General features: G+C 43.9%; 1 protein-coding gene across 3 annotated transcripts; it reads left to right on the top strand.

Moving 5' to 3' along the window:
* The first annotated feature begins 27,921 nt into the window (after nucleotides 1–27,921).
* On the top strand, nucleotides 27,922–106,328 carry LOC142759068 (cytochrome P450 2K1-like). Of its 3 annotated transcripts, XM_075860909.1 has the most exons (10): nucleotides 27,925–27,960; nucleotides 75,655–75,878; nucleotides 76,469–76,631; nucleotides 82,199–82,348; nucleotides 87,881–88,041; nucleotides 94,699–94,872; nucleotides 97,199–97,340; nucleotides 99,245–99,429; nucleotides 100,293–100,434; nucleotides 102,039–106,328. In XM_075860909.1, exons 2-10 carry the CDS (start codon nucleotides 75,705–75,707, stop codon nucleotides 102,221–102,223), a joined length of 1,476 nt encoding a protein of 491 aa, XP_075717024.1. In that variant the 5' UTR covers nucleotides 27,925–27,960; nucleotides 75,655–75,704; the 3' UTR covers nucleotides 102,224–106,328. The 3 variants fall into 3 exon arrangements, with proteins under 3 accessions (XP_075717026.1, XP_075717024.1, XP_075717025.1); XM_075860911.1 differs by lacking the exon at nucleotides 94,699–94,872 and having other exon boundaries at nucleotides 27,922–27,960; XM_075860910.1 differs by lacking the exon at nucleotides 87,881–88,041 and having other exon boundaries at nucleotides 82,199–82,365.
* Nucleotides 106,329–144,179: the final 37,851 nt, after the last annotated feature.

A 144,179-nucleotide genomic window follows, 5' to 3' on the forward strand; every position in this document is an offset into this window, starting at 1 on the left:
TGTTGTTAGCACCATATGCTGCCAAGCAACACTTCCCCCTGTCTGTATTATGATATAACACCTGGTCAATCCGTGCCACTAACACGTGTCCCTACGCGTTTCCGCACCGCTAGTATTCACGGTGCTTCATCAGGGGTCACACTGATGCGATTACAACACATCTATATTTGATTATGTTATGTGGCCGGGAGACACCTATTGCGTGTCTCAAATCATTCACCCGGCTCGTGTACGACACTAGTCAGCTGGTCGAACACGAGCCGAGTGAGATGCCGGACATATGTAGTACTGGCCCCTCCCTCCCTGGAGTGACGCGGCGGCCGGGCAGCCAATCCATGCGAGGCCGCGCGGCCTGGACAGGGCCGGCCCCCGGGCGCTCGCTGTCACTGCAGGGGGGAGGAACAAGAGCGTCCCTAGTAACCAGGGATCACCAGGCGGCCGTAACCCACTGGCCTGGGATATGCAGCTAGGAAGAGTATCCAAACAGGAACATAGCGATCCTAAGCCCACACAGTGGCATATTCGGTCGCTGTGTGTATCGTCCTGCAATGGGAGACACAGCAATCCCGGAATGCAGTTGATAATGTGCACTCGATCGCCGTATTTATTTACAGAAGGAAAGGGGTTGTATTGCCATTCACTACACATTAGAGGGACCGCTCAAAACCTCCTTAGCAACACAAGTCACCACATAGGGATTCGTGCGTTGAACTGACGATAGAGCAATTGAATATTGGCAAGGTGTGACAATATGATTCACCCAGGCCCCAGGTGACATACGACCAATTCAGAGGAAACAATTGAACGATATCTGTTCGTTGAGACCCGCCGGTTTCATGGTATGCATGCGGAAAATCCATTGGGCCTCTTTTTGCAGAATCCTTTTGTCCCAATTGCCCCCCCTGGCAGATGGCCTAATATGCTCAATCCCCTGGAATTTGATAACGTGGGTATCACCGCCATGTTTTTCCCAAACGTGTCAAGCCACCGAAGTGTCCATATTGCGGCGCATGTCGCCTATATGATCCCTTATTCGTCTCCTAAATTCTCTGATTGTCTTGCCGACATATTGCAGTCCGCATACACAGGAGATCAGGTACACGATGCCCTTAGTTTTACAATTAATGAAGGATCTGTTTTCATATGTCCGACCAGTCGTGTGGCTATTGAAATTCTTGCTACAAGATATAGATTCGCAAGCTCTGCAGGACCCACATCTAAATGTACCCTTGATGTTGTGTGTAAGCCATGTTGTAGGACGAATGGACAACATATGACTATGGACTACACGATCCCTAATATTCCTACCCCTCCTATAGGTGACTGATGGTCTGTTGCCTACAAGGTCACCTACATCCGGATCTGTCCTGAGGATCCCCCAGTAAGTCTGTAGGATCCTGATAACTTCCTGATTCGATGAATCGTACGTGCCTATAATACGCATTTGGTCATCGGGCGTACGTATTTTGGGATTTAGGAGTTCACTCCTATTGCAATGAAATGCATTGCGATAGGCCGATCCAAGGACATCACGGGGATAACCCCTCCGGCGAAATCTATTCTGTAGGTCAGAGGCAGCTAGTTTGAAGTCAGTCAAGGTGGAGCAATTCCTACGTACCCTCAGGTATTGGCCTTTGGGTATGCCCTTTCTCAAAGGTGCGGGATGCCAACTCTCCCATCGAAGGAGACTATTCGTTGCTGTCTCCTTCCTGAAGATGTTGGTTTGTATATATCCCTGTTCGGTTTTATATATATTAATATCCAAAAAGGTCATTTTACTCTCATGGATAACAGATGTAAAAAAGAGCCCCATTTCATTGACATTAAGGATGTCCACAAATTCGCTGAACTCCTCTTTAGTTCCAGACCACAAAATCATGATGTCATCAATAAATCTTAGCCAGAGGATGATCATAGATGTCCATCGATCCATCTCCTCCCCAAACACAATCATTTTCTCCCACCAGCCCAGATATAGGTTGGCATAGGAGGGTGCACAGGGGGTCCCCATCGCTACCCCCCTTAGTTGGTGGAAGAATTTGCCATCGAACAGAAAGAAGTTTTGCTCAAGAACAAAACGAAGGAGGCTGACCACAAACTCGTTGTGGGCCTGGAAATGTGTTCCCCTTTCCTTCAAAAAATCTTCTACAGCTCTACATCCCATGGCATGGGGAATAGAGCTGTATAAGGCCTCCACATCCAGTGAAGCCAGATGTACACCAGGGTCACATTTGATGCCCTCTAAACGTCTGAGTACATCCATAGTATCACGGACGTACGATGGGAGGGCCAATACAAATGGACTCAGGATCCGATCAATATAGAGACTAGCATTCTGAGTCAGGTTATCAACCCCAGAGACAATGGGGCGACCCTTGAGAGGAGATGTGCCCTTGTGTACCTTGGGCAGGCTGTAAAAGGTGGCATATTGTGGATGATCGGTCAAGATAAAGCGTTGTTCATTAGTGCTCACCAAATTAAGCGATCGGCCTTGATTTACCAATCTCTTTAATTGGTTTGCAAAAGTTGGCATAGGATCACTTAATAAAATTCTATAGCATGCTGTGTCACTCAGAATGCGGTGGCACATATCACTATACTGATTGCGATCCATCACCACAATATTGCCACCTTTATCTGATGGTTTAATGACAATACTGTCATCCTGCTCAAGGGCCTGTAAGCCTGCCATCTCATCTCTGGAGGTATTAAATTTGATAGTCTTAGAAGAATCTAGTTTCCTGAGCTGGTCCACCACTACCTCCAGAAATACATCCATTGGGGTATTATCATTGATAGGAGCATTTCTGGTGGAGGGCTGCCTCAAATCTGTGAAGGGACCATCACCCACATTTCTCTGACCTTCTTCCAATAATTGATTGAGTATTCTGAAATGTGGCATATCCTCCTCAGAAATCCCCAGTTCAAGGCATTCACGCCTATCGTGGGTTTTGAAAAATTTCTTCCATTTCAATTTGCGCACGAATAGATTCAGATCCTTGACCCACGTAAAGAGGTCGAATCTATTCGTGGGCACAAATGATAAACCTTTCTTCAGAATGCTAGTCTCCTCGGTCGTTAGGGTACGTGATGAGAGGTTGATGATCTGCAAATCATCCTCATAATTCCCCGACACTACATCTCTCTCCTGTCTCTTAGTAGATATTCCGAGATGGGGTGGTTTCGTGATAAAAAACCATCCCTATTGGGGCCCTTGCCTCTACCTCTGCCCCTTTGGTAATTACGAGATGGGTTCTTCCCAGTGTGTTGACTTCCCCTAGCTCTCCTACTGGGATTTCGTGCAGTATCGGAATCGGATTGATCTTGCTCTGAGGAGGACTGTTCGGTCTCAATCTCAACCCCCCCCATATTTTTTACACTGTAATCAAAGATTTTCCCTTCTTTAAAATCAGCGGTATCTCGGACATATTGGAAATGCTTTCTCTCCTTTATATGTCCGGTGAATTTTTCAATACCCTGTTGGAGTGCTACCTCTTTTCTCTCATAATCTGAATTATTTGAAAATCTCCTAACTGATTCAATGCCATCTTTTAATTCCGCTGTACTGCGTGCCAACAATATTTTTTCCTCCTCTAGTAAGATCCCCATGAACCTGAGGGACGAGTCAATGGACTCCTTCTCCCATTTGCGGAGGAGATCAGGAGACCTGACTCGTGCAGCAGGAATAAGGGCAATACGTAGGCCCCTAGGTACTATCTTGTTTCTGAGATATGTCTCAAGTGTCTGAATCTCCCACCACGACCTAATGTGGTCCTTATAAATCCTGGTGAGATGACTAAAGGAGGCACTGATACTTAATTGTTGAGTCTGTGACACCAGTTCATTTTCAGAAAACACCTCCTGTGCGTCACTCATCCATTTTGCTACATTTGGAGGGGTTATCCCCGTGATGTCCTTGGATCGGCCTATCGCAATGCATTTCATTGCAATAGGAGTGAACTCCTAAATCCCAAAATACGTACGACCGATGACCAAATGCGTATTATAGGCACGTACGATTCATCGAATCAGGAAGTTATCAGGATCCTACAGACTTACTGGGGGATCCTCAGGACAGATCCGGATGTAGGTGACCTTGTAGGCAACAGACCATCAGTCACCTATAGGAGGGGTAGGAATATTAGGGATCGTGTAGTCCATAGTCATATGTTGTCCATTCGTCCTACAACATGGCTTACACACAACATCAAGGGTACATTTAGATGTGGGTCCTGCAGAGCTTGCGAATCTATATCTTGTAGCAAGAATTTCAATAGCCACACGACTGGTCGGACATATGAAAACAGATCCTTCATTAATTGTAAAACTAAGGGCATCGTGTACCTGATCTCCTGTGTATGCGGACTGCAATATGTCGGCAAGACAATCAGAGAATTTAGGAGACGAATAAGGGATCATATAGGCGACATTCGCCGCAATATGGACACTTCGGTGGCCCGACACGTTTGGGAAAAACATGGCGGTGATACCCACGTTATCAAATTCCAGGGGATTGAGCATATTAGGCCATCTGCCAGGGGGGGCAATTGGGACAAAAGGATTCTGCAAAAAGAGGCCCAATGGATTTTCCGCATGCATACCATGAAATCGGCGGGTCTCAACGAACAGATATCGTTCAATTGTTTCCTCTGAATTGGTCGTATGTCACCTGGGGCCTGGGTGAATCATATTGTCACACCTTGCCAATATTCAATTGCTCTATCGTCAGTTCAACGCACGAATCCCTATGTGGTGACTTGTGTTGCTAAGGAGGTTTTGAGCGGTCCCTCTAATGTGTAGTGAATGGCAATACAACCCCTTTCCTTCTGTAAATAAATACGGCGATCGAGTGCACATTATCAACTGCATTCCGGGATTGCTGTGTCTCCCATTGCAGGACGATACACACAGCGACCGAATATGCCACTGTGTGGGCTTAGGATCGCTATGTTCCTGTTTGGATACTCTTCCTAGCTGCATATCCCAGGCCAGTGGGTTACGGCCGCCTGGTGATCCCTGGTTACTAGGGACGCTCTTGTTCCTCCCCCCTGCAGTGACAGCGAGCGCCCGGGGGCCGGCCCTGTCCAGGCCGCGCGGCCTCGCATGGATTGGCTGCCCGGCCGCCGCGTCGCTCCAGGGAGGGAGGGGCCAGTACTACATATGTCCGGCATCTCACTCGGCTCGTGTTCGACCAGCTGACTAGTGTCGTACACGAGCCGGGTGAATGATTTGAGACACGCAATAGGTGTCTCCCGGCCACATAACATAATCAAATATAGATGTGTTGTAATCGCATCAGTGTGACCCCTGATGAAGCACCGTGAATACTAGCGGTGCGGAAACGCGTAGGGACACGTGTTAGTGGCACGGATTGACCAGGTGTTATATCATAATACAGACAGGGGGAAGTGTTGCTTGGCAGCATATGGTGCTAACAACAGTATCTTCAATCGCTCCTCCATCTGACTGGTGTACCGTGCTTATGCCTTCTTAGTACTTTTGGCTATTCAGCCCAATTTTAGTAAGGTTTTCTATAATAAAAATCGAATTTTAATCGTTCATATAGGCAGTGATACTATCAATCAATCAAGTGAACGGACATTTGTCATATATCAATGCAATAATTGTTGCTTAGTGTCAAACTACCAAAAAATTTACTGGGAAACTGATAAAAAATCTTTTGTGTGGTGGAATTGGAGAAAACTGTGATTCATACATTGTTTTTTTGGGTTTTGTTTTTACAGCTTTCACCGTGCGGTAAAGATGACAACTTAACTTTATTTTGTGGCTCAATACGATTACGATGATACCAAATTTATATTTGTTTTTTTTTTATATTTTACTACTTGCACAAAGAAAAAAATGTTTTGTTTCATCACATTCTGAGAGCCATAACTTTTCTATTTTTTGGTCGTTTGAGCGGTGTGAGGGCTTATTTTTTGTACACACAACTTTTGTGATCACTTTTTATTAAAAAAATTTTAGGGCTAAGGTGACAGCGATTTTGGAGTTTAATTTTTTTTTTTCTTCTTAGGATTTTTACCATGCGAGTTAAATGTTATATTAGAATAGTTCAGACTTCAATAAACGCGGTGATACCAATTTTTCATTTTTTTATTACTTTACTTTAGAGGTAAAATGGGAAAAGTTTTTTTTTTGTTTTTTTTTCGAACCTTTCATATTTTTTTTTTATTCACTACTAAAAACTTTATTAAACTTTTTTTTTTTACGCATTTTATAAGTTCCCCTCGGTGATCATTAGATTGCTGGTACAACACACTGCAATACTACTGTATTGCAGCATATTGTCGTTTTTACAGGCATCTGTTCAGCCCTGATGCAGGGCTTAACAGAGCAGAGACGGAACCGCGGGAAGAAAGAGCATGTCGCTTTGTTTTCCCGTGAGCATTTTTTTTTTCAGCTCGTAGGAAAAAATGCTTCCGCCTCCCATTGAAATGAATGGGAGGCGATTTTGGACACTTTTTGCTGTGGTTTCCGAAGTGGTTTCCGCGTAAAAAAACCCACTCTGTGTGAACTAGACCGTACTCAAATTTATGTGTGGAATAGCTAGAAAACTTATTGTACAAAATAGTAGTCACCACTAAAATAGGTAATTGGGGAGATACATATGTCTCCATATGACAACTTCAACGACTAAGAAAATGATGACACAAAATCAGTAACTCATTTTACGTGTAATATTCCTCTTGGTCGTTAAATAGCTGGAGAATGGCGCACAATGCAAATCAGGGGAGCAGTTGCTGTTTATTATTACATTGCACACAGATAAGGATTCTGTGGGGTTCCAGTCACATGGTTGAGTTGATTCTCCTCAATATTTGGCACCTATGCTACAGTACCTCTCCCATATAGCATTATGGCTTGTTTTCATGTGGCTGGGGAATGGTTTGACCTTGTATCAGTAAGTATGGACTTTTTCTTTGCTTTTGAGTAGATTTGATTGCATTTTCTCTGATTTATTAGTAATGTTAGTGTAGGGACTCGCAGGATGACGGGTGTTGCAAGCTTACATATTTTGGCCAAACTATCAACTAATACATCATGTTTATCATGGTTATGATTTTTGCAAGTGCAGACTAGTGATGTCGGGGGAAAATGGGGTGTCAGTCTGGTGCACTTAGAAGGTGCTGGGCAGACCATCTGATCTAATAGTATGGACATAACCAACAGGCTGTATGCCTGCATGGTGCACTAGACGTAACCGTGCGACTGGGACCCTTATAGTAGCCTTATCTGTGTGCAATAATAATACTATGCAGCCCCCCCCCCCCCATGAATAGTAGGTGGAGAGTAAGTGTGGCCTTTTTCTGTGCTTTCAAGTAGCCAAAACAAAAAAAGGCAAAACAAGCATTACACAAAGGTACTGACTTTTTATATATCATATTATGCCTCCTCATACTGGAGGCCTAACATTACATCACAATCTGCATATGAGGCCCTAAGAGAAGACGTCAGCAGATCAGAGGTGTGACTTGAAGCTCCTGGGCCCAATGCAAAATCTGTAACTTGGCATCCAAATACCATGTGCCATTTATAATACTGATGTCTTCTTAAGTGGCAGAGAGGCTTTTGGCTCCCCTCAGGCACCAGGGTCCGGGTGTGACTACAAACTCTGTGTCGCCTATAGCTACAACCCTGCAATAGATCTTGATGTTAGGACATCTTTGAAGGCTCTTCTCCTTTCCTTTTTCTGCACAGATAGGGAAAACTGCCTCGACATCGGGTTGTGTTTTGAAGTTCCTGTCCCCAGTCCATACTAGTGAAATTGGTGAATCATAGTGGGAAGTGAAAAAGATTGTACCTCAAGTTTTGCTCACCTCATAACCAAGTTGCGTTTTTTCAATGCGTTTTGTGTAAAGCTTGATTGATACCTAAATAGGCATAAAAATCCAAGAAGCTGTGGGTGCTCGTAGATCCTCCTGAGCTTAATCCTGTGTCGACAGCAGGTTGTAGTAACAAAAATAGTGTGTAGGAAAGGCAGATCCAGCACTCAAATGATAAAAAATTCAATTTTATTAGGTCATGTTAAAAGGGATAAAACAACAATCCCGGGACCACGCTTACGCGTTTCAGACCGCTAGGGTCCTTAATCATAGCTTGCTCTAAGCAGATAAAATTCACAAATATATAGTCAAGAAAATCTATCATGTGATTAGTTTGGGCTGGGTTTGAACATTTTAACCCTGTCTAGTCAGTACCAAAACTTGTGTCGTAGTTTTCTCTTGGTGTTTGAAATCACAGAATTATACTATAGGAGTAGTGTAAATTCTCACAGATAGCGCATGAATAAATGACTGTCACAAAAGAAGGAAAAAAATACATACATCAAGCGAGTGTATATGCATCTCTTAGTTACATTTCCTTGACAAAAGCCTGGTATATAGGTGGACTAATTAATTAGATATCAGGTGTGTATTGACGTCAAACATGATTGTAGGGTGTTTTACTTATAAGCGGTTACAAAAATGTAGATATATGTTCGTAGATAACAAGATCCTCAAATCTTCATCACATTAATCATGATATCATTATGCATGGAGAAAATATGAATATTACTACATCCACAAATCACAACAATGATTTTACAGTTGTGAATTTATCAGCATTCATATTCAATCCTAACCAATTAAAGGTATTAAAAAGAGGACTCAACTTCGTACCCACCAAAAGTTTTGACCTATACCAGACTTTAATTGATGTCAATAGATTTGTACGACTACTAACTGTCAAAAAATATTTTTTGAAAGAAGACACTATTCTACCATCGAAAATGAAAAGCAATATATCATCAACAAATGACTTTGACGACTTTACATTCCAAGAACAGATGGCGATAATGAATTTGCAAACCTTGGAAAAAGAAAGCTCTACTTCCATGGAACTGTTAATTTCTCCCACTAACCAAATTTCTTTATCTAACCCTGATTTTTATCCTTTAACATGCAGATCCAATGCTATGGATGACTTCCAAATGGCTATAGAGGAAGCTCTAAAATCTCTATACCAAGAGAAAAAGATTCCCATTTATAATCTCTCGAAAGGGGAAAATTTAGCCTTAAAGGAATTACATGAAAACAAAAATATAACAATAAAAAATGCAGATAAGGGAGGGTCAGTAGTCATCATGGATTCTGAACTCTACAAAAAATTGGTTATGGAATTATTAAAAGATACAAACACATATAAGAAACTAGATACAGATCCCACTAACATTTTTAAAAGCAAATTAACTAAAGTTATTCAGGAGGGCTTTTCTTTGGGTATTATCTCAGAAAAAGAGAGCAAATATCTGAATATTAATTTTCCAGTAATACCTATCTTTCACGCTCTCCCCAAAATTCATAAAGAAATTTTTCCACCACCTTTAAGACCAATAGTTTCTAGTATAGACTCATTAAATGAACGTTTGGGGGAGTGGTTAGACAATCTACTGCAACCTCTTGTCAAAAGATCGCCGAGTTATATTAAAGACAGTACGAATGTCCTTCAAATAATGGATAAACTTAAGTGGTCAGATACTTTTAGTTGGGTCACATGTGACATCAGTGCTTTATACTCATCCATTCCACACGATAAAGCCATTATAGCCCTTAGTGATCAACTACAAAAATACACCAACTATTCAGATGATCTTAAAGAGTATATTCTTAGTGTCACTTTCCATCTATTAAAACATAATTACTTTTTGTTTGATAGTTCCTTTTATTTACAAAGTTTGGGATGCTCTATGGGGGCTAAGTTTTCCCCTTCATTAGCTAATATATATGTAACTTGGTGGGAAGAACGTTACATCTATAATAATTCTAATCTATTTGCAAATAATATACACTACTACGGTCGTTTTATTGATGATATATTAATCATTTGGTCAGGTCCATATAGAGAAATTGAGGACTTTGTAATATATATAAACAATAATGAAGATAATCTTAAGTTCACATATAATAAAAATTTAACATCTTTATCCTTTCTTGATATCACACTAACGGGTGACTCTTCAGAACCTAACATTGTTAGTAGTTTATACCGTAAACCTACTTCTGGCAATTCAATCTTACATGCGTCGAGTGCACACCCAAAACATGTCATTAACAATCTTCCAATAGGAGAATATACACGTGCAAAACGAATTTGCACCCATAGTTCTGATTTTCTTGCTGAATGCAATGTCATTGACAATAGACTCATGACACGTGGCTATTCCAAACAATTATTGCAAAAAGCAAAAAATAAAGTAACAGCCAAATCTAGATCCGAACTATTGTGTCCCACAATGAAAAACCCTAAAAAAAGTAATCACCAAACTAAATCTTTAACTTTCTCCACTCCTTACAGTAATGAGTATAATAAAATAATATCTATTATGAAACGATATTTACCTATTTTGGACAAAGATCAGGATCTCAGGAAAATTTTAAAAACAGGTTGTAACTTTGTGGCCAGAAATTCAACCACAATAGGTAATAAAATTTCACCTAGCATTTTTCCAAAAACCTCTGATAAAACAAACACATGGCTAAAATACACAGGTTCCTGTAAATGTGGAGGCAGCAGATGTACCATTTGTCAATACATGATGATTTCTAACAATTTAACATCCTTTTCAACTAAAATCTCTTTTCCTATAAAATCTTTCATTAATTGTAACACTACATATGTGGTATATGTCATATCTTGTAACACTTGCAATACGCAATATGTAGGATGCACTATAAGACCTTTAAAAAGGAGAATAGCTGAACATATAGCAGACATCAAGAACTTGAATAAAATCAATATTTCAGGAGCGGCAAAACATTTCCGAGAGACACATCAAGGAAATATTAGTGCATTTAAAGTTTGTGGCTTGGAAAGAGTATACTGTCCAAAAAGAGGGGGAAATTGGAGAAAACTTTTGCTCAATAGAGAAGCGCTATGGATTTTGAAACTAGACACTCGTTTTCCCGAGGGCATGAATTATAGGAATGATTTAATGTATATCTACTAAAACAACTCGGAACATATCTTTCTCAAAATATATCTTTAAATTCACCAAAGTTCTAAATCAATGATTAAATTATAAACAGTGTCACTATCAACTTATTATCTAGATCAATATTATATCCAAGTCGAACTAAAATATACTAGGAAACACCAACGTACAAAAAATGCATTTATAACAAAAACTGTTTCAGTTTTTATTTTTATAAAAGATAGTTTCAAAAGAATTATTAAGTGATACTCTCCCTTTAACATCATGGACTCAATACTTCACTCTAGTTAAACTATATTATGTTGAAAAATATCTACAAACTTTTTTAGATTACACGCTGTTTTTTCGTCTATTGTCAGCACCTCTGTTAATAAGCTTACAGGGGAGCTGTCCTTTCAGCACCACGGAGACAGCAGTGACAGGCAATTCAAAGACATGTATAATACTCGAACTAATTGCTCTAAAAATAATAAATTAATATGTTTAAATCAATTTAATTTCAGATCATAAATATGTCTCAGCATTTAGAATACACCTGATTAGTGTTCTGTTCAATAATGCTAAATAATTGTTATATATACATTTCCATTGATCGAAATATGAGAAAAATCTCTGTTCCTTGGTACACTAGTAAAATTTATATTATATTGATCACTAATGGCTGTAAATTGTATTACATTGATCACTAATAGTTGTAAATTGTTACTGTTGCATGACATACTTCTGTTGTAACCGTAATAATGCACCTTCGACACAGTTAAAATGATTGTTTATTATTTAGAAAAGCCATTTCTACATTTCCTAATTACATCACATTTTAAGCAAATCATATAAGAGGATGTCTATACATATCTATTAAAATATAAATCCATCTCTTATTTTCCATTTCAAAAACAGTACTTTTATAAATACATTTAAATAGAATAATTGGAGCTGTTCATTCAGCACCACGGAGTTCACACAAATAGGACATATACACACATATACGACACCTTGGTTAATTCCACTGTTTGCGGTAGTTATTTCATTTTTATACTAACATCTCTTCTATTTGTACTATACTCATTTATTCAGCAGATATCATGCATCTTTTACTGTAAACAATGATCGAGACAAAACGGAGGTGCGTTAATTTTGCTTCTTTGCTTCTGCAAAACTAGGAGGTTTATTCATTTCAGAACAACATTTTTTATAAAGTTAACTCCATACCAATAATGATTGTTAATTATTCTTGATGTTTGATGTTTTTTCATTCTTAACAGCAAAATAGTATGGTAACAGTTTGTTATCTACGAACATATATCTACATTTTTGTAACCGCTTATAAGTAAAACACCCTACAATCATGTTTGACGTCAATACACACCTGATATCTAATTAATTAGTCCACCTATATACCAGGCTTTTGTCAAGGAAATGTAACTAAGAGATGCATATACACTCGCTTGATGTATGTATTTTTTTTCCTTCTTTTGTGACAGTCATTTATTCATGCGCTATCTGTGAGAATTTACACTACTCCTATAGTATAATTCTGTGATTTCAAACACCAAGAGAAAACTACGACACAAGTTTTGGTACTGACTAGACAGGGTTAAAATGTTCAAACCCAGCCCAAACTAATCACATGATAGATTTTCTTGACTATATATTTGTGAATTTTATCTGCTTAGAGCAAGCTATGATTAAGGACCCTAGCGGTCTGAAACGCGTAAGCGTGGTCCCGGGATTGTTGTTTTATCCCTTTTAACATGACCTAATAAAATTGAATTTTTTATCATTTGAGTGCTGGATCTGCCTTTCCTACACACTATTTTTGTTAATCATAGTGGGACTATTAGCAGGGCAGATGATAGAAGCAGCAAGGTCCCACATGAGAAGTCCAGTCTGAGGAGCAAGTGTACAGTCGACCATACACTTAAGATAGCGGTTGGCTAAACCGCTATTTCTTCGGACCCCACCATAAACAGGTCCTCTCAGCTCTGTCAAGCAAGGGGAGAGGGGAATAAGCCCCTGCATACATCTCTGGCAGCCAAAACAAGGGACCATGCCCAATTCTTCGTTACCCCAACATCTGCTGGCAGGGGGAAATCAGGAGGCACCTGAGCACATTAGTTACCGATCCTACTGAGATCTGTGGTTTCTAGACACTTTTGTTTAATATGTATGGCCGCCTTAAGAAATAACGGACTGTGGCTGCTGTTACTGTTGTGGGGGGACTATGGCTGTTATCACTATTATGGGAACACAGGGGTATTCAAACTCGTAAGGACCAAACCAGATTTTCAAAATCTGTGTGAACATATTGGAAAATAACTCTGTAAGGCTGGATTCACACGAGCATGTTCGGTCCGTAAAGGACGGAACGTATTTCGGCCGCAAGTCCCGGACTGAACACACTGCAGGGAGCCGGGCTCCTAGCATCATAGTTATGTACGACTCTAGGAGTCCCTGCCTCTCCGTGGAACTACTGTCCCGTACTGAAAACATGATTACAGTACAGGACAGTAGTTCCACGGAGAGGCAGGGACTCTTAGCGTCGTACATAAGTATGATGCTAGGAGCCCGGCTCCCTGCACTGTGTCGGTCCGGGACTTGCAGCCGAAATACGTCCGTCCATTACGGACCGAACATGCTCGTGTGAATCCAGCCTAATGGTTTTGTGTATCCAAGTGACTCTGACATTGTTTTTTTTCATATATTGTACTTTATGTTGAGGGTAAAAAGCAGGCCGATCCGATTTGCATTTTTTTTTTTTACTTAAAACTCCAAAAATAAAGAAAATATAAAAAAATTATTTTTCTCTTTTTTTTAACTGCCATATTTGATATGTATATATTGAATTTATGCTTCATATTTCTTATTTATTTTGACAGCATTTTTTAAGAACATTTTTCTCATTTCTAAAAAATATATTACAAGGTTCGCAATTTTAAAGTACATTTTGTTTTCATGTACCAAGACAGAGTTTCAGAGGAGCTGGAACTCGAGAAACCCCCACAAATAACCCCTATATTGAAAACTACACCCATCATGGTGTTTAACTAGGGGTATAGTAAGTATTTTCACCCCACATTTATTTATTTTTTGCAGGGATTAATGCAAAGCACATTTCAAAATTATATTTTTCACAAATGCATAATTTATGCAACATATTTTTTTGTACACCGTACATGGAACTGAATAAATGCACCCCAACATTTATTGTCCTATTTCTCCTGTGTTCAGAAATACCCTCACTTTGGCTGTGATCTGCTGCCATGGTGTGGCCCAAAAAGGAAGGGACCACCCTTTGGCTTTCAGTGCACAATTTTTACTTGAAGGGATTTCAGGCCCCATTTCATGCATGTAGAAGATTTGAAGTGGCAGAGCAATACAACACCCCAAGAAAACATCATCCACCTAAGGTATTCATCTAGGGGTGCAGTGTGTATTTTAAGCCCATATTTTGATCCAGGAATGAATGCAAAGCAATTAAAGGCAATTTTTTTCACATATGTTTCATCTATAGGACATATTTTGTACACAATACATAAAAAAAATAGTGCACCCCAACATTTATTGTGCACTTTCTGCTGTGTACAGAAATACCCAGACTTTAGCCGTAATCTGCTGCCTGGAAACATGGTGGGTGCCAAAAGCAAAGCAGCACCCTATGGTTTTCAAGGCACAATATTTGCTTGAATGAATTTCAGGCCTCATGCATGCAATGTATTTGAGGCGGCAGAACAATACAAAATACCCAAAAAGTGACACCATTTTTAAAATATGTTACCCCCTTACATATTTATCTAGGGTGTATTTAGCTAATTTTTTTATAGCTGTAAACAGACGAACATGGGGAAACTCTGACATGAAAAACGACCGTTTTTCACGTTCGAGTTGCCCACGTGCCGGTCCCGTTTTCACGGATCCCCATAGACTTGAGTCTATTGTGGGATCCATGAAAACGGAACAAAATAGGACATTTTCTTTTTTTCAACGGACCCTTCACACGGTCTATTGAAACAACGGAAGTGTGAACGGCCCCATTGAAATACATGCGTCCGTCACACAGACGTATACCACGGTCGTCTGAATTCGGCCTAACAATGAATTTTCTTGTACATATGACAGTCTTGCTAATAAAATAAAGCTGCTGACCAAGTTATATAGCTATTACAATTATCAACCTGATCTGATACATAGAAAATTACAGCTGGAAAAAAAAAAAAAAAATATATATATATATATATACATATACATACAGTATATCTTTTTGCATTGAAGGGCAATATATTTGGAAAAAAATAGGAAAAAAGTATACAACTAATTTGAAAACTTGAGCATGTTCACAGAATGAATGAACTAATTAAGGGCAATTGATTTCAACAATTTTTTAAAGCAACTGCTTGTACAATGTCTTTTCAGCCCTATCAATCCCTATATAAGAAACGGAGGTGCCAAGTGAATTTGGCACAACATAACGGATCCCTAACTAGCTGTCACGATGGGTGTGTGGCCCCACTAGGCCGTATCTCCGTAGCGAGATAGCAGCTGGCCAAACAGGATACCAAGGCAAAGTCAATAGTTCGAATAAGGGTACCTGTGACAATACAGACAGTAGCGATGGCAGGCTCGGATGGCACCTTGGCAGCAGGCAGACTCCAGGCGCAGTGAAATACAGCAGGCGCAGTATACGACACAACACGACTCCAACTCTCTACGGTAAATGAACAAGTTAGCACAGGATACAGGTAGCAGGAACGAGAACACTAGGGGACCATTTGCAAAGACTAACACGGGTAAACACAACAACGCTCAGGCAATAAGTGAAGGGGCAGGGCCCTTCTTATAGACCAGGGTGATCTGGAGCAATCAATCAAATCTAAAACATGTGTGTGCTATGCCCCTTTAAGGCCGGGAATGAGCTCGAGCGCGGATCCTAGTGGTCACTGCAGGATAGGATGGCCGCATGTGCTGGCATCTCTGGGGAGGAAGTCGTCCGTAGGATGATAGGAGTCTGCGGTCTGCGACCTTTCTTATGCCCCCGCTTCTTGGGGCCAGAACGAGAGAGGAACTTCTTAATGAGGGAAGGAGCCTTGACGTTCTCCTCTGGCTCCTAGGACCTCACTTCTGGACCAAACCCCTTCCAATCCACCAAGTAAAAGGCTTTTCCTCTTGAAGTTCAAGATCTCCTTGACTTCGAATACATCGGCAGAACCGCTGGGGGCAATTTCAGGGCTAAGAGTCTTAGAGTAGTGGTTCAGGACCACAGGCTTCAGAAGAGAAACGTGAAAGGAGTTGGGGATTCTGAGGGTAGCGGGCAGCCGAAGCTTATAAGAGACCGTGTTGATCCGCTGGAGGATCTCAAAGGGTTCGAGGAACCTGGGAGAGCGAATTTGCAGGAGGGCACCGGATATTTCTTGAGGACAGCCAGACCTTGGTACCCGGAAGAAACTGGGGAGGCTCACTTCTCCTTGTGTCTGCCTTTCACTTCATGCGGTAGACCGCCAGCAGAATAGAGGATCGGGGTTGCTGCCAGATCTGTAGGAAGTCCCTGAATGCAGTTTCAGTTGCATGCACCTGCGACATAACTGACACCGGGAGAAAGATTCGTAGGTGTTTGGTCGTAAACTATGGTTTATGACCAACCGCTACACCAACGCCTCTAATCTGTGCCAGTCACTGCACTGGTTGCCCATCCCCTTCCGGATAAAATTCAAACTTATTACTCTCACCCACAAAGCTCTCCACAGTGCTGCACCTCCTTACATCTCCTTCCTCATCTCTGTCTACCACCCTACCCGGGCTCTACGTTCTGCCAACGACCTTAGATTAAAATCCTCCATAATCCGAACCTCCCACTACCGTCTCCAGGATTTCTCTCGTGCTGCACCCGTCCTCTGGAATGTGCTACCCCAGACAATCAGATTAATTCCCAATATCCACAGTTTTAAACGTGCCCTGAAAACATATCTATTTAGACAGGCCTATAAAATTCCCTAATCTGACTTCTTTTCATGGCCCTCCATTTAGATTAGTCATCAGAATAAGATTCCCTCACACTCCTTCTCTTCATGTCCGTCATACACGGATACTGGCTGGTGACCGGCTCATGCAGCTTTATGTTACCACCGCATGTGTATAAAAATGGCCGGACCATCGTACAGAACAAACACTATTACACTTTGTGTCTCCCTTATGTCCTCATAGATTGTAAGCTCTTGCGTTTGAATTGTAAATGAACTTTGTCACTATGTAATGTCTGATATTGTTTTCATGTTCCCTCTACATTGTAAAGTGCTGCGTAATATGTTGACGCTATATAAATAAAGATTATTATTATTATTATTATTATAATGGTGTGGTTCTTATGGACTCGCTTGTATGGTTGTTATAAGAGAACTCGTCCCAAGGAAGAAGCTGCACCCAGTCATCATGCTGCCTGGAGATGAAGTGTCGTAGGGAGTTCTCCATGATCTGATTGATCCTCTCGACTTGACCATTGGACTTGGGATGGTAGGCTGAGGAAAAGTCCAACTTTATATCGAGGAGGTTTTTTTTTTTCAATTCAGTACATTTTTTTATTGAGATTTTGTATTAAAGTACAAACAGTACAAAACATTCCCCAATCCCATAAACATAGTCCTGTTACAGAAAGAAAAAAGAAAGACAATGCAATATGCAATGAGTTAGATATTATACCATATATACTCTATGCAATATAATTTGCCCAGTGCACCATAGGAGCATAAGAAACATATAACAAATAGAGACATTAGCTTTGTACCACCTCCCCTCCCGCAGTGTAAACGTTAACTCAATACATATGTGTCCCAAAACTATCTACCCTACATTTTGGACCAACACCTTTCCCTATCCCCATGAGCCCAACTACCTCCAAGCTCCAGGCAATCAGACTATTGAAACATGACCCCAACCACTATTTAGATAAGACCCAGTCGGAATCTCAACAATTCTCTGGACAATGACTGAGACATATCGAGCTATGGTCCACACACTTTTTCCAATTTGGACGGTGTGCCTCTTTTTTTGTACACACCCTTCTCTAAATTTATCAGCCAGTTGGTTTTGGTAATAGATTCTTGTCTGGAAGGTCTATGCTCATCCAGCCAATGTTGGCTATCAATTTGCGAGCCATATATAACAATTTGGCTACTGCCAGCTTACCAGGCTCCGAGGTCGTCAGGTCCTCAACATATTCCAGCACACAGACAAGCGGACTTAATTCGATAGGGACATGAAAAACCTCTCTTATAAAGGGTTACAACCTCACCCCAGAAACTCTCCAGCTCCCTAAAAGACCAAAACATGTGAGGCATGCCTGCAGGAGCCTCCTTGCACCGGGGACATAGGGAATTCGGTCTAACTCCAATATCGTACAGAAATTTTGGCGTCATGTATACCTTATACACCAAGTATAGATCAGACAGCCTGTGAGCTTCTCAGGGATAATTGTGGTATCCTCTCCAGTATATCCTTCCAATGTATATCTTCCAATGGTCCTGTAACATCCGTGGTCGCTGACAACGAACTCCTTCCATCCAGTCGACGCCCTTCTCTCCAGAGATGTCTGCACATGCGGCCGTCCTGTTCCGCAGTGATCACCAGGGTGCGCTCGCGAGCTCAGTCCATACTTGAGAAGTCAAAGCCCACACATGATGGAAATTGAGCTGATTGCTCCCGGAGCACCCTGGGCTATAAGAAGGTCCCAGCCCCATACTCCCATGCCTGAGCGTTGTTTGTCGTATCCTAGTTTGTCTTGCAAATGGTCTCCTAGTGTTTTCCAGTTCCAGTGTTCCCTGTTCCTGTATCCCGTACCCCGTGCTATCCTGTTCCAGTGCCGTGTTGTGCTGTAGCCGTGCTGTGCTGTACCTACGCCTGTCCTGCTGCTTCACGCCTGACGTCTACCTGCTGCCTAGTTCCAGCCGAGCCTGCCTTGCTACTGTCCGAGCTGCCACAGGTACCTTATACAAACTGTGACCTGCACCCTGTTGGCCAGCTGCCATACCGCCAAGGCGGTACGGGCCAGTGGGTCCACAAACCCTACGTGAATGTACCCTAAGGCCATGGACCCCGCTAGTCGATCCAAGACCATGACAATGTCTCAAGAGATGCGGGCGGATATGCTAGACCTCCGATCTCGAAAGGACAAACTCCTCCAGGCCTTGAAAATTCTCGCACGTCGGCAGGAGGCACGAGCTGCTGTTCCTCCTACTACATCTCCTGGCAGTAATGTTCCTCAGACTACACCTCCTGGCAGTGTTGATCTTCGTTTTTCTTTGCCACTTCCTGACCGCTATGATGGAGTTGCAACTACCGGTCGTGGTTCTTTGAACCAGTGCCAGATCCACTTCAGCCTGTATTCTAGGGCATTTTCATCTGATGGCGCAAGGGTCGTTTTCATCATCTCCCTTCTTACTGGCAAGGCCCTTGCATGGGCGAACCCTATCTGGGAGAGACAAGGACCACAGACCCGTGACTTCCAGGGGTTCCTCCCGACATTTTGCACGGTGTTTGAGGAGCCTGGACGAGTCTCCTCTGCTGCGGCTTCCTTGCTGAACCTACGCCAAGGTGACATCTCTCTGGCCGAGTACGCCATCCACTTCTGCACCCTGGTGGGAGAACTGTTGTGGAACAATGAGGCTCTGGTGGCTGCTTTCTGGCAGGGACTGTCTCCTAAAATTAAAGACGAACTTACCGCTCGGGACCTGCTGTCTACCCTGGATGACCTCATCCTCCTGGCTGCCCGGATTAATAGAAGGCTCCGAGAACAGCTCCAAGAGGTTCGTCGGGAGGGAGGCCATCCTAGTCTGGTCCCTACCTTGTAGCAACCCTTGCCGCCCTCAGATGCTGATCTTCCTCAGGAGTCTCTGATGATGGATCAATGTAAGCTATCTACCCAGGAGAGACAACGCAGACGCACTTCGGGACTCTGTCTTTATTGTGGCCTCAGAGGCCATCTTGTGCGTCTGTGTCCCCAAAAGCCCCAAAGCCTAGGGTTAGTAGGAGAGACAACCTTGGGTAAAAAGGGACTCCCGTCTAAATTGTCCATACCCGTGACCATAGTGTCCGGTGAGAAAACGCATCAGGTCTCTGCGTATCTGGACTCTGGATTCGCTGCTAATTTCATTTGTAGAGACCTGGTGGACCTGCTCCAATTGCCCACTACTCCTCTGGAGAGACCGTTGATGGTTGCATCAGTAAATGGACTACCTCTGCCAGACCCAGTTATAGCTGTGACCAAGCCGCTGAGGCTCAAAGTCAAAGTAGGGGCTCTCCACTCCAAACTTCTAACGTTCTATGTCCTGTCCAAGTTTGTTAACCCCATGCTGCTGGGCCTGCCTTGGCTCCGACTACATGCCCCAGTCCTGGACTGGAACTCTGGAGATTCGTTCGGTTCAGCCTCCTCTGCCTCGGTCATTGGCAGGATTGCCTGGTCATTATGCTGCACTTTCAGACGTCTTCAGCAAAAGGGAGGCGGAGACACTGCCCCCCACATTGGGCATATGACTGTCCTATCGAACTGATCCCTGGTGCATCCCTTCCCCATGGTAGGATATATCCTCTCTCCTTGCCAGAGACTTTGTCCATGTCCGCCTATGATGAGGAGAACTTGGAGAGGGGCTTCATACACAAGTCTTCCTCCCCGGCAGGAACCGAGTTCTTCTTCGTCAAAAAAAGGATGGCTCCCTGCGTCCTTGTATTGACTACCGGGGTCTCAACCAAATCACGGTGAAGAATAGATATCCGTTGCCGCTTATCTCTGAATTATTTGATCGTATATGTGGTGCTAAAAAGGTTTCCAAACTAGACCTGCGTGGGGCTTACCACCTAATCCGGATTCGCCAGGGTGACGAATGGAAGACTGTGTATTTAACACCCGTGATGGACACTATGAGTATCTAGTAATGCCCTTCGGCCTGTGTAATGCTCCCGCAGTCTTCCAGGAGTTTGTTAATGACATTTTCCGTGACCTCCACTATGTTTGTGTTGTGGTCTACCTTGATGACATCTTGATTTTTTCTTCTGATCCTGTGACTCAGAGACATGTCCGTCAAGTTTTGCTGCGGTTAAGAGAGAATTGTCTGTATGCTAAGTTGGAGAAGTGCGTGTTTGAAAAGGATGCTCTACCCTTCCTCAGCTACATTGTTTCGAATAGAGGTGTCATGATGGATCCTGAAAAGGTAAAGTCCGATCTGGATTGGCCACGCCCTCAATGCTTGAGGGCCATACAGCGCTTTCTGGGATTCGCCAATTTCTACAGACAGTTTATTCCAAACTTCTCACTGACTTGCCCTATCTCTGACCTCAGTAAGAAGGACATGAACGCCAAGGTGTGGACTCCTGAGGCAGAGTCTGCATTCAAAAGCCTGAAGAGTGCCTTTACGTCAGCCTCTATCCTCCATCATCCAGATGTTTCTCTACAGTTCACGCTGGAGGTGGACGCATCCTCCGTTGGTGCTGGTGCACTCCTGTTCCAGAGAGGTTCCAAGGGCAAGTCTATGGTATGTGGATATTTCTCTAAGCTCTTCTCTTCCGCAGAACGCAACTACTCGATTGGGGATCGGGAGTTACTGGCCATCAAGTTGGCCCTGGAGGAGTGGAGACATCTACTAGAGGGCGCAGCTCATCCCATCCTGATTTTTACGGACCCCAAGAACCTCATCTATGTTCAAACGGCCCAACGGCTGAATCCTCGTCAGACCAGGTGGTCGCTGTTCTTTACCAGGTTCCAGTTTGAGCTCCACTATCGCCCGGCCGACAAGAATGTGAGGGCCGATACCTTGTCCAGTTCTTTCGAGACAGGACACCAGGGAGATGCCACAGAACATTATTGATCCGTCTTGCATTCTCTCTGTCAATCCCCTGCAAGTTGGGGACATTCCTCCAGGGAGGACTTTTGTGCGCCTGGCTGACCGAGGGAGAATCCTCAGCTGGGGACACTCCTCCAGACTGGCAGGCCATGCGCTGACCCGTAAGACCTGGGACCTGATTGCTCGTCATTTCCGGTGGCCCACGCTGCCCAAGGAAATTTTGGACTTTGTTTCGTCCTCCTCAGTGTGTGCAGCTAACAAGGTCGCTCACTCCAGACCTGCTGGCCTGCTTCAGCCATTGCCTGTGCACGATGCTCCCTGGCAGCATATAGCTATGGAGTTTATTACTGACTTGCCTCTCTCTGCTGGATGCAGTGCTGTCTGGGTGGTGGTGGACCGGTTTTTAGAAGATGGCCCACTTCGTTCCTCTGACCGGCCTTCCTTCTGCCCCTCTACTGGCCAAGCTGTTCATCCAACACATCGCACGGCTTACCGCAGCATATTGTGTCTGATCGGGGGTTCTGTTCACCTCGAAGTTCTGGAGAGCCCTCTGCAGACTCCTAGGTATAAAGTTGGACTTTTCCTCAGCCTACCATCCCCAGTCCAATGGTCAGATCAAGGGGATCAATCAGATCTTGGAGAACTACTTACACCACTTCATCTCCAAACAGCATAATGACTGGGTGCAGCTGCTTCCGTGGGCTGAATTCTCGTACAACAATCACACCAGCGAGTTCACACAGAAGACACCGTTCTTCATTGTCTACGACCAACACCCACGAATTCCTCTCCCGATGCCTGATACGTCCGAGGTATCAGCTGCTGACACGGCTTTTAGGGACTTTCTGCAGATCTGGCAGCAGATTCGATCCTCCATCCTGCTGGCGGTCGACCCCATGAAACCTTCTAGGTTAAAGAGATTCTGGACATTAAAAAAGTAATAGGAAGAACCTTTTATTTAGTAGATTGGAAGAGGTTTGGTCCAGAAGAGAGGTCCTGGGAGCCAGAAGAGAATCTCAACGCTCCTACCCTCATTAAGAGTTTTCTCTCTCGTTCTGGTCCCAAGAGGAGGGGGCATCAGAGGGGGGATACTGTAACATCCGTGGTCGCTGACCACAAACTCCTTCCATCCAGTCGACGCCCTTCTCTCCAGAGATGTCTGCACATGCGGCCGTCCTGTTCCGCAGTGACCATACTTGAGAAGCCAAAGAGCACGCCTGTGGGAAAATTAGCTTATTGCTCCCAGAGCACCCTGGGCTATAAGAAGGTTGTTTGTCGTATCCTAGTTTGTCTTGCAAATGGTCTCCTAGTGTGTTCCAGTGTTCCCTGTTCCTGTATCCTGTGCTATCCTGTATCCTGTTCCAGTGCCATATTGTGCTGTACCTACGCCTGTCCTGCTGCTCCATCCCTGATGTCTTCCTGCTGCCTAGTCCTAGCCGAGCCTGCCTTGCTACTGTCTGAGCTGCCACATACACCTTATACAAACTGTGAACTGTGACCTGCACCCTGTTGGCCAGCTGCCATACCGCCAAGGCGGTACGGCCCAGTGGGTCCACTAACCCAATGTGACAGGTCCTATTTCTGCCTCCCACCGTTCCTTGCACCTTAATGGGTATCTGGCCAAAACCAGCTTTAAGAGAACTTTATAGATTCTGGACTGAACTCCTGCCGAAGGTCCCGTATTTTCTATAGTACTAACAATTGCATTATCAGTGATAACACACTCGTTTTCCCCATTCTAGTCTGCCTGCAAGGTGTGTCTCAATTGGAGATATCTAAAAAATACAGAGAAAGGAAGCACATATGAGCCCCGGAGTTGTTCGAAGGAGCGTAATACGCTATCACTGACCAGCTGTGTCATCCTAGTAAGGCCGGCACGTTTCCAGTTATTCAAACTCTCAAGCTGGTATAAATTAGAAAGCCACGGGGTGTCCCAAATGGCCGTATATTGTGTGGTCCCTTGTATATGTTGAATGTCCCTCACTTTCCACCATATCCTATGAATCAGATTTATAGTAGGCAAACTATTTGCTGGCAGGTTAAATTTCCGGGCATCCAACATTTCATACAGGTTATGATGTTCAAAAAACCCTAGTAATATATTCCTCTGTGGGTTTCTGTCTTCCCCTTCCCACCCCCTCACATGCTGAAGCTGGCCTGCCAGAATGTACACCCATGGGTTAGGGACTGCAAAGCCTCCCTCTGTTTTTGGTCGCTGGAGAGTTTCCAATCTAAAACGTGCAGACTTACCACACCATATCAGTTCTCGAAAGCACCTATCTCCACACTGGGACATTAGGCAGTAAATATAACAATTGTGGCATCCAGATCATTTTAATCAAATTTGCCCGGCCCACCATTGACAAAGGCAACTTAGACCAGGCTATAATAGTGCACTTAAATCTGCCTATTAGGGGGCAGAGATTAAGTTTTTCATAATCCGACAGACAACGAGTCACCACCACTCATAAATATTTAAATTCAGACACCACTTGCAACCCAGACTGATTATAAGAGACTTGGTCCTCAAGAATATCTAAGGGCAATAGGGTAGACTTAGACCAGTTAAAGTTAATAACTAGCCCAAATTATCCTCCAAAATTAGCAATCACTTCCATGGCCACCCCTAAGGATTCTTTTGCGTTAGTCAAAAATAGTAGAGCGTCATCCACATACAGCGCAATCTTCTCTTCTTCCCCGCTCCTGTGAAAGCCACTGACCCCTGTGTGGGTTCTCAGGGCAATCGCCAAAGGCTCAATAGCCAATGCAAACAGCAGGGGAGACAAGGGACAACCCTGCCGAGTGCCCCTACTCAACGCAACAGCCTCCGTCAAGCAGCCATTGACCCTGATTCTGGCCATTGGGCCATTATAAAGCATTTTAATCCATGAAATATACTGATCCCCTAAACCAAATACTCTCAGGACCTCCCAAAGATATATCCACTCAACACTATCGAAAGCCTTAGTGGCATCCAGGGAACAGATGAGTATCGCCAGAGTTATCTATGGGAACCTGCATATTTAGATATAATCTTCTTATATGTATGGCTGTAGAACGGCCTGGCATAAAACCTCACTGGTCAGAATGGATAATTGTGGAAACCACAGTAGCCAATCTGAGAGCCAGCACCTTAGCCAAAATGTTAATGTCTGTTGTGAGCAATGATATAGGTCTATACGAGTCAGGTATGAGAGGGTCTTTGCCAGGTTTAGGCAGCAGCACCACAATAATTGCTTCCATCATGGAGCCCGGTAAATGCCCAGATTCACATGCTTCTTGGAATATCGTAAGCAACTGTGGGAGCAGAACATTTCCAAATTTTTTATACATTTACAATGAGAGGCCATCAGCCCCGGGAGATTTATTATCAGCCATAGATGCCACCGCTTTCTTCAACTCTTCCAAGGTCAACGACCGATTTAAATATTGCCTATTCTCTGCTCACAATTGAGGTATATCAAGTGGCCCCAAATACGAAGCAAACTATTCCTTAGTGTATATCAATTTAGTGTCGTATAATGGAGAGTAGAGTGAATAAAACAGCGGGAGAATTTGTGCGGTTGTATATACAGGCTCCCCGTCCCCATCCCTCATAGCAGAAATATACGAAGAGCCTGTCTGTGCTCGTGCTATCAGTGCTAACACGTGGCCGGCCCTCTCTCCCTCATCGTAATATTTCTGCTGTTGAAAGGCTCGCCTAGTCTTAACCAACTCAGATTTGTGTTTATTATAAGCATCCTGGGCCTCTTTCCACTCAAATAGAAGGGGTTGTCCGCCCTGCTCTACATATTTATGTTCTAGACTTTGAACTCTTAGGCTTAGAAGTTCCCCAAATTGACAGGTTTTTAATTTAACTCTGCTCACTGCCTGGAGAAGTATACCCCTTCAATAGGCTTTCATCGCATCCCACAATATTCCTGGCGACGTCGATCCCGTATTAATTTCTAAATATTCCACTAAAGAGGCCTCAACCTTAGATATATCAATTGCCTGTAGCCAAAATGAGTTGAAGGACCAAACCCTTTGCGATGGTATCTGGGTCGATGATGCACGTAGGGTCAACAACAGTGCCGAGTGATCAGACAGGACTCTAGTCATATATTCAATAGAGACTAGTCTCTGCAATACACCACCCATGCCCATAGCCAAGTCTATATGTGAAAGCATCGTTAGACCTAGAATGACATGAATATTCCCGGATGACGGTCTCGCCATAAATGAATAAATGACAATTCTCTCATCAACTCACCAAAATTCGTTAAGGAGGTAGGGTCCATATTCTGATCTGATCCAAGTCTGTCCCAATAAGGTTGGCTCACATTATTAAAATCACCCACCATTATAATAGGCACTATCGGCATGGCATTGACCCATCGCATAATCTCCCTGACAACCGTATGATTGTATGGTGGTGGTACATATACAGAAACCAGCAGATATTCGGAGGTAAAAATCCGACAATGAACACAAACGTATCTACCATCTTGGTCTACCTGTGACTTAAAGGGAAGGTGTCATGAATTTTTTTTTTCTATATAATATTGCTTTTAGTATGATATTAAAATACATTTAATTTATTTGTGTTCTTGTGTTCTACTTTTTACTTTTATCTTACTTTTACTTCTCTATGGGGGCTGCCATTTTTTTTTCATCTCTGTATGTGTCGATTAACGACACATACAGAGAGGGAATACGGCACATACATCCCCATAGAGAATGCGAACGGGAGCCGTTCCATTCTCTGCAGCGTATGCCGTCTGTGTGGGAACGGCGCATGCGCTGCTCCCACACAGACCAAAACTAAGCTAGTTAGCAGAGCAAAATCCGGCGCCATTTTCTTGTGGACCGAAAGCTGCTGCCGGACAGTAAGATGACTACTTCCGGCCGCGGCTTCCGGCCATTTGTTCAAGGAAGCGAAGGCGCAAGGCATAGGAGCGGAGGCGGCAGCGGCGGCAGGAGCAGGTAATTTATGTTCGTGTATGTGATGTGTGTATTCTGTTCGTGTATGTTCATGTTACAGTGCTAAGCAGACAGTATATCTAATCCTCCTACACTGTGCAGTCGCTCAGAAAATGGCGGCACACAATGTAGGTGGTTTGAAGATTCAACCCCCTCCTTCTCCTGGCACTAGCCAGAATAAGGGAGGGGGGATTGTGTGAGGACACTAGAGCGAGCGTGTCTACCCCAAATTTGCAGCATAAAGCAATGAGGTTGCTTTACCACATTGACCATGCTGCAATTTTGAGAACTGCTCCCTCTAGTGACCAGCACATGGAAATGTTATAAATTAGAATCTAATTTATAATATTTCCTGACTTGTGAAAAAATTAAAAACATTCAAACATAGCAAAGTGCTTAGTCAGATCTCCTAAACCTTGCACGTTCCAGCGTAGAAATTTTTAATTCTTCAGCCATTATCATATAAGAAACTCCCAACCTTCCCCATCATTAGATTACATTCTGTCAATTTCACACCTGGCCACAGGAGACAGCATGATACCTTGCATAAATTTACAACATTGGAAAGGAACACATTGCACCATATACACATTTCAGGACAGTAAAGAGAAGAAAAAAACGAACATCACAACAGCAAAAAAATATTTTGTCGTCGTGCCCACTTCAACATGCGAAGTGGGGTAGGACACCAGTTCCTCTCAAAACCAAGCTCAACAAGCAGAGAGTCAAAAAGTGCTATCTAGTACACCGCCATGTAAAGGATATTCGTGCTCCTCGGGCTCAGTATTAAGGCACCTCATGATCCCCATTCGTTACTTCCAAAAGGACGTAATTTCAAAAATTCCTCCAACAACGATCTGCCGTATCAGCACCTCTCCTTACGTCTCAGCCAGTGGCGTAGCTATAAGGGTCACAGCGGTCGAAATTGCGACCGGGCCCCGAAGCCTGGGGGGCCCACGGCCCCCCCACCACATTTTTGTGAAGTTACTCATGTAAAAACACTGCATAAGCAGCATTAAAGCTGGACAGATGCTGTTTGCTAAAGGACCTTTAATGACGTCATGCCCATGTAACCTGATTCGCCTTTGAGGAACAGAAGCCCCGCCCACCGATCAGGTCCTTCTATCAGAGTATAGCAGCAGCACAGTCGGCAGAAGAGAAAGCACGTCCACCTCTCAGGTCCTGGTGAGCGCTTCCTTAACCCCCTCTCTCCCTGCATCCCCCATTGTCTCTTCTTTACTCGTCTCTCCTGACCCAAACTCCTGTAGGGTTTGTTACGTTTTTTAATTCACCATGCGTTTTGCCGCGATTTTCGTAATCGCGGCAAAAATGGCACGGTTTTGCCGCGATTATGAAACTTGCAGCAAACCACACCAATTTATATCACAATTTCGAAGATTGCTTAAGGCTATGTACACACAGAGTTTTTTGCAGGAGGAATATCTGCCTCAAAATTCCGTTTGGAAGTTTGAGGCAGATTTTCCTCTCCCTGCACGCCGTTTTTTGTGCCCTTTTTCGCGGCGTCTTTCGCCCGTGGCCATTGAGCGCCACGGGCATAAAACACAGAAGATAGGGCATGTCGCTTCTTTTTCCCGCGAGGCCGTTTTTGACGAGTTTTGCGACGCGGTTTCCGTGTCAAAATGCTCCGTGTGAACATAGCCTAAAAGTAGTACAAGACGCATAAAAACATAAGGCTTAATTGACACAGTGCTGTCAAATCACATCATGTGCTGGAATTTGTGAAAACCGTAGCAAAAAACGCAAATTTGACCGCACTGTGAACACGGTACATCCTAATATCACAAGTGGCAAGAAAACATAGGTATGATGAGCGCTGCAGGATGGAGCCAGTAGTTCTTTAAATTATTACTTGATTAATAACTACCAAGTGGTGCCTCTATCAATTACATGATTACGGTTCGGTGCCGTAATGCTTAGGGGGAGTTCACAGTCTTTTGGCGCTGTTTTTGACATGGAAACCGCCTTGGAAATTGGGCCATTACTATGGCGGTAGTAATAAATTAAAAAAAACACAAAGACAGAAAAATTCTTTATTGAAACCCTTTTTTAACCATTTTATTCAGAGTAAAAAACTGCCGTCATCGAAGTAGTCCTCGAATCCGATGTAGTCCAACAACCGATATCTAATCCTATCATGCATGATACTGTCTGCTGAGCCAATGTATCTAATCTTATCGATAGCTACAGGGTCATAGTTCTACAGATATGCTGTCTCCGATATATAATTATATATTTGTGTGTGTATATATATATATATATATATATATATATATATATATACACACACACACACACACACACACACACACACACACACACACACACATATATATATATATATATATACACACACACACACACACACACACACACACACACACACACACACACACATATATATATATATGCTGGGTAGGCTGGAAAAAAGAGAGTCTGCAAGGGCGCTGCTGCACACGGATGGGACCGAAGTGAAAACTTCGGAAAGATGATGATAATCCAATGAAACAATGATGATAATTGAATAAAATGTAATGATAATATGACTACGCGTTTCAATGCCGAACCGGCATCTTCATCAGGTCCTGATGAAGATGCCGGTTCGGCATTGAAACGCGTAGTCATATTATCATTAAATTTTATTCAATTATCATCATTGTTTCATTGGATTATCATCATCTTTCCGAAGTTTTCACTTCGGTCCCATCCGTGTGCAGCAGCGCCCTTGCAGACTCTCTTTTTTCCAGCCTACCCAGCATAGCATCTGCGGTCGTTCTTCTGGAATCACCGGCCTCGAGTCCCGGCAGCAGCAGCACCTTTCTCTCCATCGCTCAAATTTCATTGCTTCAAGGTAAGCACCATTCTTCTCAAATTATCCATTCCCACTTGGGTAACCTGCACCATGTGGCGCCGTGTTTCGCTTTCTCTCAACATATATATATATACACACACACACACACACATATATATATACACACACGCACACACACACACACACACACACACACACATATATATACACATACATTTTTTATTGGGGGGAATATATATTGAGGCTATTGCCCCTGATGTTTTAAGACCTTAACTACGCCCCTGAGACCCAGCGATTGAGCTGAAAGCTGTGGGCCATCAGCCATGACGAGAATTGGGGGGGGGGACATGAAGGACTTTTGCATCGGGGCCCATGAGCCTTTAGCTACGCCCCTGGTCTCAGCAACTGCTCGTTCTGGTCTAGCCAACGAGCCGCATCTCTTCGATTTTTATAGAAGTGTGTGGTATCCAACGCTGCAATCCTCAGTCGAGCAGGGTACAGCATAGAATAGGGTACCTTCAGAGCCCTCAGATGCTTTTTTATTTCCAGAAAGGGCGCTCTCTGCTTCTGAACTTCAGATGAAAAGTCTGGGTAGAATGCCACACGATGCCCATCCACAGCTACTTCTGGACGGGTTCTCGCCGCCTTGACAATAGCGTCTCTATCCTTATAATGAAGAATTTTAATCAACACAGGTCTGGGTGGGGCTCCCTATATCAAGGGTCGGGTAGGGACTCTATGTGCTCTCTCCACAGCATATAATCGAGTAAGAACATCTGTGCCAAATAAATTCTTGAGCCAGTCCTCAAAGTAGGTATTAGGTTTGGGTCCCTCTGTTTTTTCAGGTATTCCCAGCACCCTCACATTATTGTGCCGCTGACGGTTTTCCTTGTCATCCGTTTTGGCAAATAAAGCAGCAATTTGCTGATCGTGTCTGCGTGTATCCGCAATGAGCAAAGGCAGTTTATCTTACCTCACTCACCCGGCCCTCCACTTCCAGAACCCGTTCATTAACTTTTTTTTAAGTCATGGATCATGAAAGTCAGTTCCTCTCTGAGAGATTCTATTTTGAAATCCAGAGATGTATTACACTGTGTCACAGCCTGTAATACATCTTTAAGAGTCGGTTCTAAAATCGAGGAGTTTACAGAGGGCTCTCCAGATCTTTGAGGTGAACTGAGCCCCACGATCAGCCACGATATGCAGAGGTAAGCCGAGCAGGCGTAAGATGTGTTGGATGAAGAGGTTGGCCAATCGAAAAGCAGAAGGTAGGCCGGTCAGCGGAACGAAATGAGCCATCTTCGAGAATCGGTCCACCACCATCCAAACCACACTGCATCCAGCAGAGGGAGACAGGTCCGTGACAAAGACCATTGCTATATGTTGCCAGGGAGAATTGGGCACAGGCAGCAGCTGGAGCAGGCCAGCAGGTTTGGAGTGAGCAACCTTGTTAGCCACGTACACCGTGCAGGATGAGACAAAGTACATGATGTCTTTGGGCAGCGTGGGCCATCAGAAATGATTCCGTTTGGAAGTTTGAGGCAGATATTCCTCTCCCTGCACGCCGATTTTCGCGGAGTTTTTCGCGCCGTTTTTCGCCCGCGGCCATTGAGCGCCGCGAGCATAAAACAGCGCGAAATACGCTTTCTCTGCCTCCCATTGAAGTCAATGGGAGGTCAGAGGCGGAAGCGCCCGAAGATAGGGCATGTCGCTTCTTTTTCCCGCGAGGCAGTTTTTCTGCTCGCGGGAAAAAGACGCCGACGCCTCCCATTGAAATCAATGGGAGGCACTTTCGGGCCGTTTTTGCGACGCAGTTTCCGCGTCAAAAAACTCGGCAAAATACCCCGTGTGAACATAGCCTTAGGCTGGGTTCACACAGAGTTTTTTGCAGGCAGAAAATCTGCCTGAAAATTCAGTTTGGAATTTTGAGGCAGATTTTGCTCTGCCTGCATGCCGATTTTTGCAGCGTTTTTCATGGCGTTTTTTTTACCACAGCCATTGAGCACCGACAAAAAACGCAGCGAAATACGCTTTCTCTACCTCCCATTGATGTCAATGGGAGGTTACAGACGTAAACGCCCGGAGATAGGGCATGTCACTTGAATTTCCCGCAAGCCGTTTTTTCCGCTCGCGGGGAAAAAACGCCTCTGCCTCCCATTGAAATCAATGGGAGCCATTTTCGGCCATTTTGTGGTGTGTTTTCCGACGCGGTTTTCGCGTCAAAAAAATTGTAAAAAAACTCTGTGTGAACTGACCCTTATTTGGCTGGACATGGTAACAATGAGGGTATGTTCACATGCAGTGTTTTCAGACATATTTCGGGGCGTTTACGCCTCGAAAAACGCCTGAAAACACGGAAGCTTAACACCTACAAACATCTGCCCATTGAAATCAATGGGAAAAACAGCATTTAGTTCATACGGGGCGTCTTTTTACGCCGCTGTTTTAAAAAAGGGAGAGTAAAAAGATGTTCCATAAGGCCCTGTTCACACGGGGTATTTTGCAGGAGGAATATCTGCCTCAAAATTCAGTTTGGAACTTTGAGGCAGATATTCCTCTCCCTGCACGCCGATTTTCACGCCGTTTTTCGCCATTGAGCGCCGCGGGCATAAAACAGTGCAAAATACGCTTTCTATGCCTCCCATTGAAGTCAATGGGAGGTCAGAGGCGGAAGCGCCCGAAGATAGGGCATGTCGCTTCTTTTTCCCGCGAGGCAGTTTTACTGCTCGCGGGAAAAAGACGCCGACGCCTCCCATTGATATCAATGGGAGGCGTTCTCGGGCCGTTTTTGCCGAGTTTTGCGACGCGGTTTCCGCGTCCAAAAACTCGGCAAAATACCCTGTGTGAACATAGCCTAAAAAGTAGCATGTCACTTCTTGAGGCGTTTTTTGGAGCTGATTTTCCATTGAACACTATGAAAAACGCCTCAAAAAACGCCTGAAAAGAAGCTCCAAATTAAAAGAAGCTTCAAAATCGCCTGAAAATCAGAGGCTGTTTTCTCTGAAAACAGTTCCGTATTTTCAGACGTTTTTTGCTAAGGGTATGTTCACACGTCTTAACAAATTACGTCTGAAATTACGGAGCTGTTTTCAGGCAAAAACACTCCTGAATTTCAGACGTTTTTGCAAGTGCACGCGTTTTTCACGGCGTCCATTACGGACGGAATTGGAGCCGTTTTCCAATGGAGTCAATGAAAAACGGCTCCAATTATGTCCCAAGAAGTGACATGCACTTCTTTGAGGCGGGCGTCTTTTTACGCACCATCTTTTGGCAGCGGCGCGTAAAAATACACCTCGTCTGCACAGAACATCGTAAGACCCAGTGAAATCAATGGGCAGATGTTTGCAGACGTAATGCAGCCGTCTTTTCAGGCGTAATTCGAGGCGTAAAACGCCTGAATTACGTCCGTAAATAGGCCATGTGAACATACCCTAAGCGTCTGAACATATCCTGACAGGAAACACACGCAAAAAAAATATCCTAATTTGAATATATCAAAATAACATGATTTATATCTATCATATGCCAGTATTAATTATGGGGGGGGGGGAGAGAAGGTGTGCATAAGATGATGCAAAATGTAAAAAAAAAATTTTTTATCACATGTATGTAATTTCTGTGGTTTCCAAAAATCACTTTTTGAAGTTATTTATCTAGGAGTACAGTGAGCATATTAATAGCACAAGTTGTTGACAGCGATTGATGCACAATGGGGTGGTGCAGAATACAAACTCCAAATTTATGTGTATGTGTCAATAAGGCCTTATTCACACGAGCGTAGTTCACGTCCGTGAGAGGCGCGTGAAAATCACGCACGTCGCATGGACCTATGTAAGTCAATGGGGCCGTTCAGACATTCCGTGGTTTTCACGCAGCGCGTGTCTGCTGCGTGAAACTCACTGCATGTCCTATACTTAAGCGTTTTTAGTGAATCACGCACCCATTGAAGTCAATGGGTGCGTGAAAATCACGGACATCACACGGACGCACATCCGTGTGCTGTGCGTGATTCGCGCAACAGTAGCTCAAAGTATGATGAGAAAAAGAAAAACACCTCCTTCATTTCATTTTGCACACGTCAAAACCACTTGACATAAGGATGCCATACGCGCGAAAATAACGCACCAAACACTGATGTGCAAAACGCACACGTTCGTGTAAATAAGGCCTTAGTGTGAAAAATTTGGTAGACAGCAAATGCCAGTGGAGAAACGCATCTCTCTGTTTTTTACACAGTTTTTGTGGAGTATGGGGAAACACAAAAACTGACCCTAATGTTAAATCGGCAGCTCATTCATCTAGAGGTATAATTTGAATTTTTAGTTAGGGCAAAAACGTTAGGATATAATAAATTAACAAAATTAATACTCTAAAGAGGAGTGGTAAATTTTAAAACAGTCTATTATACAAGGACCGGGTTTAGAAGGGCATCAGATAATGTATATGCTTATGGACAGTGGCGTAACTACCGCTATAGCAGCCGTAGCGGCTGCTACGGGGCCCGCAGCATGAGGGGGCCCGTGCCACCCACCGGTGCGCGCCCCCCCCCCATGGCCGGCGGCTCCGCTAGCAGCTGCTATGGCTGCTACAGCGCGACGCCACTGAAGGGGTTGTTCCTACAAAAGACATGCATCCCCTACATGTGTGATCGCTGGGACGCCCAGCGATAAGGAGAACAGGGGACCGAAAGTCCCCCGAAGTTCTCCATGACAAATCTCGGACTTCCGGGGTCTGTCTGCAGCTCCATAGAAATGGCTTGTGCGCATGCGTGACCAGCGCTCCTTCTATTTTTAGTGAACTGTGCAGACTCCGGAAGTCCGAGGTTTGTCATGGAGAACTTCTGGGGACTTTCGGTCCCCCGTTCTCCTTATCGCTGCCAGCGATCACACATGTATCCCCTATCCTGTGGATGTCCTGTGGAGAGGGGATACATCTCTTTTGTAGGACAAACTATAGGCCGTATTTTTTTTTGGGGGGGGTTATATGGGATTCGCTACAGGGGGTCTGTATGGCATTATCTACAGGGTGGGTCTGTATGGCGTTATCTACAGGGGGGTCTGTATGGCGTTATCTACAGGGGGGTCTGTATGGCGTTATCTGCAGGGGGTCTGTATGGCGTTATCTGCAGGGGGGTTCTGTATGGTGTTATCTACAGCGGAGTGTCTGCATGGCATTATCTACAGGGGGGACTCTGTATGACGTTATCTACAGGGGGGTCTGTATGGCGTTATCTACAGGGGGGTCTGTATGGCTTTATCTACAGGGGGGTCTGTATGGCGTTATCTAAAGGGGGCTGTATGGCGTTATCTACAGGGGGGCTGTATGGCGTTATCTACAGGGGGCTGTATGGCATTATCTACAGGGGGGATTTGGGGCTGTAAGACGTTATCTACAGGGGGGCTGTATGGCGTTATCTACAAGGGGGCTGTATGGCGTTATCTACAGGGGGCTGTAAGCGGTTATCTACAGGGGGCTGTGTATGGCGCTATCTATAGGGGGCTGTGTATGGTGCTATCTATAGGGGGCGCTGTGTGGTGGAATCTATAGGGAGGCACTATCTACAAGGGGGGGTAGTGTGATACCCAGCGGAGGGGGGGCCCCAGTCAAACGTTTACTATGGGGCCCAGTATTTCCTAGTTACGCCCCTGCTTACGGATTCCTCTTTTGAAACAGTAAGGCTTCGTTCATATCTGCGTCACGGTCCCGTTCCGACGTTCCGTCTGAGCTTCCCGTCAGAACGGGACCCTGACTCAAAAAAACGGAAACCCTTTGCATCACCATTGATTTCAATAGTGACGGATCCGGTGCAAATGGTTTCCTTTTCTCTCAGTTGTGCAAGGGTTCCATCGTTGTGATGGAATTAATAGCGCAGTCGACTTTCAATGTTGATGCAAACGGAAACCTATGGCTTCCGTTTGTTCAGTCAGGGTCCTGTTCTGACGGGTAGCTCAGACGGAATGTCCAAACGGGACCCTGACGCAGATGTGAACAAAGCCTTACAACATCTTATTTTATGCCCATCATTTATTTTCTGTCGGAGGCACCTCAAAATGGAAATGTTGCCCTCAAACAATTCTTGAGGCTTTACTGACAAAAGCTGAATTTTCCCCTTCTTCTGTGCCTCCAAAAAAGATTTTTTTCAGTTTTTCCATTGTTTTCTGTGTAGTCCGTAAATGTGGCCCAACAACCAGCAGAATGGTTTCAATTTAGGAATTGTGCATCGCCACTTGGACGATGTGTAAGTCTAAGTCCTCGACTTTCTCATGGTGTCATAGGAAATAAGTGTTGGAAAGATCGGCCCACCATGTACTTATTTTACACCTGTTCACAAACAGGTTTTCGGGTCTCGACAGATATGCCATGAACAGGGACTCGTCATGTAGGGTGGTGAGCATATGGACATGTTTTTTGTCCCTATACTTGGGGAAAAGCGCCTCATCATTACACATTGCCCGACTCTTGCCATTCCGAAGCTTTGGGCCTAGGAGTCTTTGTGGACTGTTCTGTTGACTAGACATTTAAAAAAATGTAACACTTGTAGAAAAAATTGTCTAGATACAAGTGGTAGCCTTTGTTTAGCAGTGGGTGAGATCCCAGACAATTTTAAAACTTGTAAAATACAAATCTTTATTGTCCCATTTAGGGAAATACCCCTCCTCTCAAATACATGCAATAGTTAAAAACATGCAATTAAAAAAAGCCTCAGATAGGAAAGTCCACCATGACCTTATAAAGTTATTGGTCAAGTAACTGAAAAATAATAATAATGTGAAATGTTACACCAGAGACCAGGAATCTAGAATCTGGCATCTCTGGGTACACCATAGGATTATTGCACAACAAGGGTAACACAATGACAATAAATATCAGTTTCTCAATGATTTACCTATGGGAGACATGCTGGCAGATGACAATCTCCGATCCGAGGAAACACCTCGATGGGCGTTTCGCTACCTTCGTCAGGAGTAGACTGTGCTAGTCCCTATGTGTAATGTCCATGGCTGCAGGCCGTCAGCTCCAATCTCCCCCTGACAGCCGCAGCCACGAGTCGGTGAGCGCTGGCCCCAGCCTCCTCCTCAGGAGACGCCAGCGCTCGCGTTCACTCACCTCAACCGGATCCCGTAGGGTGCGCACACATGCTCGTGCCCGCTCTTAAAGGGGCACCGGACTTCTGATGAACTTGAACCCATGAGTACCCTGGACTATAAGAAGGGTCCAGTCCCCTGCTTCTATGCCTGAGCATTGTTGATGTTTCCTAAGTTTGTCTATGTGATGGCCTCCTAGTCTTTTCCTGTTCCTGTTCCCTGCATTCCATACTATCCTGGTCGAGCACTGTGCTGTGCCAAAGTCGTGTCGTGCTGTATCCCACGTCTGACCTGCTTCACCTCGCCTGACCTCTACCTGCTGCCTAGTCCCAGCCGAGCCTGCCCTGCTGCTGCCTGAGCTGCCACAGGTACCTATACGAACTATAGACATTGACCTATGCCCTGTTGGCCAGCTGCCTTACTGCTAAGGCGGTACGGCCCAGTGGGTCCACAGACCCTTCGTGACATTATGCACCTTTAAATACTATACCTGAAGCGGTGATGTTCAATGGCGCATAGCCTGTCACGCCCATCTCCACACGTCAGATCTTCCGTGTCAAGATCGCATTATGTGTGTCAAGACTCGATATGAATGTAAGTTTGACAACTTCCGGTCTGACGTTGGAGGGTCACATGTCCATAATATATCCGTTTAAAATGTGCTTGCATATACAGATCTCCTCCAAAAAATACAGCTCCAGATCTTGCCTTTAGAGGGGGGCCTTTTTTTTTTCCATTAAACAATTAGCATTTAAGTCAGGAAATATTATAAAATTAGATTCTAATTTATAACATTTCCATGTGCTGGCCACTAGAGGGAGCAGTTCCCAAAATTGCAGCATGGTCACTGTGGTAAAGCAACCTCATTGATTTATGCTGCAAATTTGGGGTGGACACACTCTCTCTAGTGTCCTAACACAATCCCCCCTCCCTTCTTCTGGCTGGTGCTAGGAGAAGGAAGGGTTTCAATGTCTTCAAACCTCCTACACTGTGTGCCGCCATTTTCTGAGCGACTGCACAGTGTAGGAGGATTAGACACAGGCCTCAGCAGACAGTATAACACTAACATACACCAACATAATACACACATCACATACACGAACATAAATTACCTGGTCCTGCCACCGCCTCCGCTGGTCTACGCTCCTATTCCTTGCGCCTTCGCTTCGTTGGAAGCCGCGGCCGGAAGTCGTCATCTTACTGTCCGGCAGCGGCTTGCGGTCCACATGAAAATGGTGCCGGATTTCGCTCTACGAACAAGCTTCATTTTTGGTTTGTGTGGGAGCGGTGCATGTGCCGTTCCCACACAGACGGTGTACACTTCTGATAATGGAACGGCTCGCATTCTCTATGGGGTTGTATGTGCCGTATTCCATCTCTGTATGTGTCGTTAATCGACACATACAGAGATGAAAAAAAAAAATGGCAGCCCCCATAGAGAAGAAAAAGTAAAAAATGAGAACACAATTAAATAAAATTTTTGTTAATATTATATTAAGAGCAATATAAAAGAATTTTTTTTTAAAAATCTTGACACCTTCCCTTTAAGGAAAAACCTATATACACATGCAAATACAGTGAAATGAAATTCACATGTATATATACATATGAAAATCAGAGCCATAGACAAAATCCAAGAATTATTACTGAATGAATGGATCAAAGGCCCAGTAATGGCGCATGGTTCGGTACCCAAATACCACAAAGCATAAAAATACCTTGCAGAAATCGGGCAGAACCATCACCAAAATACCAGGATAAGTCCCGCATCCATGCAAGCAGAATCAATTAATGAAACCAAAGTGTAAAATATATGTATAAACATATAGACTATTCACACATATATATATATATATATATATATATATATAATGTGTGTGCTCACGTGCATACATATCCATACAAACCTGATTAAAAAAAGTGACAATTGAAAACAAAGGGAAAGTAAATACAATTATACATTTTAGAAGAGGACATATACACTAAAGTATATAAATTTCTCCATATGTCACTCCGTGTTGATTGTGATTAATGTGTAAATCCATACCCGTAAGTGTAATTAGATCTCATTTTTATATTTAAAATATATCTTTAGTTTTTTATAATTTGTCAACAAAAGACACATTTAATATGCTAAAGTCTCAATCTGGGAGCAGGTTTAGACATGATAATAGTAATGGAATATCTAAAACACGGGATATTAATGTAAGCAGGATACCAATATATAAACTGATGGAATAGAGACATATTTCATATATTTAACATCATTTTCCATCATCATGTTATCTTATTCATTTGTCTTCACCCCATAAGGATTCCTAGATTGGTTTATTCAGGATGACATCATTCCTTTTTTCCTCTTTAAGTACGATTCAGTGTTTATTTGTTTCGTTTTAAAAAATTAAATAAATAGTTAATTAGATAGTATTTACCTGGGCTGTGATGAGTGCACATATCGGTCATGTGACCCTCTGACGTCAGACCGGGCTAGTTGTCAAACTTACATTCATATAGAGTCTTGACACACATAATGCGATCTAGACGCGGAAGGTCTGACATGTGGAGATGGGCGTGAAGGGCTATGCGCCATTGGACATCACCGCTTCAGCTATAGTATTTAAAGGTGCATAGGGACTAGCACAGTCACCTCCCGACGAAGGTAGCGAAACGCGCGTCGAGGTGTTTCCTCGGATCGGAGATTGTCATCTGCCAGCATGTCTCCCATAGGAAAATGATCGAGATACTGATATGTATTATCATTGTGTTACCATTTTTGTGCAATAATCCTATGTGTACCCAAAGAGACCAGATTCTAGATTCCTGGTCTCTGGTGTAACAGTTCACATTATTATTATTTTTCATTTACTTGACCAATAACTTATTAGGGTCATGGTGGACTTTCCTATCCAAGGCTTTTTTTAACTGCATGTTTTTAACTATTGTACACCGCGTTCCAAATTATTGTAAGACACAGTGCCAGACACAGCTTCTGTGTCGACGCCCGTGGGTAATCAGTCTCCACCTGCTCCTAGGTCTGAGAGAGTGACACGATCTTCTACCAGTCAGGCTGGGAGGCTGAGGAGTGGGAGAGCCTATCACAGCCTGGCCAGACGGAGCTAGCTCCCGCCCTCTGTCTATTTATACCTGCATTTCCTGCTCCCCCTTTTTCTGTAATTTTGGGTTTAATCCACGGTTCTCCTCCATTTCACCTGGTAGTTCCAACAATCCCGAGGTAGATGTCGTTCATCAGGAACTGTGCACAGTCTGAGCCCAGGTTCAGAAGAACCTAGAGGCGTCCCAGAGCATACAAAAGACACAGGCAGATAGAAGACGTTCTGCTAACCCCTTGTTTGTGGTCGGGGATCTGGTGTGGCTATCTTCTAAAAATTTGCACCTTAAAGTCCTGTCCAAAAAATTTGCTCCCCGATATATAGAGCCGTACAAGGTCATTGAAGTCCTTAACCCTGTCTCCTTCCGACTGGAGTTACCCCCGTCTTTTCGTATACACGACGTGTTTCATGCCTCCCTCCTTAAACGCTGCTCCCCGTCCTTGGCTCCCTCGAGGAAACCTCCGGTCCCTGTTCTCACCCCTGAAGGGGTAGAATTCGAGGTGGCCAAGATTGTGGACAGCAGGATGGTCCAAGGCTCCCTCCAGTACCTGGTCCATTGGAGAGGATACGGGCCTGAGGAAAGGACTTGGGTACCCGCCCGGGATGTTCACGCTGGGGTATTGCTCAGGAGGTTCCATCTTCGCTTCCCCAATAAGCCAGGTCCAAGGAGAGGGGACTGCACTTTGATCGTGTCACAGAAAATAACTGTGACGCGATCAAAGCCCATAACTTGTATGGCCAGACATCCTAGGGTCCATTTAAGGACCCCAGAGCTGTCTGAACATATTTCTTGTGGTTAGGGCAATCAGTACACAGGCTAATGTACTGGCATATAGACATATGCCGGTACATTACAGTTACAAAATCAAAATGATAAATCCCATTATGGGATTTAAAAAAAAAGTTAAATAAATGTAAAAAAAATTTATGATAAATAAATATAAAGTTAAAAAAATACACAGAAACACAATTTTTTTTATAATAAATAAACTTTTTAAAATATAAGTCCCAAAACATGAAATAATAGACATTTGTTATCGCCACAACCATAACAACCTGTACAACAAATGAATAACAATTTTTATGATGATCGGTGTATAGTGTAAAAAAATTATATATATATCAAAACTGCTGCGGAACTGCTTTTTTTCAGCATTTTCGCCAAAATAAAAATTTATAGAAATTAAACGATAATGTATTTGTACCAAAAAATGGTACCTACATAAAGTACAACTCGTCCCTCAAAAAAAAAGTCTCATACAACTACATCGTACAAAAAATAAAAGAGTTATGAGCGTCAGGATGCAAGGAGGGAAATGTAAAAAAAATTGTTCCGTCTTCAAGGCCAAAATTGGCCGTGTCGTTAAGGGGTTAAAAAAAGGCTCTGGAATAAGATAGAAGGCAGTAACCAAGGTATGGCAGAAATGTAACTTTTTAGTTTACATGATAGGTCCTCTTTTAAAGGGAATGTGTTGCCAGAAAAACATGTTTTTTTTTTTTTTAATTAAACATTTAGTGTGTAGGTGATTAAACATTGTTCAAATTTTTTTCTTTTTTCTGTTGCGAACATACAATGCATAACTTTCATAACTTTATATGAAAAAAAAGCAATTCCGCCGCATTTTTGGGGGTTTTGATTTTGCTGCGTTTACCATGCAGTGTAACTGAGACTGTTTATTTTGTTTTATTAGTTATTTTAAAAGTAAAAAAAACTGCACTTTTTTCACAAAAGAAAAATGTTTTCGTGTCTCCGCAAAAATGTTTTTGTATGAGGGCTCGTATTTTGCGGAACTTCAGCTGCTGCTCTGTCTGGGGACTACAGCACTTCTGCCAACGTCACTGCCAACGTTATATGGACAATATTTTATTCCACGTGTGACGTTTCAGCTCAGTGTGAGCCTTTCTCAAGCATAACAGTGTGACACACAAAGCACATATATATGCAGTTCAAAATCACAAAACCAAATTACACACATTTCATAAAATAGTGAAAAAAACGTAAGGTAAACATACACAATATTGTAACATCAAAAAAAAAAGAACCCACGGAGTCTATAAGTCAAAATGTAAAAACAGTCTTTTTATTCCAAAAAAAAATATTATTACAATAGTTACATATACACGATTTTAAAAATGAATCACAGATAACAACAAGATCGCCAAGAAAGAGTAAGGCCTCATGCACACGACCGTGTTTTTGCGACCGCAATTCCCCCGAAAATCCACGGGAGAATTGCGGCCCCATTCTTTTCTATGGGGCCGTGCACACGACCGTAGTTTTTGCGGTCCGTGCACGGCCCGGGAGCCCGGACCGCAGAAAGAACGAGCATGTCTTATTACGGCCCGGTTCTGCGGTCCGGGCTCATTGAAAAAATGGCCATGTGCATGTGCGGGCGGCCTGCGGCTGACAGTCCGCTGACAGTCCGCAGCCGGCCGACCCGAAAATCACGACCGTGCACACGGCTACGGTCGTGTGCATGAGGCCTTAGTGTTCAAAACATGTTTGATTATATCAATACAGATATTAATATGGGCCACAGAAAAGTGCATGGTGCAAAAGAGGGGTCGAGCATAATATGATTACTCTAAGCTATATATGTAAGCCTGTGTTGTTTGGAAGTTATTTCAGGGAATCGAATATAGAACTCATCCTATTAAATACCATTAGATTTCCAAAAGCCGATAATAAAGTGCGAAGTGCAAAGGTTTTACCGGAAAAAATCCAAAATGGAGGATAAAGTACTGACCCATGTGGCTGAAACTCAGATAATGGCGACCTGCCCCAACGCGTTTCGGCTTCCACCTTCGTCTGGGGGTAAAAATACACAATATTGTGTCAGTAAGATCCCTTATGGATATAGTCATATATACATAGGGATATACATATAAAATATTGCATGTGAATGGTGTAAACAACATATTACATTAATAAGGCCAATCAATATGATAGGCTACATATGTGTAGTGACATGTGAACAATATCACAGCAAGTGATTATTATTAAACATTAAAAACATCCTAACCTCGCTGGATCGGCTGATGGCGTCTCACACTCTCCACTGCGCATGTCCGTAGACTACGTCACATCCTATTAGATGTTAGTATATGTCATAGCGCATAGCGTCAGCTCGCGCATGCGTATTACTCACTTACAATGTACATCGCCATCTTGAAAGAGGGCAACTCTGTTTTCTCATACTACGTATCCATCTTAAACTGACATTACTCGACTGGTAAGTGAAAATAATCAACTACATAGATATTTCATGTGATTCTAGCAATATATGGTGCATAAAGCATTTATATGGCTGAAAATACAGTATATTGTGTATATATGTAACACATCCCCATAACGATATACATCGGATCCCCTCATACAGTGAAGGAAATAAGTATTTGATCCCTTGCTGATTTTGTAAGTTTGCCCACTGTCAAAGACATGAACAGTCTAGAATTTTTAGGCTAGGTTCATTTTGCCAGTGAGAGATAGATTATATAAAAAAAAAAAAGAAAATCACATTGTCAAAATTATATATATTTATTTGCATTGCGCACAGAGAAATAAGTATTTGATCCCCTACCAACCATTAAGAGTTCAGCCTCCTCCAGACCAGTTACACGCTCCAAATCAACTTGGTGCCTGCATTAAAGACAGCTGTCTTACATGGTCAACTGTATAAAAGACTCCTGTCCACAGACTCAATGAATCAGTCTGACTCTAACCTCTACAACATGTGCAAGACCAAAGAGCTTTCTAAGGATGTCAGGGACAAGATCATAGACCTGCACAAGGCTGGAATGGGCTACAAAACCATAAGTAAGACGCTGGGTGAGAAGGAGACAACTGTTGGTGCAATAGTAAGAAAATGAAGACATACAAAATGACTGTCAATCGACATCGATCTGGGGCTCCATGCAAAATCTCACCTCGTGGGGTATCCTTGATCCTGAGGAAGGTGAGAGCTCAGCTGAAAACTACACGGGGCGAACTTGTTAATGATCTCAAGGCAGCTGGGACCACAGTCACCAAGAAAACCATTGGTAACACATTACGCCGTAATGGATTAAAATCCTGCAGTGCCCGCAAGGTCCCCCTGCTCAAGAAGGCACATGTACAGGCCCGTCTGAAGTTTGCAAATGAACATCTGGATGATTCTGAGAGTGATTGGGAGAAGGTGCTGTGGTCAGATGAGACTAAAATTGAGCTCTTTGGCATTAACTCAACTCACCGTTTTTGGAGGAAGAGAAATGCTGCCTATGACCCAAAGAACACCGTCCCCACTGTCAAGCATGGAGGTGGAAACATTATGTTTTGGGGGTGTTTCTCTGCTAAGGGCACATGACTACTTCACCGCATCAATGGGAGAATGGATGGAGCCATGTACCGTCAAATCCTGAGTGACAACCTCCTTCCCTCCACCAGGACATTAAAAATGGCTCGTGGCTGGGTCTTCCAGCACGACAATTACCCGAAACATACATCCAAGGCAACAAAGGAGTGGCTCAAAAAAAAGCACATTAAGGTCATGGAGTGGCCTAGCCAGTCTCCAGACCTTAATCCCATCAAAAACTTATGGAGGGAGCTGAAGATCCGAGTTGCCAAGTGACAGCCTCGAAATCCTAATGATTTACAGATGATCTGCAAGGAGGAGTGGCCAAAATTCCATCTAACATGTGTGCAAACCTTATCATCAACTACTAAAAACATCTGACTGCTGTGCTTGCCAACAAGGGTTTTGCCACCAAGTATTAAGTCTTGTTTGCCAAAGGGATCAAATACTTATTTCTCTGTGCACAATGCAAATAACTATATATAATTTTGACAATGTGATTTTTTTTATATAATCTATCTCTCACTGGTAAAATTAACCTAGCCTAAAAATTCTAGACTGTTCATGACCTTGACTGTGGGCAAAATTACAAAATCAGCAAGGGATCAAATACTTATTTCCTCCACTGTATACTCCTATTGCAGAAGCGAAAGAGGATTATTTAAATATTGTATCAATGCGTATACCCTATAGCATATATATATATATATATATATATATATATATACACACTACCGTTCAAAAGTTTAGGGTCACTTAGAAATGTCCTTATTTTTGAACGAAAAGCACAGTTTTTTTCAATGAAGATAACATTAAATTAATCAGAAATACACTCTATACATTGTTAATGTGCTAAATGACTATTCTAGCTGCAAACGTCTGGTTTTTAATGCAATATCTACATAGATGTATAGTGGCCCATTTCCAGCAACCATCACTCCAGTGTTCTAATGGTACATTGTGTTTGCTAACTGTGTTAGAAGGCTAATGGATGATTAGAAAACACTTGAAAACCCTTGTGCAATTATGGTAGCACCGCTGTAAACAGTTTTGCTGTTTAGAGGAGCTATAAAACTGACCTTCCTTTGAGCTAGTTGAGAATCTGGAGCATTACATTTGTGGGTTCGATTAAACGCACAAAATGGCTAGAAAAAGAGAGCTTCCATGTGAAACTCGACAGTCTATTCTTGTTCTTAGAAATGAAGGCTATTCTATGTGAGAAATTGCAAAGAAACTGAAGATTTCCTACAACGGTGTGTACTACTCCCTTCAGAGGACAGCACAAACAGGCTCTAACCAGAGTAGAAAGAGAAGTGGGAGGCCCCGCTGCACAACTGAGCAACAAGACAAGTACATTAGAGTCTCTAGTTTGAGAAATAGACGCCTCACAGGTCCTCAACTGGCAGCTTAATTAAATAGTACCCGCAAATTGCCAGTGTCAACGTCTACAGTGAAGAGGCGACTCTGGGATGCTGGCCTTCAGGGCAGAGTGGCAAAGAAAAAGCCATATCTGAGACTGGCTAATAAAAGGAAAAGATTAATATGGGCAAAAGCACACAGACATTGGACAGAGGAAGATTGGAAAAAAGTGTTATGGACAGACGAATCGAAGTTTGAGGTGTTTGGATCACAGAAGAACATTTGTGAGACACAGAACAACTGAAAAGATGCTGGAAGAGTGCCTGACGCCATCTGTCAAGCATGGTGGAGGTAATCTGATGGTCTGGGGTTGCTTTGGTGCTGGTAAAGTGGGAGATTTGTACAAGGTAAAAGGGATTTTGAATAAGGAAGGCTATCACTCCATTTTGCAACGCCATGCCATACCCTGTGGACAGCGCTTGATTGGAGCCAATTTCATCCTACAACAGGACAATGACCCAAAGCACACCTCCGATTTATGCAAGAACTATTTAGGGAAGAAGCAAGCAGCTGGTATTCTATCTGTAATGGAGTGGCCAGCGCAGTCACCAGATCTCAACCCCATAGAGCTGTTGTGGGAGCAGCTTGACCGTATGGTACGTAAGAAGTGCCCATCAAGCCAATCCAACTTGTGGGAGGGCCTTCTGGAAGCATGGGGTGAAATTTCTCCCGATTACCTCAGCATATTAACAGCTAGAATGTCAAAGGTCTGCAATGCTGGAATTGCTGCAAATGGGGCATTCTTTGATGAAAGCAAAGTTTGAAGGAGAAAATTATTATTTCAAATAAAAATCATTATTTCTAACCTTGTCAATGTCTTAAATATATTTTCTAGTCATTTTGCAACTCATTTGATAAATATAAGGCCTCATTTACACGAGCGTATGCGTTTTGCGCGCGCAAAAAACGCTGCGTTTTGCGCGCGTATGCATGGCGTATGCACTGCGTATACGCAGCCTTGTTGCGTTTTAAACGCGCAAAAGGCATTTGACAGCTCCGTGTGTCATGATGCGCGGCTGCGTGATTTTCACGCAGCCGCCATCATAGAGATGAGGTAGTCGAGGCCCGTCACTGTCCAAGGTGCTGAAAGAGCTAACTGATCGGCAGTAACTCTTTCAGCACCCTCGACAGTGAATGCCGATCACAATATACACCAACCTGTGAAAATAAAAAGACTTTCATACTTACCAAGAACTTCCTGCTTCCCCCAGTCCGGGCTCCCGGCCGTTGCCTTGGTGACGCGTCCCTCTCTTGCCATCCGGCCCCACCTCCCAGGATGACGCCGCAGTCCATGAGACCGCTGCAGCCTGTGATTGGCTGCAGCCTGTGCTTGGCCTGTGATTGGCTGCAGCCTGTGCTTGGCCTGTGATTGGCTGCAGCCTGTGCTTGGCCTGTGATTGGCTGCAGCTGTCATTTGGACTGAACTGTCATCCCGGGAGGTCGGACCGGAGTTATCGGTAAGTCAGAACGTCTTTTTTTTTTTACAGGTTCATGGATTTTCGGAGCGGAAGTCACTGTCCATGGTGCTGAACCAGTTTAACGCTTTCAGCACCGTGGACAGTGACTGTCTCCTGACGTCGCGTACCCGAACATTTTTTACCGGTTTCGGTCAAAACGAGTTTGGCCGAACCCGGTGAAGTTCGGTGCGCTCATCTCGAATTTGACACTCCGTTTGGATGTTTGTAACCAGAAAAGCACGTGGTGCTTTTCTGTTTACATTCAGGAGTTTGACAGCTCTTGCGTGATTTTCGCGCATGCAACGCAGGACCGTCAGTGTGGCATGCGTTGTTTTCACGCACCCATTGAAGTCAATGGGTGCGTGTTGCGTGAAAAACGCAAGAATATAGAACATGTCGTGAGTTTTACGCAACGCACTCACGCAGCGCAAAATTCACGCATCGTCTAAACAGCCCCATAGACTATTATAGGTGCGTACGACACGCGTGAAAAGCACGCGCGTCGCACGCGCGTATAATACGCTCGTGTAAATGAGGCCTAAGTGTGAGTTTTCATGGAAAACGCAAAATTGTCTGGATGACGCCAAACTTTTGAACGGTAGTGTGTATGTATATATATATATATATATATATATATATATATATATATGGGACCATTCTATCGTAGAAGATGAAGTTTATTTAAATAGCGAATAATGAAAGGATGGAACATGATATGGTTTTATAGATAGAGTAAATTGTTTTATAAAAAATTTAATGAGAAAAGTCAGATAAGTATTTCAAGAGCAGTGTATAAGTATCTTCAGCCGATCCTACAGGCAAAACTTGAGAACAATAATCTCTGAAAGAGAGGAAATAGAATACATATTTTAATAGAATATTGACAGTATATCCAATGAGGTCATATTATCAAAAATATACATATTTATTCAATGGTCAAACTGTTATTGTTTTCCTATCCATAGAGAAAGGGGAGGGATATAGAAATCATTATGGAACCGCGGGCAGATATTCACATCAAAGTACGACTCTGGACTATCTAGAGAAACTAGGGAAGATCTTAAAATCCATATTGAGGCCTCTAGTAAAGTATCTAATTTGAAGATCCACACAAGCTCCAACCGTTTTAATTTTGAGATCCTATCACCGCCACGTCTATGGCGAGGCACATGGTCCACGATGAACCATTTAAAATCGTTTTCACCGTGATTTTTTTCCACAAAATGTTTGGGCAATGGTAAGTAAATTTTTGGTACGGATTGTTGACTTGTTGTTATTAATACGTTTTCTACATTCAAGGGTGGTTTCACCTACATATAGTAATTTGCAGGGACATTGTATAATATATACCACATAATCCGATTTGCATGTTAAATGATGTTTAATTTTATGTTTAGTACCTTTAGTCGGGTGAACAAAGACCTCACCTTTGGCCATATTTTTACAATTGTTACACCCCAAACAGGGGAAACAACCCAAAATTTTAGGTGCTAAAAAAGACTGATAGCTTTTAACCGAAGACTCCACATCGGCATGTACTAGACGATCTCTCAGATTTTTCGTCCTATGATAGGCCATATGTGGTGGAGCCTCAAATTCTGGAATCTTATCATTAGAACTCCTTAATATCCCCCATTCTTTTTTAATAATTCTTGCAATTTCATTGCTTTTATTAGAGTATATAGATACTAATGTTAATCTATGTGATGTAGTCTGTGCTTTTTTCTTTAAAAGATCTTGCCTCGAAATCTCATCCACTTCCAATCTTTTGTTGTCTAGTAATTTTTTGGGGTACCCACGATTTTTAAATTTGAAATACTGCAAAGTTAATCACATACCTCGTGGCATGCGTTCACACTAATGTGGATTTTTGTCAAAGATCAATACAGATTGCCAATAAGTATTCACAAGATATCATGTTGTTGAATGTCGAATTTCTCCAAAAAGAATTGTGTGAGATCCGGACACGGATGCAAGCTGTGGATAATACAACAAAACCTATAACTAAGAGTCTGACACACGAAAAATGGGTTAAAAGATATGAAAGTTTATTGAATCAATTAAAATAAACACATATATAAAATTTGTAGAGATGCAAACCACAAGAAAAAATGGACAACCAGAACACATGTCACACAGAACAGGACTGTGCGAACAGGCTGAGCACACCTGTGTTAAGGAACAGTCATAATGGTGTTCAAACAGCCAACCATGGGTCACTAAGAGGTACTGGGAGACAAATGCATCAAAAGTATATACACATTGGTAATTAGTCTACCCAGTGTGTCTAGGGCAGTAGTACATCACAGTTCCAGAGAGAACAAGTACATTGAGTAACGGAAAATAGAAATATATCCTAATGAACTGTGCATGATGTGCACATGTCTCTTACCCATGACAGAGTGCAAGTGACTGGCGTCCACCCCGACGCGCGTTTCGGCCCGGAAGCCTTCGTCTGGGGGTGGTGTCATAGCCCACGCTCCAGCCTTTTAAATGGTCCCCCACAAATCCACAAAGACAATCAGCCAGAACAGAACAGGTAAGTTAAAGATAGAAACAGCTGTGTGCGCGAAATCGCGGGCCGGCAAATCAACATCCGGGTCACGAGCCCGGAAGCAGAAGGTGCAAGGAGCACATGTCCCGCATCCGAACGAGGACACCGAGTGCCGAGCCGCGACCCCGCGCGGCCGCACAGCGCAGAGGAAAGTACACACTCAAAATAACAACAACGCACACAGTTGCCGACAGGGGCGCCATGCGCCCGGATGGAAAAGTTGCAAAGCTGCTGCAAGAGGATGGATACAATATCTGTCCCTAGCCTTTCCCTACATAGTTAGTTACAATGGAGGAAAAGCAATGAGAAGTGCATGGTGTTATTGTTTGAAACGTATGGAAAGGACAAAAAGATAGCAAACGGCATGAATAAATAGATGAATAAGTGTCACCTCAGGGAAGTTTATGATGAAGCACTGTATACCTTTGATGCACATGTCACCAGCACAGCAGAGCGGTAAAATAATACTTGAACACAAACAATATTGACAATGAAAAAATGTGCACATAGGATGTGAGTGTGTGTATATATATATACCACGCTTAGTCCCTGTATGACCATGTAAAAACACAACAATCAAAAATGTACAAAGCACAACCAGTCTAAAACATGATTAATAGAAGTGATATATATTATATATACAAATGAATAAATACGTGTATGTATATAAACAAACCAGTAAATAAATAAAGATGTATGAAGAATCTGTACAAAAAATGTTGGAAGTACAACAGTACATGATGTATACTATGTAAACGCTGTGTAAGTGTAAATACACGTATATACAAATGTCGAATCTATAAACTATACACATGATTCAATCTGCCAATGAATGTGATCAGCATGAATAAATAAATATATAAGCAGAATGGCCCTAAAAAATATAAATTCAATTGACAATACATATACACATATAACCACAATACAAAATGCTATGCGCATACACATATGAATACATCGAACATAGATGACCTTTGTTAACCATGATCCATGTTAAATTATACAAGGAGTAAATGTCTATATGTGTTGTAAACTGAAAAACAAAAGTATAATAGAATAAACAATAAAATATCAATGTGTTGTAATGATAATGATGTAATGATATACGGATGCAAGCTGTGGATAATACCCTCAAAACCCTTTTATCAGAAGAGGATTTGAAGAGTTTTAAACAACGAGTGGTTGAATCGATGCAGAAGTTTAGATCCCATGGTAAAAATGCTAAACGTTAAAAATGGCACCGCGATATTGAAGATTATGACTCCGGAAAGATTTACAGTTGGCAAAGAGACCCTACCATGAACAAGGGTAAAATGATCACTAATTACATCAGAAAGAGGAAAAGATTCTCTAATACATCTGACTCTGATAATGCTGAAACCCCCACTGGTTTTTTAGGCATCACCCTGGACAGAGACGTCCGAGACGAGGGGGACGCAAACATAGGAGGCGGTACAAGAACTCGAGCGTTCAGAGCGAAGAGGGACCAACAACAATTCCTCAACAAAGAACAGAAGGAAACCAAAAATACACAGAAAACCTTGTGGTAAATAGGTCATCACGTGACATCAAATGTTGAAGTTACAGCCTTGAATAAAGGCTTATCTTTCAGCCCCACTACTAATATGGACTGGTTCCAGTTAGAACTGGACCTCTTTGATTTCTTTCGTAAGATCAAATTTAAAGTGTAGTTTGCTGAAAAAAATGTAGAAGTTAGATCTGAGAAACGTACTGAATTAACTTTGAGAGAAACAGCGCTACATAAGAAAAATATGAATCAACCCCAGATTAATGTACCTGCCATTGATGCGGGTTTTTTAATATAGTAAAACAGCGGATACAGATTTTGAGAGAGACCGATAATGGTAGATTTGTGGGTCCCCCCAATTTGACTAGGGAAGAGATGGTGGCAATTGACGGCCTTTCTCGCGATGTGTCCCTGACCATCAAGCCCGCAGACAAAGGCGGTGCCTTGGTGGTCATGGACACATCAAGATATTTGGCTGAATTAGCCAGCCAACTGGATGACCCTAATGTATACGAATTATTACCCTTGGATCCAAAATTTTGAATCAAAAATACTATAGATGGATTGTTGAATGAGGCCTACCATGCGGGCATCATCGATAGGGATCTATTGGAATTTATGACAGTGCGGCACCCAGTGGTTCCAGCATTAACTGTCTTCCAAAGATCCACAAATCGATGGTTGACACTCCGGGTAGACCAATCATATCCGGCTGTGGTTCGATTTTCTCCCCCGTAGCAATTTTTTCTGGACAAAATGTTGAGAGACTTTACAATATCTGCTAAGTCTTATATTCAGGACACAACAGATTTTTTTACTAAATTAGATGAGGTTCAATTGGATGGAGACTGCATACTCGTATCATTCGATGTATGCAGTCTATATACCTCAATTAATCACACTAGAGGTCTCCGTACAGTTTTTAAAGCATTACAAAAGACAGATTATACCCATGAATATATCAATTTTCTGATGAGTTTATTGGAAATTATTCTTACTGAAAATTACTTCTTGCATGGTGACACTTTTTATGCCCAAAGGAGGGGAACGGCCATGGGATCAAACATGGCCCCCACATATGCAAATATGTTTATGGCGGCTTTAGGGGAAGGCGCTGTCTATGTGTCTCCCCACTTCACTAGGGTCCTGAGGTGGTGGCGATACATAGACGATGTCTTCGTCATTTGGAGGGGCTTCCAAAAGGAGCTAGAATGTTTCTTTTCATTTCTGAATGAAATGGATGGTGACATTAAATTCACCATGGAATCATCAGTGACATCATTACAATTTCTTGACACGAGAGTCTTTAGAAAAGACAATAAATTAATCACTGATTTGTATAGCAAAACCCACAGATCGCAATAATTTGTTGAGGTTTGAAAGTTGTCATCCTCATCCAATGACTGCCTCTCTCCCCTTTAGCCAGATGTTGAGGGTGAAAAGGATTGTGCAGGATTCTCCCACGTTGGAAATCAGGTTGAGAGATATGTCCCAAAAATGTAAAAATCGTGGGTACCCCCAAAAAATTACTAGACAACAAAAGATTGAAAGTGGATGAGATTTCGAGGCAAGATCTTTTAAAGAAAAAAACACAGACTACATCACATAGATTAACATTAGTATCTACATAATCTCATAAAAGCAATGAAATTGCGAGAATTATTAAAAAAAGAATGGGGGATATTAAGGAACTCTTATGATAAGATTCCAGAATTTGAGGCTCCACCACGTATGGCCTATCGTAGGACTAAAAATCTGAGAGATCGTCTAGTACATGCCGATGTGGAGTCTTCGGTTAAAAGCTACCAGTCTTTTTTAGCATCTAAAAAATTGGGTTCTTTCCCCTGTTTGGGGTGTAACAATTGTAAAAATATGGCCAAAGGTGAGGTCTTTGTTCACCCAACTAAAGGTACTATACATAAAATTAAACATCATTTAACATGCAAATCGGATTATGTGGTATATATTATACAATGTCCCTGCAAATTACTATATGTAGGTGAAACCACCCTTGAATGTAGAAAACATTAATAACCACAAGTCGACAATCCGTACCCAAAAAATTGACTTACCTTTGCGCAAACATTTTGTGGAAAAAAATCATGGTGAAAACGATTTTAAATTGTTCATCGTGGACCATGTGCCCCGCCATAGACGTGGCGGTGATAGGATCTCAAAATTAAAACGGTTGGAGCTTGAGTGGATCTTCAAATTAGACACTTTATCCACTAGAGGCCTCAATATGGATTTTAAGATCTTCCCTAGTTTCTCTAGATAGTCCAGAGTCGTACTTTGATGTGAACATCTGCCCGCGGTTCCATCATGATTTCTATATCCCTCCCCTTTCTCTATGGATAGGAAAACAATAAGAGTTTGACCATTGAATAAATATGTATATTTTTGATAATATGACCTTATTGGATATACTGTCAATATTCTATTAAAATATGTATTCTATTTCCTCTCTTTCAGAGACTATTGTTCTCAAGTTTCGCCTGTAGGATCGGCTGAAGATACTTATACACTGATCTTGAAATACTTATCTGACTTTTCTCATTTTTTATAAAACAATTTACTCTGTCTATAAAATCATATCATGTTCCATCCTTTCATTATTCGCTATTTAAATAAACATCATCCTCTACGATAGAGTGGCCCCATATATATATATATATATATATATATATGCTATAGAATATACGCATTGATACAATATTTAAATAATCCTCGTTCTCTTCTGCAATAGGAGTATAAGAGGGGATCCGATATATATCGTTATGGGGATGTGTCACATATATACACAATATACTGTATTTTCAGCCATATAAATGCTTTATGCACCATATATTGCTAGAATCGCATTAAATATCTATATAGTTGATTATCTTCACTTACCAGTCGAGTAATGTCCGTTTAAGATGGATACGTAGTATGGGAAAACAGACTTGCCCTCTTTCAAGATGGCGATGTGCATTGTGAGTATCACGCATGCGCGAATTGACGTTATGCTTCATAATGCACACTAACATCTAATAGGATGTGACGTAGTCTACGGACATGCGCAGTGGAGAGTGTGAGACGCCATCAGCCGATCCAGCGAGGTTAGGATGTTTTTAATGTTTAATAATAATCACTTGCTGTGATATTGTTCACATGTCACTACACATATGTAGCCTATCATATTGATTGGCCTTATTAATGTAATATGTTGTTTACACCATTCACATGCAATATTTTATATGTATATCCCTATGTATATATGACTATATCCATAAGGGATCTTACTGACACAATATTGTGTATGTTTACCTTACGGTTTTTTCACTATTTTATGAAATGTGTGTAATTGGTTTTGTGATTTTGAACTGGATATATATGTGCTTTGTGTGTCACACTGTCATGCTTGAGAAAGGCTCACACTGAGCTGAAACGTCGCACGAGGAATAAAAGGATCTTTTTCCAAATATTTGGTAGTGCTGCCTCACTTTCTTTGGGGTTGGCGGTTCAGTCATCGTCACAAGTAAAAGAACGCTGCGTACATCATTATCTGTTTAATAATTGTGACTGGAAGTTTTGACGGAGCCTCTAACCCAAATATTACGTGAGACTTACCCATTCATAACTAAAAGTCTGTTCACATGTGTATCAGACACTTATTAAAGAGGATCTGTCACCAGTTCTAAGTAACAAATGCCATATCTCATCTGACGTCACCCTAAGGCTAAGTTCACATCTGCGTCAGGCCTCCGTTCAGGCGTTCCGTCTGAGTTTCCGTCAGAACGGAACCCTGACTGAAACAAATGGAAACCATAGGTTTCCATTTGCATCACCATTGATTTCAATGGTAACGGATTTGGTGCAAATGGTTTCCGGTTGTCTCCGTTGTGTAAGGGTTCCGTGGTTTTGACAGAAGCAATACCGTAGTCCACTGCACTATTCATTCAGTCAAAATGATGGAACCCTTACACAACGGGTACAAACGTAAACCATTTTAACCGGATCCGTCTCCGTTGTGTCAGTCAGGGTTTTGCTCCTGGGTTTCCCTGATGGAAAGCTCAGACGAACCCATGAACGTAGCCCTGACGCAGATGTGAACGAAGCCTTAGCATTTTGGGGTTTGTTTTGTCAAAATCGGTTCAGCCGTTCTAGAGATATAAGCCGAATTAGTTATATGCAGCCACGGGGTGTTTCTGTGTGCAGAGAGAGAATATTACTACCATCGCCATGGCTAGTATAGCCTAACACCAAAATGCTAGAACATCAGATTAGATATGGCATTTGGTTACTTAAAACTAGTGACAGATCCTCTTTAACCCTTTCACGACCAAGGACGAAAATGCACGTCCTGGTCGGCTGCTAGTTCCCGCACCAGGCCGTTCATTTTCATCAGTATTTAAAACTGTCACTCTGTGTAAACACAGAGTGACAGGCGCGCGCTAACAGCTGTCCTAGACAGCTGACATATCAGTCTCGCCGGACAGCGGACCATCGCCGCTGCTTTCGGCAGTTAACCCCTTAAGTGCGGCGACAGATTGCCGTCGCCGCATTTAAGTGGTTTGAAGCACATCGGCAGCCCCCACGAAGTGATCGTGGGGGCTACCAATGCTTGTCGTGGCAATCGGAGGTCAGACAATGACCTCCGGGGTTGCCATGTACGGAAGCCTCGGAGGAGCAGCCTCCGGCCGTTCCTCCGATGCTTCCTGTCAGTGTGACTGTTACGTCAAAATGACAGTTAGAGTACATTACACTACGTGTGTAGTGTAATGTACTCAAAGCTGCAAGTCTCAATGTCCCCTAGTGGGACAAGTGAAAAAAGTAAAAATAAGTAATAAAGGTTTTTTTAAAAAAAGTGTAAAAATGAGTTTATAAGTTCTATAAACCAAAAATGCTTTTTTTTCCCTATAATAAGACTTTTATTATAGAAAAAAAATGAACACGTTAAAAAAGTACACATATTTGGTATCGCCGCGTTCGTAACGAACCCAACTATAAAACTGTAATGTTATTTTTCCCGCACGATGAACACTCCCAAAAAAATCAATCAAAAACTACAGAATCTTTTTTTTTGGTCACCACCGCTCCCTAAATAAAGAATAAAAAGTAATCAAAAAAAAAAAAAAATCGCATGTACACCAAAATGGTACCAATGAAAACTACAGATTGTCCCGCAACAAATAAGCACTCACACGGCTCCGGTGGTGAAAAAATAACAAAAATCCTGGCTCTCAGAATATGGCGACGCAAAATGTGCAGAGTGTCCAAAAGCGGGTAACATCCGACACCATTTATCAGTGCGACACCGACCACACTTCTATGAATTATTATTTATTTACCGCATTATTATACCCTCTTATTATGCCCTGATGTGCTCCGCACAGCTCACATATACCCGGATGTACTCTGCACATATTACATATACCCTGATGTACTCTGCACATATTACATATACCCTGATGTACTCCTCACAGTTTACATATACCCTGATGTACTCCGCACAGATTACATATACCCTGATGTACTCCTCACATATTACATATACCCTGATGTACTCCTCACATATTACATATATCCTGATGTACTCCGCACAGCTTACATATACCCTGATGTACTCCGCACAGATTACATATACCCTGATGTACTCCGCACAGATTACATATATCCTGATGTACTCCGCACAGATTACATATACCCTGATGTACCCGCACAGCTTACATATACCCTGATGTACTCCTCACAGATTACATATACCCTGATGTACTCCTCACAGCTTACATATACCCTGATGTACTCCGCACAGATTACATATACCCTGATGTACTCCACACATATTACATATACCCTGATGTACTCCGCACATATTACATATACCCTGATGTACTCCGCACAGTTTACATATACCCTGATGTACTCCTCACATATTACATATACCCTGATGTACTCCTCACAGCTTACATATACCCTGATGTACTCCTCACAGCTTACATATACCCTGATGTACTCCACACATATTACATATACCCTGATGTACTCCGCACAGATTACATATAACCTGATGTACTCCGCACATATTACATATACCCTGATGTACTCCACACATATTACATATACCCTGATGTACTCCTCACATATTACATATACCCTGATGTACTCCACACATATTACATATACCCTGATGTACTCCGCACAGATTACATATACCCTGATGTACTCCTCACATATTACATATACCCTGATGTACTCCTCACATATTACATATACCCTGATATACTCCGCACAGATTACATATACCCTGATGTACTCCGCACAGATTACATATACCCTGATGTACTCCGCACAGATTACATATACCCTGATGTACTCCGCACATATTACATATACCCTGATGTACTCTGCACTTATTACATATACCCTCATGGACTCCACACAGCTTACATATACCCTGATGTACTCCTCACATATTACATATACCATGATGTACTCCTCACAGTTTACATATACACTGATGTACTCCGCACATATTACATATACCCTGATGTACTCCGCACACCTTACATATAACCTGATGTACTCCTCACAGCTTACATATACCATGATGTATTCCGCACAGATTACATATACCCTGATGTACTCCGCACAGCTTACATATACCCTGATGTACCCCTCACATATTACATATACCCTGATGTACTCCTCACATATTACATATACCCTGATTTACTCCGCCCAGCTTACATATACCCTGATATACTCCACACAGCTTACATATACCATGATGTATTCCGCACAGATTACATATACCCTGATGTACTCCGCACAGCTTACATATACCCTGATGTACCCCTCACATATTACATATACCCTGATGTACCCCTCACATATTACATATACCCTGATTTACTCCGCCCAGCTTACATATACCCTGATATACTCCGCACAGATTACATATACCCTGATATACTCCGCACAGATTACATATACCCTGATGTACTCCGCACATATTACATATACCCTGATGTACTCCTCACATATTACATATACCCTGATGTACTCCTCACAGCTTACATATACCCTGATGTACTCCGCGCAGCTTACATATACCCTGATGTACCCCACACAGATTACATATACCCTGATGTACCCCTCACATATTACATATACCCTGATTTACTCCGCCCAGCTTACATATACCCTGATATACTCCGCACAGATTACATATACCCTGATATACTCCGCACAGATTACATATACCCTGATGTACTCCGCACATATTACATATACCCTGATGTACTCCTCACATATTACATATACCCTGATGTACTCCTCACAGCTTACATATACCCTGATGTACTCCGCGCAGCTTACATATACCCTGATGTACCCCACACAGATTACATATACCCTGATGAACTCCTCACATATTACATATACCCTGATGTACTCCTCACAGCTTACATATACCCTGAAGTACTCCGCACAGCTTACATAAACCCTGATGTACTCCGCACAGATTACATATACCCTGATGTACTCCGCACAGCTTACATATACCCTGATGTACCCCTCACATATTACATATACCCTGATGTACCCCTCACATATTACATATACCCTGATTTACTCCGCCCAGCTTACATATACCCTGATATACTCCGCACAGATTACATATACCCTGATGTACTCCGCACATATTACATATACCCTGATGTACTCCTCACATATTACATATACCCTGATGTACTCCTCACAGCTTACATATACCCTGAAGTACTCCGCACAGCTTACATATACCCTGATGTACTCCGCACATATTACATATACCCTGATGTACTCCTCACATATTACATATACCCTGATGTACTCCACACAGCTTACATATACCCTGATGTACTCCACACAGTTTACATATACCCTGATGTACTCCACACAGATTACATATACCCTGATGTACTCCGCCCAGCTTACATATACCCTGATGTATTCCTCACATATTACATATACCCTGATGTAGTCCGCACAGCTTACATATACCCTGATGTACTCCTCACATATTACATATATCCTGATGTACTCCACACAGCTTACATATACCCTGATGTACTCCGCACAGCTTACATATACCCTGATGTACTCTTCACATATTACATATATCCTGATGTACTCCGCACAGCTTACATATACACCCTGATGTACTCCGCACAGCTTACATATACCCTGATGTACTCCGCCCAGCTTACATATACCCTGATGTACTCCGCACAGCTTATATATACCCTGATGTACTCCTCACAGATTACATATACCCTGATGTACTCCTCACATATTACATATACCCTGATGTACTCCTCACATATTACATATACCCTGATGTACTCCTCACATATTACATATACCCTGATGTACTCCTCACATATTACATATACCCTGATGTACTCCGCACAGCTTACATACACCCTGATGTACTCCTCACATATTACATATACCCTGATGTACTCCTCACAGCTTACATATACCCTGATGTACTCCTCATATATTACATATACCCTGATGTACTACACACATATTACATATACCCTGATGTACTCCTCACATATTACATACACCCTGATGTACTCCTCACAGATTACATATACCCTGATGTACTCCGCACAGCTTACATATGCCCTGATGTACTACACACATATTACATATACCCTGATGTGCTCCGCACAGCTCACATATACCCTGATGTACTCCGCACAGATTACATATGCCCCCACATCATAACTGAAATACCAGCGAAACCCAAAACAAAACTACTGCCAAGCAAAATCTGCGCTCCAAAAGCAAAATGGTGCTCCCTCCCTTCTGAGCCCTGCAGCGTGCCCAAGCAGCAGTTTGTGCCAACATATATGGCATCGCCATACCCGAGAGAACCCGCTTAACGTTTTATGAGGTATTTGTCTTCTGTGGCACAAACTGGGCACAACATATTATGCACTAAAATGGCGTATCAGTGGAAAATTGCAATTTTCACTTTGAACCATCCGCTGCGCATTAACCCCTTTGCGCACTATGACTTAATTGCCCGTCATGTTGCGGGGGTTGATGTATGGAGCCGTCTCACGTGCGGAGGCCGCTCCATACTCTGCGGGTGTCAGCTGTGTATTACAGCTGACACCCGGCACTAACGGACAGGAACAGCGATCGCGCTGTTACAGAAGCCTGTAAGAATAACAATATACTGCAATACATTAGTATTGCAGTGTATTGTACCAGTGATCCAATGATTGCTGGATCAAGTCCCCTAAGGGGATTAATAAAATGTGTAGAAGAATTATAGTTATTAGTAGAGAGATTTTTTTTTTTTTTTTAAAGTTAAAAAAAAAACACCTTTTCCCATTTTTTCTTCTAAATCCAATTGTACAGTGGGGCCTAAAACATTTTCAAGCAAAACATGAGTCCTGAAAGCCTCCGGGTGCTCCCTTCTTTGGGGCCCTGCCGTGTGTCCAAACAACGCATTAGGGCCACAATGTGGGTATTTTTTAAAACAGGAGAAACAGGGTGATAGATTTTGGGGTGTGTTTCTTCATTTTCATGTTCGCTTTACAAAGAAATCGGTCTTCAATCTAATACTTTTATGAAAAAAGTGAAATTATTTTTTTCACCTGTTATGCATTAAATTTAGCAAAAAACTGTGGGGTCAAAATACTTACTATACCCCTAAATAAATACCTTATGGGGTCTAGTTTTCTAAATGGGGTCATTTGTTGGGGTTTCCATCACTCTGAGACGTATGAGCCTCTGAAAACCTGGCTTGGTGCAGGAAAACAAAATGTACTTCAAAATTTATAAAATTATTATTCAATTTGTAAGTCCTCTAAATTGCTGAAAATTTATTTTATTTTTTCAAAAGTGCTGCCAAAATAGAGTAAAGAGATGGAAATATATATTTAATTAAAAAAATTGTACAGTATGTGTGTACATATGTGACATATTGCAGTTAAAAATAGGGGAAAATGGTAATTTTTACAAAATTTCTTCCATTTTTTTATTTTTTAATCAATTTCCGCAAATTGTATCAGTCTACTTTTACCACTAAAATAAAGTACAACATGTGACGAAAAAACAATGTCAGAATTACTTGGATATTCAAAACTTTCACAGAGTTATTCTCTGATAAAGTCAGACATACCAGATTTGACAAATCTGGCTTGGTCATTAAGGTACAAACAGGCCCGGTCATTAAGGGGTTAAATAGTTTCCATTGTAGATTTCTGTCATAAATGGTAGAAATCCAGCTCAACATGCCGCACTAATCCAGTAAAATGTTGGACACAACAAAGAAAACATGATAGACTCCATTATAGTAAATGTGGTGCATCTGGCAGAGGTCGTGTCTCTCATGTGACAAATTTGGAACCGCTGTCATTTTAACTAATCTGTGCCTATGGGGCCAAAAAAAAAATGGAAATGAGAAGACAGACGAGACCCAGTCAAAACATTCAAATCAACGAAGTGTCCATCTTCACAATTTTTTACCAGTCTTGATGCCCACATGTTGAGGCCAGTCTCAACGCTACTAAGTAGGATAAGGGCTATCCCCCCTCTATATGTTGGCAGTGTGAAATGAGTGGCCCAAAGTCATACCCTTTAAAAATACCACTTATTAAAATCTGAGAAAATTGCCCAATTTGATGCCAGCTTTGAAGCCCAGAACCTGTTTGGGCCAGGCTGATCTCAACTGATTTTGATGCAGGGCATTCCTCTCTGTATGTTGGCAGTGAGAGATTAGTGGCCCAAAGTCATTTAACCCTTTAAAAATACCAGTTACTTATTCACATCTGGAAAAAGTGTACGTATAACCACTTTGATACCAGCATTCATGCCCAGAACATGTTCGGGCCAGGCTTAACTCTTCTGACTCTTTATGCGGGGCATTCCTCTCTATATGTTGGCAGTGTGAGATTAGTGGCCCAAAGTCATTTAACTCTTCAAAAACATCAGTTACTTATTAAAGTCTGGAAAATGTATCCGTCTACCCACATTGATGGAAGCTTTCATGCCCAGAACATGTTCGGGCCAGGCTGAACTCGACTGATTTTGATGCGGGGCATTCCTCTCTGTATTTTGGCAGTGTGAAATGAGTGGCCCAAAGCCATTTAACCCTTTAAAAATACTAGTTAGTTAGTCAAATTTGGAAAAAGTGCACATCTAACCACTTTGATGCCAGCTTTCATGCCCAGAACCTGTTCAGGTCAGGTTGATCTCTACTGAGTTTGATGTGGGTCATTCCTCTCTGTATGTTGGCAGTCTGAGATCAGTGGGCCAAATTTATTTAACACTATAAATCACACTTTGTATTGCCCACTTTGATGGCCATTTTTGTGACAGCTCTTTCTGTTTTTAGGCTGTTTTATAGTGTTTTCACCTCTGGCAAGCTTAGTGCAACATATTTTATTATTAACATAAGATTTCCCTTTAATATGTTCATAAAAAAACAAAAATACTGAAAGGGGAAAGGCGTACAGTATCAGGCCTACAGTGAGTTTGTTGTTCTGTTACTGAGATTTATTTTGGAGCACAATTTCTTCCTTTTTGATCAGAAGATCTACCACCAACTCAGAGGAGTGGCGATGGGGAGCCCATGTGCCCCCACATATGCCAATTTATACCTGGGTTGGTGGGAAAAAGAGTTTGTCTTTAATGAAATAATGGACATCATGCATCCTATTATGGATTAGATTTATAGATGATATTTTGATATTATGGAAAGGAACGAAGCGAGAATTTGAGGATTTTAAATAGTGGGTTGAGAGGAAGTTATAGATGTGGCTCATGCACAGCATGTGCCTCGATTCTATGCAGTAAGAACTTTAAAAGTACGAGGACTGGGAGGGATTTTGAGAACAGATCATACATCAACTGCAAGACTAAAGGGATTGTATATTTAATTACCTCTGGTTGTCAGTTACAATACATTGGCAAAACCAAGAGTGAATTCAGAAGAACGATTCGTGACCATACAGGTGACATAAGGAGAAAAAAGGACACTCCAGTGTCCCGTCATGTATGGGAATGCCATCATGGCGATTCCCTGACCCTGAAATTCCAAGTGGTTGAGCACATAAGACCGACAGTGAGAGGTGGTGACCATGATAAAGGATCTTACAAAAGGAGGCACAGTGGATTTATCGTATGCAGACCCAGGGCCGCCATCAGGGGGGTATTAGGGATAGTGGTGTGAGGGGCCCGGCCAAACCTAACTGAAAGGGGGGCCCGGCAACTGCCGCAACATTCTTTTGGTAGGAAAAAACGGGCCCCTGTAATGGGGCCCGTTTTTTTCACCAAAAGAATGTCGTGAGCTGCTGCTGCTGCGGGCCCCCTCCCCTCGTCATGGGGGGCCGTCAAACAGTCCGCCCGCGCGCGCGCACCCGATCGCGCGCACAAGGAAACTCCCGCGCGTGCGCACTCGCGAGCGCGCACCCACGAACGCCCGCACCCGCGATCGGCCGCGCGCGCACCCGCGATCGGCCGCGCGCGCACCCGCGATCGGCCGCGCGCGCACCCGCGAACGAAGCGCGCGCAGCCGCGGACACACATGGACAAAACTTACCTGGAGCCTGGCTGGAGGTGAAGGACTGGACGTCTGGACCGAAGACCTCGCCTGGAAGACATCGCCGGAAGAGGACTTGAGTGGGAGCAGCTCTTCTGACACGGTGAGTAAATTATCTCAAAGTGCTGATCATTTATGGCCCTGTTCACACAGTATTTTGCAGGCAAAAAAAAATCTGCCTCAAAATTCCTTAAAGAATTTTGAGGCAGATTTTGACCTGCCCACACTATCTTGCCGCGTTTTTTTGCTGCGTTTTTTGCCCGCTGCGATTGAGGACAGCAGACAAAAAACGCAGCGAAAATGCATTTTCTGCCTCCCATTGATTTCGATGGGAGGTCAGAGGCGGAACCGCGGCAAGAAAGGACGTGCTGATTTTTCTTTTTTCCGCGACTGGCTCCCATTGATTTCAGATTAAATCAATGTGAGGCGGTTTTGGAAGTTGTTTGGTGCTGATTCTGACGCAGTGTCCGAGTCAATATCAAGGCCCAAAAACTCTGTGAACTGGGCCTTATTGTTAGGGCTTATTCAGACGAACGTGTAATACATCCGTGCAACGTGCGTGATTTTCACGGGCCTCGCACGGTCCTATGTTACTCTATGGGGCCGTGCGGACTGTCAGTGATTTTCACGCGCCTGGCACGGACCTATGTTACTCTATGGGGTCGTGCAGACGGTCAGTGATTTTCATACAAACAGTGTCATAATGATGGCGGCTGCGCGAAAATCACGCAGCCGCGCATCATACGCTGCTGACACACGGAGCTCTTATGGATCTTTTGCATGCGCAAAACGCCACGTTTTTTGCGCGTGCAAAAAGCACATGCTCGTGTGAATCCGGCCTCAGGGTAGGAACACACTAGGCATGAACACTGCGGATTTTATGCAACACATTTTATTGTGGACAATCCGCAGCGTATCACAGTCGCAGCAGAGTGGATGAGGTTTAAACAAATCTCATTCACACGCTGCAAAAAAAATGGACCTGCCGTGTGGCTTTTTAAGCCGCAGCATGTCAATGTATTCTGTGGGATCGCTGCTCCTCTGTTGCGGAAATGCTGCGGTTCTGCAGCAAAAATCACAAATGAGAAAAAAAAAAGGTACTTTTTTAAATTGATAAAGTTTAGACTTGCCCCGGCCGTAGTCCTGGTGACGCGATCCTCTATTCTTAGCGCAGCCCCGCCTCCTGTCATGACGTTTCATCCCATGTGACTGCTGCAGGTCACATGGTCTACAGCGTCATCCCAGGAGGCGGGGCTACGTTCAGAAGAGAGAGACGTGTCACCAGGACTACGGCCGGGGCAAGTCTAAACTTTTTTTTCCCTGCAGGATTCCCGCAGCGGACACGCCTCACCAAACCTGCGCCACTATTTGGTGCGGTTTTGCTGGCAGAATTCCCTGCGGCTACCGGGGCGGATAAGCTGTGTAGTTTTACTCAGCATATCCGCCTAGTGTGTCCCTTATGATGTCGCTCCTGGAGCTGCTGCCGGTCTCTAAATAGGCAGTTGGTTCAGTAGAATTTGGAATTATTTTTTTTTGTGAACCAGCTTAAAATAATACAAAACTTTTGTGTTAGGGCCTGTTCACATCACCGTTCGCTTCTGTTCCGGGGTTCCGTCTGAGGTTTCTGTCGGGTGAACCCCGCAACGGAAAGTGAAAGCACAGCTTCCGTTTCCATCACCATTAGCGCAGTCGACTCCGCTATTGATTCCGTCCGAAAACCAGCCGCAATGGTGACGAACGGAAACCATTAGCGATGTTTCCGTCACCATTGAGATCAATGGTGACTGAAACGGAAGCTGTGCTGTCACTTTCACTTTCCGTTGCGGGGTTCACCCGACAGAAACCTCAGACGGAACGGAAGCGAACGGTGATGTGAACAGGCCCTAACACAAAAGTTTTGTATTATTTTAAGCTGGTTCACAAAAAAAAATAATTCCAAATTCTACTGAACCAACTGCCTATTTAGAGACCGGCAGCAGCTCCAGGAGCGACATCATAAGGGACACACTAGGCGGATATGCTGAGTAAAACTACACAGCTTATCCCGGGAGTCGCAGGGAATTCAGCCAGCAAAACCGCACCAAATAGTGCCGCAGGTTTGGTGAGGCGTGTCCGCTGCGGGAATCCTGCAGGGAAAAAAAAGTTTAGACTTGCCCCGGCCGTAGTCCTGGTGACGCGTCTCTCTCTTCTGAACGTAGCCCCGCCTCCTGGGATGACGCTGTAGACCATGTGACCTGCAGCAGTCACATGGGATGAAACGTCATGACAGGAGGCCGGGCTGCGCTAAGAATAGAGGATCGCGTCACCAGGACTACGGCCGGGGCAAGTCTAAACTTTTTTATAAATTTTAAAAAGTGCCTTTTTTTTTTTTTCTCGTGTGATTTTTGCGGCAGAACCGCAGCATTTCCGCAACAGAGGAGCAGCGATTCCACAGAATACATTGACACGCTGCGACTTAAAAAGCCAAAAGCCACACTGCAGGTCCATTTTTTTTGCAGCGTGTGGGTGAGATTTGTTCTAATCTCACCCACTCGGCTGCGACTGTGATACGCTGCGGATTATCCACAATAAAATGTGTTGCATAAAATCCGCAGCGTTCATGCCTAGTGTGTTCCTACCCTAAGGCCGGATTCACACAAGCGTGTGCTTTTTGCACGCGCAAAAACGTGGCGTTTTGCGCTTGCAAAAGGTCCATAACAGCTCCGTGTGTCAGCAGCGTATGATGCGCGGCTGCGTGATTTTCGCGCAGCCGCCATCATTATGACACTCTGTTTGTATGTTTGTAGCACGTGGTGCTTTTCTGTTTTCATTCATAGTTTATACGGCTGCGGAAGTGCTGGGCGGGATTTTCACACACCCATTGACTTCAATGGGTGCGTGATGCGCGAACAATGCACAAATATCGGACATGTCGTGAGTTTTACGCAGCGGACACACGGACACACGCTGCATGAAAATCACTGACAGTCTGCACGGCCCCATAGAGTAACACAGGTCCGTGCGAGGCGAGTGAAAATCACACACGTTGCACGGATGTATTACACGTTCGTCTGAATAAGCCCTAACAATAAGGCCCAGTTCACAGAGTTTTTGGCCCTTGATATTGACTCGGACACTGCGTCAGAATCAGCACCAAAAAACTTCCAAAACCGCCTCCCATTGATTTAATCTGAAATCAATGGGAGCCAGTCGCGGAAAAAAGAAAAAGCAGCACGTCCTTTCTTGCCGCGGTTCCGCCTCTGACCTCCCATCGAAATCAATGGGAGGCAGAAAATGCATTTTTCGCTGGGTTTTCTGTCTGCTGTCCTCAATCGCCGCAGGCAAAAAACGCGGCAAGATAGTGTGGGCAGGTCAAAATCTGCCTCAAAATTCGGTGCGCGGTTCCAGGCGGTCGCCGGTGCGCATGCACGGGAGTTTGCGGGTGCGCGTGATCGGTCGCACGGGCGGCGGTGTTTGACGGCCCCCATGCTACCCAGGGCCGCCATCAGGGGGGGTATTAGGGGTACTGATGTGAGAGGCTCGGCCAAACCTAATTGAAAGGGGGGCCCGCAGCTCACGACATTCTTTTGGTGAAAAAAACGGGCCCCATTGCAGGGGCCTGTTTTTTTTCTACCAAAGGCAAGTCGCGGCAGTTTGCCGGGCCCCCCTTTCAATTAGGTTTGGCCGGGCCTCTCACATCAGTACCCCTAATACCCCCCCCCTGATGGCGGCCCTGGGTAGCATGATATAGTGCTGGACGGAGTACCGTTAACAGGCGGTGCCACGGTAGGGGGGCCCCGAAAATTTAGCTGTAGGGGGCCCTGAAATTCCTGATGGCGGCCCTGTGCAGACCATCGGCCCGTCAGGTCTTAATGAACAGATCTCCTACGCTTGATTCCTCTGACTGTACAGAACCGATAAAAACAAGGGGACATATACAAAAACACCGAAAAAGGCCATACTTACAAATGGACACAGCCAGGTCAGAAACGCTGATGGAGTGAGCAGGTGCTTTAAATAATAATAGCCACTCCCACTAGTCTTGAGGGGAGTGGTGTGTGGTGCATGGGATGTGTAGTAAGATATAATAAATGAATAGTGTGTGTGCAAGTGTAATACTATAAGTGAAATATAGGGGGCAGTAATGAGTGAAGTGCCTCAATAGAAATAAATGGATAATGGGGTGCAAGTGAGTGAAACATGGAGGGATAGTGTGTACGTCATGAAGCACAACGTGTATAGCCAGGTAGAAGCCTATTTGTGACGCCTTGATAATTTATAGAGCGGGCTACCCTGCTTGCTATGCCAAACAACAACACACCATGCTCTCCCAGCATCAAAGACCCGGCTGTGTCCAAGAGAAGCGAATATACATAATAATGAAAAATACCTGGGGTATTGGTAATCATTTTGGCCAAAAGGACGCAAGCTCGCAATCCACGACAAGGATCCCCAGACTTGCGAGTCCCTAACTCCTAAACTGGAACAGAACGTTCCTGATGCACAAACAGAACCGATAAAAACACAGGGACATATACAAAAACACCGAAAAAGGCCATACTTACAAATGGACACAGCCAGGTCAGAAACGCTGATGGAGAGTGAGCAGGTGCTTTAAATAATAATAGCCACTCCCACTAGTCTTGAGGGGAGTGGTGTGTGGTGCATGGGATGTGTAGTAAGAAATAATAAATGAATAGTGTGTGTGCAAGTGTAATACTATAAGTGAAATATAGGGGGCAGTAATGAGTGAAGTGCCTCAATAGAAATAAATGGATAATGGGGTGCAAGTGAGTGAAACATGGAGGGATAGTGTGTACGTCATGAGGCACAACGTGTATAGCCAGGTAGAAGCCTATTTGTGACGCCTTGATAATTCATAGAGCGGGCTACCGTGCTTGCTATGCCAAACAACAACACACCATGCTCTCCCAGCATCAAAGACCCGGCTGTGTCCAAGAGAAGCGAATATGCTTTAAATAATAATAGCCACTCCCACTAGTCTTGAGGGGAGTGGTGTGTGGTGCATGGGATGTGTAGTAAGAAATAATAAATGAATAGTGTGTGTGCAAGTGTAATACTATAAGTGAAATATAGGGGGCAGTTTTGAGTGAAGTGCCTCAATAGAAATAAATGTATAATGGGGTGAGTTAGGGACTCGCAAGTCTGGGGATCCTTGTCGTGGATTGCGAGCTTTCGTCCTTTTGGCCAAAATGATCACTAATACCCCAGGTATTTTTCATTATTATGTATATTCGCTTCTCTTGGACACAGCCGGGTCTTTGATGCTGGGAGAGCATGGTGTGTTGTTGTTTGGCATAGCAAGCAGGGTAGCCCGCTCTATGAACTATCAAGGCGTCACAAATAGGCTTCTACCTGGCTATACACGTTGTGCCTCATGACGTACACACTATCCCTCCATGTTTCACTCACTTGCACCCCATTATCCATTTATTTCTATTGAGGCACTTCACTCATTACTGCCCCCTATATTTCACTTATAGTATTACACTTGCACACACACTATTCATTTATTATTTCTTACTACACATCCCATGCACCACACACCACTCCCCTCAAGACTAGTGGGAGTGGCTATTATTATTTAAAGCACCTGCTCGCCCTTTCATCAGCATTTCTGGCCTGGCTGTGTCCATTTGTAAGTATGGCCTTTTTCTGTGTTTTTGTATATGTCCCCTTGTTTTTATCGGTTCTGTTTGTGCATCAGGAACGTTCTGTTCCAGTTTATGAGTTAGGGACTCGCAAGTCTGGGGATCCTTGTCGTGGATTGCGAGCTTGCGTCCTTTTGGCCAAAATGATTACCAATACCCCAGGTATTTTTCATTATTATGTATATTCGCTTCTCTTGGACACAGCCAGGTCTTTGATGCTGGGAGAGCATGGTGTGTTGTTGTTTGGCATAGCAAGCAGGGTAGCCCGCTCTATGAATTATCAAGGCGTCACAAATAGGCTTCTACCTGGCTATACACGTTGTGCCTCATGACGTACACACTATCCCTCCATGTTTCACTCACTTGCACCCCATTATCCATTTATTTCTATTGAGGCACTTCACTCATTACTGCCCCCTATATTTCACTTATAGTATTACACTTGCACACACACTATTCATTTATTATTTCTTACTACACATCCCATGCACAACACACACCACTCCCCTCAAGACCAGTGGGAGTGGCTATTATTATTTAAAGCACCTGCTCACTCCATCAGTGTTTCTGACCTGGCTGTGTCCATTTGTAAGTATGGCCTTTTTCGGTGTTCTTCCTCTGACTGTGTTTCACCTAATAGTCATGATATACTCGGGTCTCCTATCCCCCCCCCCCTTATCCAATTTCCACCTGCTCTGCATAGTGTGAGTAATTAGGAGAAATTCATTGTGCTTTCTAGCGTGCCCCAGATACTCGTATGCACGTGCTTGATAACGACTGACGTACCCTCTATTATTGATTCAATCGAACCATACTGCTATGCTGACATTATCTAGAACCCTAGGTCCTAAGTACATTATTGCTATGGTGCGGTGATCACTAATTCTTCTGCTGCACTTACCCACTGTATTCTATCCCCGCATGTGTAAACATCCGCTTGTGGATCTCCAGCGCTACCACGGACGCTTTGTCATCCAGTTCACTCTGATTGGCTAGAAAAATGTAGGCTCGCCACTATCCAGAAACGTCATGAGTGACGTGTTTACTCCGGATTGGTGGCTGGCCAGAGCTACGTCAGTGGAGCCCTTTAAAAGACCGGTGTTTCTCCGGCGCGTTCTACGGGAGGTTGAATTTGCACAAAAACCGTGCTAACCAGCACAAATATCTTTCAAACCTTAATCCCTGATGATGTATCACGTGCACTTGTGATACATTAATTCTACGCGTTTCAGTATCAGCAAGTGGCTTCAGTATTGTATACAATTAGGGGAGATCTTGGTATGGAAATATAATCTCTAATAGACCATCTCTGTCTCTTACCACCTGTCTGAGCCTGTTATATTTGTATTTGGGCTTCAAGAGCTAATTTTAAGAATTTATTAATAAAATGTATCATTTTAATCGTTCTAATCAGGCAGTGAATCAAAGCCATTTAACCCTTTAAAAATACTAGTTACTTAGTCAAATTTGGAAAAAGTGCACATCTAACCACTTTGATGCCAGGTTTCATGCCCAGAACCTGTTCAGGTCAGGTTGATCTCTACTGAGTTTGATGTGGGTCATTCCTCTCTGTATGTTGGCAGTCTGAGATCAGTGGGCCAAATTTATTTAACACTATAAATCACACTTTGTATTGCCCACTTTGATGGCCATTTTTGTGCCAGCTCTTTCTGTTTTATAGTGTTTTCACCTCTGGCAAGCTTAGTGCAACATATTTTATTATTAACATAAGATTTCCCTTTAATATGTTCATAAAAAACAAAAATACTGAAAAAGCGTATAAGCAATTGCTGAATAAAAAAAACACTTCAGCCTCATATGTGACAGCCCCTTGTGGTCATGTTCACGAACAACACATAAAGCAAGTGCTCAGTCACGTGGGGCCGGGTCGGAGCGTCATCATTTTTAGAAAAGCTCCAGCACTTCCTGAATAATTCACAAGGTTTGAACGGCACCTTTTAGTACAGAATTTTAAATTAAAGTATATTAGTAAGTTACTTCATTTCACATAAATATATTATTGCAAAGCAATTTTTGGTCTCCGGATAACCCCTTTAACAGCTGGGATCAGAGAATTCTCTGATCCCAGCCGTGACAGCCGGAGCCCAGCTGTTAATCACAGCCGGGCTCATGCTGTTGATTGCATGGTACGTGCCCCCATGATTACCGAAAGGCACATGTACGTCATGGAGCCTGAAGTTGAGGCAATCCATGACGCACATGTACTGTTTGCACGGAGCCTTAAAGGGGTATTCCCAGAATCAAAAATCATCATCTGTCCACAGGTGATAATTTTCTGATCTCTGGGACCCACACCGATTGAGAATGGGTATTCAGAATCTCCAGACGCTTTTCTCCCCCGCAGTAAGGAGGAGCTTGAATGGAGTGGCAGGTGACCATGCGCCATCCTCTCCATTCAAAGTCTCAGAGAAAGACGGAAACAGCCGAGTGACACGTACACAGCAATAACACCGCGATCTTTGGATCTAAGAACTGTGTTGCGACTAAAGTCTGTATATCTACCGTGTGTGTGTGTGTGTGTATATATATATATATATATATATATATATATAAAAAATGAAGGGGGAGCTTCTTCCACTTTACTGAAGAGATGAGATAAGATACAAATATAATGGTGGTTTCTCTTGGCTCAAATACCCACAAAATCTCTCTCAGACCGGAGCAGGCAAAACTAAATTGGGTATGATCCAACAAATACCCTAAATAACATATATAAAGTACAGTGAAGTTTACTGCTCAGACGGCACTGGTAACAGTCCAATATCATTCAGTATGGGCTCTCTCCCAGAAAAATGCAGTGGACAGTCCGCAATCCAATGAGGGTGTGGATGGTAATTCTTATCCTTGTAGTTCCACCAAGCTCCTTATCGTCTCTCTCCACATTCAAAGAACTCCTGGTAGGAAAAGGATCTTATGTCTCTAATAGATGGAAAAAGGAAGACACATAGTGCAACACCCTCTGCAAAAAGATTGCTCCACGCCAAGTTTAATCCATACTCACAGAAGTAACAAGAAATAAAAGCATCAAGGTAAGTAAAAATCTTTAACATTTCTAGGCGGCACGCCAAACACTCTCGCCCGACCCTGGGTTTCGCCCTTCCGGCTTCCTCTGGGGCATGTGTGACGTGTCTAATTAACAGGTTTATATAGCCGCATATCATTTAAATTTACATAAATTTACATACATAAAAAATGGTTAAAAAAACATATACACCCACAATGATCTCTGCAATATATAGAGATAATCTGATCTTACCATCATAATCGTATACATATATATACACTTTTATTATTTTTATATAAATGCCTAATCCCTTTAAAAATTAAAAAAAAATATATAATATATTATGCTAAACAAGCCTATTTGCCACCTTTATAGTTGGTTCGATTCCACATATCATCCCATATCCATTATATTGATTTTTATTTATATTTTATCAGTTGTTTTATATTTTTTCTGTCTATGTATAGTATTAGTAAGAGACTTGTTCACACATAGCATTTTGACCAAGGGATCTTGTCTCAGCAGAACTCAATTGTTCTGATTAGCTGCAGCTCACTGAAGCTCTGGAAGCTTTAGAGATTGGCCACAGTTCAGACTAAGTGGAAAATTAGAGACAGAAAAAATATAAAACAACTGATAAAATATAAATAAAGGTTTTGGGGGGAAAAAAATGTTCAGCAGCGTCCTACACACTCCATATGTGACTATTTCTGCTTCCTTAGTAGATCGCCTAGAACATGAAAATTTTGAAAAATTGTGGCCATTACTGTCTTAATTGGAGATCTACATAAATATTTATCATGAAAATGCTGTAGCCAAATGTAGCCAAAAGTATGTGGACACCTGACCACCACACCTATATGAGCTGGACATCCCATTCCAAATCCTTAAGCTTAAATATGGAGTTGGGCCCCTTTTGTGGCTCTAAAAGCCTCCACTGTTCCGGGAAGGATTTCCACAACACTTTGAGGTACATCTAAGAAATTTGAGACCATTCAGCCCAAAAAAACATTTGTAAGGTCAGGCGCTGATATCAGATGAGAAGGTCTGGCTCATAATCGGCATTTCAACTCATCCCAAAGGGGTTGGATGGGGTTGAGGTCAGTACTCTATGCCGCCCAGTGGCGGATTATCATTAGGGCGTTTCGGGCGGTCGCCCAGGGCCCAAGGCTCCCATGACCGCCCGAACCCCCTCATGCCCAGTGGCGTCGCTAGCACCGGAGGGAGGGGAGGACCGCACCTGTCAGGCGAGGGGAGCTTCGCTTCTACTTAGCAGCCGTGGTCTGTGCTGCTTTAGAAGCTCCCCCTCCAGCCCCCCTTCCCTGCTCTAAACATCTCTCCTCTGCTGCTAGCTGTCGGGACATGGGGGAGGGGAGACTGTCGGCGGGCTCTGTGCTGTGAGCAGGAGAAGAGCTGCAGTGAAGACATAAAAGGTAAGTGCATGTGTGTTTAATGTCCATATTCATGTGTGTTTAATGTCCATATTCATGTGTGTTTAATGTCCATATTCATGTGTTTACAAGGTGTACTTTGTGTATAATGTGCGTACTTTGTGTATAATGTGCCTACTTTGTGTACTTTGTGCATAATGTGTGTACTTTGTGTACTGTGCGTACTTTGTGCATAATGTGCGTACTTTGTACTGTGCGTACTTTGTGCATAATGTGTGTACTGTGCGTACTTTGTGATTACTTTGTGCATAATGTGCGTACTTTGTGCGTACTTTGTGCATAATGTGGTACTTTGTGTACTGTGCGTACTTTGTGCATAATGTGCGTACTTTGTGCATAATGTGCGTACTTTGTGCATTGTGTGCCTACTTTGTGTACTTTGTGCATAATGTGCGTACTTTGTGCATAATGTGCCTCCTTTGTGCATAATGTGCCTCCTTTGTGCATAATGTGCCTCCTTTGTGCATAATGTGCGTACTTTGTGCGTACTTTGTGCATAATGTGCGTACTTTGTGCATAATGTGCGTACTTGGTGCATAAAGTGCCTCCTTTGTGCATAATGTGCCTCCTTTGTGCATAATGTGCCTCCTTTGTGCATAATGTGCCTCCTTTGTGCATAATGCGCCTACTTTGTGCATAATGTGCCTACTTTGTGCATAATGTGCCTACTTTGTGCATAATGTGCCTACTTTGTGCATAATGTGCCTACTTTGTGCATAATGTGCCTCCTTTGTGCATAATGTGCCTCCTTTGTGCATAATGTGCCTCCTTTGTGCATAATGTGCCTCCTTTGTGCATAATGTGCCTCCTTTGTGCATAATGTGCCTCCTTTGTGCATAATGTGCCTACTTTGTGCATAATGTGCGTACTTTGTGCATAATGTGCCTCCTTTGTGCATAATGTGCCTCCTTTGTGCATAATGTGCCTCCTTTGTGCATAATGTGCCTCCTTTGTGCATAATGTGCCTCCTTTGTGCATAATGCGCGTACTTTGTGCATAATGCGCGTACTTTGTGCATAATGCGTGTACTTTGTGCATAATGTGCCTACCTTGTGCATAATGTGCCTACTTTGTGTACTTTGTGCATAATGTGCCTACTTTGTGCATAATGTGCGTACATTGTGCATAATGTGCCTACTTTGTGCATAATGTGCCTACTTTGTGTACTTTGTACATAATGTGCGTACTTTGTGCATAATGTGCGTACTTTGTGTACTGGGTGTACTTTGTGCATAATGTGCCTACTTTGTGTACTAGTGTTTAGGTAGTGTTAGCAATAGTTACGGCGCGGCAGGGTGGTGGTGGAGAAGGGGGGCCCAAGTTTGGGTAACAGCCCAGGGCCCATGGTCTTCTTAATCCGCCACTGATGCCGCCACTCGAGTTCCTCCATACAAAACTCCTCACACCATGTATTTATGGAGCTCAGGGGCACAGTCATGATGGAATACAAAAAGGACTTGGAAGCTACAATTGTCTATACAGTACAAGTAAAAATGTAGGAAATTTAGATGTAGGCGAAATCGAGGGTGTCCATTGCCATTGCTGTGGTTATGGTCTCAGATAGGATGAGAGACAGTAGTGAGAAGCACTAGCGTGACTGAATTTTTTATTTGTAAAATATTATCTGTCCCGTTTCGTAGCCAAACATGCCAATTCCTCCGCCATGAAACAAAATAATGAAGGAAACCAATAATTAGTGTCTCCTGTTTTCTCAGTTATGAACTTTTACCTTAACACCCAGCCCTGAAGTTTCTATTTGTATGTTTTCTTGCCAGAGTCCAAATTCCCTATCTCCTAGCTCAAACATTTATTTTGTTTAATTCTTTATTAAACTTCTATTACAAAGGTCCAAAAACCTCAAACTCCTAGCAAAGTTGACCTGTTCCAGTGGTAAAAATGGAGGTGATCTCTATAATATTGGTCACAGTTGCCGCTTTCTTCATTTTACATTATTTGAACACCTGGATGAATAATAAGAATACAAATTTTCCACCCGGACCAAGAATTCTGCCATTAATTGGAAATCTGCATTCTGTGCTGTTTAAGGGACTTCATCAAACTTTACTGGAGGTGAGTGATCTACTGTAATCCATATATTTTCTATATCTCATGTTACTGATAAACTTTTAAAGAGGTTACAAAAGTTTTTGTTACACAGGCCACCCGAAATAGCTGATCACAAGGTGTCCTTCTGCTGGAACCCCAGTGATCAGCTGTAATATCTAATGAAGTGTTCATTGTCCCTGCAGCGCCGCCCCAGGGAAAGTGAAGAATTACACAGTTTGAATACAATGGGCTAAAAGTCATAATTAAATCCTTATATCTCCTAGTTATGACTTTTTTTTTCTAGTAAGTATGACATTTTGGTCACAGAGCCTAACATGTAGGACTATGGGATTTATTACTGGTCATCTGGGACTCAGAGAGGAATATGGCTTACCTAAAGGGTAAGGTAAGGTTTTCTGGTATTCCATTGTAGATAAACGAGCAGAGGAAGGCTCCTGCTGCTGCAAGCTACCTCCTAACCAGAGAGTCTAGTCTTTCCTGAAGCCAGTGAGAAGGAAGTCAGTCATTCTCCTGCCATTTGGATTGCTGTGTAGGACATAATTACACTTCATTACTATCTCTAGTAAATGTTTACTATGTATGTCCTTTTGAAGCTGTCAAAGACCTATGGTTCGGTGTTTAGCATTCAAATGGGCATGAAGAAGATGGTGGTGTTAGCTGGATATGACGCTGTCAAAGATGCATTGGTAAACCACGCAGAAGAATTTGAAGAACGAGCTAGAGTCCCGATATTTGAGAAGATGGATAAAGGAATGGGTAATATATTAATATACAAGGCAATAATTTAGCATATGTTCACCCTTGCATCGTGGCTTCTGTCTATAATGGAAGCCTCAACACTTTGCCGCAACCGTCGTACATCGGACCCCTTGGGGGCTGTCGAGTACCGGGATGGAGCCATAGTTTTGATGGGAAAAATAAGGCAGCTGTAAACAGAGCCTAACACACTTCTAATTATCATCTATAAGTAACCTATACTAAGTTTAAAGGGGCTTTCCAAGACTATGCATTGATTAACTTTCCATCCATGTGTAATGAGTGGGGGTCTTAACCTCAGAAACACCAAGATCAGCAGAACAAGTGGGCAGTGGCAATCACTGGAGTCCTGCAGGCCCTTCGCTGAAGTATCTGACACACTGTTTTCCATACACATCTGTAACGTGGGGTTTATGGAGTCGTTTCCCTTTAAGAAAACATAATCGCATACCAAATAATTTGGCTTTTACTGAGCGGATATTAGCAAAGCACACAAAGCGTCACTTATCTCTTTTTATGAAGCACAATACTCCAAAGAATGAAGGCCCCTAGGTAAGAGGTTTCAAAAACCCACCTTTTCAATATTTTGAAGAAAAAAACATAATTGGTGTTACCACGACTGTATTAAAATATAATATTATTTAACCTGCAATATAAACGTTGTAAAAAAACAAGAATTGCTGTTTTTTGCTCACCTTAGATCCCCCAAAAATTTTTGGATAGAAAGTGATCAAAAAGTCGTATTTACCAAAAATCGTATCAATAAAAACTACAGCTTCCCCCACAAAAATGAATCCTGGCATTAGCGGAAAATGAAAAAAAGTTTCAGAATATGGCAACACAAAATTATTTTTAGAACAAGTAGTTTTTTCTTTGTAAAAGTAGTAAAAGATAAATAAAAAAACTGTATAAATTTGGTATTACCGTAATTGCAGCAGCCCGCAGAATATAGTTGTCGTTTATACCGCACGATAAAGGCCGAAAAACCAAACCCAAAAATAGTTTTTCCCATATCGACCCCTAAAGAATTTTTACAGTTTCCCAGTACATTACACCCCGTTCCAAATTATTATGCAAATGTTATTTTTCGCTGATTCTCCTAAATAGTTGATGCAAATGACAGTCAGTATAATCTTCAAGCCATCAACCGTTGGAGTATAATGCAAATTTTATTGAACAAATCTCCTAATGATAACAGATTTTTTTTTAGAAGTAAAAAACTCAAAGTGCACTGTTTCAAATTATTATGCACAACAGAGATCAAAACATTTTAAAGGTTGTAAAGAGAACGAAAATGGTAATTTGTTGAATTTGCAGCATCAGGAGGTCATATTTACAGAAATCAAAAGCTCTTTCAATCAAAATAAACTGAACAGGCCAAGTTACATGTTAACATAGCACCCCTTCTCTGATATCACCTTCACAATTCTTGCATCCATTGAATTTGTGAGTATTTGGTCAGTTTCTGCTTGAATATCTTTGCAGGATGTCAGAATAACCTCCCAGAGCTTCTGTTTTGATGTGAACTGCCTCCCACCCTCATAGATATTTTGTTTGAGGATGCTCTCAATAGGGTTGAGGTCAGGGGAACTTGGGGGCCACACCATGAATTTCTCTCATTTTATGCCCATAGCAGCCAATGACACAGAGGTATTCTTTGCTGCATGAGATGGTGCATTGTCATACATGAAGATAATTTTGCTACGGAAGGCATGGTTCTTCTTTTTGTACCACGGAAGAAAGTGGTCAGTCATAAACTCTACATACTTTGCAGAGGTAATTTTCACACCGTCAGGTACCCTAAGGGGGCCTACCAGCTCTCTCGCCATGATTCCAGCCCAATATATGACTCCGCCACCTCCTTGCTGACGTCGCAGCCTTGTTGGGACATGGTGGCCATTCACCAACCATCCACTACTCCATCCATCTGGACCATCCAGGGTTGCACGGCACTCATCAGTAAACAACACGGTTTGAAAATTAGTCTTCATGTATTTCTGAGCCTACTGCAACCGTTTCTGCTTGTGAGCATTGTTTAGGGGTGGCCGAATAATAGCTTTATGCCCACTTGCAAACCTCTGGAGGATCCTACACCTTTAGGTTTGCGGGACTCCAGAAGCACCAGCGGCTTCAAATACCTGTTTGCTTCTTTGCAATGGCATTTTAGCAGCTGCTCTCCTAATCCTATTAATTTGTCTGGCAGAAACCTTCCTCATTATGCCTTTATCTGAACGAACCCGTCTGTGCTCTGAATCTGCCACAAATCTTTTCACAGTACGATGATCACGCTTAAGTTTTCTTGAAATATCCAATGTTTTCATACCTTGTCCAAGGTATTGCACTATTTCACGCTTTTCGGCAGCAGAGAGATCCTTTTTCTTTCCCATATTGTTTGAAACCTGTGGCCTGCTTAATAATGTGGAACGTCCTTCTTAAGTAGTTTTCCTTTGATTGGGCACACCTGGCAAACTAATTATCACAGGTGTCTGAGATTAATTACAATGATCCAAAGAGCCCTAAGGCTGGGTTCACACGACCTATTTTCAGACGTAAAAGAGGCGTATTAAGCCTCGTTTTACGTCTGAAAATAGGGCTACAATACGTCGGCAAACATCTGCCCATTCATTTGAATGGGTTTGCTGTCAAACGACGACGCATAAAAATACAGCCTCGTCAAAAGAAGTGCAGGACACTTCTATACATTATGTGCAGGACACTTATATACATTATATGCAGGACACTTATATACATTATATGCAGGACACTTCTTTCAGACGTAATTTGAGCCGTTCTTCATTGAACTCAATGAAGCACAGCTCAAAATTTACAGCTGTCAGAGAAACCTTGCAAAATGCGAGGAGGAGCAATTACGTCTGAAACGAGGCAGCTGTTTTCTCCTGAAAACAGTCTGTCATTTCAGACGTAAAAGCCTGCTACCGTGTGCACATACCTTAAGGGTATGTTCACACGCACTAATTACGGACGTAATTCGGGCGTTTTTGCCCCGAATTACGTCCAAAAATAGAGCCTCAATAGCGCTGACAAACATCTGCCCATTGAAAGCAATGGGCAGACGTTTGTCTGTTCACACGAGGCGTAATTTACGCGCCGCTGTCAAATGACGGCGCGTAAATAGACACCCGCGTCGAAGAAGTGACCTGTCACTTCTTTGGCTGTAATTGGAGGCGTTATTCATTGACTCCAATGAATAGCAGCGACAATTACGTCCGTAATGGACGCAGCGTTCAAGCGCCTGCACATGCCGGTACGGCTGAAATTACGGGGATGTTTTCAGGCTGAAACATCCCTGTAATTTCAGCCGTTACGGACGCCCTTGTGTGAACATACCCTAAGACACAATACCATCCATGAGTTTAATTGAAAAACTAATAATTAAATGTTTATGACACTTAAATCCAATGTGCATAATAATTTGGAACGCGGTGTATTTGGTACTTTAAATGGTGCCATTAAATACTTCAAACCACACAAAAAAAAAACTCATATGGCTAAGTCAACTGAAAAATAAAAAACTATGGGGAAAATTAAACCGCAAAAAATGGTCTGATCCCTAAGGCGTTAAACCTCCGTAAAACAGTCACTCTCAAGACATATTGTCAGTCCTCTTAAAGGGACAGGCAACTATTTCTACAAGGATACATGGACAGTTCATAAGCTGTAAAAAGAGGTACAGCAGCATAGACACCCCTATAGCTGTTTACATACAGCAGTGAAGGGGCTTCCATGACCCAGATTTTGCCACTACTCCTTCATTATGCTTATTAGTAGGGATCCCAGGGGTGTGACTCCCATGAATCATATATTGATGGACTATCCTAAGGAAGGCAATCAATGTAAAATTCTGGAAAACATCTATAACCCCTTCCCGCAATGCACATTTATGGCACTGGTGGGATGTACTTCCAGCACAACACCATAAATGTATGGCACAGGGATGGTGCATGTTGGAAACGGTCTGCACAATCACCAGTAGGTTTCAGCTGTATTTACTTGACACCCTGCTGCAACTGCAAATATCGAGATATCTCCGATGATAGCTGTTTAACTCAGATGTCGTGGTCAATAGCGCCTTTGTCACCCAAGTGGCTTTACAGTGGATGGGGACTCCCTCTATTAGCCCATCTGGAATGTGGTGATGAGAATACGAGAAAAGAACGCTGGGTCCTTGAGGCCCAAAAAGGGTTAATTAACCAAATATCTAGGAGTCCTAGAATTATTCCTTTTTATGTTCTTGTTTCTGTCACCATTTACATTTTTTTACTTCTTTAAAGAGGCTCTGTCACCAGATTTTGCAACCCCTATCTGCTATTGCAGCAGATAGGCGCTGCAATGTAGATTACAGTAACGATTTTATTTTTTAAAAACGAGCATTTTTGGCCAAGTTATGACCATTTTTGTATTTATGCAAATGAGGCTTGCAAAAGTCCAAGTGGGCGTGTTTAAAGTAAAAGTCCAAGTGGGCGTGTATTATGTGCGTACATCGGGGCGTTTTTACTACTTTTACTAGCTGGGCGTTCTGACGAGAAGTATCATCCACTTCTCTTCACAACGCCCAGCTTCTGGCAGTGCAGACACTGCGTGTTCTCGAGAGATCACGCTGTGACGTCACTCACAGGTCCTGTATCGTATCAGACGAGCGAGGACACATCGGCACCAGAGGCTACAGTTGATTCTGCAGCAGCATCGGCGTTTGCAGGTAAGTCGATGTAGCTACTTACCTGCAAACGCCGATGCTGCTGCAGAATCAACTGTAGCCTCTGGTGCCGATGTGGCCGACACGATGCAGGACCTGTGAGTGACGTCACAGATCTGCACTGCCAGAAGCTGGGCGTTGTGAAGAGAAGTGGATGATACTTCTCATCAGAACGCCCAGCTAGTAAAAGTAGTAAAAACGCCCCGATGTACACACATAATACACGCCCAGTTGGACTTTTACTTTAAACACGCCCACTTGGACTTTTGCAAGCCTCATTTGCATAAATACAAAAATGGTCATAACTTGGCCAAAAATGCTCGTTTTTTAAAAATAAAAACGTTCCTGTAATCTACATTGCAGCGCCGATCACATGCAATAGCAGATAGGGGTTGCAAAATATGGTGACAGAGCCTCTTTAATGGAATAAGATCTAAATTTCCACTTGAACCCTGGTGCTTTGTTCTGGTGACTAAAACTGAGACCTACAATGTAATGTAGTATGGTGGTAGTCAGCAGGATTGGAAGATGATTGGTTACTAAGCACCCAGTGCAGCTTCAATGTGACAAGTGGGAAGTAATTCCTGCATGTTTTATGTACATTTACACTAATGCAATCGCATGGGCAGAGATCGTGAGTCGGAGGGCAGTTGTGATTGAAAGCTACCCTCCTGAATTCACACCTAGGCTTAGAAAAAACTCAAATCCCCGCTGTTTAACCCCCTAAAACACCACAATCCATGTGGGGGAGGGGGCTGCCTTGAAGGATAGTCTATAGTGGGAGGGTGATAGGAGGATAATGTGTGGGTTTCTTTTTGTCATCAAAATCTGACTTCTCTGTTTTCTGCTCCAGGTCTTTCTTTTTCTCATGGTGAAAACTGGAAGATCATGAGGAGATTCACCATCTCCACCCTACGAGACTTTGGAATGGGCAAGACCAGCCTAGAGGAGAAGATAGCTGAGGAATGTTCACATTTGATACAGCGAGTCCAGTCCTTTAAAAGTGAGTGTTGGGAAAAGGTAAGTTAGCTTTATCCAAAGAAAGGAATTGTAGAGTCCTTTCATGTCGGAGCAGGAAACTTTCAAAGTGATGACCCCAGGCCACATTTCTTTTAAAGAGGCTCTGTCACCAGATTTTGCAACCCCTATCTCCTATTGCAGCAGATAGGCGCTGCAATGTAGATAAGAGTCACGTTGTTTTTGTTTTTTTTTAAAACGAGAATTTTTGGCCAAGTTATGACCATTTTTAGATTTATGCAAATGAGGCTTTCTAAAGTACATCTGGGCGTGTATTATGTGTGTACATCTGGGCGTTTTTACTACTTTTACTAGCTGGGCGTTGTGAATAGAAGTGTATGATGCTGACGAATCCGCATCATCCACTTCTCTTCGTTAACACCCAGCTTCTGGCAGTGCACAGACACACACAGCGTGTTCTCGAGAGATCACGCTGTGACGTCACTTTATGCCCCAGGTCCTGCATCGTGTCGGACGAGCGAGGACACATCGGCACCAGAGGCTACAGTTGATTCTGCAGCAGCATCGGCGTTTGCAGGTAAGTCGATGTAGCTACTTACCTGCAAACGCCGATGCTGCTGCAGAATCAAATGTAGCCTCTGGTGCCGATGTGTCCTCGCTCGTCCGACACGATGCAGGACCTGGGGCAGGAAGTGAGTGACGTCACAGCGTGATCTCTCAAGAACACGCTGTGTATCTGTGCACTGCCAGAAGCTGGGCGTTGTGAAGAGAAGTGGATGATGCTGATTCGTCAGCATCATACACTTCTATTCACAACGCCCAGCTAGTAAAAGAAGTAAAAACGCCCAGATGTAACATACACAATACACGCCCACTTGTACTTTAACTTTAAACACGCCCAGTTGTACTTTAGAAAGCCTCATTTGCATAAATATAAAAATGGTCATAACTTGGCCAAAAATGCTCGTTTTAAAAAAAACAAAAACGTTACTCTTATCTACATTGCAGCGCCGATCTGCTGCAATAGGAGATAGGGGTTGCAAAATCTGGTGACAGAGCCTCTTTAAGCAAGCATTGAATTGGTCACTCAAACTAAATGGGTCTCAGCTGCAATACCTTCTCCAGATACCAAGGCAGCACTTCCAGACAAAACGGACCTTTATTCACCCATAAAACGTTTTAGGCATGTTCCACTTTTTGACGGCCCGGATTACCGGGCCATCCAAAAATCGGCCTTGTGGATAGCCCCATTTGGGGGTCTATTGATCCTACTGCTGCCGTGTGACGGCCATTCAAAAACAGCTGTCACTTGGCAAAGAATCCCTGTCGTGTGAATGGGCCCTTAGACTTACGGCTCACTTTGAGGCTGAAACGTTGCATGGGTGACTAAAGGACGATTTGTTTGGAAGTGCTGCCTTGGTTTATGTTTATTTTGTAGCTAGTGACTCTTGGATCAAGTCCGGTGCATCTTTAAAAGTTTTTACTATATCCAGTGCTGCTGCTTTCTAGTGTGAGTTGCAATAGCAGACACAGCCTTTGGATATAAGTGACGCTGTTTATAGAGAAAAAAACAAAAGCAGTAACGTTTTTCTAGTCTCAGACAACTCCTTTAAAGGCTATGTACACCTTTGATGGGTATTTTTTTTAATTTATTTTTTAATAAACAGGTCAGTCAGTGTGTTTGGAGTAATTTTCTAATTAGTCTTTATTAAAACTTTGTTTGACATTTTTAGATACAGCTGCTGTATTCTGTATACACTAAATCCTTCTCCCGTCAGGTCCGCGGGACTGACGGGTTCAGTGAAAGCGGGTCCTGCGTTTCTCTGGCATGCAGGATCCACCTGTAATCTATCACATCTAAGTTCATAACGTAGATGTGATAGATTACAGGCAGGGCCGGCCTTAGGTTGGATGGCAAATTAACCACATGTATAGACACGCACATACTGGAACATAAATACTGTACATACGTAGAGGAACATATTTAGCCAAACAGGCAAATATATATATATACACACACACACACACACACACACACACACTTACATAGACACACATAAAGGTAAATATATAGACATACATACACATACTGTATACACACACACTGACAGGAACATATACAAATACATAAAAGGCACATGTATGCAAGCACAAAGACACATTCACATAGATACCCATATATACACAGTGCAGATAATGTAGAAGATATCACCTGCAGTCCTATGTAACACCACAGGTAACATACAATGATAACTCTCTGATTACATATAATGTAGTAGATGTTACCTGCAGTCCTATGTAATACCACAGATAATAGTGATAACTTTGAGCACAGATAATTTAGTAGATATTGTCTGCAGTCCTATGTAACACCATAGATAACACACATTGATAACTCTGAGTACAGATAATGTAGTAGACGTTGGTTGCAGTCCTATGTAACATCACAGATAACACAGTGATAACTCTGAGTAAAGCTAATGAATTAGATGTTATCTGCAGTCCTATGTAACATCAGTGATAACTGTAACCAGGGCCGGCGTCAGCACCCGGCGAACCCGGGCAAGTGCCGTGGCCCACTACCTTTGGGGAGGCCCACTCGACCGCCGGGTGCCGACGATGCTAGTAGCGCTCTGCTTGGGACTTTGGCTCTGGGGTTGCCTCTGACATCACTACCCGCATATGGACAGTGATGTCAGGGGCTTCCCCAGAGCCGGCGTACCGGAGTGGAGCCTTTACTAGCGCTCTTCCTGGGACTTTAGCTCTGCGCCGGACATCACTGTCCAGTGCTGGACAGTGACGTCAGAGGCTTCTCCTGAAGCAGAATCCCCAGCCAGAGTATTGGCAATGCTCTGGCTGGGGATTCCACTTCTAGAGGGAACCCCAAAGGCGGGACCTACAGGGAGGGTGGATGTGTGGCACTACCAGGGTAGGTGGCTGTGTGGCACTACAAGGGAGGGTGGCTGTGTGGTACTATCAGGGAGGAGGGGGCTGTGTGGCACTACCTGGGAGGAGGGGGCTGTGTGGCACTACCTGGGAGGAGGGGGCTGTGTGGCACTACCTGGGAGGAGGGGGGCTGTGTGGCACTATCTACAGAGGGAACTAAATTTATGTGGGTACAAACTGGGAGCCTATCTTCTCTATATGGGGCATAAACACGCCCTAACGTCTATATGGGGGAACAAAGTGACATTTTCTGCCATTTCTCTGCCGCCATGAGTTCCCCCGCAAAGCGGCTTACTAAGTCTGCGTCACTCAAGGGCCCACATAGGCATACATATATACACACTAACATAGAGACATATATACACATATACACACACATATTGGAACATATACACACACAAACACAGAGACACATAGACGCTTACCATCTCTCCTTGCTGACAGGCTCACAGGTTTCTTGCAGGAAGGGCTGTGGGCGGAGCTGCCTCCTCGGCTCTTGTTTCCTCTATTTTGGAACATGGAGCAGAGGCAGAGTCCAGTAGCGCCCCCTACATGCTGGGAGGGTGCCTCGCCCTGTGCACTCACACAGGTCGCACACCCCTAAGGTCGGCCCTGATTACAGGTGGAGCCTGCATGTCAGAGACAAGCAGGACCCGCTGACACTGAACCCGTCAGGTCTGTGGGACTGACGGATTCAATTCTTAGCGAAAGATGCAGCTGCTCTGTATACAGGATTAGGCCTCATGCACACGACCATAGCCGTGTGCACGGTCTGTGATAATGGCACAGATGGCCGCGGAGTGTTATCCGTGGCAGTCTGCAATTCACAGACTGTGCACACATTAATTTCAATGAGCACAAACCGCAAATCCGGATGACTTGTCCTATTTTTTTGTGGTCCGGGCTCCCGGCCAATGGAAACCACGGTCATGTGCATGGGCACATAGAAATGAATGGGTCCACAATTCATCTGCATTTTTGCAGATGAATTGTGGACGCAAAAACACGTTTACATGCATGAGGCCTAAAGAGCATCTGTATCTCAAAAAGTGGTGTACATAGCCTTTAAGATAACATAGACGATTTATCCTCAGTCCAAAGGAAAGGTACACCTGATACCGTACATGGTGGCTCATATGGGACCATTTGAAGGTTTCCTCATTCTACCCTGTAAGTCACAATGTCCGCTGCAGAAAACAACATGTAAAAAAAAATAGCTTATACTTACCCGTAGCCATGGCGATGTGTCCCTCTGATGTCCTGAAGCCCGGCCTCCCCGAATGACGTTTCATCCCATGTGACCGCTGCAGCCTGTGATTGGCTGCAGCAGTCACATGGGATGGAATGTAATCCAGGGAAGCTGGCCTGGAATGAGGAGCAGAAAGATCTGGGTAAGTATGGAATCTTTTATTTTTTATTGCGGCGGAATCGCAGCTTTTCCGCTGTAAAAATCGCAACATCTACTATTTGTTGCGGGTTTCACCTTTCCATTGAATTCATTGGGGAAAACCCACAACAGAAAACCAGCGATTCTGCAACATAAATTGACCTGCTGTGGTTTCAAAAAAATGCTCCGCAGGCCAATTTTTAAACGGATGAGATTTGATAACATTTCGGCCACATTGCTGCTACTGTAATTCGCTGCGAATTTTCCACAATTAAATCCATTGCGGAATAGCCGCAGTATTTACGCTACGTGATCCTGGCCTTAAAGTCTCCCTACTAGATGGATCTCCACAAGGAGAATGAAGTACTTCCAGAAAACACTTAAATTGTTTAACCCTTTCATGACCAAGGGTGTTTTGGGGTTTGAAGCCTTGAGCAAAATTTCACCTTTTTGGAATACTGCATTCTAGAGGGGGTATTTGTTTTTTTATTTCTTAGCCTGTGCCAACAAAAAACAGATTTATTTTTTGCAGGGCACACAAGGCGTCTTATTTATAATTGGAGATGATACCAATTCATTTTGTGTAAAATGGTCAGAAACAGGAACAAAAAAACTATTTTCCATAGTTTTATCTTTTTTTTTTTTTTTTTTTTTTACAATTTATTATACTTATTTATTTTATTCTTTTTTTCATCTGTGTGATCCCTGTTGTCCCAGTAAAAAGATCACTAATAACAGTGGTATAAGGGACAGACATGCATAGACAGAGACTTTGTCTTCTCTGCATGCCCCAAGCCTTTCAGCACAGGGACAGGGATTACCTGTAATGTCATTAACAACATCACAGGTTCCCACACAACTGACCAAATGCATAAGCGGTGGCTTCTTTATTTGGGGACACAGAGCTCAATATGAGTGCTAAGTTCAGGGTTTTCTTTTTAGGGACAGGGAACTGATTATTTCAGTTCCCTGCTACAGAACAGGATTGGGCTGTCTGTGTGACAGCCCAATGCCGCCGAGGGCACTGCGTGCAGAAACTTGCAGCACCATCAATGAAAACATTTTAATTAATGTAACCGGGACTGAGCCATTAGTAGGTAGGAAAGTAGTGAGTTCAAATTATCCTATGAATTGTTTATTGCTGCATTTTTAAGGTAATTTTTGTAAATATATTTATTGGATGAACATTTTATAATAGGATCTTCTGTATTTCCATTTTTACAGGTATGCCTTTTGATAACAGTAGGCACATATGCTCAGCAGTTGCCAATATCATTGTATCAATTTTACTTGGGAATCGTATGGAATATGAAGATCCACATTTTAAGAGACTCTTAGATTTAATTTATGAAAACATAAAGATCATGGGACAGCGGATGGTTTTAGTTAAGTTACTTTTCTTTTAATGTGTATTGATGATATTATCTAACTTTTATAATATATCATATATAATATTTTTTTAGGATAGATTTAATAAATATGATGTGCAAGACCGTTCTGTAGGAAAAAAGTTGCCTAGCTCTGAGTGTAACCAGAATGGAGTAACACATGACTGCAGGACCAGACTACAAAAGGTTTGTTTGTAGTCTGTAACCTTGGAGACAGATACAATCTCTATAGGAGATGTATACATAAATCGGTAGGAGCTTTCTAATCAAGGCTATTTGCAAAGTTGCTTAATTTTTTTATTTTAAATGCATTGAAACAATAAAACATTTTGTAAGATAGATACCCACTAACTCCCACAGTTAACATAAGATCTAGCCCTGAAAGGGAGAATCCGGCACACAAATAAATGTTCTACCAGTGATAGGATCATATATATATATATATATATATATATATATATATATATATATATACATACATACATACATACATACATACATACATACATACATACATACATACATACATACATACATACATACATACATACATATACACACACAAATATACAGATGTAGCCAAGCTTATCTTGCCTCGGATAACTTGCTGCAGAAGGATATCACATAACAAGGCCATCGAAAAGCCATTGGAAAAAGTCAAGATAAAGAGGCTCTGTCACCACATTATAAGTGGCCTATATTGTACATAATGTGATTGGCGCTGTAATGTAGATTACAGCAGTGTTTTTTATTTAGAAAAACTATCAGTTATGACATATTTTAGCTTTATGCTAATGAGTTTCTTAATGAACAACTGGGCGTGTTTTACTTTTTGGCCAAGTGGGCGTTGTGGAGAGGAGTGTATGACGCTGACCAATCAGTGACCAATTAGTGTCATACACTTCTCCCCATTCATTTACACAGCACATAGCGATATAGCTATATCACTATGTGCAGCCACATACACACACTATAACATTACTGCAGTGTCCTGACAATGAATATACATTACTACCAGCCTGGACGTGATGTCTATTCCGAATCCTGATACTTCTGTAGCGTCTCTGTGATATTTACAGAGATTACGCTGTAAACTGTCATTTCAAACGAGATTATGCTGCCTGTGCTGTAGTGTCGGGATTGTGTTAGCGAAGTGTCAGGATTCTGAATACATATCACGTCCTGGCTGGAGGTAATGTATATTCATTGTTAGGACACTGCAGTAATGTTATAGTGTGTGTATGTGGCTGCACATAGCGATATAGCTATATCGCTATGTCCTGTGTAAATGAATGGGGAGAAGTGTATGACGCTGATTGGTCGCTGATTGGTCAGCGTCATACACTTCTCTCCACAACGTCCACTTGGCCAAAAAGTAAAACACGGCCAGTTGTTCATTAAGAAACTCATTAGCATAAAGCTAATATAGGTCATAGCTCCGTCAACAATGATTTTTCTAAATAAAAAAACACTGCTGTAATCTACATTACAGCGCCGATCACATTATGTACAAGATAGGCCACTTATAATGTGGTGACAGAACCTCTTTAAAGTTTCCTGACACTATGTATTTAATGCATTAAAAGTCCAGATAAAGATGGCTACATCTGTATATACGCTGTAGTGCAATCCGATGTACTGGTCATGTCAAGTGACACAGTGACAGAACTGGTAACTCAGCTCTAAAGCGGAGGAAATGCCAGCATGGGACCAATCGGAATGGTCCTGTGGCGGTGATTATTGTGATTATCCAGTCTGTGCTGACTGGCCAATTACAATGCAGAAGGAGTGTTTTAGCGACATCTCAGGCTCTGTCACGCTCACTTGCGCCCCTGAGCTCGACAGAGCCAGACGCTGTCTGTATAGTATAAGTTAACTATAAGTTAACAAAAAAAGCTGGGAACAGCCCCCTCACCCGCTGCTAAACTACCACCACAACCACCATCATCTGGTGATCAGTGTCACCAGATCTGTCATCACCTGTACCCAGCTGTATACCTCTAGATCGCTCACTGCCAGAGGTCCCTGTTAGGTAGCAATGACACCTCATATATAGAATTTGGTAGGTAGGTAGGTTATACCCACTTTTAAATACAGCAGGATCATTGGTGGCTGCTCCGCTCCCATTGTTCAGTTAGGATCATATATATATATATGTGTATATATATATATATATATATATATATATATATATATATATATATATATATATATATTTTTATTTTTATTTTTTTTTTTTTTTTAAACTACAAAAAAAAACTACTAAAAAATAATAAATAATTAGCTTCCGTACTGTTCAAAAAAATATGGCCCAAAGGCTTTACACCGCAGATGAGGCAAACAAAATCTTATGCTCAGATACAAACTCCGCAAGTGAAAGTGAAGCACAGTTTTTGCGTTCATCTGAGTTTGTGTCTAGCGACACTGACTCTGAACCCCCCCGTTAGCGCCGAAGAGTCGCAGGTCCTGGTATGCCGAGTTGTCATTGGTGGCTGCAGGTAATTATAGCCCTCAAGTGCCTGATTTCACAGCCTCCTCAGGTATTCAATTTGATGCCACAGGGTTCGTGGGCCATTAATTTTTTTCCCTTTATTTTTCTGACCGCCTAATAAATTTGATGGTTGAGCAGACGAACATTTATGCTGCTCAGATTATCTCCCAAAACCCTGAATCCAACTACCGTATGCCAGTTGCTAAAATTGGCCTCTAACAAATGCAGCAGAGCTGGGTAAGTTTTGGCATTATATAAAAACCCACTATTTGAGATGACTGGTCCCCCAATATATAGCACCGCTCTCTACTGCACAATAATAAGCAGGACACGCTTTCAGACGATATTTCAGTTCCTGCATTTTAATGACAACAGTCGCTGCCCACCCCTTGATGCCAAAATTTTTTACCGGCTCTTCAAAATAAGGCCAATAATTGACCATTATTATCAGCATCTTCCTAATATTATACCCCTATACAGAATATTGCGGTGGATGAATCCCTTGTTTGTTTTAAGGGAAGACTCAGGTTTAGGCAGCAACTTCCAAACAAAAGGGCCCGGTACGCTATTAAATTGTACAAAATCTTTGAGGTTGCCACCGGGTATACCCATCGCTTCAGAGATTATGAGGGAAAGGACTCTAAAATTCATCCCCCTGAATGCCCCCCTTACTAGGAGTCAGTGGGAGGATTGTGTAGGACCTTGTGCATCCGCTGCTTGGCATAGGCCACCATTTATATATAGATCATTTCTATATTAGTGTCCCTTTGCCCGAAGTCCTTGCGTCCTGATCCACATTGGCCTGTGGCACAATCCGGAGAAACCATAAAGGCCTCCCCAAAACTCTGCTGGGACTTTAGTTAAAGAGGCTCTGTTACCAGATTATAAATGCCCTATCTCCTACATAATCTAATCGGCGCTGTAATGTAAATAACAGTGGTTTTTATTTTGAAAAACTATCATTATTGAGCAAATTATGAACAATTTTAGATTTATGCTAATTACTTTCTTAATGAACAACTGGGCGTTTTTTAACTTTTGACAAAGTGGGCGTTGTAAAGAGAAGTGTATGACGCTGACCAATCAGCGTCATACACTTCTCTCCATTCATGTCCATTTGTATTCACTGCACAGCGTGATCTCGCGAGATCATGCTGTGCGGTCACTTACTCACACATTAACTTTACTGAAGTGTCTTGAGAGTGAATAGACATCACCTCCAGCCAGGATGTGATGTCTATTCACACTACCAACACCTCGGTAAAGTTTCTGTGGGACTTAATCACAGCACAGTGTGATCTCACGAGATCAAGCTGTGCTGTGTGAGTAAGTCCCACAGAAACTTTACAGAAGTTTACAACATCGCAGTTGTCTATTAACGAACTAATTAGCATAAATGTAAAATAGTTCATAACTTGCTCAAAAATCATCGGCACTTATAATCTGGTGACAGAGCCTCTTTAAGGGTGGGAGAGAGAAGAGCCGTCTGCAGCGAAGATCTGCTGCTCCTCAGGTACAGAGACAAAAGACATCCTGATCCTGACCACCACACTTGTGGGGTCCAATTGATCACTATACCCCTAAATAAATTCCTTCATGGATACAAAATGGGGGTCACTTTTTGGGAGTTTCCTTTGCACTGAAACTTAAGGGGCTCAACAAACGTGACACGGTGCCTAAAAAACATCCTAATAAAATCAATTCCCTAAAATACATGAGGTGCTCCTTCATTTCTGAGGACTGTATTTGAGTCAACTAGCGCACTAGGGCCACATATGGGGTATTTCTACAAACTGCAGAATCAGGGTAATACATATTGAGGTTTGCTTTGTTGATAATATTTCCTTTTTACACAAAATATGGATACAGATGGAAAATCTGCAAAAAAAACCTTTAAATTATGACAGTTCTCCTCCATATTGATTTAATTCCTGTGGAATACCAAAAGGGTGAACAAAGTTCCTAAATGCAATTTTAAATAATTTGAAAGGTGCAGTTTCTAAAATGGGGTCATTTATGTGGGTCCAGTTAGGGACCAGTTCAGAACTTAACTGGTCCCTAAAAAATTGTTTTTTAAAATTTTCTTGAAAATGTGAGAAATGCTGATAAACTTATAAACCTTGTAATATTCTGGAAAAATAAATAGATGATTAAAAAATGATGCCAACATAAATTAGACATATGGTAAATGTTAACTATCAACTATCTTGTGTGGTATGATTATCTGTCTTACAAGCAGAATAATTGAAATTTTGAAAATTGCTAATTCCCCTTCCTGGTTCCCTAATTTTAGGGCCTTGATAAATCGCCTCTTGAAACAGAAGAAATGTTCCCATCAGGCCTGCACAACAACTTATTTTTTCTTTCTTGACTTATTGGAGCCTTAACGAATTTTATTTTTTCAAAAACGTAGTGGTATGAGGGCTTTTTTTATTGCATCAGACCATGTGAAGGTGTAGTGAAGTGTCCAAACAGAGGGGTTATGGAGGTATAAAGCGCCCCACGTGTATCGCCACAACGTGGCGTCCTCAGGTCCTTCCATTCTAAGTCCCCAGGGCTAACTACAGAGGGATTCCCTGGTCTTTGATTGAGTCACCAGTTTTCCTGTGACACGATCAAACAGGGGAGTTCCTGTTGATCATGCCGTGGTCAAAGGGTCCACAGGGTTAAACAGCTGGGGTCGGAAAGTACAGGAGCTGTAAATTACAGCTCCTGCTTAGAGGATGAGTGCTACAGCGATGTCAAAAGACAAAGCACCTGCACCGACTGCCATCAAAAGGAGAGCCAAGGCAGAGGGGTAGCTAAGTTCTCCAGCACCCAGGGGAAAGATTCAGTTTGGTGCCCCCCCCCCCCAACCTCTTTTCTGACATCTCCTTCGACATGTTTGCTTTCTCTACCAATCAATGAGGTGTAAACCCCCCTAGAAGTTCCACACAACCATTGGGGCACCCTCTAGGAGTGGAATCCCCAACCAGAGAGTTGCCGATACTCTGGCTGGGGATTCCTCTCCTGGAGGAGCCCTTGACGCCACTGCCCATATATGGATAGGGACATCAATGCTCCCTCTAAGGAGCGGCATTTTACTGTTGCTGACACTCTGGCTGTGGATTTCTCTCCTGGAGGAACCCCTGGCGTCATTGTCGATATATGGACGGGCACATCAGGGGCTCCCTTTAGGAGTGGATTCCCCGGCCACAGCTCCTAGAGGGAGCCCCTGATGTTCTGGTCCATATAGGGACAGTGATGTCAGCGTCTCCTCCTGGAGCGGAATCCCCTGCCAGGGCGGCTCTGGTACGGGTTTCCACTCCAGGAGGAGCCCCTGACATCACTGTCCATATATGGCAGGGACGTCAGGGGCTCCCTCTGGGAGCAGATACCCGGCAAGAGAATCGGCGCCCCCCCCTCCACTCTTAGTTGTGCCCGGAGCACATGCCCCACCTGCCCCTCCAGCTGCACCCCTGGCCAAGGAATATGTCTACCTGCCAGATTTCTACAAAACAGTTTAAAAATGGAACAATTTCCCATTAGATTCAATATTTAAATTTCTAACCCATGCTGGAAAAATTAAAGCTTTTGGTTGCTTGGGGCTAGGTGCATGAGGCTCAACGTGTTATTATATATATATATATATATATATATATATATATATATATATATATATGTGTGTGTATATATATATATATATATATATATATATATATTCTAATATTTAATTCTGGCCCTTCCCTTTAAGGTCTTTCTCTGTATGACACGCAATGGTTTTTCCAAGCCTCAGGGTAGATATAGCAGGTAACATATTTTTTGTGAATGAGATAAAAAGATAGGTATGAGTTAGATAAATAGGATATTAGATAGATAGATAGATAGATAGATATTGAATTACAGCCATCAGTGTATGAGTGTAAATACAGATTTAGCTGCCAATCACTGAGTAGGACCGCCCACTGGACTATTAAGCCTACACTGATTTAAGTATTAGAAATAATAAATTACAGGTAATCCTGAATGTCTTTATACAAAACTACATACCAATCTGCTCAGCTCCTCCCGCTCTATGACATGCTGCCTGCACATTGGACCTCACTTTTGACATTACAGGTTCCCTTTAATCCTACCATGTATGGTTTCCTTCATATATTTTCTTGTATATTATATCATTCCAGTTATATAATGTGTATCCAGTTCTGGGACTCTTACCAGGAAGTCATAGAAAGTTTCAGAAGAACATTGAGGAACTTCGTTCATTCATTGAATGTATATTTCTGAAGCATCTCAGAGAGTTGGACATAAATGATCAGCGAGGCTTTATTGATGCATTTCTTGTCAGGCAGAACATGGTGAGTCATTCCGGAGATCCCATCGTAATATCACAATGTGTGGTCTATTGTTTTCCACCGGACTGCAGATAAACCTACTGTGTAACAATTATGTTCATTGATAGAGAGACCATATATAATGCAGTATATGATAGAGGTATAGAAATAGTATCAAATAAAGCTTCTACCCATCTGGGTTTTCAATCTATAGGGAGGTCAACACAAGATCCATTACCCATTGGAAACTGTAAAGGATAGAACGGCGGGCCAATTGGTAATATACGTGGGTTTGTTGGGTTTTTGGGTTTTTACGCCAGCCACTAAAAAGTAGCCCTTTGGAAGAACGGATGCATGATTCTCCGTTAGAGACAGCCAAGCACCCAGTGAAGAAGGCAGAAACAGTTTTTTACTATTTTTGTCTTTTGTATTGCTATACAATGCTCAATGGGCGCTGTGGATGAAGTAGAGGAAACAGCAGTGCCCATACCCAGTACCCAGGCAGCTGTCATGTTCAGGGCCAAATTATAGGAGGAGCCAAAGCAGCAACTGCCCAGGGGCCTCCACCTCCCAAACTTTCCCAGCAAAGTCAGAATTTTAAAAGTTTTAAAAGTACAATAATAAAACAATATAAAAGTTTTAATAAATATGCATAATTTTATAGTATAATACTAATAATTGGAGAAAGTTATTAGCCGCTGTCAGACACCTTTAGCTCAGCTATTCTCCCAATTGAGCAAGGATCAGACATGTTAAAAACTAACTAAGAATGGAGCTTCCACCAATTTTTTTGCCCAGGGGCCTCCCCCATTCTTAATCCGGACCTAGTCACGTGATAGGTCTGCTAATTGTGATAAATGGCAGCTCATGGCAGCATAAAATTAATAACAATATCCCTTGAAGGTATTTTCTATCCTTTTGGAGGACAAGTTGTAAAAAAAGAAATTAAAAAAATCATAAAAGTAAAAAAAAATATGACAAATAAAACCCTGATGATCCCCCAGTCATATTTTAAGGTTGAAAATGTTTTAAGATTTATTTATAGGATTAAAAACTATATTATATATATATAAATATAATTTTAAATGTAATATAAATTTTACTAAATTATATTGTAATATTAATACTTATTCACACACTAAATGCCCAATATTTTTACAAAAGCAATTGCTATATGTATAAAAGGGTTAAAAAAAATAGAGGCATTAACCATCACAAAAAAAAAAACCGCTCGAGAGGTACTGGCTCTCCTTGAGGAGACTGATCCATGGGACAAAAGAATGCAAATTAGCTCATAAATTAACTCCTCTAAAAGAAAGAGAGCTCTATCTATACACAGATCTATTTCAGGATTCTTTCACCGGAACAGTACAGAGCAGGATACTGTGGGGCTGAATGTGATGCCTTAGATGCAGTTCAAGGCGAGGAATGCTGGCTCTTATTAAAAAGAGTCCCAGCGGGCGTAAGAAAGCATATTTACAGGTAATGGTTCATGGGAAAAAAGTATGCAAAATTAGCTCATATGAGCTAATTTTCAGCGTCTACAGATGGGTCTCTTTTCCTTTTGGAGAAGTTTCTCGTATAACTGATATAATCTGATATGTCACAAAAAAAAAGACACAAAAAGAGTTTATGGGATTTTACATTAGGCTAAGCCTTCAATGTAGGATTTTTTTGGGGGTCTGACCTCTGGGACTACTACCAATCAACAGTAGAAAGTGGCAGCATTGCTCGCTGGAACACAACAGCCCACATTGATGTCCATAAGGGTGTATCTCTCCTGGTACTGCAGCTCATTCACTTGAAATGGCTAAATTGTAGTACAAGACATGGCCACATGAAAATAGACATCGGGTACTACAATAAACTAGCACAGCAGTGTTCTAGGAACAGGGACCTCAACCAACTTATAATTATTTGTGGGACCTAAAAGATGAAAGTGGGTTGTCCAAATCCAAGTTATCACCATGCTCAAAAGAAATAAATCTTTGCTCAAGACCTATTCTATACTGGTCACAAATGTGTTTTTCCCATTGTCTACACTGCCGAGCAGCTTAATGTGGGTGGGACTGCAATGGGATGGACATCACTGCCTTAAAACTACAGACCATGTTATTTCAGAGCCCTGAGTTGGGAGATCACTGTATTGCCATCCTGAATGTGGAACATGATATTCACAAATGTTTATGTTCTATGCACAAAGGTTGTCCTTCCATTTTTATTTTTGGGACTTTGCTTACTAGAACCTGGACAACCCCTTTTTACAATGATAGTTTGTCTTAATGTTAATATGTAGTAACACAAAAACATCAGATAAAAATTGTGATATTTTTACTATTGGATATTTTAGGAGAAGTCATACCCGCAGTCCTATTTTCACAATGACAACTTGACTGGCTTGATAAGATCTCTGATAAATGCCGGAACAGACACCACATCCGCCAGCCTCCGCTGGTGTCTTCTTATGATGATTAAATATCCTCATTATCAAGGTAATTAAATACTGATGCTCTTGTAAGTGTTAATATTTGTGCACTAAGAAACATACAATGGAACATATTACTGATGACCACCCATATTGTAGAGAAAACGGTCTTCTAGAGGGGTGGTCCGCCAAAATAAAAAAGAGCAATGTACATGGATCTAAGGGAATTTAAAATTCGTCATGGGAAAATGTGGTCTGTTCGGTTTCCAAAACAGAATCTTCATCAGGATTAACCTGGGATTTTTACAAGGGGGTTTTCATTGGTGCCTATAGTGGAGATGGCAAAATGTCTCCGCCCCCATTACAAGAATCGACAAGCAATTGGTAATCTTTGACAACCTTGGACAATATCTAATATTCTTGGTGGTTTTGAATGCCACAAGGGTTAATAAGGACGGTTTAGGATAAGAAATTGTACCTGTAGTTTAATTTAACTAGGTCCAAAATTCTTTCTAGGGGTCAAAACTCTGGTTTTCTGATACAAAGCTCCAAATCCCGTTTTCTTTAACACAGCAATAGAGTTACAGGATAAAATTCTGCTGTTTGCAGCCACCACTAGGGGGAGCTCACTGGATAGGGCTTGATACAGCTCTGATTGAACTCTATAATAAATCCATATACAGTGAGCTCCCCATAGTGGTAGCCAGTATAATTTTATCCTTTACTTTGGCTTCTCAAGAACTGCTCACAGGGGGATTTCTTAGTACAAGGAATCCTCCGTAAGTGCGGCTCTGTTCCTTCTAGCAACTGGTTTAGTCCATAACTTCTGGCACTGAGCCCTTAGAAGTAGTGCCTGTCACCGTGCCTACAGAGAATGGCTTGGACCCACTATGTTGCCAACATAGTGGGGCTAAACTGGGGAGCGAAGTCTAAGGTATACCAAGTCACCCTTTGACCTCTGTATGGAGATATAGTCATGGCTGCTAGTGTCCCAAAGTCGCTACTCTGAGTAGTCTTCGTTGGCAACAGTTGACATGGACAGACGAGTTACAAAAACAGCGGGCAAGATGCACGGTCCGGAATAGCATAGGTCAGGGAAGGCGGCATACGTTCACTTATGGTTAACAAAGCCAGAGGTCAGGACAGCCAGAAGTCGCCGGGGGCTGATACATATGTGGCGGGAGTGAGAGGCAGTGGTAGCCAGAGGTAGTAGAGGAAATTAAAGTGCTTAGATCCATGATATTTTGGTTGAGTAGATATTTACCCTCAAGAGAATTAGGAAACAGTTAATAAAAGTAGGTGAATTACCCGATGTCATACAAACAAAAATAATCAAACCAAAGTTTCGAAGCTCAAGAAGCAGCGCTTTGAAAAAGTATTGGACCACTTCCAAATTTCTTAAGTTATTAAACACCAACAGGCCCTGGACAAGCTATTTTGGTGCCCGAGGCAGTAAATTCAGGATGTGCCTCATACTCAATCCCTAAACTATGATAGCTGAATGGACAAGCAAAAACTTAATTACCTCCTGTCATACCCCTTCCAGCCAATCCCTAGAGTTCTTATTTATAATACGTACTTTACATTATCCTCCACCCTATCTCCTCCACACACATGCAGGCCGGGTGGGCCACCCTACAACATATTTGTAGTAGAGTCCACTGGCATATGCTCCTTATCAGCTATATCCCCACCACTATTCCTCACATACCAGACAATCTCTTTTTAAATCCATAAATTGAGCCCCCTCTCAACGACACCCTATGTGGCTAAATACTCCTCCTGTAACTCATCCCACCCCGACACCCTCTCTTACTTCTCTGCAAATTTCCTAACTAGTAGCAATGACTGACTGATCCTTAATAATAGTGTAAGTTGCATTTTTGAGAATAAGTTGCATGTGCTGTATGACGCAACAATTTCTCAAGTTAATTAAGAGCCATTTGATGAAATATCAATATCTCTTCTCAGAAAAAGTTCAAGATGAAATTACAAAGGTAATTGGATTGGCTCAACCCACCTATAGTCATCGTCTACAAATGCCCTTTACCAATGCAGTTATACATGAGACCCAGAGAATCTCAAACATTGTACCAATGAGTTTGCCACATGAAACAACGAGAGATGTCAACTTTAGAGGCTACAATCTTCCAAAAGTAAGTGAACCATCTATAAAGCCGTATCTCCATACAATGGCCAAGTCAATTTTAAGCTCTTCATTATTGGAGGCTGTACAATATTACTAATTTGTATCACTAAAGGATAGAATATGTATCTAGTTTCTGGAGAACTAATTGATGCATTGACATGAATATAATTTTCACCACTAAAGATTAACCCAGTCCAAAGTTATTTACAAAATTTCACCAATGGCATCAGCCTAATGGGTGAGCAAGGAAGATATGTCGAGAGCATATCTTCCTTGGACAAATCCTACTTGTTAGAAGGATCCCTTGACTATAAACTCATCACAGAATGTCCCCCTGTTGGGATCCCCACGATCAGGTGTAATCTGTGGGGAAGCCTGGCAATAAGTGTTCAATCTCCCTGCAGCGCCACCACAGGATAAATTAAGTATTACACAGTGTCCATTCATATCAATGTGTTGTCTGTGTAATGCAGGACAGGACAGGTCCTCCAGAGAGAGAAACCTTTCTTTGTAAACATTCTCCACTCTGATCAAGAGATGAGGATCCTAAACAGAGGACGCCCCTCTTTTAACTCAGAAATTGTTTTTTTAAACTAGACATCAAATTAAAGAAGACTTATATGAGGGTATGACCTATACTCTGCCACAGTCATGTGATAGTGAACGTTAAAGTAGTTGGGCTGACCTCTAACAATAAAAAAAAATCGAAAATTTGTAGAGCATAAACTATGAATGAAAATTTGAACCATTTGGAACCAATCATAGATCCATTAACGCAACAAATATCATTGACAAAAAAAAGTGAGAGGCGAACACTACTAACTATAAAGATAATATGTTCAGTATATATCTAATATGCCTCTTTTATAGGGTACACACATAATTCCGCTGCTGACATCCGTCCTACATGACAAGAAACAATTTAAGACCCCAGAAGTATTTGACCCAAATAATTTCCTTGACTCGGAGGAACAGTTTATGACGAATGACGCTTTTATGGCATTCTCAGCAGGTATTTACTTCATATATCTCATAAGTTTCAGTAACAATAAGGCAAATTGTCGTTAGCAGTGTTGAAATTTGGTGGAGAGCATTAGATCCAGCCAAATGATTCTTATGATACAGACCATTTGTTTCATGGGGAACCTAACCATTAACTTCATATCTACCACAACATTCAACAAATCCCCCCCCCCCCCCCCCCCGTTTATTTCCTCTAACTATCTTACCTCATTACCAGAGACATGCACACTAAGGGGTATTGATATAAGAGGGAACAATGCATGCAAAAAGCAAAGCAGTAGGGGTGGACAGAGTGAACCAACCCCCCCCCCCCATCTGTAAGAGTCATGGGCCCCTTACAAACCACTCTAGCCATGAAACACTTAATTTGGTTTTAGAATTTGAGAAGCGCTTGCCATAACTGACCATTAGGTTGTATGCTCCCCTTTGGCCATGGGCCCTGACAGCCCTATTCCCCAAATAGTCAGTTTGCCCCTTTGTGGCAGGAAATGAAAAGACAATTGCCTCATTCTAATCCATTGCCAGACTGATTGATAACATGGATAACATTACCTGCACTGGATCTCAGCTGTTCTTGTCTTGAGCCACCATTGGTCTTTTTGGTCTTGTTTGGGGATCTCTGGAGTTTTTGAAACACATAGCAGATCCTCCATTGCCCCAATGATAATCTCCAGTAGATGTAGAATGTATAGATCGATCAGCCATAAAGTTGAGACCACCTGCCTGCTATTGTTTCACCAGACTCATTGAAGCATAGACTCCAAAAGACCTCTGAAGGTGTCCTCTGGTATCATGCCATAAGACGTCAGCAGCAGATCCTTTAAGATGCGAGTGGAACCTCCATGGATCTAAATTGTTTTTCCAGCACATCCCACAGATGCTCAATCGGATTGAGATCTGGGGAATTTGGAGGCCAAGTCTACACCTTGAACTTTTTGTCATGTTTCTAACCATTCCTGAACAATTCTTGCAGTGTGACAGGGGCATTATCCTACTGAAAGAGGACACTGCCATTAGCGAAAACAGTTGCCATGAAGGGGTGTACTTTTGTCTGTAAAAATATTTAGGTAGGTGGTACATGTCATAGTAAAATCCACATGAATGCCAGAAGGTTTTCCCGAAGAACTTTGCCCAGATCAACACACTGACTCCGCCAGCTTGTCTTCTTCCCATAGTGCATCCTGGTGCCATCTCATGTAAGTGAAGTATACGCGAGCGGTAGTCCACATGATTTAAAAGAAAACATGATTCATTATACCAGGCACCTTCTTCCATTGCTCCATGGTCCAGTTCTGATGAAGCCACTTTTGGCGGCGGACAGGGGTCAGCATGGACACTCTCATCAATATGTGGCTACATTTCCCACAACGCTAGCTGCGATGCTCTGTGTGTTCTGAAACCTTTCTATCTGGCCATTGTCAAAGTCGATCAGATCCTTACACTTACCCATTTTTCCTGCTTTCGAAAAATCTAATTCAAGAACTGACCACTTCATCTATCTCTCTATCCCATTTCTTTCTATCATCTTTTATGAAAGGCTATATTATTTCTATACGTATCTTTGAATTTCTTACCCTTTATGATGTTTTGCAGGTCGTAGAGTATGTGTTGGAGAAAAGTTGGCGAGAATGGAGCTCTTCATCTTTTTTACCAGCCTACTACAGAAATTCTTGTTCTGCCTCCCTCCTGGGGTCAGTGAAGTCGATCTAACCCCAGCTGTTGGATTTACTAGGTCTCCAATTCCTCACAAAATGTGTGCTATTCCCCGGATCCAATAAGCAAAAATATAGAACGATAATGTACTTGATTTAGTGTGAATAATAGAATATGTAGAAGGAGTGCGCTGTTCTGTAATGTTTATGTCGGGTATATTCTGAAAAATAGATACGACAGGAATGCTGTGTACTGATGTAGCAAAAACCACCTTACAGAGGAGCTGTCGCCTCTCCTGACATGTCTGTTTTAGTAAGTACTTGTAGTACTCATGAAAGAACAATTCTGGAAAATCTTTTATTAGAACTCTATGTTATACTGTTCCTCTGTTATTCTTCCTAGAAATCTATGTATAAATTGACAACTGGGTATTACCACTTAGGGTGTGTCCTTACACTGTCGCTGTCAGTACACAGAATTCCTTTTCTCTATTTGCAGATGACACTAAACTGTGTAAAGTAATAAACACAAAGGAGGATAGTATTATGTTACAAATAGATCTGGAGAAGTTGGTGTCTTGGGCAGAGATGGGGAAAATGAGGTTTAGCACGGATAAATGTAAGGTAACGCACTTGGGAAAATACATGTCACCATTACCCAATAAATCAGAAATACTGGGTAAAACTAACATGGAAAAAAAAAAAACGGAAGAGTTTCAGTTGACGGTAACTTTAACTGTAGCAACCAGTGTCAGGCAGCTGCTGCCAAGGCAAATAAGATTATGGGGTGCATCAAATGGGGCATATATTCAATTCTACCACTTTATAAATCACTAGTCAGACCGCACATGGAATATTATGTACAGTTTTGGGCACCAATGTACAAGAAATACATAGTAGAGCTTGAGCGGGTTCAAAGGCGGGAAATCAAAGTAACACATGAAATGGGTGAACTACAGTTTGGCTTCATGCCCACTTCAGTCTTTTCCTTCAGGTTGCTAGCCGTTTTTCTGACGGCTAGCGCCCTGACCCATTCATTTCAATGGGGCCATGCACACTTCAGTTTTTTTGACGGTCCCGATACTCCGTTCCGAAAAAGGAAGAGCATGTTCTACTTTGGTCCGAGATTCTGTGACCGGGAGGCCCATGGAAGTCAATGGGGCCATCAAAAAAACTGAAGGCACACGGAAGGCATCCTAGCAATGGCCGGGCGGGCAGAAGTACATTAAAGATACTACACTAATCGGCAGCCACTTCTCTCTATCCAGCACTGATAGAGAGAAGAGGCTGCTGATAAATGTAAAAAAAAAAAAGCAGTTCATACGTACCCCCGTATTTCATGGGTAATACAAATATTTACTAAAACATACATGTCAGGAGAGCACCCAGGTCATCTTTAACATAAGGTACTTCCCATCTGCTCATCATAAAATAGTAATAATTAGTAAGTGCCTTAACCCATTCAGGACGGAGCCTGTTTTGGCCTTGTGGACGCAGACCATTTTTTCAAATCTGACGTGTCACTTTATGTGGTAATAACTTGGGAATGCTTTTACCTATCCAAGCGATTCTGAGATTGTTTTCTCGTGACATGTTGTACTTTATGTTAGTGGAAAAATTTGATCAATAAATTCAGTATTTGTTTGTGAAAATCACCAAAATTTAGGGAAAATTTGCAAAAATCATAATTTTTCTAAATTTAAATGTATCTGCTTGTAACACAGGCAGTTATACCACACAAAAAAGTTACTAATTAACATTTTCCATATGTCTACTTTATGTTGACATCATTTTTTGAACATCCTTTTATTTTGTTAGAACGTTACAAGGCTTAGAACTTTAGCAGCAATTTCTCACATTCTCAAGAAAATTTCCAAAACCTATATTTATAGGTACCAGTTCAGTTCTGAAGTGGCTTTGAGGGCCTTATATATTAGAAACCCCTACAAGTCACCCAATTTTAAAAACTGCACCCCTCAAAGTTTTCAAAACAGCATTTAGAAAAAGTTTAAACCCTTTAGGCGTTTCACAGGAATTAAAGCAAAGTAGAGGTGAGATTTACAAAAAAATATTTTTGTCGGAAAATACATTTTGATCCATTTTTTTCTGTAACACAAAAGGTTTTAGCAGAGAAACGCAACTCAATATTTATTGCCCAGATACTGCAGTTTTTAGAAATATTCCACATGTGGCCCTAGTGTGGTAATGGACTGAAGCACCGGCATCAGAAGCAAAGGATCACCAAGTGGATTTTGTGGCCTCCTTTTTTTAGAATATATTTTAGGCACCATGTCGGGTTTGAAGAGGTCTTGTAGTGCCAAAACAGTGGAAATCCCGAAAAGTGACACGGTTTTGGAAAATGCACCCCTCAAGGAATTTATCTAGGGGTATAGTTAGCATCTTGACCCCACAAGTCTTCTGCTATATTTATTGGAGTTTGTGTTATGGCAGGAAGGAGGTGAAGGGAACAAGTGAGCCCTAATCTACCCACCGCCCTGTCCCTGCCTACTTGCAACGACCCGCCCTAGGCGACGGGGTACAACTTGGCGGCGGTCCCTACGCTGACTAAGTGCAAGGGGATACAAACAGGGAACAAGTAAGGGAAGGGGCAGTAGCCCACGGAACACCGTGAGGAAACGGAGTGGTGAGCGAGCCAGTTAGGATCAGGATGTAGTGGAGTATACAAACGCAGAGTACGGAGCAGGAAGCAAGCCAGGGGCAGAGCGAAGCAGGATAAGCGGGAACTGAAGCAAGGCAGAAGCACGGCAGAAGCAGGCTGGAGCAAGGCAGCAGTGGGGCCAGGAATCCAAGAAGAGTAACAAGCAATGAGGAAGAGAAAACGGCAGGTATAAATGGACAGGGGGCGGAGCTAACTCCGACTGACCAGGCCTCGATAGGCTCTCCCACTCCTGAGCCTGCCACCCTGATTGGTGGGAGCCGGTGTCAGTCTAAGAGGTCTGGACTCAGGTGTCGACTGATTAATCCTGGGAGTATCCACAGACGTAGTGCCTGGCAGATCCTTTACAGTACTCCCCCTTTTATGAGGGGCCACCGGACCCTTACTAAGAGGACCCGGTTTAGTGGGGAAGAGAAGGTGGAACCTCCTGACCAATACCCCAGCGTGAACATCTCGAGCAGGTACCCAAGTCCTCTCCTCCGGCCCGTATCCTCTCCAATGGACCAGGTACTGGAGGGAGCCCTGGATCATCCTACTGTCCACAATCTTGGCCACCTCGAATTCCACCCCCTTAGGGGTGAGAACGGGAACAGGAGGTTTCCTCGAGGGGGACCAGGACGGGGAGCAGCGTTTAAGGAGGGAGGCATGAAAGACGTCGTGTATGCGAAAGGATGGGGGCAGCTCCAGACGGAAGGATACAGGGTTGAGGACTTCAATGACCTTATAAGGCCCAATAAATCGGGGAGCAAACTTCCTGGACGGGACCTTAAGGCGCAAGTTCCTAGACGACAACCACACCAGATCCCCGACGACAAACCGGGGGTTAGCAGAACGTCTTCTATCAGCCTGAATCTTTTGTGCGCTCTGGGACGCCTCTAGGTTCTTCTGAACCTGGGCCCAGACTGTGCATAGTTCCCGATGAACGTCCTCTACCTCGGGATTATTGGAACAACCAGGAGAAACGGAGGAGAACCTTGGATTAAACCCGAAATTACAGAAAAACGGGGAGACCCCTCACAAGTTACTGACCCGGTTATTCTGCCCTTAGCAGAGAAACACCCCCAAAACATAATGTTTCCACCTCCATGCTTGACAGTGGGGATGGTGTTCTTTGGGTCATAGGCAGCATTTCTCTACCTCCAAACACGGCGAGTTGAGTTAATGCCAAATAGCTCAATTTTAGTCTCATCTGACCACAGCATCTTCTCCCAATCACTCTCAGAATCATCCAGATGTTCATTTGCAAGCTTCAGACGGGCCTGTACATGTGCCTTCTTGAGCAGGGGGACTGCAGGATTTTAATCCATTACGGCGTAATGTGTTACCAATGGTTTTCTTGGTGACTGTGGTCCCAGCTGCCTTAAGATCATTAACAAGTTCCCCCCGTGTAGTTTTCGGCTGAGCTCTCACCTTCCTCAGGATCAAGGATACCCCACGAGGTGAGATTTTGCATGGAGCCCCAGATCGATGGAGGAGGCTGAACTCTTAATGGTTGGTAGGGGATCAAATACTTATTTCTCTGTGCACAATGAAAATAAATATATATAATTTTGACACTGATTTTCTGTTTTTTTTTTAAATATAATCTATCTCTCACTGGTAAAATTAACCTAGCCTAAAAATTCTAGACTGTTCATGTCTTTGACAGTGGGCAAACTTACAAAATCAGCAAGGGATCAAATACTTATTTCCTTCACTGTACAAGTTTACATAAAAGGCAACACAAAGTCCCCTTTAAGGGTTGTAGTTCTCCCCACACCCTTGCATAACCACCCAGATGCTACAGTCTCTATTGACCACAGCATCTATAGGGACATTAGCCGCCTCCCGCAGTGATCGGCTCTGCACAGCTTCTGTGCCTGCGCTATCACCATGATGCAACTGTTGGTGGCTTAATGTAAGCCATTCAATGACATACACATACTTATTTCCTTCACTGTATATAGGTTTTTTTATGTTTTACCGTGTTTGCATGATAAAATCACGGTTTTAAAGATATTTCGTTTTTGTGTCGCCATATTCTAAGAGCCACAACATTTTTATTTTTCCATCAAGAAAGCTGTGTGAGGGCTTGTTTTTGTAGTTTTTATTGGTACCATTTTTGGGTAGATGCTACTTTTTGATCCCTATTTATGCAATTTTTTTGGAGCTGAAGTGACTAAAAATATTGATTCCGGTATTGTTTTTTTTATGGCGGTCACTGTGCGGGATAAATTACATTTTGTTTCTAATAATAAAGGACTTTATAAGGGAAAAAGGGTGATTTTGACATTTTATTATTTTGATATTTGACTTTTTTACTTTTGTAAATTTTTTTGTAACTTTTTTTTTTTTTAGTACCACTAGGGACCTGAGAATCTAACTGTTGGATCGTTGTTATAATACCCTGCAATACTTATGTATTGCAGGGTATTATACCTGTCAGTTTCACACTGCCTCTGGCAGGACCTAATCGCCTTCCATAGATGGCAGACCGGAAGCCTTTGTTAGGCTTCCGGTTGCCATAGCAACAATCGGCCCCCGCCATCGCACTACGTCGTGCCGATGTTGCTATAACAATTTAAATCCGGCGGTCGCTATTGATCCCCGCCGATTAACCCCTTAAATGCGGCGATCACGGCTGTAATCCGACCCAATGTTTTCCCACAGTACTAAGGCTGCTAGTAGCAGCCTGTACTGGGAGATGCCGGTCTGAAGGGAGCGCCTTTTTTTTCTGTTAGGAGTACACGTAGAATAACGGGCTGCAGGCACAAGCACCAGTGCTGCAGTGCGTTAATCTATGTGGGGTGGTCGGGAAGAGGTTAAAGGGGTTTTCCCGTCATGACATATCCACAGGATATGTCATAAATGTCAGATAGATGCGGGTCCTACCTCTGGGACCTGCACCTATTTCTAGAACGAGGCCACCTACAAACCGTTTTATCTTTTTGTGCTCATGCTGCCTCCCGGCCACTTACTGATTTCATGGTCGGGAGTTACGGAAACAGCGTAACACGCTGAGCTACTCTGTCTCCATAAATCCCATAGAACTGAATAGTAGTTACGGAAACAGCGGAGCTCGCATGCTACGCTGCTTCCGTAACTGAATTCACTACTATGGGACTTCCGGAAACAGCGTAGCTCAGCGAGTTACTGCGACATTTTCAGAAAGAACATGCTGCTTTTCTTTCTCGCGCAAAAAGAAACGTTGTCTCCCATTGAAATCAATAGGAGGCGGTTTCGGCCATATTTTGGCACTGATTCCGATGCGTTTTTTGCATCAAAATCAGCGCCACAAAACCATATGAACTGAGCCTTAGAAATCTTAACTTTACCTTTTTAGTGGCCTTAAAGTGGATTTTGTTGTGTTACGGGATAAGTTATCACGCTGCAGCGAGTTATCAAGGTCAGGTTAAAGTTTACTACATCTGTAGGTTATAAAGGTGCACGATGGGCTGCCTTGGAGGTGTCATTTCCATGACCTGCCTAAGTAGAGTCGTGTGTTAGTGAACCTTCCCTTATCCCTCCACCCCCACCATTTAGAAAGACACGTGACACCGAGGTTGGATGTGAAATGGCCACAGCAGCCGTTTATTAATTTCACAGTTTTATAAAATACAATTTACATCCGAAACATTCGGATAACTAATTAGGAATCCAACCAGAGAATTCCTCCTAATAATTCACATGACCCAACATGGGTCAGAATCATAAATAACAATTTAACGTTAACCTTAATCCGAACAGGGGAAGTCCTTGAAGCCATTTTAGATATTCCTTTTTAAACACCCCGAGTTAGCCATCTGCAACCACCACCAACCAATTACCACCAGCCGTAAACCAGCTCGGAGGCACCGCTCACCTCTGCAGATGGCTCCAACCACCAGAAGACCACTTCCAAGGGATAACACCCGATGAAGTCTTCAACCATGTACCTTTTTTGGGGGACGCATACCCCCGATGCGACCCCCCCCACCATTTTGTACTGACTGACCTCAAGGACTCCCCCCGCCACAGCAAAACAGGCCTTGACCACCTTAAGCCTGTGAGTTCCGCCACACCACCACCGCCCTTTCAATTCCCTCAGCTATTGCCAGGCTCCACAGATCAATCCCAACCTCGGTCAAATGAACCCCATCACTGCTCCAAAAGTTCCCCATTCCTGATTCCAAATCCCTATGCCTCACGCAAATGCCCCCATTTTTGGCTACAAAACGGGACACCGCTCGGTTAACTTTAATCCGAGCCTTATTGACTCTTTCCACTGACATAGCCAGTCGCCAATGTTTCCTTGGGACAATGTCCGACCACACTATCACCAACCTGGGATAAGAAACCCACAAACACAACATATCGTGTTTAATATCCCGCACCAACTCACGAAAGGGGCGAACTCCCAAATCATTCCCACCCACGTGCAATACCAAGACCTCTGGGACCCTATCAAGCCGGGCATATGTCTGGAATTCAGCTAACACCCTGCTCCATGACATACCTCTAAATCCCAGCCAATGCAAAACCGCATCCCGCCGCGGAATGCGCAACTGGCGACCGTCCGGGCGGACGACCGCCCTCAAAGCCCCCCAATGCACGTAAGAGTGGCCCAGCAACCACACCAAACACGGAGGCGGATCTGAAACGGAAAAGAAAGTTAGATACCAGCACACAAACATGTTTTTAACCGCTAACAACAAGACTCATAACAGATGGGGGCGGACATAAGACCTAAATCTGTTGGACTCCCAACGACCAATGCGCCGCACCCCTTCATCGTCCAACCCCCAGCGCCCTGCTTCTGGTGCTGCGCCAATCCTGAAGGCATGAGATGAATACGGGCCCGCCGCGACACCGACCGCTGCCAAACATTTTTTAAATACAGCTCCAAATTGAAATCTGGACAAAAATGACCCATCCTCGTGACACAGCAATGGCAGCTCTGGAGACCCCCCTCGTGGCTCAAAACCCCGCATGCAAGCGACCGGGCACATAGCCGAACCCGGGAGGGCGAACAAAACTATCAGCTTACCCTTTCCTAATTGGTCAGTTTTTGACCTCCGCAACCATACCTCGAGCCGATCCGCATGTAGGCTCACCTCCCCCAGTCTCAACCCCCCTGCCCGCTTGGTACTAGGCGACACCAGTTCGCCAATTCTAAATGCCCCAAAGAACGCCAAAGAAAAAGCGAACCGAAACAACTCCATCTCGGCCGAAGAACGACAGACCGATGCTAATGAACCGCCCAAAGAGCTAAGCAGAGAAAACGACACAGGCCTTCTACAATCCGCCTCGACCCTACCTCGGCGCAGACCCTTCAAAGCCTGTCCCACTAAAAATTCCTTGGATATATCCCGAAAGCCCCGCAACTTAAAACCAAACGCTACCGCAGACATGAAACGATTAACCTTTGCCACTGAAAACCCCGCCTCCCAGGCGTCCCCTAACCAGTACAAAAGTGCCACCAACCTGTCTCTATCCGTGTTGACGTCACCCAACTCTCTTACCCACTCCTCCCACTGCTTCCAACAAGCAGAATAAGCACTCCACGTTGTGCGCGCCAAGGACCTCTTCACCAATCGTTCTACGGGACCGAGACCAGATCCCAGAGATGTTCTGGACAAGCCAAACCGAGACGGTCCGCTCCCGGTGCCAATTGCCGAAACCGGTCCCACTGCGAGCGAGAGAGAGCATCAGCGATACAATTCCGTACCCCCGGCACATGAACCGCCACCACCCACGCGTTCAATGACAAGCACACCAACACTAAATGTCGCAACAACTGAACTACCGGCGGAGATGATGCCGTGATGTTATTAATGGCCAGCACCACCCTCATTTTGTCGCAGTAGAAACGAACCTTCTTATCCCTGAGCCTGTCCCCCCAAATGGTCGCCGCAACCACGATGGGGAACAGCTCGAGCAGGGCCAGATTCCGCGTGAGTCCACTGGACACCCAGCTAGCCGGCCATTGACCTGCGCACCACGGACCTCCCCCGTACGCTCCAAAACCGCCCGCCCCAGCCGCATCCGTAAAAATATTTAAATCACTCGTATCCTGTGCCGGAGCCAACCATAGCGAGCGACCGTTATACTGGCCCAAGAAGTCATCCCATACCTGCAGGTCAGCGCGATGCTCCTCCTTGAGCCGCACGAAATGATGTGGCGCGCGCACCCCTGCCGTTGCCGCCGCCAAACGTCTACCAAATACCCTCCCCATTGGCATAATCCGGCAAGCGAAATTCAACTTCCCCAGCAACGACTGAAGCTCACGCAGCGCAATTTTCTTTAACCTACAAGCCCGGCGTACCTCCTGAATCAAAGCCCCCAACTTATCCGCAGGAAGACGACACTCCATTGCCACCGAGTCAATTTCGATACCCAAAAAGCAAATAGTCGATACCGGGCCCTCAGTCTTTCCTGGCGCAAAAGGGATTCCAAAATCCCCCGCCACCTTCTGCAGTGCATGAAGCAAATTACCGCAAACCGGCGAACCCCCCGGGCCGACGCACAAGAAATCGTCCAAGTAATGTATCAACGAGTCGACCCCGGCTACTCCCTTCGTCACCCACTCAACTAAACTACTAAACGCCTCGAAGTATGCGCAAGAAAGGGAACATCCCATCGGAAGGCACCTATCCACGTAAAAGGCTCCATTCCAAAAACAACCCAACAGCCGTTGGCTCTTTGGATGAACTGGCAACAACCTGAAAGCCGCCTCGATGTCGGTTTTTGCTAACAGCGCACCGGGACCCGAAGCGCGAACTAACCCCACCGCCTTATCGAATGAGGTATACACTACGGAGCACAACTCGTGATCAATCCCGTCATTCACCGACGAACCCCTGGGAAACGATAAATGCTGAATCAAACGAAATTTCCGAGGCTCGCGCTTTGGAACAATACCCAACGAGGACACCACTAAATCTTTTGTTGGCGGATCAACAAAAGGCCCCGCCATACGGCCCAACGAAACTTCTTTAAACAATTTTTCCGACACGACCTGAGCATGCAAATAGGCCGACTTAAGGTTCCTCCACGTAACCGGGACCTCATAAGGAGGCGGAGGAATAATAAAACCAACCGAAAACCCTTCGTAAAGTAACTTGGCCGCCGCCCTATCCGGATACTCATTTAGATAAGGGACCATCCTTTCCACCCTCACCGGTGACGACCCCTTGACTAAACGAGGAGGACTGGTTCCCTGACTTCTTCTTTCGCATACATTTTGCAGCGCCGTGGGATGCCCCATTACACTCTGAACACACGTGCTTGAATTTGCACGTGGCCCCGAACTTACACTGGCCATCGTTGAATTGCCAGCAGAATCCCAACTTTGCCCCGGCGCCTTGCCCGACCTGACTGGACTGGCCTCCCTGGCCGACGCTCCCGGGAAAGGACTGCCTAACCGGAGCCGTAACCCTTAACCAGAGAGCAATATCCTTCTGGTCCCACCGAATCGCTGGCCGAACCGCTTTTCGCTGACGGAATTGCTCATCGTATCTTAGCCACGCCTGCCCCCCGTACGCCCTATGAGCCTCCCCAATGGCATCAAAATAGCAAAACAACGCCGAACAATTTTCCGGCGCCTTTTCACCTATCACACTGGCTAATATTGCAAACGCCTGCGACCAATTGACAAACGTCTACGGGATAAGCCTATACCGCCGACGTTCCTCCTCATCCTTCTTACTCTCGTCCCGCTTGCTCTTATCCAAATTGAATTTAGCAAGCGGCAGGAGAGAAAAAATCTCGACGTATTCGTCCTTCCATATTCGCTCGCGCACCTCCTGCTTTAAATGCGCCCCCAACGGACCCTCGAAGCAAACATACACCTCCCCACGAGCACGATCATCAATACGCACCCTATCGCCTTCCTTCTGCGCCTCGGTCTGTACTGACACCGCGACCGCCTCTCTCGCCGCCATCCCTGGCCGCGCCTGTAACGATCCCCCGTCCCGGGGGCCTTCCCAAACTACCACCGGGGACACCTCCGTAACTACTGGAGCCGCCGCCTTATCCAAACGCCCGACCAGCTCCCGCAAGCAACCCACTAAGTCCGCTAGACCCGCGCCGTTGCGCCCGACCGCGTCGCTACCGGCCGCCGACGCTACGCTAGCAGCCCCCCCGCCGACACCTGTCATAAAAATCGCAGGATATGGCAAAGACGGAGTTATGCACTCACCGGGCTGCACAGGCGCTGTGTTCCCGTCAGCCGGACCATCCTGACCTCGCCGATAAACGTCCAGTTCACCTTCCTCCAGCTCCTCTCTCGCAGACGACTGGCCATCCCACCGACATCTCCTACACGGTGACGACGACGCGCTGACAGATGGGCCGGCAACCTGCCGCCCGACCGCTGGGACCCAGACTTCCGACCGGACCTGTTGCCTCGTCGTCACTGCAGCTCTAGGCGTCCGTCTAGACGATCCCGATGAAGCCTGCCCCCTGGCCGGAGCATCACCAGGCGGGGTGGCCGTAGATTGTCCTCCAAATCTTCCATCCGATTGGGGAGGGGTGACAGGGAGCCCGGCCTGCGACTCCCTGATTGCCGCCGGACCCCGTCGCGGCCGGGGATTCCTGCCAGGACGCAGGGCCTGGGAAGAGGCGGCCCCCCCAGCTGCCTGGCCTGCAGCGTCCTTTGTAGGGCTCCCTCTGCGACGCCGTGTCCGCGGGACCACCTCAGGGCTGAGGCGTTCTGGAGGGCGAGAGCGACGGGTAGACCCGGCCTGAGTAGGAGTGGGGGTTGCCGACTCCCCCCCCCGCCGCCATATTACAGCTAGGAAGGGGGCCGGGGGAGGGAAGCCTATCTCCTTCAGCCACAGACCTCGGGTGCCGTGCCTGACGTGGCGACGATTCGGCGTCCGGGATCGCGGTGAGTGCCGCCACGGTCTCCTCCAACCATCCGGGACCGTGGTGCACAGCTGCGGCTCGCAGCCGCGCAAGTATGTCGGCCTCTGCCATAAAACCGAACGGGACAGCGGAGGAGCTTAACCAGTGCGTGTTACTCCTCCCGCTGCTTCCGGCTCAATGCCGAAAACAGCGGGAAGCTTGGTAACGGCCCCTAACTCCTCCCTGTCCCCAATACACCCCCTCCTAACTCTCCCTCATAATTAACCCTTCATTAACCCTTTCCCTACTATGTCCGTCATGGAGGCTTCCCTCCTAAGCCCTGCGGGCTGTGTCCAGCCTCTTCTTGAGTTTACATACATACTGTAGCATGCTTATTTGGACTGTGACATCTTAATCTGCAGTAATAGACAAGGACTTATCATATACAATCACTGCACATCTTGTAGCAGTTTCTATTGTCATATAAATAATGGAGCAACTTTAATGTTATTCCAATGATGGAGATTATCACCATATCATTAGATGTCATCAAGGTCTAATCATAGGGGTCCAACATAGCCGCTACAGTTCCTTCACAGTGTTTAGATGGTAGTGGGCCTGTGCAGATATAATGCCATAGGGGTCTCGGCCATACATTCTGTGATCACTCTACTACTATACACCCACCTATCAGCAAGTGATGACATATCCTAAAATCCTATTAAGATTGGAAAACCCCTTTAACTGAGGACAATGTGCAGCTTTCTACCATATCTGACAGGGTTGGAGTGGCCCTCCAGGGTACAAGGCGATGCCCCGTGGGCCCTGGCTCTGACACAATACACAGTCCTATTTGGAGGTGACTTTGGTGTCGATCACTTGCCACAAGGGTGTGTTTCTTATGGGATAATCACAAATAATCTCTTAGACCTTCTTGATGATATGTCCTGTGGGTGCAATGATAACAACAAAGTTCATGATACAACTAAAGGTCATGTCAAATGAATGAGCTGTAGATTTAAATAGAATATATGTATATAGTCATCATCTCACCAGTTTAGATTCGACCTGAGAAAGAGTTAACGCCGAAAAGTACACAGGGTCAATGCTGCAACACTATATTTAGCTTTTTGGGAGAGGTATTTTTTTTTAAACTTTTTAGGTATGACAGATGGTTCATCATTAAAATGTATGGTAGTTAAACACAGAACTTTCTAGTTGATTATTCAAACACTCGTAGACCGATGTATTGAATTATTAACAAATGTACAGATGTGTCCACCTTTGCCTTTGTTTGGATTTGCTTAAGGACTCCAAATTCTCATGAAATCAGTTCAATACAATATCGCGGCACGTTAACAAAACCCTTGAAAGGCTGCAGTTCACATCACAGCCACTGGGTGGCCATACATAGACATACATAACAGACATCTCGTGACAATCATGGCTTTTTTTTAAAAAAATCTAGTCCTCTCGTGCCACACATCTGAGGATATGTTGAGATAGGAAGGACACATCTGTATGTATGGCAGATGCCTAGTGTAAATACATTAAAAAAAATAATGATGTTTAGACTTCGTGTCAAATTTATGAAGCACCTGACATACAAATCAGTTAAAGCTCCAGAGCCCAGAGTTCAGGATCCTCATCTCTTGGCCAGAGCGGAGAGCAGTTATAAAGAGCGTCTCTTGCTCTGGAGGACCTGTCCTCTCCTGCATTATACAGACAACTCATTGATATGATTGGATATTGTGTAATGCTTTATTTCCCCTGTGGTGGCGCTGCAGGTAAATTGAATACTTACCTTTAGGTCTCCCCACAGATTACAACTGATCGCTGGGGGTCTTGGCAGGGGGATACTTTGTGATCAGTTTATTGTTAAGGGACTGTTCTTACAAATAGGGAATGTCTAAAGAGGAAAACCCCTTTAAGAATAAAGCAATGCCGTGACTTTACAAGTCTGAAGAATTTACTCACAACAGGGCCGAATGATCAAAACTCATGATGTTTCTCATAGCAGCAAAACTGATTTTTCTAAGTCTTTTGGAAAATAACAGAAGCGACCTGATAATGTAACAGTCTAATTCCTGTGATTCCCCGGGACAGAAATAACCAGACAATACAATTTCACCTATAGCGATTCCCTTTCCTTTGGTTAGGGTTGAGGTACTTGGCTGGTCCTAGGCGCCATTCCGGTGGTTATTCACTGGACAACATTTAGCAGGTGAGGATTCAGACTAATGGAAGTAAAAGGAGATACAAACAGCAACGACAAATGTGAAAGTATGGAAATATACCAGAGAAGATGAGGCAGTCCAGAAGCCTGGACAAGTCTAGGGGCAAATGCACATTTTATAATGGATGGTTTCCAGGTGCGTTGGTGCCACTGACAGAGACGACAAGTGACAAAGTGCCCTCCTTCGCTCTCCCCATTCTGCTCACCTTGAAAAATGTTTACATGTACATATGTAATATCTGTTATTTTGACTCCTGGCGAGCTAGGATAGAAATTTAATGCGCATTTGTCGTGTTAGCATCTTACATCGCAGTACACGAACAAGTGTATCTGCAATTTATATTTTGTCCACTAGATGGCAGTGCAAACGAAGTAGCAGTTTGTTACTCCGCCTATTTGGACCTGAGGCCACGCCTTCCTGGCAGGTGCCTCCCAGAAATTATGGTGCAATTTATGACCGGGCCGCAACTCAAGGAGTCATTTACAGTTCAGAAATTGTAGAACGAAAGGGGGCTTATACTAAATTAATTGTAACAAAAATCGAATTCAAACAGTTAAGTGTAACAAAACTTTTAAAATTCCATAGTGACATGTCAGAAGTTTTCATCTGTTCAGACCCCCACCGATCACTGAAAGCAAAGGGCAGAAGCGGTGAGCTCATAATTTTTTTTGATCCCCCCCCCCTGCATTCATACAAACATTTTAGGGCTGCTGAAAGTAGATGGCCTCCTCGTTACCCAACACCCCCACCAATCAGCTGATTGAAGGAGCTGCGACCTCTTCATACTGTCGTTTACCAGACAAAGCCTGTGCGCTTTCGTATTGGCTTTGTCGGGGATTGCAGCTCCGATACTGTTTTAAGAGTCTCTGTCACCACATTATAAGTTCCCTATATTCTACATAATGTGGAAACAAGTAATGTAGGGAGAATTTCTCCAGCTCACCTTGTAAAAGTTGATTTGGTTATTTGTGATGGGTAATCCTGGTGCTCGGATCCTCGTGGTGGCTCACGAAAAAAGGTATGCTTAGAAGGAAAGGAAGGTTGGATCCAGCATTCGTGGAAATAAAAGGAATCTTTTTCCAAGTTTTAATTATTCTTGTTAAAAAATAAGAGGTTCGATAGCATGTATAATATCTTGCAATGATAGGAGTAATGGTAGGTAGCCTACGCGTTTCAGACGGTATCTCCGTCCTTATTCATGGCTAGGATGAGGATTCTACATAATGTGATCGGCGCTGTAATGTAGATTATAGCAGCGTTTTTTTGTATTTAGAAAAACTATCAGTTTTAACCAAGTTTTGACCTATTTTAGCTTTATGCTAATGAGTTTCTTAATGGACAACTGGGTGTGTTTTACTTTTTGACTAAGTGGGCGTTGTGGAGAGAAGTGTATGACGCTGACCAATCAGTGACCAATCAGCGTCATACACTTCTCTCCATTTATTTACACAGCTAGCTAGATCACTATGTGCAGTCACATACACACACACTAACGTTACTGAAGTGTCTTGAGAGTTAATAGGCATCCCCTCCAGCCAGGACGCGATGTCTATTCACAATCCCAACACTTCGGTAACGTTAATGTGTGTGTATGTGACTGCACATAGTGATCTTGCAGGATCACTATGTGCAGAGTAAATGAATAGAGAGAAGTGTATGACGCTGATTGGTCACTGATTGGTCAGCGTCATACACTTCAATCCACAACGCCCACTTGGTCAAAAAGTAAAGCACGCCCAGTTGTCTATTAAGAAACTCATTAGCATAAAGCTAAAATAGGTCATAACTCCGTCAAAAATGATAGTTTTTCTAAATAAAAAACACTGCTGTAATCTACATTACAGCGCCGATCACATTATGTAGAAGATAGGGAACTTACAATGTGGTGACAGAGCCTCTTTAACAGATTCCCGACCGCTGGCTGTATTTATACGGCCAGCGGTCAGGGTCTCTGAAGTCCGCCGTATAGACTAATTACGGCGGCACTTCAGAGACTGTGCACGCGCGATCGCGTGCACACAGCTCTGTGCCCTGGCTGTTGCTAACAGCCATGGGCACTGGGCAGAATGTCAGGGGCCAATCTTTTGGCCCCTGAACATGTGATCGCTGTGACAACCAATCACAGGGATCACATGCATTTGTACGTATATATGTTACCAACAGCTCTGGGCAGAGTATCAGGGACCAATCTGATGGTCCCTGAACATGTGGTCGCTGTGAAAACCTATCACAGCGACCACATTTGTTTTATTTTGACTTTTCTGGCAGTAAATCTCCTGCCTCTTTTCTTCTCCTCAAACATTGTTTCAGTTTGAGGAGAAGAAGAGACTCGAGAGAATTGCTGCCAGAAGAATACAGTGAAAAAATACAGTTACACTCTAAAACATTCTCTGTATAGATAGATTTCTATCTATCTATACAATCTATCTATCCATCTATCTTTTTTTCTATCTACCTTTCTATCTTTTATTCTATTAGAATAGGCAGGTAGGGAGTATATAATTATATATATATCCACATATATATAATATATATAGCAATAGCGGTTTATTTTTTTGTTAGCGGTAGTGTAGATATATATACCAGTTAGTTTGTGTGTTTTATAAAAAAAAAAAAAAAAAAAAATATGTGTTTAGTTAGTGTTAGTGACGTTATGGCGAGGAAGTTGTTTAGCGCCGAGGAGGCATACGCCATGCTGTGGTCTGAGTCGGAGACCGCATCAGAGATGGCGTCAGAGATGGAACCTGTTTTGGGCAGTGACGATGACAGCGTCACTTCAGGTTCATCTTCAGGGGACATTATCCCTGACACAGTTGAAACTGCAGAACATGAAAGTGCAGGGCCAAGTAGCGCTGTAGCACGGGACAGCCTGGTCCCTTCAGTCCAGGCTCTTGTATGGGCACCTGCTCCATCTTTTGGGCCTAGAATCCACGGATTTACTGCCACTCCTGGCATAACCGTGGACAATACAAATTTTGTCCAAATGGATTACTTCCATTTATTTATAACAGACGACATCCTAAATCAGATTGTCCAAGAAACTAATTTATATGCCACGCAATACATAAGGCAGAAACCTTCATCCACCAATGCCAGAGATTGGACGCCCACCAATTTGCAGGAATTAAAAAAAAATTTTGGGCTCACCCTAAATATGGGTAATGTCAAAAAGCCCTCCATTAGGTCTTACTGGTCAACAAGACCCGCCCAAGCCACCCCAGTATATTCTGCAGTAATGCCCAGAACCTCAGACAATAATGAGGTTCCTCCACTTCAACGACAACGCACAGGCCCCCCCAAGTACCGATGCAAACCGGGATCGGTTGTTCAAAATTAGACCACTGATAAATTCCCTGAATAATTTATTTCTGCAACTCTAAACCCCTGAGCAGAATGTAAGTGTGGACGAATCCCTCCTCAACTTTCATGGCAGACTTAGCTTTCGCCAAATCTACCTTCCAAAAGGGCAAGATATGGCGTTAAGCTTTATAAATTGTGTGAAAGCGGGTCAGGATATACCAGCGCCTTCAGGATTTATGAAGGGCGGGACCGCACAATAAATGTTCCTGGATGCCCCCCTGATCTTTCCACCAGCAGTAAGGTTGTATGGGAGATAATGCAGCCTCTGCTTCACAAGGGGTACCACCTGTACTGTGATAATTTTTATTCTAGTGTGTCCCTGTTTAGGCATTTGCATGCTGCAAGGACTGGGGCATGTGGTACCATGCGCAAAAACAGAATTGGTTTTCCACAGCAATTAGTGGGGAAGCGCATGGTAAAGGGGGACTCCTGTGCTTATGCATCTGAAGAATTGCTGGCGGTCAAGTTCAGGGATCGCAAAGATGTGTATGTGCTAAGCACGATTCATACCGCAGGAACAGTGGCAGTGAGGGAAAGAGGGGCAACATCGGACAAGCACAAACCAGTGAGCGTGTCCGAATATAACAAGTACATGGGGGGGAGGGGGGGTGGATTTAAGCGACCAGGTTTTACAGCCCTATTTAGTAAAGCGAAAAACGAAAACCTGGTACAAAAAAGTGGCCATTTATTTGTTACAGGTGGCAAATCCACAACTCATCTGCGCTCTACAAAAAAAACAGAGGCAGAGACACATACCTGGATTTCCAGGAGAAAATTATTGAAGGCCTCATTTTTGATGTTCAGGACACCCGAGAATGCCCCCAGTCTGAGGATGTCACGCGACTGACTGAAAGACACTTCATCAGTCGGATTCCCCCAACACCAACCAGAAGCAACCCTCAGAAAAAGTGCCGCGTCTGCAGAAAAGACGGGCACCGCAAAGATTCCCGATATTTCTGTCCCTCATGTCCCTCACAACCAGGCTTGTGCATTGAGCCATGTTTTAAAAAATACCGCACAGTCCTGAATTATTAGATTTTAGTTAATTCGTTGAAACTATATTTGCCCTACATTACGTTTTTATTTTTCCCCTGATTTTACTCCAAGGGTGAGGGAGGGAATGGGTGGATGTCATGTTTGCATATTCTCTAAAGTTCATCTGCTGGAGAGCTCCATTTGCATAAATCTGCAATTTCTTATTTTAGAAAACCCCAAAAAATGTATTCCCATTATACCCCTAGATGAATATTTTGGGATTTCTGCTTCAAGAGCAGATATTTTGGACGTGTTATAGAAACTCTGTTGAGTTTTGTAAAACCAGCTTTGAAAAAAGGCGATTTGTGAAATAAGCTTCTTCTATCGTCCGCCCTCCTACTTCTCTATGTGATAAATAAGACACACATATTTGGTATCCCCATGCACGGGAGAAGTGGCAGAATGTGAAAGGAGATTAATTTTGTCCGTGGTCTATACCGTGTGTGAAAAATGCTGGTATAAACTGACGCATTTGCTAAAAATTGCTAATTTTATTTTGATCCATCTTATTCAAGAAACTTTCAGAAGAAAACTGGACTGTCTAAAAATATGATAAACCCCTTGAAGAAAACCTTGTGGGGTCTACTTGTGTGAATGAAGTCATTTATGGGGTGTTTCTAATGTTTCAGCAGCATTACACCCCCCAGAAAACAGTATGCGGCTATAAAGTCAAGTGCAGAATTCCTGGACCGAAAAGGCCAAAAAGCCTCCTTTTATGCCAAGCCCTGGCACATGCCCGCACAGTGAATAAGGCACACATATTTGGTATACCCATGCACGGGAGAAGTGGAAGAATGTGAAAGGAGATTAATTTTGTCCGTGGTCCATACTGTGTGTGAAAAATGCTAGCATAAACTGACACAATTGCTAAATTCTTGAATTTTTTTCCAATTTTGCCCACTTTAGAGAAAAAAATAAAAATGATATATACTGACAAATGCCACTAGAACAAAGCCCTATCTGTCCTTTAAAAAGAGTGTAAAATTCAAAGATGAACTTTATTCACCTGCGGAGTTATAGTCATCTAAAGAAGCGCATAGCAAAATTGTGACATTTGCTCTGGTCATTTAGCTGTAAAACAGCCTAGTCCTTAACCGGTTAAAGGGAAGGTGTCATGATTTTTTTTATTATATTGCTTTTAATATATTAACAAAAACGTTATTTAATTGTGTTCTCATTTTTTACTTTTTAATGTTTTTTTACTTTTTCATCTCTATGTGTCGATTAACGACACATACAGAGATGGAATATGGCACATACAATCCCATAGGGAATGCAATTGGAGCCGTTCCATTCTCAGAAGTGTACGCCGTCTGTGGGGGAACGGTGCATGCTCCCACACAGACCAAAACGAAGCTCGTTCATAGAGTGAAATCCAGCGCCATTTTCATGTGAATCGGAAGCTGCTGCCGGACAGTTTAGAGGACGACTTCCGGCCATATGTTCAACGAAGCCAAGGCGCAAGGAATAGGACCGTAGACCAGCGGAGGCAGGAGCAGGTAATTTATGTATGTGTATGATGTGTGTATTATGTTCATGTATGTTCGTGTGATACTGTCTGTTGAGCCCTGTATCTAATCCTCCTACACTGTGCAGTCACTCAGAAAATGGCGGCACACAGTGTAGGAGGTTTGAAGACATTCAAACCCCTCGCTCTCCTGGCACTAGCCAGAATAAGGGATGGGGGATTGTGTGAGGACACTAGAGCGTGTGTGTCCACCCCAAATTGTCAGCATAAATCAATGAGATTGCTTTACCACAGTGACCATGCTGCAATTTTGGGAACTGCTCCCTCTAATGGCCAGCACATGGAAAGGTTATAAATTAGAATCTAGTTTATAATATTTCCTGACTTGTGAAAAAATGTAAACAATGTGTAATCACTTAAATAATGATTGTTTAACTGAAAAAAAAATCTGGTGTTAGATGAGTGTTATTACAGGAAAAATGCTGTTTTAAAAAAACATGTTTGGAGGGATTCAATACTGATTCAACCTTCATTTAACTCAAACACTTACCCACAACCCCCAATAAAAAAAACACTGACACCTAGTTTTTGGTTGTAAGGGTCAGCTTTTTGACACGTTTTTGACGCGGAAAATGTCTGAAAATGCCTCCTATTGATTTCAATGGGAGTCGGAGGCGTTTTTTCCCACAAACGAAAAAAAGTCTCTCTGGAAAAAGAGGCAGAGAGAGTGTATTTCGCTGCGTTTTTGTCCATTGGCGCTCAATGGCCGCGGTAAAAAAAAAAAAAACGTGGTAAACGGCGTGCAGACAGAGGAAAATCTGCCTAAAAATTTCAAACGGACTTTTGTGGCAGAATTTTCTGACTGCAAAAAAACTGCATACATCCCCATAGACAACGCGAACGGGAGCCGGTCCATTCTCAGAAGCGTGCGCCGTCTGTGTGGGAACGGCGTGTTAGCGGGTGCATGGGTAGCCACAACCACACGTGGCTAACTTATCAAGTCTGGTTTGCAACTAAATAGTCCACACCAGGAGAAATTGCAGGCCCCCTTTATACAGGTACAATAATGTCGCAGACACAGTTGATTCAATGTTCAAACTTTACTGGAGATAAACTCTCTAGGAGAGGCAGAATTCTTCAACGTTACATATGCAATAACAAAGTCTAAATGCAACTATATCCATTGGCTGACATTGGTCATTACCAACCCCTGACGGCTTGTGCCCCGCATGGCAATCCAGCATTTATATCTATTCAGCGGCTCCCGCCCCGCTTGGCAATCCAGCCCTGAGGCCTATTCAGCGGCTCCCGCCCAGTTTGGCAATCCGGCTGTTTACAGCCCTTGATGGCTCCCGCCCCGTCTGGCATACAGTTCGAGCAGTACTCCGTGGCTTATGCCCCGCTTAGCAATCTGGGTATTTACAGTCCTTGGTGGCTCCCGCCCCGCCTGGCATATCTAAGCACTGCACACACACCCTTATACGTGATCCAGGCGGCCATCTATTGTGGTCACTTACTTTACTCGTGTCCTCAGGAGAACAGTCCTTGGCTATCAAAGGGGAGGACAAGTCTTTACTGCTCACCGCTCCCTATGTTCCATAAACTGTCTTGAATCTCCAGGTCATTACTCGGACCTAGTTGTACAGCACCGCTCAGTACTCAAGGTTTTCAGGTCACTCACTCCAGCCCTTGCCACGTGTGTATATTGCAGCTCACCCGCTTACTCCATGGTCAGTGTTTGGGCTCCTCGCTCACACACTCAGCAACCCCTCTGAGTCTGTCTCCAGTCATACTGCACTGCACGTCACTCCCTGCTTTCTATCTCTTCCTGCGAGTATGGAGCCATCTCGTGGCCAAAGTAAATTATTACAGCTGATACACATGTAATACATACAAGGTAAAACAAATAGACAATGGAACACACTTAATAAAAAGCATACACTCAGTAATCTTACGTAAGGGGAAGTACAGTGTTCGACCCCCTTACAGGCGCATGCGCCATTCCCACACAGATCAAAATGAAGCTCGTTCATAGAGCGAAATCCGGCACCATTTTCATGTGGAACGGAAGCCGCTGCCGGACAGCAAGATGACGACTTCCGGCCGCGGCTTCCGGCCATATGTTCAACGAAGCAAATGCGCAAGGAATTGGAGCGAAGACCAGCGGAGGTGGCGGCAGGAGCAGGTAATTTATGTATGTGTATGTGATGTGTATATTATGTTCGTGTGATACGGTCTGCTGAGCACTGTATCTAATCCTCCTACACTGTGCAGTCGCTCAGAAAATGGCGGCACACAGTGTAGGAGGTTTGAAGACATTCAAACCCCTCGCTCTCCTGGCACTAGCCAGAAGGAGGGAGGGTGGATTGTGTGAGGACACTAGAGGAGAGTGTGTCCACCCCAAATTTCTCTTACCACTTTGGAAAAAAGACGTAATATCATTCTAAAAGCATCCGATAAGGGTGGGAACATTGTGGTTATGAGTCGAGAAGACTATAAGAAAATGTGTGAGGACATATTGCTCAATCCTGACTGTTACACCATTCTAAAAGATAACCCCACAGCAGTGTTCAAGAAGGAGCTTTTAGGTATCCTGCGGGATGCAAAGAGCAGGTCCCTGATCAGTGCTAGCGAATTCAACTTTCTATTTCCTCAATTTCCTATTATGGCATGCTTTTATAGCCTGCCAAAAATCCACAAGGGCTATCCTCCCCTACGTGGTAGACCCATTATGTCAGGTATTAATAATCTAACCCAGAATGTGAGTACATATATAGACCAGGTGCTGCGTCCGTTTGTGCTAGGTCTCACATCATATGTACGTGATACCATGGATGTTTTAAAACAAATTGAGGGTATCACTTTGGAACAAAATACTTCTCTGGCGAGTTTGGATGTGGAGGCTTTGTATTCCTCCATTCCACATAGACTTGGCTGTGAAGAAGCAGTGGAATACTTTCTAAAATCTAGGGGCACTCAATATGTGGCTCATAACCAGCTTGTTTTGCAATTATTACACTTTGTGTTAGAAAGGAATGTTTTTATCTTTGAAGACCGTATTTTTCATCAGCAACGTGGTACAGCAATGGGGAGTCCCACTGCTCCCACGTATGCAAACTTGTTTCTTGGTTGGTGGGAAGAGACAGTGGTCTTTGAGGATAAATTTGTCAAGTGGACTTCATCAATAGGTATCTGGATTAGATATATTGATGACGTGTTGTTGCTCTGGAATTCCACAGTGGAGGAATTCAATAATTTTGTGGCAGCCCTTAATACAAACGATTTAGGGCTCAGGTTCACATGTGAAATCAGTGATCAGGAATTATCTTTTTTAGATCTTAAAGGAACAGTGTCATCAGAAATTATTTTTTTATATGTTAAAGATGTTAGTGCTTTATTAAAAACTTTTATATTTATTTGTGTGTTTGTGTTTTACTTTTTCTTATTTTTACACTTTTTCTTCCCTATGGGGGCTGCCATTTTTTGTTCCATTTCTGTGTGTGTCGATTAACGACACATACAGATATGGAATACGGCAGCCACAGTCCCATAGGGACTGCGAATGGCTCCCGTCCCATTGACTGCATTGTACGGCGTCTGTGTGGGAACTGCGCATGCGCCGCTCCCACACAGTCCTATTCGAAATTGGCGCCGTCCGGCGCCATTTTCCTGTGGACCGGAAGTCGCGGCCGGACAGTAATATTACTACTTCCGGTCGCGGCTTCCAGATTTCTGCACTTGCACCAGCGGCAGCAAACGGAGCGGACGGGCCGGAGGGAGCCGCGGCGGCAGGAGCAGGTAAGAGATTTCAATGTATGTTCGTGTTTGTGTGTGTTTACTACTGTATGTAAACCTACTACACTGTGAGTTAGCTCAAAAAATGGCGACACACAGTGTAGGAGGTTACACCGTTCAAACCCCTCGTTTATCCCGGCACTAGCCAGGATAAAGGAGGGGGGGATGCTGAGAGCTCACTAGAGCGAGGGCTTTTAACCCAATGTTGCAATGCTGCAATTTTGGGAACAGCTCCATCTAGTGACCAAAAATGGGTAGTATTATAAATTAGAAATAATTTATAATATTTCCTGGACTCGTGCCAAAAAATAAAAAAAATTTGAACAATGTTTAACCACCCACACACTAAATGTTTAATTTTTAAAAAAAAAACATGTTTTTCGGGCAACACATTCCCTTTAAGATAATTAAAACTAAGGAAGGCACAATACGTACTAAAGTACACCGAAAGGAGACAGCAACCAATAGTTTCCTACAATGGAACAGTTGTCACCCTTATCCCCTCAAACGTGGGATTCCCAGAGGCCAATTCATGAGAGTACGCCGAAATTGTAGTTCAATGGACGATTTTGAGTCACAGGCACATGACCTCACAAACAGATTGAAGGAGAGGGGCTTCCCTAAGGGGGTAATTAGAAAGGCCTATGAGGGAGCGAGGGATGCAGATAGGCAGAGCCTTTTAGTCCCTAGACAACGTCAAGAGGAAAGGGTCACTAGGCTCATAGGTACTTTTGACTCCAAACAATCTGAGATCATGGAAATCCTCAAGAGGTATTGGCGTATCCTAGGAGCCGATGCGGACTTGGCGGATCAGATAACACAATGGCCTTCAGTCACGTTCCGTAGAGGTAAAAACATCAGGGATAGGGTGATGCAGAGTTGTTTTGATCCAATAATCCAAAAGGGTACTTGGTTAGACAGGCAGATACCGGGTACACACAGATGTGGTAGTTATAGAGCCTGTGATTTCATTCAAAGTGGAAAAAAATTCAAAAGTGTTACCACCAAGGTTGAGTATGATATCCGAGATTTTGTGAACTGCAAAACGACTGGAGTCGTCTATTTAATCACATGTCCGTGCCCACTGAATTACGTGGGCAAGACGATACGGCAGTTTCGGCGCCGGATTAGGGAACATGTTGGAGATGTTACAAATGAAAGAGATACTTCCATATCAAAACATGTGCATGCAAAACATCAAGGCAGGGCAGAATGTTTAAAATTTCAGGCAATTGAATTGGTACGTCCTCCTAAACGGGGAGGGGATTGGGATAACCTCATTCTGCGTAAAGAGGCCCAATGGATCTACAGACTGGCTTGCGTACATCCTGAAGGTTTAAACGAGCAAACAAATTATACCTGTTTTATTTAATATACAATCCATATCAAGTCATAGGGCTTTTCTGGTCCTCTGGGTGGGGGTATGGTAATGCATTCCTAGTCCCAGTGTAGTCACTTGTAATATATCAATCAATAAGTAGCAAGTATGGCAATTGAGTCCAGGAGTGTGTCATATGTTTTATGTGAGGTTTACAATTACGTCGTTCTTCCATCCATATATTATGTATTTTCAGGGTAGGTGCTCCTATCGTGGTAGTCAAATTGCGGTCCTGAGCTGATCCGCAACATATATCCAACCTAATAGTGTTATACTCCATCCTTGAATAGCATGAGGCTTTGTGTAGCAAACAGATACTTCTACAGCCTCCCATTGAGTCAGCATGCTCTGTGTTGTTTACATTGTTACTTCCGGGTATGTCAGCTGACAGCCGGGAGTCACATGGTTGAGCATCATGGATGTGCTGGGCCAGTGTGATTGGCTGTTTGATGTATGCTGCCGGAGCCAGGGGGCGGAGTATTCAGTTCATAGTGACTCAGAGTGAAGCATGCCGCTGACATCTATGCGTGCATGCTTCCGTGTTGTGCAGTAGAATACCTGCTGCTGAAGAAATATCGCTGGCATCCTGGCCAGACTGACAGACCCCTGATGATAAGTATAGAAATGCGTAGGGTCGGGTGAAGTGAGGGAATTTTGCGTAGGGGGCAGTGGCATTGTTGTGCATCTGTACATTGGGAGAATCTGGTGCGGTTAACGCAGGCTCCTGTGTGAACGAGGGTCCAAACCACTGCTTTACCAATGTTATATGCTGATTCCATATTTTGATATCTCTGTTTACATACCCAGTCACAAAGGGTTCGCAAACGAACTAGGACTGGGAGTATTGTGTTTAATACGTTTTTAAATACACGGTTGGGGATTTTTAAATTGGTGATTGTACCCCTGTTTTTAGATAGCTATGAAATAAAAATTATACATTTTACTCATTTATCACTTCAGTGAATTTCCACCCCAAATTTGCAGCATAAATCAAGGAAGTTGCTTTACCACAGTGACCATGCTGCAATTTTGGGAACTGCTCCCTCTAGTGGTCAGTACATGGAAATGTTATAAATTAGAATCTAATTTATAATATTTCCTGACTTGTGAAAAAATTAAAACAATGTGTAATCACTTATATACTAATTGTTTAACTGAAAAAAATAATAATTTCTAGCGACACATTCCCCTTAAAGGTCACAGCAGCCAATTTTATTATCATCAGACCTTCTTGAACCCCTTCCCCCTGCAATCTGGGCCCTAATAACCAATCAATTTCTTTAGTTTTTCCATTGTCAAATTCAAAGAGCTATGACTTGTTTTTTGCGGGATGAGTTGTATTTTTCAATGGCACTGTTTTGGGGTATATAGAATTGTTTAATTAACTTTTATTAACTTTTTTCTGGGGGGGATATAAAAAAGATAAACAGAAATGTAGCCATCGTTCTATGCATTTTACATTTACGCCGTTTACCGTGCGGCATAAATAACATGCTACCTCTATTCTATGGGTCGGTACGATTACGACGATACCAAATATGCATCGTTTTTTTTATGTTTTACGACTTGTGCAGAATAAAAACTCTTTTGAACTAAAATTATTTTATTTTGCTTCGCTGCTTTCAAAGAGCAATAACTTTTTTATTTTTCCGTCAATTTCGCCATATGAGGGCTTGTTTTTTGCGGGACTCGATTAACCTTTTATTATTTTTGAGGGGGGGATGGAAAAAACTAGCAATTTTTCCGTTGTTTTTTGCGGTTTTTTTTTACGGTGTTCACCTTGCTGTTTAAAAAAATATGCTAACTTTATTTTTTGGGTCATTACAATTGCATGGATACCATATATGAGTAGTATTTAATTTTATTTTCACACTTTTACTAAATAAAACCATTTTTTTATGTGTACCTTTTTATTAATTTTTATTTCACATTAATTATTTTTCAGTCCCACTAGGAGACTTCACTATGCGATCTTTAGACCCCAGATATAATGCTTTGGTATACTACGTAGAGCATTACTGCCTGTCAGTATAAGACTCTGTTCACATGTGCGTTGGGGTCCCGTTCTGACGTTCCGCCGGAGCTTTCTGTCAGAACGGGACCCTGAACAGACACAAATGGAAACCAGAGGTTTCTGTTTCCATCACCATTGGTGATGGACTACGCTATTGTTTCCGGCAAAACGATGGGTCACAACAGAGACAAACGGAAAACACGGGCACCGAATCCGTCACCTTTAAAATCAATGGTGATGGAAACGGAAAACTCTGGTTTTCGTCTGTGTCAGTTTGTGTGTGTTCAGGGTCCCGTTCTGACGGAAAACTCAGACGGAACGTCAGAACGGCACCCCAACGCAGATGTGAACAGAGCCTAATACTGACAGGCATCTATTAGGCCATGCCTCTGGCAGATCCTAATAGGTATATAGCCAGGGCAGACCTGGGGGTCTCTATTAGGCCCCCGGCTGCGATAACACCCCATCGGAGGCCCGCAATTGTATTTAATGTAGTACTCCAAATCTTCTACTTCCCTTCACACAACTATTCAGTTAAATGATACACACTCTAAGGCTATGTTCACACGCTTAGCAAAATACGTCTGAAAATACGGAGCTGTTTTCAAGCGAAAACAGCTCCTGATTTTCAGATGTTTTTGTAACAACTCGCGTTTTTTGCGACGTATTTTAGGGCCGTTATTGGAGCTGTTTTTCAATGGAGTCAATGAAAATCAACTCTAAAAACGTCCCAAGAAGTGTCCTGCACTTCTTTTTCGCGGGCGTCTTTTTGCTCGCCGTATTTTGACAGCAACGCGTAAAATTACCGATAAAAACGGCCGTTTTGGACCGTTTTTCCCGGACATTTTGCATCTGTTTTGCATCCGTTCCGATTCCGTTCCAGGCCTTGTTGCCGTTTTTAACGGCCGATTTTGACCCGTTTTGCATCCGTTTTTTCCCATGGCCGTTTTCAAATCTGATGAATTTAATTTGTACATTTTTTGTCACACACTTCCCTCTGTAGAGAATGCCACACACTGCCACAGCCCCCCTGTAGGTAGTGCAACACAGCCCCCTGTATGTAATGCCCCACAGCCCCTGTAGGTAGTGGCACACAGCCCCCTGTAATGCCACACAGCCCGCTGTAGGTAGTGCCACACAGCCCCCTGTAGGTAGTGCCACAGAAACCCCTGTAGGTGGTGGCTCACAGCCCCCTGCAGGTAACGCCATACAGCCTTCTGTAGGTAATGTCACACAGCCACCGTAGGTAATGCCACACAACCCCCGTAGGTTATGCCATACAGCCCCCATAGGTTATGCTACACAGCCCCCTGTAGGTAGTTCTACACAGCACCTCCCCCCCATATACGGCACCCCCCCACCTGTCTGTAGATAGCGTCACCGTTCCAGGAGAAGTGCCTGACATCACTGTGTCCATATATGGACACAGTGCAGTCAGGGACTTCTCCTGGAGCGGAGACACCGGCCACAGGGTCGGGGTTTCCGCTTCAGTAGTGCCTGACATCACTGTGTCCATATATGGACACAGTGAAGTCAGGGACTTCTCCTGGAGCGGAGACACCGGCCACAGGGTCGGGGTTTCCGCTTCAGTAGTGCCTGACGTCACTGTGTCCATATATGGACACAGTGAAGTCAGGGACTTCTCCTGGAGCGGAAACACTGGCCACAGGGTCGGGGATTCCGCTTCAGAAGTGCCTGACGCAGGGGCGTTGCTAGGGGGGGCAGGCCTGGCCTGCCTTCTAGGTGAGAGCTTCTGGCCTCAGGCGCAGGGCACAGCAGCTAGAAACTACCGCCCGACTGTAACAGCAGATGTAGTCTGTGCTGCTAACAAATCTTCCCCTCCAGAACCCCTCCGTACTCTTTACACCTCTCCTCGGGCTGCTGCTGTTATCAGTCGGGACTTGAGGGAGGAGGAGGGGAGGGGAGACTGTCTGCGGCACTGTGTCAGGCCATCAAGCTGCAGAACTCCCTTCACAATTATCCTACATAAAAGGTAAGTGCATGTGAGGTTACAATGTGTTCTTTATATGTGTATAATGTATGCATGTAATGTACATATTTGTGTGTCTGTGATGTGTGTGTGTGTGTGTGTGTGTGTGTGTATTATATATATATATATATATATATATATATATATATACAGTGGCGGATTAAGTAGACCATAGGCCCTGGGCTGTTACCCATAGTTGGGCCCCCCTTCTCCACCGCCGCCCTGTAACTATTGTTAACACTTCCTTTTTGTCCAGACATTAACAAATGGGTGTTACTACTCCCCTTGTCAAAAGGCTGTGTCCCCACATACTGACAGTCTCCAACCATCGCTGACAGTATCGCACCGTGTAGGGACACATTCTCTTGACAAGGGGAGTAGTAACACTTATTTGTCTATCAGTCCTGGACTGCACAAAGACTTTGTGAAATACAAGGATTTCCTATAATAAACATGTCAGTAGAGATGACAGATTGTCTATAAATCTAGTGACTCACAGGTGACGACGTAGTTTTTTTCCTCTACTCCATCCAGTCCAGACTTCATGACGACTTTTCCCGGCCATGACCAATTTCTGCAGAATTTGCCACTCAGATGTCTTTGGCTCCTCACTTTTCCAACATTTCCACACCTATAAACAAAGATAATATTATCATGGTGCCACACACTGTGCCGCTAAATATAATAGCACCAAACACTGTGCCGCTGAATAAAATAGTACAAACACTGTGCCCCTAAATATTATAGCACCATAGACTGCGCCCCTGAATATAATTGTGTCAAACACTGTAGATAGCAATCCCCCTTAGATATAGTGATACACAGCGTTCCCTTCTATATCGTGCTATACAACAATCCCCCCCTTGTATATTGTGCTACACAGCGTCTCCCCCCTTGGACCTGCAGCTCTTGTAATTGCTCAGTATAATTTCCCCCGTAGCTGCCCCCACAGTATAATGCCCTTCATAGCTGTGACACAGTCAGGGGCGTAACTAGGAAAGACTGGGCCCCATAGCAAACTTTTGACTGGGGCCACCCCTCCCCTGGGTGTCACACAACCCCCCCCCTTGTAGATAGTGCCTTTTTTTACAGCCCCCCCTGTAGATAACGCCATACAGCCCCCTCTGTAGATAGCGCCATACATCCCCCTGTAGAGAACGCCATACAGCCCCCCTGTAGATAACGCCATACAGCCCCCCTGTAGATAACGCCATACAGCCCCCCTGCAGAGAACGCCATAGAGCCCCCCCTGTAGAGAACGCCATACAGCCCCCCCTGTAGAGAACGCCATACAGCCCCCCCTGTAGAGAACGCCATACAGCCCCCCCTGTAGGGAACGCCATACAGCCACCACCCCTGTAGGGAACGCCATACAGCGTTCCCCCCCTGTAGGGAACGCCATACAGCGTCCCCCTCCCCAAAAAATGCGACCTACAGTGTGTCCTACAAAATACATGTATCCCCTCTCCACAGGATCTCCACAGGATAGGGGATACATGAGTGATCGCTGGCAGCGATAGGGAGAACGGAGGACTGAAAGTCCCCTGAACTTCTCCATGACAAACCTCTGACTTCCGGCATCTGCGCAGCTCAATAAAAATGAAAGGAGCGCTGGTCACGCATGCGCACAAGCACGACCGGCGCTCCATTCATTTCTACGGAGCTGCCGACACAGACCCCGGAAGTCCGAGGTTTGTGATGGAGAACTTCAGGGGACTTTCAGTCCCCCGTTCTCCCTATCAATGCCAGCGATCACACATGTATCCCCTGTCCTGTGGAGATCCTGTGGAGAGGGGATACATGTCCTGTGGAGAGGGGGGGGATACATGTCCTGTGGAGAGGGGATACATGTCCTGTGGAGAGGGGATACATGTCCTGTGGAGAGGGGATACGTGTCCTGTGGAGAGGGGATACGTGTCCTGTGGAGAGGGGATACATGTCCTGTGGAGAGGGGATACATGTCCTGTGGAGAGGGGATACGTGTCCTGTGGAGAGGGGGATACGTGTCCTGTGGAGAGGGGATACATGTCCTGTGGAGAGGGGATACATGTCCTGTGGAGAGGGGATACATGTCCTGTGGAGAGGGGATACATGTCCTGTGGAGAGGGGGATACATGTCCTGTGGAGAGGGGGGGGGGATACATGTCCTGTGGAGAGGGGATACATGTCTTGTGGAGAGGGGGATACATGTCCTGTGGAGAGGGGATACATGTCCTGTGGAGAGGGGATACATGTCCTGTGGAGAGGGGATACATGTCCTGTGGAGAGGGGATACATGTCCTGTGGAGAGGGGGGGGATACATGTCCTGTGGAGAGGGGGATACATGTCTTTTGCTCTATTTTGCACCTTCAGGACCAGACACCGTTTAGCCATTTTTAGCATGTGTTAGTTAAATGGCTATAACTTTTTTATTTGTTGGGCTAACTACGTGATTTTTGCGACGTTTTTTCCGTAGACAATGCAGGTTTCATTTTTTATCATTTTTATACACACCTTTTTTGCTATTTTAGAATTTTTATTCATAAAGTTTGAAAATAGTAAAAAAAATAAGCTTTTTTACATTTAGCTATTTTTTTTTTTGGTAACAACATAGTTTTACCCTAAAATAGACCTTTTATTTGTGATCGTCATTGTCTACCGTAAATTTCTATATATTACATGTCTATATTAGAGTAATTGGGTCAGCGCTAGCGTTACAACAATGATTGGCGGGGGGGGACGTTTTTTTTTTGGGGTGGGTATTTTATGTGTATTTATTATTTAATTTTTTTTTGCACTTTACTTTATTATTTTTTTATTACTATGGTCTGTTCCTCTAAGGTCAAAAAAGACCTTTGGGGAACTTTATATATGTTTTTTCTTTCTTTTACACCATGTTTTTCCCTGTAACTGGAGCTGCACAGCAGGGAAATCAGCCCTCTCATAGTGACGATTGTCACTAATAGGGTTGTGCTGGGTCTAGTAAGACCCATCAGCAGTCTGTCACTAACGGCACCCGGCGATCATGTGACCCGCGATCATGTGACCCGTCACATGATCACCGGGAGGAATAGAGACAGCGCCGCTGCTGCTGTCTCTATTCCTGTACTCAGCACGCATTCAGCGCTGTGTACAAGTGATCAGAGAAGACAGAAGCAGCGAAAGCTGCTTCTATCCTCTCCTCAGGGTCCCCGGCAGTCACTGACAGCCGGAGACCCGACATTCAGATGCCCGATCGCGCGGGCAGCAAGTTAAAACCCGAGCCATAGAAAGTCTATGGCTCGGGTTTTAAGGACCCTGACAGCTGGCCGTAAAAATACAGCCAGCGGTCGGGAACCAGTTAATGGCAGAGCGGGGAGATACCTCCCTGCTCTGCCGTAATGTTCAGTGGCGTCCCGCTGTAGCAGCCATAGCGGCTGCTAGCGGAGCCTCCGGCTATGGTGGGGGCCCGTGCCGGCGGGCGACACGGGCCCCCTCATGCCGCGGGCCCCGTAGCAGCCGCTACTGCTGCTACGGCGGTAGTTACGCCACTGGACACAGTATAATGCCCCCATAGCTGCGACACAGTATAATATCTCCATAGCTGCTACACGGTATATTGCCTCAATAGCTGTGACACAGTATAATATCCCCATAGCTGCGACAGAGTATAATGCCCCCATAGCTGCGACACAGTATAATGCCTCCATAGCTGCGACACAGTATAATGCCCCCATAGCTGCAACACAGTATAATGCCTCCATAGCTGCGACACAGTATAATGCCCCCATAGCTGCAACACAGTATAATGCCTCCATAGCTGTGACACAGTATAATGCCCCCATAGCTGCAACACAGTATAATGCCTCCATAGCTGCGACACAGTATAATGCCTCCATAGCTGCGACACAGTATAATGCCCCATAGCTGCGACACAGTATAATGCCTCCATAGCTGCGACACAGTATAATTCCCCATAGCTGTGACACAGTATAATGCCCCCATAGCTGCAACACAGTATAATGCCGCCATAGCCGCGACACAGTATAATGCCCCCATAGCTGCAACACAGTATAATGCCCCCATAGCTGAGACACAGTATAATGCCTCCATAGCTGTGACACATTATAATGCCCCCATAGCTATGACACAATATAATGCCCCCATAGCTGCAACACAATTAATAATGCCCCCATAGCTGCGACACAGTATAATATCCCCATAGCTGCTTAACGGTATATTGCCCCCATAGCTGCGACACAGTATAATGCCCCCATAGCTGCGACACAGTATAATATCCCCATAGCTGCTTAACGGTATATTGCCCCCATAGCTGCGACACAGTATAAAAAGTATAGAAAGTCTATGGCTCGGGTTTTAAGGACCCTGACAGCTGGCCGTAAAAATACAGCCAGCGGTCGGGAACCAGTTAATGGCAGAGCGGGGAGATACCTCCCTGCTCTGCCGTAGTGTTCAGTGGCGTCCCGCTGTAGCAGCCATAGCGGCTGCTAGCGGAGCCTCCGGCTATGGTGGGGGCCCGTGCCGGCGGGCGACACGGGCCCCCTCATGCCGCGGGCCCCGTAGCAGCCGCTACTGCTGCTACGGCGGTAGTTACGCCACTGGACACAGTATAATGCCCCCATAGCTGCGACACAGTATAATATCTCCATAGCTGCTACACGGTATATTGCCTCAATAGCTGCGACACAGTATAATATCCCCATAGCTGCGACAGAGTATAATGCCCCCATAGCTGCGACACAGTATAATGCCTCCATAGCTGCGACACAGTATAATGCCCCCATAGCTGCGACACAGTATAATGCCCCCATAGCTGCGACACAGTATAATGCCCCCATAGCTGCAACACAGTATAATGCCTCCATAGCTGTGACACAGTATAATGCCCCCATAGCTGCAACACAGTATAATGCCTCCATAGCTGCAACACAGTATAATGCCTCCATAGCTGCGACACCGTATAATGCCCCCATAGCTGCGACACAGTATAATGCCTCCATAGCTGCGACACAGTATAAAGCCCCCATAGCTGCGACACAGTATAATGCCTCCATATCTATGACACAGTATAATGCCTCCATAGCTATGACACAGTATAATGCCCCCATAGCTGCAACACAGTATAATGCCTCCATAGCTGCGACACAGTATAATGCCCCCATAGCTATGACACAGTATAATGCCCCCATAGCTGCAACAAAGTATAATGCCTCCATAGCTGTGACACAGTATAATGCCCCCATAGCTGCAACACAGTATAATGCCTCCATAGCTGCGACACAGTATAATGCCTCCATAGCTGTGACACAGTATAATGCCCCCATAGCTATGACACAGTATAATGCCCCCATAGCTGCAACACAGTATAATGCCCCCATAGCTGCGACACAGTATAATGCCTCCATAGCTATGACACAGTATAATGTCCCCATAGCTATGACACAGTATAATGCCCCCATAGCTGCGACACAGTATAATGCCTTCATAGCTGTGACACATTATAATGCCCCCATAGCTATGACACAATATAATGCCCCCATAGCTGCAACACAGTATAATGCCCCCATAGCTGCGACACAGTATAATATCCCCATAGCTGCTTAACGGTATATTGCCCCCATAGCTGCGACACAGTATAATGCCCCCATAGCTGCGACACAGTATAATATCCCCGTAGCTGCTTAACGGTATATTGCCCCCATAGCTGCGACACAGTATAATGCCCCATAGCTGCTTAACGGTATATTGCCCCCATAGCTGCGACACAGTATAATGCCCCATAGCTGACACAGTATAATGCCTCCATAGCCGCAACACAGTATAGTGCCCCAAAGATGTGACACAGTATAATGCCCCATAGCTGACACAGTATAATGCCCCATAGCTGACAGTATAATGCCCCATAGATGTGACACAGTAAAATGCCCCATAGCTGACACAGTATAATGCCCCATAGCTGACACAGTATAATGCCCTATAGCTGACACAGTATAATGCCCCATAGCTGATTCAGTATAAGGGTATGTTCACACGTAGTCAACCAAAACGTCTGAAAATCCAGAGCTGTTTTCAAGGGAAAACAGACCCTGCTTTTCAGACGTTTTTTACCAACTCGCATTTTTACCAACTCATTTTTTTACCAACTCGTTTTTGGAGCTGTTTTCATTGGAGTCTATGAGAAAACAGCTCCAAAAACGTCTGAAAGAAGTGTCCTGCACTTCTTTTGACGAGGCTGTATTTTTACGAGTCGTCGTTTGACAGCTGTCAAACGACAACGCGTAAATGACAGGTCGTCTGCACAGTACGTCGGCAAACCCATTCAAATGAATGGGCAGATGTTTGCCGACGTATTGTAGCCATATTTTCAGACGTAAAACGAGGCATAATACGCCTCGTATACGTCTGAAATTTGGCCGTGTGAACATACCCTTAGGGTATGTTCACACGGCCAAATTTCAGACGTATACGAGGCGTATTATGCCTCGTTTTACGTCTGAAAATACGGTTCCAATACGTCGGCAAACATCTGCCCATTCATTTGAATGGGTTTGCCGACGTACTGTGCAGACGACCTGTTATTTACGCGTCGTCGTTTGACAGCTGTCAAACGACGACTCGTAAAAATACAGCCTCGTCAAAAGAAGTGCAGGACACTTCTTTGGACGTTTTTGGAGCTGTTTTCTCATAGACTCCAATGAAAACAGCTCCAAAAACGGACGTAAAAAACGCAGCGAAAACGGCGTGAAAAACGCCGCGAAAATTGCGAGTTGGTAAAAAAAACGTCTGAAAAGCAGGGTCTGTTTTCCCTTGAAAACAGCTCTGGATTTTCAGACGTTTTGGTTGACTACGTGTGAACATACCCTTAGGGTATGTTCACACGGCCAAATTTCAGACGTATACGAGGCGTATTATGCCTCGTTTTACGTCTGAAAATAGGGCTACAATACGTCGGCAAACATCTGCCCATTCATTTGAATGGGTTTGCCGACGTACTGTGCAGACGACCTGTTATTTACGAGTCGTCGTTTGACAGCTGTCAAACGACGACCCGTAAATTTACTGCCTCGGCAAAGAAGTGCAGGGCACTTCTTTGCCACGTAATTTGAGCCGTTCTTCATTGAAATCAATGAAGCACGGCTCAAGGTTTACGAGCGTCTCAGACGCCTCGTAAATTACGAGGAGGAGCTTTTACGTGTGAAACGAGGCAGCTGTTAACAGTCTGTCTTTTCACACGTAACTGCCTCTCAGCGTGTGAACATACCCTTAGGGTATGTTCACATGTAGTCAACAAAAACGTCTGAAAATCCAGAGCTGTTTTCAAGGGAAAACAGACCCTGCTTTTCAGACGTTTTTTTACCAACTCGCATTTTTCGCGCCGTTTTTCGCGCCGTTTTCGCGGCGTTTTTTACGTCCGTTTTTGGAGCTGTTTTCATTGGAGTCTATGAGAAAACAGCTCCAAAAACGTCCAAAGAAGTGTCCTGCACTTCTTTTGACGAGGCTGTATTTTTACGCGTCGTCGTTTGACAGCTGTCAAACGACGATGCGTAAATAACAGGTCGTCTGCACAGTACGTCGGCAAACCCATTCAAATGAATGGGCAGATGTTTGCCGACGTATTGGAGCCGTATTTTCAGACGTAAAACGAGGCATAATACGCCTCGTATACGTCTGAAATTTGGCCGTGTGAACATACCCTAATGCCCCATAGCTGACACAGTATAATGCCCCATAGCTGACACAGCATAATGCCCCATAGCTGACACAGTATAATGCCCCATATGTACGTACCTAATAAAAAAGAAAACATAATTACTTACCTATCCCGGTTCCCACGACGGTGGGGGATGCTTCTCCTCCTCTGCACTGTGCTGTGAGTGACTCCGTGCAGACAGGCGCGATGACGTCACTACATCGCGCCTGCCTGCACTGAGCCGCTCACGGCATAGTGAATGCTGGGGCGAGGCTCCAGCATTCAACCCAACTGAATCTGTGTCCTGAGGACGCAGATTCAGTTGGAAGCGGGCAGCGCGGCAGCGCTGCATAGTTTTTGAACTTTGTGTGCGGTTAGGGCCGCGATGGGCCACCTGGCAGCCTCGGGCCCCGGGCGACCACCCGATCCGCCCATATATGTATGTGATGTGTACATGTGTGTATATATAGTGTATGTGATGTGTACATGTGTGTATATATAGTGTGTGATGTGTTCATGTGTGTATATATAGTGTGTGATGTGTTCATGTGTGTATATATAGTGTGTGATGTGTTCATGTGTGTATATATAGTGTATGTGATGTGTACATGTGTGTGCATATATAGTGTGTGATGTGTTCATATGTGTATATATAGTGTGTGATGTGTTCATATGTGTATATATATATAGTGTGTCATGTGTACGTATTTATGTGTGCCTATGACTTTCAACGGAATTGCTGCAGAACTTTTTTGCAGCAATTCTGTTGTGTGTGTGGACAACCCCTAAATCCGCAGTATAAGGGCTTCTCCACACGTATTGGAATTGCTACAGAAAATTTCTGCAGCAACTAGCAGAAATTCTGCTGTGAAAAAACAGCACCATTTCTTGCGTTTTTTTGCTGCATAAAATGGTGCAGATTTTGCTGCATTTTTCACAATGCTGGGGGATTGTGACATCTCTGAAAAATGCAGCAATTTAGTCCACTTTCAGCAGCAGGAATTGACATGCTGCGGTACGAAAAATCCGTACCACAGGTCAATTTCTGGTCAGTAATTTTACGCAGCGTGTGGATGGGATTTGATAAGTATCACCCACTTTGCTGCTACTGTATTTTGCTGCGGATTTTCCGTCCGCAATTCCAGATGGAAAATATGCAGCAATTCCGTTACGTGTGGACAAGTCCTAATGCAGTAGCAACAGAGTGGGTGAGATTTGAACAAATCTCACACACATGATGAGCAGGAAAAAGGCTCAGTAATTGACCTGCGGTCCGTTTTTTTAATCCGCAGCATGTTAATTGTATTTTGGTAAACACTGCTTATTTGTTTCAAGTTTTCCCCATTTAATTCAATGGGGAAGTAAAACTCACAACAAATAGCAGATGTTGTGGTTTTTTTTGCAGCGGAAATGCAGCGATTCCGCTACAAAAAACGCAACTCAGGAAAAATTTTAATCTTATACTTACCTAGAATTCGGTTTCTTTTTCCGGGCCGGCCTCCTGGGACAACGTTTCATCCCATGTGACTGCTGCAGTCAATCGCGGGCTGCAACGGTCACATGGGATGAAACATCATCCCAGGGATGCAGGATTTAGGAGGGAAGCATCGCCATGGTAAGTATCCATTTTTTTTTTCTGCTCAGTTTTCCGCATCAGCCATTTCTGGCCGAAACAGCAGCCGTCCCACGGACCTATGTAATTCAATGTGGCCGTCTGTGCGAAAATAGGATATGTCAGTTTTTTTCGCGCATCACGCATCCCTCCATAGACTCTCAACTATGGGGGATGCGTGACATCGCGTCCCGCAGCACTGAGCACGGATGCACCTCGGACGTGAAAAACTGACGTTTTTCACGTCCAGATGCGCAGCGTTCGTGTAAATAAGTCCTTCACGTCCATGGAGTTTTTTTCAGACATTAACAAACATTTAAAAACTGGCACGGTAGAATGAAGTCGGCACCACTCCCAATCCTGACAGCATGGAACAGGTATATAGATGCTAATGGAGTCAGGGTTTCCTGGTTAAGCAAACTTCGGGCGGTGCTCAGCATAAAAAGAGACGGTCTAGGAGTGGCCGCACTGCTGCCCTGCAAGACATAAGGGGAGGCCGCCATGACAGGATAGGAGGGAGTGGGTAGGAAGGAGTTAAGGTAAATCGTAGCAGTGGTTAGGGGAGGGAAGGGGAGTGGTTGGGTAAGGAGGAGGGGGTGTGTACCTCGGCTTCCCGCTGTTTTCCTCAGTTCGAGGGGGACAGCGAGAGGAACAACAAGCAGCAGCAGTAGTGAGCAGTCTGCAGCGTTGTGGCTTACCTGATCATGATGACATCGTTTGAGGGTCTCGTGGAGCGGCTCCGGGCGGCGGCTGACTTCCAGGATGCAGGCTGGTTGGAGGCGGAGGTGACGAGATTAGTGGGGCTGCCCGTGCCGCCGACAGCTGGGCACCGGCACTCACATCGCGCGGTGTCCATGGAGGGGGGTGGGGCGGTTTCTTCCCCGTCGTCCCCTGTAGTGCTATATTTAGCTCTGGGCAGCCCTCAGCTGCTCAGCCCTCCGGCTAGTGGAGGGATCATCACTGATGCCGGTTCCTCTGATGCCGTGCCTGCTCGCAAGCCACGGCGTGCCTGCCCCCCAGCGAGATTAAGCCCAGAAAAAATCCGGCGGGCACGGCGTCACAGGGCAAGCCCCCCCAGGGTCGCTGCAGTTCGGTCTCCAGGGAGAGCTGCATCCCCTCGGGGGCCCCGGCCTGGCAGAAATCCCCAGCCGCGGCGGTGCTTTGTTGGTTAGGGGGGGGTTGGCTCCTGGCTTCCCAAATACCCCCCCACCGTCTGGTGTGGTGCAAAAGACAGGGACGTCGGCAGACCCGCCTGGTGCTGCGCCAATCAGGGGGCTGGCTGCTTCATGGCCTTCTACAGGGGGGACGGTGAGTCCAGTGGGCTGTGGCGTGCAGTCTGAAATCTGGATACCGCGTACCGGACAGCAGGCGGCTGGCCCTATCAGCATCAGGGCTTCTAGGGAAGCCGGCTCTTCAGGACAATCTGGTCAAGGATCTCCGTGCTCGCATTGTGCGTGTGGGCAGCGGTCGCGGATGGTGGTTGCGTTGGAAAAAGGAGCGGTTGAGGAGCCTCAGCGTGTTCAAGTTTGTCCTGCTGGCGGGATCACAGCGCCTGAGCAGCCAGGTGGGTGTTTCTCTTCTGTCTCTTTTCCTACTACTGGGGGGAGCGGTAGGGGTTTCGCTGAACTAGTGGGATGCTTGCACGAGCTGCTTAACAAATTGGATGGGTCGCAGGCCCTGGTATCGGCGGGAGTGGCCCCGGTTGCGGTTTGGGGGGTGCGGCGCCGGTGGTGGTAGAGCAGTGGCAGAGCAGCCTCAAGATAGGGCGCCGGTAGGTGGCTCCGTGGGGGCTGTGGCGGTGTCGGTGCAGACGGATGGGGCGCAAGAGGGTGACAGGGTGCGGTTGGATAGAGCGCGGGGTGAGGTTTATGTGTGTTTTGAGGGCCCGTTGGGGAGGCATTTGAAACAGGAGGTGCGCGAGAGCATTTGGAAGGACGAGTATGTGGAGATATTTTCTGTTAGGGATCTGCCAGGTACTTCATCTATCTATACTCCTGGGATTAATCAATCCACACCTGAGGCCAGACCTGTTCGACTGACACCATCTCCCACCAACCAGGGTGGCAGGCTCAGGAGTGGGAGAGCCTATCGCGGCCTGGTCTCTCGGAGTTAGCTCCGCCCCCTGCCCTTTATTACCTGCCCTGTGCTCTCCCTCAGTGCTTGTAATTCTTTTGGATTCCTGGCCCCACTGCTGCTTGCTCCAGCCTGCTTCTGCCGTGCTTCTGCCTTGCTGCAGTTCTGCTTGACCTGCTTTGCTTGCCCTGGCTTGCTTCTGTCTCCGTGCCCGCTCGGGTGTACTCACTTCGTCCTGGTCCTGACTGTTCGTTCGCCGCCCCGTTTCCTCGTGGCGTTCCGTGGCTACTGCCCCTTCCCTTGCGTGTTCCCTGTTTGTCTTCCTGTGCACTTAGCCAGCGTAGGGACCGCCGCCCAGTTGTACCTCGCCGCCTAGGGCGGGTCGTTGCAAGTAGGCAGGGACAGGGCGGTGGGTAGATTAGGGCTCACTTTCCCTTCACCTCCTTCCTGCCATTACATTTTTCTCTTCCTTTGGCAAAATTTTATTTGGATAAAGGAAAAAGGGATGAGAGTAAGAAAGAAGAGGAGGAACGTCGGCGTTATAGGCTCATTCCGCAAACGTTTGTGAACTGGCTGCAAGCTTTCGCGATATTGGCTAGCGTTGTTGGGGAGAAGGCTCCGGAGCATTGTTCCGCTCTTTTTGTTACATGGATCGGCGAGGCGCATCGGGTGTACGGCGGGGTTGCATGGCTGTGGTATGATGAGCAATTTTGGCAGCGGAAGGCGGTGCGGCCCAGCATTAGATGGGATCAGAAAGACATCGCGTTGTGGTTGAGGGTGACGGCTCCGGTTAAGACGGGACAGTCCTTTCCAGGGAGCGGGGGGTCTGCAGGGCAGGTCGGCCAGTCCGATCAGGGTTCCAGTTCCAAGCTCGGTTTTTGCTGGCAGTTTAACGACGGCCAATGTAAATTTGGGGCAACGTGCAAGTTCAAGCACGTGTGTTCCCATTACAGCGGGTCGTCCCATGGCGCGTCAAAATGTCTGCGAAAAGGCAAGAAGGGAGGTGGAGCAGGGGGTTCAGCTGGTCAAGGGGGTGACGCCGGTAAAGTTGGAAAGGATGGCCCCCTTTCTAAGTAGGTATCCGGATAAGGCTGGGACGCAGTTGCTTGCGGATGGTTTTAGCGTGGGTTTTGTGATCCCCTCCCCCCTTATGTTGTTCCGGTAACTCGTCGGAATCTCCGGTCCGCTTATCAACCCTCTAGGGTGGTGTCGGATAAACTGCGTAAAGAAGTGACCTTGGGCCGCATGGCGGGGCCATTTGTGGAACCACCTGTGGCTGATCTTGTTGTTCCCCGTTGGGTGTGGTGCCTAAGCGTGAGCCAAACAAGTTTCGTTTGATACATCATCTTTCTTTTCCCCAGGGGGCATCGGTGAATGATGGGATTGATCCGGTTTTGTGTTCAGTGGTGTACGCGTCGTTTGATAAGGCGGTGGTTTTGGTTCGGGAGGCGGGTGAAGGTGCCTTGTTAGCAAAAACAGATATTGAGGCAGCTTTTAGGTTACTGCCGGCTCATCCCGAGGGTCAACGGTTGTTGGGTTGTTTTTGGGAAGGGGAATTTTTTGTGGACCATTGTTTGCCTATGGGTTGTTCCCTGTCATGCGCCTATTTTGAGGCTTTTAGTTCTTTAGTGTAAGTTCTGTCATTCATTATCTTGATGATTTTCTGTGTGTTGGCCAGGGTGGTTCGGGGGGTGTGCGCCAATGTTTTGTATGCTTTACAAGGTGTCATGCGAGATTTTGGAGTCCCGTTGGCCCCTGAAAAAACGGAAGGGCCAGTTATGGTTATTCGTTTTTTAGGCATTGAAATTGACTCGGTTTTGATGGAATGCAGGCTCCCGGAGGACAAATTGACAGCGGAGGTTCAGGCGTTGTCTCGGCTTAAAAAGGTTACGTTACACAGTTTGCAGTCTGTATTAGGGAAGTTGAACTTCGCGTGCCGGAGCATGCCCATGGGCAGGGTGTTTAGTA

This window comes from Rhinoderma darwinii, chromosome 4, assembly GCF_050947455.1.
Source record: "Rhinoderma darwinii isolate aRhiDar2 chromosome 4, aRhiDar2.hap1, whole genome shotgun sequence".
Classification (NCBI taxonomy): domain Eukaryota; kingdom Metazoa; phylum Chordata; class Amphibia; order Anura; family Rhinodermatidae; genus Rhinoderma; species Rhinoderma darwinii.

What these genes read in the sequence shown, in the direction of transcription:
- LOC142759068 (XM_075860909.1), top strand. Translation starts at nt 75,705, where the DNA reads ATGGAGGTGATCTCTATAATATTGGTCACAGTTGCCGCTTTCTTCATT. An exon ending in TAAATATCCTCATTATCAAG is followed by an intron (nt 97,341 to 99,244) that starts GTAATTAAATAC and finishes ATCTCTTCTCAG; the next exon opens with AAAAAGTTCAAGATGAAATT. An exon ending in TTTTATGGCATTCTCAGCAG is followed by an intron (nt 100,435 to 102,038) that starts GTATTTACTTCA and finishes GATGTTTTGCAG; the next exon opens with GTCGTAGAGTATGTGTTGGA.